At 43.8% G+C, this 144,179-nt stretch overlaps 2 protein-coding genes across 5 annotated transcripts in view; one reads left to right on the forward strand and one right to left on the reverse strand.

Annotated features, from left to right (window-relative positions):
- The first annotated feature begins 35,840 nt into the window (after nucleotides 1-35,840).
- Nucleotides 35,841-116,138, forward strand: LOC142657579 (uncharacterized). Its single transcript, XM_075832693.1, has 7 exons — nucleotides 35,841-35,971; nucleotides 87,667-88,601; nucleotides 98,628-98,682; nucleotides 100,367-100,472; nucleotides 108,440-108,582; nucleotides 110,935-111,168; nucleotides 113,513-116,138. The coding sequence occupies exons 1-7, from the start codon at nucleotides 35,897-35,899 to the stop codon at nucleotides 114,206-114,208; spliced, it is 2,244 nt and encodes a 747-aa protein (XP_075688808.1). The 5' UTR covers nucleotides 35,841-35,896; the 3' UTR covers nucleotides 114,209-116,138.
- A 12,458-nt stretch (nucleotides 116,139-128,596) lies between these two features.
- CHFR (checkpoint with forkhead and ring finger domains) overlaps nucleotides 128,597-144,179 on the reverse strand; it is a 77,073-nt gene continuing 61,490 nt past the window's right edge. For all 4 annotated transcript variants that reach the window (XM_075832703.1, XM_075832721.1, XM_075832713.1 and 1 more), the window contains exons 15-18: nucleotides 139,800-139,887; nucleotides 134,268-134,375; nucleotides 133,761-133,833; nucleotides 128,597-129,829 (exon numbers count right to left, since the gene is read on the reverse strand). In XM_075832703.1, the coding sequence (XP_075688818.1) occupies nucleotides 129,787-129,829; nucleotides 133,761-133,833; nucleotides 134,268-134,375; nucleotides 139,800-139,887 (312 nt within the window). In that variant the 3' untranslated portion in view covers nucleotides 128,597-129,786. The remainder of the gene's footprint in view (nucleotides 129,830-133,760; nucleotides 133,834-134,267; nucleotides 134,376-139,799; nucleotides 139,888-144,179) is intronic.

Below are 144,179 nucleotides of genomic sequence, written 5' to 3' on the forward strand. Positions count from 1 at the left end.
ATTGGTACCATTTTGGGGTACATGCGACTTTTCGTTCACTTTTTATCCTATTTTTTTGGGAGGCAAGGTGACCAAAAAAACGCAAATTCTGGCATAGTTTTTAGTTTTTTTAATACAGCGTTCACCATGCGTTATAACTTACATGTTTACTTTATTCTGCGGGTCAGTACGATTCCGGCGATACCTAATTTATAGCACTTTATTATGTTTTACAACTTTTTGCACAATAAAATTACTTTTGTAAAAAGAATGTATTTTTTCTGTTGCCATGTTGTGAGAAACATAACTTTTACAATTTTTCGTCGTCGGAGCTGTATGAGGGCTTGTTTTTTTCAAAACGTGCTCTAGTTTTAATAGGTACCATTTTTCGATACATGCGACTTTTTCATCACTTTTTATTTCAATTTTTGTAGGGCAAAGTGACCAAAAACCAGAAATTCTGGCATTGTTTTTTACGGGTTTTTTTACGCCGTTCACCGCGTGGAATAAATAATATTATATTTTTATAGTTCAGGCCATTATGGTCGCGGCGATATGTAATATGTATGGTTTATTGATTTTTTTCAATAATAAAGGACTTGAAAAGGCAAAAGGGCAATTGTATTTTATTTTATTACTTGAAACTTTTATTTTACTTTTTACAACTTTTATTTGTACTTTTTTTTCACTTTTTTTATCCTTTGTTTTTAGTCCCACTAGGGGGCTTGAAGGTCCAACTGATGTTTTTTTTCTAATACATTGCACTACCTATGTAGTGCAATGTATTAGATTTGTTAGTCGTTCACTGACAGCAGGTCGATTAGGCTCCGCCTCCAGGCAGGGCCTAATCGGCTTCCATAATGTCAGAGCAGGAGGCCATCGTTAGGTCTCCTGTTGCCATAGCAGCAGTTGGCAGCTCTGCAATCACATTGCAGGGCTGCCGATCGCTGCATCACTGCATCTAAGGGGTTAATGGCAGGGATCAGAGCTAGCTCCGGTTCCTGCTGTTACAGGTGGATGTCAGCTGTAATATACAGCTGGCATCCGCCGCTGATGACACTGGCTCAGCTCCTGAACCGGCGTCTTCTTGGTGGCAACTACGGTAGCATTTTAGGCCTTGCTTCCGGGCAGGGCCTGAACGGCTTCCATACTAGGCAGGCCGGGAGGCCAGTATTAGGCCTCCGGTTGACATTGCAGCCACCGGTACCCCAGCAATTTAGTTGCTGGGGTGCCGATGAGCTGCAAACCCTTTAAAGGCAGCGATCGCTTTTTGCTGCTGCATTTAAGGGGTTAATGGCTGGGATCGAAGCTAACTTCAGTCCCTGCCATTACCCCAGGGTGTCAGCTGTAACATGCAGCTGACACCAGGGGATGATTACACGGACTCAGCTTCTGAGCCCGTGTCATCCATTTGTCGTATGTATACGTCAAAATGCGGGAAGCACTGGCTTTCCATGACGTATCCATGCGACAAATGTGGGGAAGAGGTTAAAATGCAACTTTTTGTTTATTATTAATAAAAATATACAGAAAGAAAGGTGTGTGAATTTGTGCCTAGATGTGAAGATTTAAGCAAATACAATAATAATATGAAAAAAATGGCTTTTAAATATATAATAATAATTAATAATTATTATTTATTTAGTGGCAAAATATTTAGCAGAGCTTTACAAAAGTAACAAACATAATTACAAGAAATCCAATTAACTAAGAAACAAAAGTAGTAATCTTCCTGACCTTATGAGCTCACAATCTAAGGCATCATTTACATGACCGTGATATACGTCCGTGCGACGCGCGTGCTTTTCACGTGGGTCGCACGGACCTATACAAGTCTATGGGTCAGTGCAGACAGTCCGTGAATTTTGCGCAGCGTGAGTCCGCTGCGTAAAACTCACGACATGTTCTATATTTCCCCATTTGTCGCGCTTCACGCACCCATTGAAGTCAATGGGTGCGTGAAAACCACGCAGGTCACACGGAAGCACTTCTGTGCGAACTGCGTGGTTCGCGCAACAGCTGTCATTCTCTGAATGTAAACAGAAAAGCACCACGTGCTTTTCTGTTTACAAACATCCAAACGGAGTGTCAAAATGATGGCGGCTGCAAGAAAATCTCGCAGCCGCGCATCATACACTGATGACACACGCAGCTGTTAAGTGCCATTTGCGCACGCAAAATGCCACGTTTTTTGCGTGCGCAAAACGCACACGCTCGTGTAAATCAGGCCTAAATGTAATGAGAAGTTAGGGTGTGTTCACCTCAGCGTTAGGTTCCGTTGATGGGTTCCATCAGACCTTTCCGTCAGGGGAACCCATTAACGGAAAGGCAAATGGAAACATTAGCTTTCCGTTAGCATTACCATTGATTTCAATGGTAATGCTTCCATTGCTAATGGTTTCCATTTGTCTCCGTTCCGTAAGGTTTCTTTTGGTGGAATCAATAGTGCAGTCGACTACGCTATTGTTTCCGCAAAAAAACGTAAACCTTACGGAATGGAGACAAACGGAAACCATTATCAAAATAAGCATTACCATTGAAATCAATGGTAATGCAAACGGAATCTATGGATTCCGCTTGCATTTCCGTTAATGGGTTCCTCCGACGGAAAGGTCTGACAGAACCCATCAACGGAAACCGAACGCTGATGTGAACAGGCCCTAATACAATAGGTACAAGGTGCTAATTTTGTCTAGGGAACCAGCCCCTTGTTTTGACATGGAGAATATAAATAAAGTTGTATGAAGCAGTCACCCAGCTGGTACCTGAGCCAACACAGATATAAAGTGCAGAGCAATGTGACTAGGGTAGCTAGTTGTGGACAAGAGGAGTGGAGATATTTGTGACCAGGTCAGGTTGTATATGGAACATGGACAGTGGTGGATTAAGTAGACCCATAGTCCCTGGGCTGTTGCACATACTTGCCCCCCCCCCTTCTCCACCACCGCCTTGCCATGACGTGTCTATAGTCAACATCACATTTCTGTGCTAACATCGACTACTGGGTGTTACCATTATCCTTCTCAAAAGGACTGTATAAGGACTATTAACAAATGGAAGATAAGATGGAGACATTTTGTGGAATGCAAGAATTGCCTATAACAAATATGTCAGGAGAGTAGGCAAAAATAAAGTGGAAAAATCAAGGATATCTTGGCGCTGCTAGATGAAGGACATAGACTGGAATCAGTTTAAGGCTTTATTCAGACGAACAGGAATTACGTCCGTGCAATGCGCGTGATTTGCACGCGCGTTGCATGGACCTATATTAGTCTATGGGGCCGTGCAGACATGTCCGTAATTTTTACTCAGCGTTTGTCCGCTGAAAAAAAGTCACGACATGTTCGTTCTTTGGGCGTTTTGCACGAATCACGCACCCATTGAAGTCAATGGCTGCGTGAAAACCACGCATGTCGCACGGAAGCACTTCCGTGCGAACAGCGTGATTCGCGCAACAGCTGTCAAACTCTGAATGTAAACAGAAAAGCACCACGTGCTTTTCTGTTTACAAACATCCAAATGGGTGTCATAAAGATGGCGGCTGCGCGAAAAGCACGCAGCCGCGCATCATATGCTGCTGCCACACGGAGCTGTTAAGTGGCTTTTGCGCACGCAAAACGCCACGCTCGTGTGAATCCAGCCTAAAATATATAATTTTTTCATAGAGTTATGTGGTTCAACACCTTTTATTTTTTATTTTTTAAAGGTAATTTTATTAAGAGCTCATAGCAAAACAATGGTACAAATACAAAAGTATAAAATCCTGAGCGTTTCATATATTAAGTAATACAATAGTACCACGTGTACAAGGTAAATTATGAACAAAGAACACATGGATACAGTTTTCCACATATTGCGATGCATATAAGTTAAAGTACAAAAACAAAACTCTAAGGGGCCGCTCACATATATCCGTTGCTCCTGTCAATTTCCCTCCGGCGTGTTGCAGAACAGCCGGAAGGAAACTGATACTAGAATGGATCCAATAGCTTTCTATGTGATCTGTCCTGGCACAAGGGACATCAGTCGTGGCTCTGTATGGCGTTGGAACTGTGCAGGAGCTAGATCCAAAAACGTTACCTGCAGCATTTTTGGGTCCGGCTCCCAGGGAGGTCTGGCACCCTATCCTATCTATTTTGACTGTGGCTGGATGAACGCCAGGTTCTGCCGCATCCACCTTCCGGCAGCACCCGGCGGGAAGGCAGCCGGGGGTTCGTCCCGCTGAGTTGAACCCAATTCTGAAGCAGGGAACCATCAGCTTCCTGCTTCAGAATTAGTTCAGAGCGGAGGAGCAGAGGGAGCTCCTCTGCTCGCAGAGGACTCCCCGAGCACAGCGCTACTTTAAGCGCTGTACTCGGGGAAGCCCTTGACATTTCTGTCCATATATGGACAGTGATGTAAGTGGCTACTGATTGAGTGGAATCCCCGTTGCCGATGATCTGGCCGGGGATTCTGCTCCTAGAGTAAACCCCTGAGGTTACTCTCCATATATGGACATTGACGTCAGGGACTCCTCGTGAAGCGGAATCCCAGGCCAGAGTCGGCAACGGGGATTCCGCTCAAGGAGTAGCCACTGACGTCACTGTCCATATATGGACAGTGGCGTCAGGGAGTCCTCCTTGAGGGAATCCCCAGCCACAGCATCGGCAATGCTGTGGCTGGGTATTCTGTTCAGGGAGTAACCCCTGACGTCACTGTCCATATATGGACAGTGGTCAGGGGCTCTTCTTGGAAGGAATCCCTGGCCACAGTGTCGGCAATGCTGTGGCCGGGGATTCCGTTCAGGGAGTAACCCCTGACGTCACTGCCCATATATGGACAGTGGTTAGGGGCAGAGCCGGCCTTAGGGGTGTGCGACCTGTGCCACTGCACAGGGCACAACACTCCAGCAGGTGGAAGGGGGCGTTGCGCTGGCTCCCTATCGCTGCTTGTTTCAGAGGCGCCCGGGCCCGGTCACTCAGCAGCTGCCTTTCTGCCCAGGCGCTTCTTCACTCAGTGCCGTCGCTACCGCTGTAGCAGCCACAGCAGCATGAGGGCGCCCATGGCCGGCGGCGCCGATAGCAGCCGGTACAGCGGTAGCGACGCCCCTATCTCCCTGCTGTGCTATCTACTAGTGGGGCCGGGGATTCCGCTCCTGGCCGGAGGGCTTGATGTCTCTGCCCATATATGGACAGTGACATCAGGGGCAACTCCTGAAGCAGAATCCCCGTCCACAGTGTTGCTGACGCTGTGACCGGGGATTCCACTCCAGGAGAAGCCAGTGACGTCACTGTCCATAAATGGACACAGACACAGGGGCTTCTCCTGGAGTGAAATCCCCGGTCACAGCGTCGGCAACGCTGTGGACAGGGATTCCGCTTCAGGAGTTGCCCCTGATGTCACTGTCCATATATGGACAGAGACATCAAGCACTCCATCCAGAAGCGGAATCCTCGGCCACAGGGGGATTCCGTTCCTTCAGGGAGCTACAGTGGCGCTATCTACTGGAAAGGGCGGGTGCTATCTACAAGGGGGCTGTGGGCTTTGTGGCACTACCTACAAGGAGGCTGTGTGGCACTACCTACCAGGGGACTGTGTGGCACTACCTACAGGGTGCTGTGTTGCACTACTTACAAGGGGGCTGTGTGGCACTATCCACAGGGGGCTGTGTGGCACTACCTACAGGGGGCTGTGTGGCACTATCTACAGGGGGATCTGTGAGTGGTTGGCTGATGGTCATTTATGTGAGTGGCGGGCTGATAATTATTTTACTGTGAGTAACCGGCTGATGGTTATTTTACTGTGAGTGGGGGGGCTGATGGTCATTTTACTGTGAGTGGGGTGCTGATGGTCATTTTACTGGGAGTGGGGGGCTGATGGTTATTTTATTGTAGTGGGGGGCTAATGGTTATTTTACTGTGAGTGGGGGTCTTAAAGTGGTTTCCACCTCTGAGCTCCAAATGAACTTAAAGAGGCTCTGTCACCAGATTTTGCAACCCCTATCTGCTATTGCAGCAGATAGGCGCTGCAATGTAGATTACAGTACCGTTTTTATTTTTAAAAAACAAGCATTTTTGGCCAAGTTATGACCATTTTTGTATTTATGCAAATGAGGCTTGCAAAAGTACAACTGGGCGTGTTTACAGTAAAAGTACAACTGGGCGTTTATTGTGTATGTACATCTGGGCGTGTTTACTTCTTTTACTAGCTGGGCGTTCTGACGAGAAGTATCATCCACTTCTCTTCAGAACGCCCAGCTTCTGGCAGCGCACAGACACAGAGTGTTCTCGAGAGATCACGCTGTGTCGTCACTCACTTCCTGCCCCAGGTCCTGCATCGTGTCGGACACATCGGCACCAGAGGCTACAGTTGATTCTGCAGCAGCATCAGCGTTTGCAGGTAAGTAGCTACATCGACTTACCTGCAAACGCCGATGCTGCTGCAGAATCAACTGTAGCCTCTGGTGCCGATGTGTCCTCGCTCGTCCGACACGATGCAGGACCTGGGGCAGGAAGTGAGTGACGTCACAGCGTGATCTCTCGAGAACACGCTGTGTCTGCACTGCCAGAAGCTGGGCGTTCTGAAGAGAAGTGGATGATACTTCTCGTCAGAACGCCCAGCTAGTAAAAGAAGTAAACACGCCCAGATGTAACACACATAATACACGCCCAGTTGGACTTTTACTTTAAACACGCCCAGTTGGACTTTAGCAAGCCTCATTTGCATAAATACAAAAATGGTCATAACTTGGCCAAAACTGCTCGTTTTTTAAAAATAAAAACGTTACTCTTATCTACATTGCAGCGCCGATCTGCTGCAATAGCAGATAGGGGTTGCAAAATCTGGTGACAGAGCCTCTTTAATAGGAGGCAGAAAATACCTGTGTCGCCCATTTGAAACGCTTTTTTGCATTAGCTTCAATGGCTTAAAAAAAGCGCAAAAAAAAAAAAAGGTCAAACAACGCTGTCAATTCACAATCTGCTTCAAAATTCCTGAAGGAATTTTAAGTCAGATTTTTTTTGCCTTACAAAAAACGCTGTGTGAACATAAACTACGAGTGTAGTGCTTGTTTTTAGCTGTTTTCTGTCTTTCGCAAAACTATTTTTGGTAGGGGTGCCGTGAGGAAATTGTATTTTTCCAGTGCTGCCTCGAGTCCGAAAAGGTTTGAAAACTCTGTACTAGTGTAATGACGGGTTAGGGCAGGGGTCGGGAACCTATGGCTCGCGAGCCAGATATGGCTCTTTTGATGGCCGTATCTGGCTCGCAGACAGGGCTCCTACCCAGTGGCGGATTATCATATGGGCGTTTCGGGCGGCCGCCCGAGGCTCCCAGGGGGCCCATGGCAGCCCGAAACGCACATTATCTCCTAAATCTATTCAGCGCGCTAGCGCTGCTAACGGCCGAAGATGGGGAGGAGCAGGGAATTCGCCGGTATCCAGGGGTAGGACACGCCTCCCTGACAGTGCGGGCCGCCGCCATTGAGTAACAGAACAGCGACGGACGGCTGTTCTGTTACTCCAAAGCAGCAAGAGAAGAGCCGGCGGGCGGTCACCGGCGCTGAGGTCAGTACAGGATTATCCTCCTGCCCAACTGGTTCCCGACCGCTGGCTGTATTTTTACGGCCAGCGGTCAGGGACGGGTGCTTAAAACCCGAGCCATAGACTTTCTACGGCTCGGGTTTTAACTTGCTGCCCGCGCGATCGGGCAGCTGAATGTCGGGTCTCCGGCTGTCAGTGACTGCCGGGGACCCTGAGGAGAAGACAGAAGCAGCTTTCGCTGCTTCTTTCTTCTCCGATGTCTTCTTACACAGCGTTCAATGAACGCTGTGTACAGGAATAGAGACAGCAGCAGCGGCGCTGTCTCTATTCCTCCCGGTGATCATGTGACAGGTCACATGATCGCCGGGTGCCGTTAGTGGCAGACTGTTGCTGGGTCTTAGACCCAGCACAGCCCTATTAGTGACAATCGTCACTGTGAGAGGGCTGATTTCCCCTGTAACTGGGGCTGCTGTGCAGCTCCAGTTACAGTGGAAAAACATGGTGTAAAACAAAGAGAAAGTAGATATAAAGTTCCCCAAAGGTCTTTTTTGACCTTTGAGGATCAGAACATAGTAATAAAAAATAGTAAAGTGCAAAAAAAAAATATAATAATAAATACACATAAAATACCCACCCCAAAAAAAACGTTCCCCCCGCCAATCATTGTTGTAACGCTAGCGCTGACCCAATTACCCTAATATAGACATGTAATATATTAAAATTTACGGTAGACAATGACGATCACAAATAAAAGGTCTATTTTAGGGTAAAACAATGTTATTACCAAAAAAAAATAGCTGAAACGTAAAAAAGCTTATTTTTTTACTATTATTTTCAAACTTTATGAATAAAAATTCTAAAATGGCAAAAAATGTGTGCATAAAAACGATAAAAAACGAAACCTGCATTGTCTACGGAAAAAACGTCGCAAAAATAACGTCGGTTTTATTTTTTTTTAATAAAAATGTGTGTTTGGTGCAACTTTGTAATTACGTTTTATTAAAAAATATTTTCACTTTTTGAGATACAGCTGCTTTGTATCCTGTATCCGTCATGTCAGCAGGACTGACGGGATCAGTGAAACGGGCCCTGCGCTAAATTATAATCTTAGATGTGATAGATTTGAGGTGGATCCTGCGTGTCACTGATCCCGTCAGTCCTGCTGACCTGACGGATACAGGATACAAAGCAGCCGTATCTCAAAAAGTAAAAATATTTTTTAATAAAATCAATCAATCACACTGATACACAGACATACTATATATATATATATAATTATAATATAAAGTTTTTAAATGTGTACATAACCTTGTGGCACTATATACAAGGGGGAGCGCTGTGTGGCACTATATACAAGGGGGAGCTCTGTGTGGCACTATATACAAGGGGGAGCTCTGTGTGGCACTATATACAAGGGGGAGCGCTGTGTGACACTATATACAAGGGGGAGCGCTGTGAGGCACTATATACAAGGGGGAGCGCTGTGAGGCAAGGGGGGGCTGTGTAGTGCTATCCACCGTGGTATGTGTGTGGCGCTCTTTATAGGGGGGGCTTTTTGGTGCTATTTACAAGAGGGGGAGGGCTGTGTGGCGCTCTCTACAGGGGGGCTGTATGGCACTATCTATAGGGGGCTGTGTGTAACGCTCTCTACGAGGGGGATGTGTGATATATAGAGGGGGCTGTGTATGGCGATATCTATGGGGGTGTGTAATATCTACAGGGGCTGTGTGTGGCACTATGTACAGGGGGCTGTGTGTATGGTGTTTTACAGTGTGTGGTATTATATTCAGGCGCGCAGTGTTTGGTGCTATTATATTTAGGGGTACACTATGTGGCACCATGATAACTTTATTTTCGTTTATAGGTGTGGAAATGACGGAAAAGTGAGGAGACGTCTAAGTGGCAAATTCTGCAGAAATGAGTCATGGCCGGGAGAAGTCGTCATGAGCGCTGGACCGGATGGAGAAGAAAAGAGGAAAAAAACTACTAGAATCTGAGACGTCGTCACCTGTGAGTCACTAGATTTATAGAGAATCTGTCACCTCTCCTGACATGTTTATTATAGGAAATCCTTGTATTTCACAAAAAGTCTTTCTGCGGTCCAGGACTGATAGACAATTCCCCTTGTCAGGAGGTTGTGTCCCTGCACAGTGTGATCCTGTCAGTATGTAGGGACACCGCGCTGTGACAAGGGGAATCGTAACACTGTTAATGCTTGCCCAAAAAGGTAGTGTTAAAAATAGTTACGGTGAGGAAGGGGGGCCCAAGTTTGGGTAACAGCCCAGGGCCCATGGTCTACTTAATCCGCCACTGCTCCTACCTGTCTATGGGAAGGATGCATGCACCGCGCTCCATCAGCCCGTGCACCGCGCTCCATCAGGCCGCGGTGCACGCTGATATTGGTAGTTCTTTGATGGCCTGATAAGCATTGGCGGCAGTGGTGAGCGGCAGGGAGCATGGACTACATTTCCCATAACTCCCTGCATAGCCGCGCCGTCTGCAAGCACGCACCTGCGTCCCCTAGTGAAGCGGCATTCTTTCTTCTGCGAATGCCTCAAAGCTGGCATTCTCTCAACATCAGGTGGAAAGAATGCCAGCTTCCAGTCATGCGCAGGAAAAAGAAGAAGCCAGACTGCTGGACTGATGTCATGCATCGCAAGCTCACAATGTAAGTTATTTATTTAATTTTTTTACTGCTAATTACCATTGTTTCAGTCCAGTTGTGGCTTTATACAGCAGGGAGGAGCATTCCTTGCTGTACTAAGTGAACATTGGAGCGATTGATCTGTCAATGGCCCTTTAAACATATTGTACGGCTCTCGCGGAATTATATTTCAAAATATGTGGCGTTTACGGCTCTCTTAGCCAAAAAGGTTCCTGACCCCTGGGTTAGGGAGACAGACAGGTGAGCCCTAATCTACCCGCCACTCAGTCCCTGCCTACTTGCTACGGCCCGTCCTAGGCGACGGCGTACAACTGGGCGACGGTCCCTACGCTCAATAAGTGCACGACAGACAAACAGACAAGGGTACACAGAAGCTAAGGGAAATGGGGCAGTTGCCCACGGCAACACAGTGAGCAACAAGAGTAGTGAACGAGCAGAGTCAAACCAGGAGTGCACGATGTACAAATCGCAGAGCAGGAGCGTAGTCAGTAAAGCCAGGGTCAAAAATGAAGCAAGGTCAATAATCATAGCAGGAGCAGCAGAGCCAGGAAACAGAAAAGAATCACAGGCAAAGGAGGAGCAGGAAATGCAGGTATAAATAGACAGAGGGCGGGAGCTAGCTCTGTCTGGCCAGGCTGTGATAGGCTCTCCCACTCCTCAGCCTCCAAGCCTGACTGGTAGAAGATCGTGTCACTCGCTCAGACTTAGGAGCAGGCGCAGACTGATTACCCACGGGCGTCGACACAGAAGCTGTGTCTGGCAAATCCTTTACAACTAGGCTACAGGATCACACTGGCCAACGCAAGGATCCCGTCGTGAAGCAGCTCAGTTCGTCGTGGTAACGGGGCCTTGGGAGCACTGTCTAGATGAAGGAGGTGGGGGATGTATGGCACGATCTTCAAGGAGGTGGTGGGGGATTATGGCACTGTCTACAAGGAAGCTGTATGGCACAATCTACAGGGGGGCACTATCTACAAGGGGGGCTGTGTGTGGCAGCCAGTGGAGGGGGGCATTATACTGTGGTCACTAAGCGGACATTATACTGTGTAGGGGGCATAATACTATGTGGACACAATTAGAGGACAAAATACAATGTTCTTGAAGGGGTTATTATATAGTATATTATTAAATATTATTATTATACTGTATGGGGGGGCACTAAAGCATTATACTTTTTTTATTTGGCATTTTTTTTATGATGGGTGTGGGGCGCCGAAAGAAAATTTCGCACGGGGCACCATCTATCCTATGGCCGGGCCTGGTTATGGCCTATGACCGGGCCTATGGCCGGGCTCCTCCTGGAGGGAATCCCCGGCCACAGTGTTGGCAATGCTGTGGCCGGGATTCCTCTGCTAGAGGGAGCTTCAGTGGCGCTAACTACAGGGGAAGGGGGGTGCTATAAACAGTCTGAGTTTTGCTATTTACAGGGGGGCGCTGTGTGGCACAATCTAAAGGGGGCGCTGTGTGGTGCCATCTACAGTGGGGCTGTGTGCCACTATCTACAGGGGGGCTGTGTGACATTATCTACAGGGGGCACTCTGGCATTATATACAGAGGGTACTGCGGCATTATCTACAGGGGTGTGTGGCACTATCTACAGGGGAAGCGGGTAGCGCTAGATACAGTGGGGGTGGCGCTATCTACAGGGGGGCACTGCGTGGCACAAATTACAGGTGGCGCTGTGTGGTGCAATCTACAGTGGGTGCCGTGTGGCACTATCTACAGGGTGGGCTGTGTGGCATTATAAACAGAGGGCACTGTTTCATTATCTACCATAAATTCATCTGTTTTTAAAAATGTGTCAAAACGGAAAACATACACAGAACGGATACAAAACAGATGCAAAACGGCAGTCAAAAACTGACCTAGACGACTGTTTTCAACGGCCGACACTCGAACCCTATTGTGTGAATAGAAACAACAGCAATCCCTGTGTGGTGTGGGGTTGGTAGGAGATGCGGGTGGGATTGGGTAGCTGTAAAGGCGCCAAAAACTATCTAGGAAGTTAGGCTAGTGTTTGGCATCTTTGAAGGCTCACAAGGCTGCGTCGAAGATCTGAGTGGACAGCAGCTGCCCCGTGGGCTCTCACTCAGCGCCGGCCTTGGTGCTGCACTGAATATAACACACGTGACTTTACAATTTGTGTCAGACTTCAGTGTAGTGCTGAGGCCATAGCAGAGAAGGGGAGCCCTGACATGATACACAACAAGTATTTAATCTATCATGTATTCAATCTATTAAAAGCTATGCACCACTGATAAAATTGGCACATTTTCAGACCCTAGACTATCTTTTTGGTGGACCATTGTGGTAAAAACTGATGTTAAAAACGGATGGTAAAAACCGATGACAGCTAATGACAATTGATGGTTTTGTAGTAAAAAGCCTGATGGCAACTAATTTTTTCATCAGTTTTTGCATCAGTTGTAATCACTTGAGAGACAAAAAACTGATGCTGATGCAACTGATATAAAATTAAATCCGGTGAGGATCAGTCAAAGGGAGAAATTCGGTGGAGGAGTGGGGGACCAAATAGAGACGTCAGCAACTCAAGGTACATTCAACCTTGACTATGTCAAGTCTATGAGCTGGTATGAGGGTTGGCCACTGGCGGATCATCATGTAGACCGCACATCATTTTAAAAAATCAGTATTGCAGCGCGCTAGCACCGCTAATGGGGAGGAGGGGCAGGGAGAGAAATAGCAGGGGCGGGTAGGCAGAGCATTAGCATGGACTAGTTGGGAGGGAATAGGGACGCTGCTGATGGGGAGGTAAGTGCTGCACCGTCCGGCCTGCTGCCTCTCTGAGGGGTCGGCGGAGCAACTGAAACCACCCCCTCCTGCACTAATTGTACCTGCGTCTATAAGATTACATGCATAAGTTCTGAATGGCCGGGTACGTTCTGTGCCCATCTATTCAGAGCCTTACAATAGACAGATGCAGATCAGCAGCACAGGACAATTTTTCTAAAACGGGTGCACGCCTCCTAGGTCACAGTCCAAGAGTGACCCCTCAATCAGGACAAAAAGAAATTGAGGCAGCACTACCAAATATTTGGATGAAGATCCTTTTATTCCACGTGTGTGCAACGTTTCAGCTCGGTGTGAGCCTTGAGAAAGGCTCACACCGAGCTGAAACATTGCACACACGTGGAATAAAAGGATCTTCATCCAAATATATGGTAGTGCTGCCTCAATTTCTTTTTGTCCAGAGCCTTACAATGATGCTGATTGGCAGGGCAGAATGGCTTGTCCCGCCAATCAGTGCCTCTCAACGACGCTAGCGGCTTCCATTGTTAAAAGGCGCTGATTGGCGGGGCAAGTCATTCTGGTCTGCCAATCAACGATGATGTAATCGCGTCGCTTATGTTGTTGAAGGGCGCTGATTGACGGGGCAACTCATTCTGGGGGCACTATTTACAGGGGGGGCTATATGTGGGGCACATTATACAGGGGGCGCTACATGTACAGCGCTATCTACAGGGGGGCTTTATGTAGAGCGCTATCTACAGGGGGCTGTATGTGGGGCACTATCTACAGGGGGTCGATGTAGGGCACTATCTACAGGGGGCTCTATGGGTAGCACTATCTACAGGGGGCTCTATAGGGGGCACTATCTACAGGGGGCCCTATGAGGAGCACTATCTACAGGGGGCACTATCTACAGGGGGCATTATCTACAAGAGGCTCTATGGGACAAAATCTACAGGAAGCACTGTGTGTGTGTGTGTGTGTGTGTGTGTGTGTGTGTGTGTGTGTGTGTGTGTGTGTGGGACACAGTGTAAGGTGCTAATATAATCAGGGACAAAGTGTATTGTGCTATTATATTTAGAGGTACAGTGTGCGGCACCATGAGAATTGTATCTTTGTTTATAGGTGCAGAACAGTTTGAAAATTGAGAAGCTGAAGACATCTGAGCGGCAAACTGCAGAAATGGGTAGTGGCCGGGAGAAGTCATCATAGAGGTCTAGACCGGATGGAGAAGAAAAAAGAAAAAGAATAACTAGAATCTGTAAAGACGTCACGGTGTGTCACTTAATGTAAATGTTTACTCTGCCTATAATCATGACTGTAGTCACTAAATGATCTGCAGCGAGATGATGAGTGATATGATTGTTTTTTTTTTGGGAACAGCAACTCCCAGCATATCCTTACCATTATTCGGGTCATGCTGGGAGCTGTAGTTTTACGCCGTACAAACCTATATGGCAGGGGTTCCACTAAATTGAGCTGTATTTATGCTGGTGTTGTATTTATGTACTGAGCTTGGTTCTAGTGTTGTATATATGTACTGAGCTTGGTTCTGGGGATGTACTGAGCTTTGTTCTGGTGCTGTATATATGTACTGAGCTTGGTTGTAGTGATGTATTTATGTACTGAGCTTTGTTCTGGTGTTGTATATATGTACTAAGCTTGGTTCTGGTGCTTTATTTATGTACTGAGTTTGGTTTTGGGGCTGTATATATGTACAGAGCTTTGTTCTGGTGTTGTATATATGTACTGATCTTTGTTCTGGTGTTTAATACAAGTACTAAGCTTGGTTCTGGTGTTGTATTTATGTACAGAGCTTTGTTCTGGCGCTGTATATATGTACTGAGCTTTGTTCTGGTGCTGTATATATGTATGAGCTTGGTTCTGGAGCCGTATATATGTACTGAGCTTTGTTCTGGTGCTGTATTTATGTACTGAGCTTGGGTCTGGTGTTTAATATATGTACTGAGCATTGTTCTTGTGCTGTATTTATGTACTGAGCTTGGTTCTGGTGCTGTGTTTATGTACATGCACATGGCCGCGGGCCGTCAGGTTCACTCACCTCCTGATGCCAGCAGCCATGGAACTGTGAGCACTGGTCCCCATCTCCTCCTCAGGAGACACTAGCGCCCACTTCCACTTCTCCTGGCCGGGTCCCGTAGGGTGCGCGCGCACGCTCGTACCCGCTCTTAAAGGGCCAGCGCGCGCACCTGAAATTAGTACTAAATTAGCCCATGAGCACCCTGGACTACAAGAAGGGCCCAGCCCCTTCCTGCAATGCCTGAGCGTGACTACACCTCCTGGCAGTGTGGATCCTCGTTTTTCTTTGCCACTTCCTGATCGCTATGATGGAGACGCTAGTACTTGTCGTGGATTTTTGAACCAGTGCCAGATCCACTTCAGCCTGTATCCTAGTGCACTTTTGTCTGATGGCGCAAGGCTCGCTTTCATCATCTCCCTTCTTACTGGCAAGGCTCTTGCGTGGGTGAATCCTATCTGGGTGAGACAAGGACCAGAGACCCGTAACTTCCAGTCATTGTCAGGATTGCCTGGTCATTATTCTGCATTTTCAGATGACTTCAGCAAGAGGGAGGCGGAGACGCTGCCCCCACACCGGGCATATGACTGCCCTATTGAGCTGATTCCTGGTGCATCCTTTCCCCGTGGTAGGGTATATCCTCTCTCCTTACCAGAGACTCAGTCCATGTCCGCCTATGTTTAGGAGAACTTGGAGAGGGGCTTCATACGGAAATCTTCCTCTCCGGCAGGAGCCGGGTTCTTCTTCGTCAAGAAAAAGGATGGTTCTCTACGTCCCTGTATTGACTACCGTGGTCTCAATCAGATCACGGTGAAAAATAAGTATCCGTTGCCACTGAGCTCAGAACTGTTTGATCGTATACGTGGTGCCAAGATTTTATCCAAACTAGACCTGCGTGGGGCTTACAACCTAATCCGGATTCGCCGGGGTGACGAATGGAAGACTGCATTTAACACCCGTGATGGACAATATGTGTACCTAGTAATGCCCTTCGGCCTGTGTAATGCTCCCGCGGTCTTCCAGGAGTTTGTTAATGACATCTTCCGTGACCTCCTCTATGTTTGTGTTCTGGTCTATCTTGATGACATCTTAATTTTTTCTCCAGATCCTGTGACTCATCAGAGACATGTCCATAAAGTTTTGCTGCGGTTAAGGGAGAATCGTCTGTACGCCAAGTTGGAGAAGTGCGTGTTTGAGAGAGATGCTCTACCCTTCCTGGGCTACATCGTCTCGAATCGAGGCCTTGAGATGGATCCTGAAAAGGTAAAGTCCGTCCTGGAATGGCCACGTCCTCAAGGATTGAGGGCCATACATCGCTTTCTGGGATTTGCCAATTTTTACAGACAGTTCATCCCAAACTTCTCCTCACTGACTTCTCCCATCTCTAACCTCACCAAAAAGGTCATGAACGCCAAGGTGAGGACTCCTGAGGCAGAGTCCGCATTCAATAGCCTGAAGAATGCCTTCACGTCAGCCTCTATCTTCCATCATCCAGATGTTTCCCTACAGTTCTCGTTGGAGGTGGACGCATTCTCTGTCGGTGCTGGCGCACTCCTGTTTCAGAGAGGTTCCAAGGGCAAGTCAATGGTATGTGGATATTTCTCTAAGCTCTTCTCTTCCGCAGAACGCAACTACTCGATTGGGGATCGGGAGTTACTGGCCATCAAATTGGCTCTGGAGGAGTGGAGACATTTACTAGGGGGCGCAGCTCATCCTATCCTAATTTTTACGGACCACAAGAACCTCACTTATCTCCAGACGGCCCAACAACTAAATCCTCATCAGGCCAGGTGGTCGCTGTTTTTTACCACGTTACAGTTTGAGCTCCATTATCGGCCGGCTGACAAAAATGTGAGGGCCGATGCCTTGTCCAGGTCTTTCGAGACAGAAGACATCATGGAGATTCATAACATTATTGATCCGTCTTGCATTGTCTCTGTCAACCCCCCGCAAGTTGGGGACATTCTTCCAGGGAAGACTTTTGTGCACCTGGCTGACAGAGGGAGAATTCTCAGCTAGGGACACTCCTCTAGACTGGCAGGTCACGCGGGTACCCGTAAGATCCAAGATCCGATTGCCCGTCATTTCTGGTGGACCACGCTGCCCAAAGACATTATGGACTTTGTGTTTTCTTGTTCAGTGTGTGCATCTAACAAGGTCGCTTACTCTAGACCATCTGGCCTGCTCCAGCCATTGCCTGTGCCCGATGCTCCCTGGCAGCATATAGCTATGGACTTCATCACTGACCTGCCTCTCTCTGTGGGATGCAGTACTGTCTGGGTGGTGGTGGACCGATTTTCGAAGATGGCCCACTTCATTCCTCTGACCGGTCTTCCTTCTGCTCCTTTAACTGGCCAAGCTTTTCATCCAACACATCTTCCGCCTGCACTGCTTGCCTTAGAATTTTGTGTCTGATCGGGGGGTTCAGTTCACCTCAAAGCCCTCTGCGGACTCCTAGGTGTAAAGTTGGACTTTTCTTCAGCCTACCATCCTCAGTCCTATGGTCAGATCGAGAGGATCAATCAGATCTTGGAGAACTACCTACGCCATTTAATCTCCAAGCAGCATGATGACTGGGTGCAGTTGCTCCCGTGGGCTGAATTTTCTTACAATAATCATACCAGCGAGTCCACAAGGAAGACATCGTTCTTTATTGTCTATGGCCAACACCCACCTATTCCTCTCCCGGTGCCTGTTACGTCCGAGGTACCAGCTGCTGACACTACTTTTAAGGACTTTCTGCAGATCTGGCAGCAGATTTGATCCTCCATCCTGCTGTCGGTGGACCACATGAAACGGAAGGCAGACACAAGGAGAAGAGAACCCCCTCAGTTTCTCCCTGGCATGAAGGTCTGGCTGTCCTCCAGGAATATCCGACTGAGGGTGCCACCTTACAAGTTTGCTACCAGGTTCCTTGTACCCTTCGAGATCCTGCAGCAGATCAACCCTGTCGTCTACAAGCTTCGGCTGCCTCCTACCCTCAAGATTCCCAACTCCTTCCATGTCTCCCTCCTGAAACCGGTGGTTCTGAACCACTTTACCAAGACTCCTAGCCCTGCGGTTGCCTCTGACACCTTCGAAGTTAAGGAGATCTTGGACACCAAGAAAGTAAGAGGAAAGACTTTTTATTTGGTGGATTGGAGGGAGTTTGGTCCTGAAGAGAGGTCCTGGGAGCCAGAGGAGAACCTCAATACTCCTACCCCTCTGAAGACGTTTCTCTCTCGCTCTGGTCCCAAAAAGAGGGGGTGCAAGAGGGGGATATTGTCATGTCCATGGCCGCGGGCCGTCAGGCTCACTCAACTCCTGACGCCCGCAGCCATCGATCTGCGGGCGCTGGCCCCAGTCTCCTCCTCAGGAGACGCCAGCGCTCACGTCCGCTCTCCTCGGCCGGGTCCCGTAGGGTGTGCGTGCACGCTCGTGCCCGCTCTTAAAGGGGCAGCGCGCACACCGGACTTTCATAATTAATTTGACCATAGCACCCTGGACTATAAGAAGGGCTCAGCCCCTTCCTCCCATGCCTGACCGTTGTTGTCGTACCCTAAGTTTGTCTTTGCAAATGGTCTCCTAGTGTTTCCCAGTTCCCAGTGTTTCCCTGCTCCTATATCCTGTTACCGTGTTTCCCTGGTCTAGTGCCGTGCTGAGCTGAAGTCATGCTGTGCTGTATACCACGCCTGTCCTGCTTCACCACTCCTGATGTCTACCTGCTGCCAAGTCCCAGCCCCGAGACTGCCTTTCTACTGTCCGAGCTGCCACAGGTACCCTATACGAACTAAAGACTTTAACATGCGCCCTGTTGGCCAGCTGCCATACCGCCAAGGCGGTACGGCCCAGTGGGTTCACGAACCCAACGTGACAGTGGGAGAACTGTTGTGGAACAATGAGGCCCTGGTGGCTACATTCTGGCAGGGACGGTCTCCTAAGATTAAGGACGAGCTTGCCGTCCTAGATCTACCGTCTACCCTGGATGACCTCATCCTTCTGGCCGCCCGGATTGATATAAGGATCCGAGAACGGCTCCAAGGAGCTCGTTGGTAGAAAAGACTCCCTAGTCCGGTTCCTACTTTGCAGCAACCCCTGCTGTCCTCAGATGCCGATCCTCCTAAGGAGTCAGTAAGGACGGACCAGTTTAAGCTATCTACCCAGGAGAGACAACGCAGACGCATCTTGGGACTCTGTCTATATTGCGACCTCGGAGGCCATCTTGTGCGTCTGTCTCCCCAAAAGCCCCAGAGCCTAGGGTTGGTGGGAGAGACAACCTTGGGTAAAGAAGGACTTTCGTCTTAATTGTCCATTCCCGTGACCATAGTGTCCGGCGAGAGAACGCATCGGGTCTCTGCGTATCTGGACTCTGGATCCGCTGCTAATTTCATTCGTAGAGACCTGGTGGATCTTCTTCAATTGCCCACTACCCCTCTGGAGAGGCCATTGATGGTTGCATCAGTAAATGGACTACCTCTGCCAGACCCAGTTATAGCTGTGACTAAGCCACTGAGGCTCCAAGTGGGAGCCCTCCACTCCGAGCTCCTCTCGTTCTTTGTCCTGCCCAAGGCCGTCAACCCCGTGCTGCTGGGTCTGCCTTGGCTCTGATTACATGCCCTAGTCCTGGACTGGAATTCTGGAGAGGTTTTCCAGTGGGGATCCGAGTGTCTCAACCGTTGCCTGGTAGAGATTCGTTTGGCTCAGCCTCCTTTGCCTCAGTGTCATGTCCATTGCTGCAGGCCGTCAGGTTCACTCACCTCCTGACGGCCGCAGCCATGGGTCTACGAGCTCTAGCCCCAGTCTCCTACTCAAGAGACGCCAGCGCTCACTTCCACTCACCTCGGCCAGGTCCCGTAGGTTGCGCGCGCACGCTCAGGCCCGCTCTTAAGGAGCAGCACGCGCACCGGACTTTAATGTGAAATCAGCCCATGTGTGCCCTGGTCAATAAGAAGGGTCCAGCCCCTTGCTTCCTTGCCTGAGCGTTGTTTGTTGTATCCTAGTTTGTCTAAGCAACTGGTCTCCTAGTGTTTCCCAGTTCCCAGTGATTCTCTGCTCCTGTATCCTGTGTTTTCCTGGTCTAGTGCCGTGCTGAGCTGAAGTCGTGCTGTGCTATATACCACGCCTGTCGTCTACCTGCTGCCAAGTCCCAGCCGAGCCTGCCTTGCTACTGTCCGAGCTGCCACAGTTCCCCTATACGAACTATAGACTTTAACCTGCGCCCTGTTGGCCAGCTGCCATACCGCCAAGGCGGTACGGCCCAGTGGGTCCACGAACCCAACGTGACAGTACACTCAGGCCATGGACGCCGCTCGTCGATCCAAGACCATGACGACGTCACAAGAGATGCGGAAGGATATGCTAGACCTCCAGTCTCTATAGGACCAACTCCTCCAGGCCTTGAACATTCTCGCACGTCGGCAGGAGGCACAATGTAATGACGGGGGTGGGGAGACAGACAAGTGAGCCCTAATCTACCCGCCACTCAGTCCCTGCCTACTTGCAACGACCCGCCCTAGGCGACGGGGTACAACTGGGCGACGGTCCCTACGCTCAATAAGTGCACGACAGACAAACAGACAAGGGTACACAGAGCTAGGGGGAGAAAGGGGCAGTTGCCCACGGCAACACCGTGAGCAACAAGAGAAGTGAACAAGTCAAACCAGGAGTGTACGAGGTACCAAACGCAGAGCAGGAGAGTAGTCAGCAAGCCGGGGTCAATATGAAGCAAGGACAATAGTACAAGAAGCTGCAGCAGGGCCAGGAAACCAAAACGAGAAGAAATCACAAGCAAGGAGGAACAGGAAAGGCAGGTATAAATAGACAGAGGGCGGGAGCTAGCTCCGTCTGGCCAGGCTGTGATAGGTTCTCCCACTCCTAAGCCTGCCACCCTGAGTGGTGGAAGATGGAGTCAGTCTCACAGACATAGAAGCAGGTGCAGACTGATTATCTATGGGCGTTAACCCCGAATCTGTGCCTGGCAGATCCTTTACAGTACCCCCCCCCCTTTTATGGGGGGCCACCGGACCCTTTCTAAGTGGACCTGGTTTACTGGGGAAAACGAAGGTGAAACCTCCTGACCAATATCCCAGCGTGAACATCCCGAGCGGGTACCCAAGTCCTCTCCTCAGGCCCGTATCCTCTCCAATGGACCAGGTACTGGAGGGAGCCTTGGACCATCCTGCTGTCCACAATCTTGGCCACCTCGAATTCTGCCCCCTCAGGGGTGAGAACAGGGATCGGAGGTTTCCTCGAGGGAGCCAAGGACGGGGAGCAGCGTTTAAGGAGGGAGGCATGGAACACGTCGTGTACTCGAAAAGATGGGGGCAACTCCAGTCGGAAGGAGACAGGATTGAGGACTTCAATGACCTTGTACGGCCCTATAAACCGGGGAGCAAACTTCTTGGACGGGACCTTAAGGCGCAAATTTTTAGACGATAGCCACACCAGATCCCCGACCATAAACAAGGGGTTAGCAGAACGTTTTCTATCTGCCTGAGTTTTTTGTATGCTCTGGGATGCCTCTAGGTTCTTCTGAACCTGAGCCCAGACTGTGCACAGTTCCCGATGAACGACCTCTACCTCGGGATTGTTGGAACTACCAGGTGAAACAGAAGAGAACCGTGGATTAAACCCAAAATTACAGAAAAAGGGGGAGACCCCTGACGAGTTACTGACCCGGTTATTAAGGGAAAATTCGGCGAGGGGAATGAATGAGACCCAATCATATTGACAGTCAGAGATAAAACACCTTAAATATTGTTCTAGAGACTGATTAGTCCTCTCAGTTTGGCCATTAGTTTCAGGATGGAAGGCAGAGGAGAAGGACAGATCAATCTCCAACTTTTTACAGACAGCTCTCCAAAACAATGAAACAAATTGTACCCCTCTATCAGAAACAATATTGACAGGGACCCCATGGAGACGCAGGATGTGTTTGACAAACAAGGTAGCTAACGTCTTAGCATTGGGTAGTTTCTTGAGGGGCACAAAATGGCACATCTTACTGAAGCGGTCTACTACAACCCACACCACCGACTTGCCTTGAGATGGAGGCAAATCGGTGATAAAATCCATGGAGATATGGGTCCAAGGTCTCTGGGGAATGGGCAAAGAACATAGTAAGCCCGCTGGTCGGGACCTGGGAGTCTTGGACCTAGCACAAACTTCACAAGCGGCGACGTAGGCCTTAACGTCTTTAGGCAACCCAGGCCACCAATAGTTTCTGGCAATGAGGTGCTTGGTATCCAGGATGCCTGGATGGCCAGATAGTGCAGAGTCATGATTTTCCCTAAGTACCCTTAGCCGGAATTGCAGGGGAACAAACAGCTTGTTCTCAGGAAGGCTCCTGGGAGCTGAACCTTGATCAGCCGCAATTTCAGAGACTAAATCAGAATCAATAGCGGAAATGATTATACCTGGAGGCAAAATACAAGCAGGATCTTCCTCCGAAGGAGGGCTGGCCATGAAGCTACGTGACAGTGCATCAGCCTTAACATTTTTAGACCCAGCCCTATAGGTAACCACAAAGTTGAATCTGGTAAAAAATAACGCCCAACGAGCTTGTCTCGGGTTTAGCCTCCGGGCAGATTCTAGGAAAACCAGATTCTTGTGGTCGGTAAGGACCGTTACCTGGTGCCTAGCCCCCTCCAGGAAGTGGCGCCACTCTTCAAATGCCCATTTAATGGCTAAGAGTTCGCGGTTGCCAATATCATAGTTACTCTCAGTGGGTGAAAACTTCCTGGAGAAGTAGGCACAGGGATGGAGATAGGTGAGGGACCTGGTACCCTGGGACAAGACAGCCCCCACTCCCACCTCGGACGCGTCAGCCTCCACGATAAATGGCTCCATTTGGTTGGGCTGAATCAGCATCGGGGCTGAGATAAAGCACTTCTTAAGGACCTCAAAAGCCTGGACAGCCTCAGGAGGCCAGTGGAGGAGATCAGCACCTTTGCGAGTGAGATCCGTAAGAGGCTTAGCGATGACCGAGAAGTTAGCAATAAACCTCCTGTAATAATTAGCGAACCCCAGGAAGCACTGTAACGCCTTCAGGGAGGCAGGTTGGACCCATTCCGCCACAGCCTGGACCTTGGCAGGGTCCATGCGGAATTCATGAGGAGTGAGGATTTGGCCCAAAAATGGTATCTCCTGCACCCCAAACACACATTTTTCGGTCTTCGCTAACAGTTTGTTTTCTCAAAGGACCTGGAGCACCTTCCTGACATGCTCAATGTGGGAGGACCAGTCCTTGGAAAACACAAGTATGTCATCAAGGTACACTACAAGAAATACCCCCAGGTAGTCTCTTAAAATCTCATTTATGAAATTCTGGAAGACCGCGGGAGCATTACACAACCCAAAGGGCATGGCGAGGTATTCGAAATGACCTTCGGGCGTGTTAAACGCAGTCTTCCCCTCTTCCCCCTCTTTGATGCGGATAAGGTTATAAGCCCCCCGTAGATCAAACTTAAAGAACCATTGGGCCCCCTGAACCTGATTAAAGAGATCAGGAATCAGAGGAAGGGGATACTGGTTCCTTACAGTGACCTTATTCAAGCTTCGGTAGTCAATGCATGGCCTAAGACCACCATCATTCTTCCCTACGAAGAAGAAGCCAGCACCTACCGGAGAAGTAGAGGGGCGAATGTAACCCTTGGCCAGGCATTCCTGGATATACTCTCTCATGGCTTCACGTTCGGGACAAGAGAGATTAAATATCCTACCCTTAGGGAGCTTAGCTCCTGGTACCAAATTGATTGCGCAATCATATTCTCTATGAGGAGGTAACACTTCGGAGGCCTCCTTAGAGAAAACATCGGCGAAGTCCTGAACAAACTCAGGTAGCGTGTTCACCTCCTCAGGGGGAGAAATAGAATTAACAGAAAAACATGACATCAAGCATTCATTACCCCACTTGGTAAGGTCCCCAGAATTCCAGTCAAACGTGGGATTATGCAACTGCAACCAGGGAAGGCCTAAAACCAAATCGGACGATAATCCCTGCATTAACAGTACAGAGCACTGCTCCAGATGCATGGAGTCAACAAGGAGTTAAAAAACAGGGGTATGCTGTGTAAAATAACCATTAGCAAGAGGAGTGGAGTCGATACCCACTACCGGGACAGGTTTAGGCAAATCAATCAAAGGCATAGCTAGAGACATAGCAAATTCCACAGACATGATATTAGCAGAAGACCCTGAATCCACGAAGGCACTGCCGGTAGCAGACTTACCACCAAAAGAGACCTGAAAGGGAAGCAAGATTTTATTACGTTTCATATTTACGGGAAATACCTGTGCGCCCAAGTGACCTCCCCGATGATCACTTAGGCGCGGAAGTTCTTCGGCTGCATTCTTACGCTTAGGACAGTTGTTCACTTGATGCTTGTCATCCCCACAGTAGAAGCAGAGACCATTCTTCCTGCGGAAATCTCTACGTTGTTGGGGGGACACGGAGGCCCCGGGTTGCATAGGTACCTCCGAGTCTTCCGGGGAGGAACGAAGCAACGGAACCTCGGGAGGCATCATGTGGGAGTCAGAGGAGAAAACATCAAGACGTTCAAGTCGTCGTTCCCTGAGACGTCGGTCAAGTCGTACCTCTAAAGCCATAACCTGGTCTAGGGAGTCAGAAGAGGGATAACTAACTAGCAGGTCTTTCAGGGCGTTCGACAGACCCAACCTAAACTGGCACCTTAAGGCAGGGTCATTCCACCGAGAAGCTACGCACCACTTCCTAAAGTCAGAGCAATACTCCTCAACAGGTCTCTTACCCTGACGTAAGGTCACCAGCTGACTCTCGGCAAAAGCAGTCTTCTCAGTCTCGTCATAGATGAGTCCGAGAGCAGAAAAGAAAAGATCAACGGAGGAAAGTTCAGGGGCGTCAGGAGCCAAGGAGAAGGCCCATTCTTGGGGCCCTTCCTGGAGCCGAGACATAATTATACCCACCCGCTGGCTCTCAGAACCTGAGGAGTGGGGCTTTAAACGAAAATAGAGCCTACAACTCTCCCGAAAGGAGAGAAAAGTCTTCCGGTCCCCTGAGAACCGGTCGGGCAACTTAAGGTGGGGTTCAAGAGGTGAGGTGAGGGGGACTACCATGGTAGCATCAGGCTGGTTGACCCTCTGAGCCAGGGCCTGGACCTGTAGGTAGAGACCCTGCATTTGCTGAGCCAGGGTCTCAAGGGGGTCCATAGTGGTGTCAGGGACCAGGGTAGACTAGGTATGGGCTTGTGATTATGTAATGACGGGGGTGGGGAGACAGACAAGTGAGCCCTAATCTACCCGCCACTCAGTCCCTGCCTACTTGCAACGACCCGCCCTAGGCGACGGGGTACAACTGGGCGACGGTCCCTACGCTCAATAAGTGCACGACAGACAAACAGACAAGGGTACACAGAGCTAGGGGGAGAAAGGGGCAGTTGCCCACGGCAACACCGTGAGCAACAAGAGAAGTGAACAAGCCGAGTCAAACCAGGAGTGTACGAGGTACCAAACGCAGAGCAGGAGAGTAGTCAGCAAGCCGGGGTCAATATGAAGCAAGGACAATAGTACAAGAAGCTGCAGCAGGGCCAGGAAACCAAACGAGAAGAAATCACAAGCAAGGAGGAACAGGAAAGGCAGGTATAAATAGACAGAGGGCGGGAGCTAGCTCCGTCTGGCCAGGCTGTGATAGGTTCTCCCACTCCGAAGCCTGCCACCCTGAGTGGTGGAAGATGGAGTCAGTCTCACAGACATAGAAGCAGGTGCAGACTGATTATCTATGGGCGTTAACCCCGAAGCTGTGCCTGGCAGATCCTTTACACACAAGCTGCCGTTCCTCCTACTACACCTCCTGGCAATACTGTTCCTCAGACTACACCTCCTGGCAGTGTTGATCCTCGCTTTTCTTTGCCACTTCCTGACCGCTATGATGGAGACGCAGGTACCTGTCGTGGATTTTTGAACCAGTGCCAGATCCACTTCAGCCTGTTTTCAAGGGCATTTTCGTCTGATGGTGCAAGGGTCGCTTTCATCATCTCTATTCTTACTGGCAAGGCCCTTGCATGGGCGAACCCTATCTAGGAGAGCCAAGGACCAGAGACCCGTGACTTCCAGGGGTTCCCCAGGTCATTTCGCACGGTGTTTGAGGAGCTGGACGAGTCTCCTATGCAGTGGCTTCCTTGATGAACCTACGCCAAGGAGACATCTCCGTGGGCGAGTATCCCATCCACTTCCGCACCCTGACGGGAGAACTGTTGTGTAACAATGAGGCCCTGGTGGCTAAATTCTGGCACGGACTATCTCCTAAAAGGAAAGAAGAACTTGCCGTTCGACATCTGCCGTCTACCCTGGATGACCTCATCTTTCTGGCCGCCCCGATTGATAGAAGGCTCCGAGAACGGCTCCAAGAGGTCTCCCTTGTCCGGCCCCATCCTTGCAGCAACCCCTTGCAATTACTTTATCCATAAAAAGTGTTTTTATTTTGTCAAAGTGTAAAACATAAATAAAAAAAACAATGAAATTATGTATGGAACGGCATAAGAAAAAAATACAAAAAATAATGATGGAATTATTTTTTTATTTTACATTCCCCTTCCCTAATTATTTCATAAAAGTTAATCAATAAGTTCCATGTATGCCAAAATGGTACCAATAAAACTACATCTCGTCATGCAAAAAACAAGCCCACATATCGCTACATCAATGGAAAAATAAAAAAAGTTATGGCTCTTGGAATGCGATGATGCAAAAAGAAATTATTTTCTTTTAAATGTGTTTTATTTAAAACATAAAAAACCTATACATATGTGGTATAGCCTTAATTGTATCGACCCATAGAACAGAGGTAACATGTTATTTACGGCGCACGGGTGGCTAAATATAATGGTGGAGTTACTGTTTGTTTTACATCACCCCAAAAATAGTTACATAGTTAGTATGGTTGAAAAAGACACACATCAAGTTCAACCAAGGGAATTGAAAAAAAGGAAGGGATGAAACAAAATTATACACATTGAGGCCCCATGCACACGACGAAAAAAAAAAAAAACTCAGTTTTTGCGGACCGCATTGAATGCGGACACCTTTCCGTTTCGCTACGGATGGGTGTCCATGCCGTAGAAATGTTCTGAAAATGATGGCACATGTCCGTTCTTTTGAATTTTGCGGGTGGCAGTTGGCGGCGGGCCGTGATTATGGGCACGGCCGCGTGCATGGGGCCTGACATAGGAGCTGATATTTTTTCGTTCTAGGAAATTATCCAAGCCTTTTTTAAAGGCATCTACTGTCCCTGCTGTGACCAGCTCTTGCGGTAGACTATTCCATAGATTCACAGTTCTCACAGTAAAGAAGGCTTGTCGCCTCTGGAGATTGAACCTTTTTTTCTAAAAGTTAATAAAAGTTAATGAATAAACTAAATGTAACTCAACATGACATTGATAAATACAACTTATCCAGCAAAAAAACTAGCCCACATACAGCTATAATGTTTTACACTATTCTTAACAATGCAGTATTCATTCAAATTGTTAAATATATATCACTGCCTGAAAGAACGATTAAGATCAACTTTATTCCAATATCAAGTTAAAAAATGGGCAAGTATGCCAACGTAACTAGTATCAGGCATAAGCAAAAAAGTCAGATTATTTAGAGCACAGGGGAAAAAAGAGGGTTGAAGCTCTATTTCCAACTAGTGGTATCCGACCTGCTCTAGTACACTATAATTCTACCGGACCAATTGCCACTGAATAAATTAGCTATTTTTAGATAGGTGTCCCTATTTATAGATAAGTGTCCCTACGCGTTTCTGCACCCAGGTTGTATTGGGGTACGTCCTCAGGGGGTCACAATAGGTTTGATTGCACTGAACAAAAACCGGGCAGTCCTGTTGATGTGTTGTATTCTAACCCAGTATCACGTTCTTATTACAGTGAACAGTATAATTAGTAGGACAGCACTGAAAAGTGCTGTATTGTGTCTCCCGGCGTGCTAACGACACTGATATCTGGCAGCTCGCGTGTCGGGATAACGCAAAGTACAAGAAGGCTTAACCTCGCCCATAGGGCAGCATCCTAGGTGCTGGACAGCCAGTCACCATGCAAGACGTCCCAAGTGACGTCCGTGACTGGTGACCGCCCATATGTTGCAGATCCGTCTATCAGGTAGTTGGATGTGTCAGGGATCATTACCATGTATATTGTTTGAAAAATATTATCATCACACATATGTATATACATTTCAGTTCTTTGTGTAATATACTGATATATATAACAAGTTCTTTGTTCATGTCAGACACACCTATGGAAGACACCGCCCCCTGGAATGCAAGAAGAGTGTACAGAAGAATTTGCAGCTGAGAAACGGTGGGGGCTTGGGCACTCCCACATCCCTGGGGTGGAGGCATGTGTCTCCTTCTGTGTTTCTTTGTTCTGAATAAAAGTTTTTCAGTCTTCCTCCTGGCTGACAGAGGGAAAGATGTCTACCGACATTTGTCTGTGTGGTGTACTACTTTCCAGGCATGCCTTCAGCTTTCAATTTACTGAGGTGGTTATTCGGTGTGAAATGCGGACCTGACAGATGCGTTAGCGTACCTGGTTACCAAGGGAGTGTAAGCGGCCATGTTAACTCTTCATTGGCGGTAAGGATATACATTGGATATATTTAGATGACAGAGGGGCACTTCCCTGTGCTCCAAATAATCTGACTTTTTTTCTTATGCCTGATACTAGTTACGTTGGCACACTTGCCCATTTTTTAACTTGATATTGGAATAAAGTTGATCTTAATCGTTCTTTCAGGCAGTGATACATACTCATACAGCTATATTAACGGAAAAATAAAAAAGTTATAGCTCTTTCATTGCGACAATGAAAAAACTGAAAAAAATTGCTTAGTCATTAAGGGCTAAAATAGGCTGGTTATTAAAGGCTATGTACACCTTTGAAGCAAACATTTTTGATTTGGAACAATTTTTACATGTACTTTTATTACACAATTTTTTTACTTATTACAATGTATCCTGTATACATAGAAGCTGTATTGTTCCGTCAAAGCTGATTCCGTCAGTTCACCTGAAGTGACGGCTCGGCTGAAAGGTGGTTCTGTGTGTCTTTGACATGCAGGATCCAGCTAATAACGATCACAACTTACGGCCGCGGCTTTGACAGAACGATACAACTTCTATGTATAAAGGATACATAGAAACTGTATCTGAAAAAGTGGAACTTTTTTTATTAAAAGCCAAAAAGTTGTTTTGAATCACATAAAACATTGATTTATAAACAAAAATAAAAAAATCTTCATTTCAAAGGTGTACTTAGCCTTAAAAGGGTTAAACACCATAAATTCCCCTTTGTTTGCACACAAACTATTTTGCATCTCCGTCATCATTTGCACATCTAACTGGTAAACAGCAATAAATGTGGTTTTCATTTTTTTGGTAGAGAGCAGTTTGTTACACTATGATAAATAGGCCAGCTTCCCATTGATTTCAGTGGGAAATATGCTGGATGTATCAAGCAAGATGTATTTTTACACTGCTGAATAAAAAAAGTCTTGTCAAAATGCACTTTGTCACTTGTCACTTCTTGAAGCGTTTTACAAATGGATTTTCCCATTTCCAGTTAAAAAAAAAAACGCTTTGAAAATACGTCTCAAAATACACTTAAAAAACGCTTGCAAAAAACCCCCCAAAAAAACAGTTTGAAAATCAGCTACAAAAATGGGTGGCTTTCAGAGGCTGTTTTCTCTTGAAATCAGCCACATATCTTTTAGTTTGAACATATGCAGAGTGAACATAACCTAAAAGCTGCTTCGGTTTAAATCTGCTACGTGTGTAGGGGGGCCTAGAAGTACAGAAACACATTGGCTGAACCAGCCGATTTCAGCAAGATTGGCCAACGATCTAATGTGCACAGGGACCTCCTGACTCTTAGGGAAAAGAGGGATAGAAATCCAACAAGCCCAATCCTTTGTTTCCACGGGAGATAAGCCATACCTCCCAACTTTCAAGTATCACAAAGAGGGACAATTTTTTTATTTTAAGCCACGCCTCTAATCCCACCCAATCCCCGCCCATACACACCCGATTCAGCTCACACAGTATCATGCTCCCATAGTGCCTCCCACACAGTATAATACCAAATAGCTGCCCGTACACAGTATAATGCCCTCTACCTGTCACCATACAGTATAAAGCCAACACAGATGGCCCCATACAGTATAATGCCCATACAGATGCTCCCATACAGTATAATGCCCAAACAAATTTCCCCATACAGCATAACGCCCCATAGATTCCCCCATACAGCATAATGCCCCCATAGCTTCCCCCATACAGCATAATGCCCCCATAGCTGCCCCCATACAGTATAATGCCCCCTTAGCTGCCCCTAGTTCCAGTGCCCTTGTATATAGTGACACAGTGCCCATGTAGGTAGTGCCACAGTATATTGCCCTCTTGCTGCCACCATACAGTATAATGCCCCCATACAGTATAAGGCCAACACAAATGCCCCCATACAGTATAATGCCCACATAGATTCTCACATGCTGTATAATGCCCACACAGAGGCCCACATGCAGTATAATGCCCAAACAAATTCCCCATACAACATAATGCCCCATAGCTGCCCCATGCAGCATAATGCCCCCATAGCTGCCCCATACAGTAAAATGCCCATACAGATGCCCCCATACAGTATAATGCCCCCATAGCTGCACCATACAGTATAATGCCCCATAACTGCCCCCTACAGTATAAAGCCCCATAGCTGCCCATACAGCATAAAGCCCCCCTACAGCATAATGCCTCAATAGCCTCTTCATACAGTATAACGACCCCATAGCTGCTTCATACAGTATAATGCCCCCCTAGCTGCCCTTATACAGTATAATACCCCAAAGCTGCCCCTAGTGCCAGTGCCCATATATAAAGTGCCAGTGCCCTCTCAATAGTGCCACAGTGCCCATGTACAGTGGAGGAAATAAGTATTTGATCCCTTGCTGATTTTGTAAGTTTGCCCACTGTTAATTTTACCACTGTTAATTTTACCAGTGAGAGATAGATTATATAAAAAAAAAAATAAAAAAAATCACATTGTCAAAATTATATATATTTATTTGCATTGTGCACAGAGAAATAAGTATTTGATCCCTTTGGCAAACAAGACTTAATACTTGGTGGCAAAACCCTTGTTGGCAAGCACAGCAGTCAGACATTTTTAGTAGTTGATGATGAGGTTTGCACACATGTTAGATGGAATTTTGGCCCACTCCTCTTTGCAGATCATCTGTAAATCATTAAGATTTCGAGGCTGTCGCTTGGCAACTCGGATCTTCAGCTCCCTCCATAAGTTTTCGATGGGATTAAGGTCTGGAGACTGGCTAGGCCACTCCATGACCTTAATGTGCTTCTTTTTGAGCCACTCCTTTGTTGCCTTGGCTGTATGTTTCGGGTAATTGTCGTGCTGGAAGACCCAGCCACGAGCCATTTTTAATGTCCTGGTGGAGGGAAGGAGGTTGTCACTCAGGATTTGACGGTACATGGCGCCATCCATTCTCCCATTGATGCGGTGAAGTAGTCCTGTGCCCTTAGCAGAGAAACACCCCCAAAACATAATGTTTCCACCTCCAAGCTTGACAGTGGGGATGGTGTTGTTTGGGTCATAGGCAGCATTTCTCTTCCTCCAAAAACGGCGAGTTGAGTTAATGCCAAAAAGCTCAATTTTAGTTTCATCTGACCACAGCACCTTCTCCCAATCACTCTTAGAATCATCCAGATGTTCATTTGCAAACTTCAGACGGGCCTGTACATGTGCCTTCTTGAGCAGGGGGACCTTGTGGGCACTGCAGGATTTTAATCTATTACGGCGTAATGTGTTACCAATGGTTTTCTTGGTGACTGTGGTCCCAGCTGCCTTGAGATCATTAACAAGTTCCCCCCGTGTAGTTTTCGGCTGAGCTCTCACGCTGATGTGAACAGGCCCACATTAAAAAAAAAAGTATACTTACTTCTTGAATCAATTTCCCAACATCAATGTCCATTCGGTGGTACACCTCTGCTGTCGTCATTTCTGTTCCTGAAATGTTAAAAAAAAATAAAAAAGAGATGACATACCTGAACAACTGCATAACAAAATTAAAAAATGAAAAATAAAAAAATTGAAAAAAAAAATCTAAAAAAAAAATCTAAAAAAAAAAATGCACAGCTCCATACATGTATAGCATGTATGGAACATAGGAGCAATTGCACTTACTTGTATTCGATTTGGATGCAGGACTTCGGTTTTCTGTATGCCTGAGTTCTGTCCACGATGTTTTTCAGCCTCCACGAGCAGACAGGAAATGACAGCCCCTTGCTGGGCTGGACTAGCAGCAGGAGACGACTCCTGCAAAACACTCGGCAATATACTCGTCAGAAAACACCTCACTAGTTCGAGGTGTTTTTTGACGTGTCCCCATTGCTTTCAATGCGGTTTTGGACGCGGAAACCGCATCAAGAAGGGTCATGTCCCTTCTTTTTGCCGCGAGGCGTTTTTTTTACTCGCGGTAAAAAAACGCCTCCGTCTCCCATTGAAATCAATGGGAGTCATTTTGGGTCGTTTTTGGCGCGTTTTCCGACGCGTTTTCCGCGTCAAAAAACGTGTCAAAAAACTCTGTGTGAACAGGGCCTAAGCGTTGAGCCCAGAGAAGCCCTTGGAGCTCCCTCTGTCACCCGATCGGCGTCGCCGTCGGGTTTCCATGACAGCCGGGGGCCTAACAAAGACCCCCAGGTCTGTCTTCAGCAAATGCCTGTTAGGCGATGCCGGAGGTATGACCTAACAGGTTGCCTGTCAGTTTTACAGGCAATAATGCTTTGGTATACTAAGTATACCAAAGCATTATACAGTGGAGGAAATAAGTATTTGATCCCTTGCTGATTTTGTAAGTTTGCCCACTGTCAAAGACATGAACAGTGTAGAATTTTTAGGCTAGGTTAATTTTACCAGTGAGAGATAGATTATATAAAAAAAAATAAAAAAAAATCACATTGTCAAAATTATATATATTTATTTGCATTGTGCACAGAGAAATAAGTATTTGATCCCTTTGGCAAACAAGACTTAATACTTGGGGGCAAAACCCTTGTTGGCACGCACAGCAGTCAGACATTTTTAGTAGTTGATTATGAGGTTTGCACACATGTTAGATGGAATTTTGGCCCACTCCTCTTTGCAGATCATCTGTAAATCATTAAGATTTCGAGGCTGTCGCTTGGCAACTCGGATCTTCAGCTCCCTCCATAAGTTTTCGATGGGATTAAGGTCTGGAGACTGGCTAGGCCACTCCATGACCTTAATGCTTCTTTTTGAGCCACTCCTTTGTTGCCTTGGCTGTATGTTTCGGGTAATTGTCGTGCTGGAAGACCCAGCCACGAGCCATTTTTAATGTCCTGGTGGAGGGAAGGAGGTTGTCACTCAGGATTTGACAGTACATGGCTCCATCCATTCTCCCATTGATGCGGTGAAGTAGTCCTGTGCCCTTAGCCGAGAAACACCCCCAAAACATAATGTTTCCACCTCCATGCTTGACAGTGGGGACGGTGTTGTTTGGGTCATAGGCAGCATTTCTCTTCCTCCAAAAACGGCGAGTTGAGTTAATGCCAAAGAGCTCAATTTTAGTCTCATCTGACCACAGCACCTTCTCCCAATCACTCTCAGAATCATCCAGATGTTCATTTGCAAACTTCAGATGGGCCTGTACATGTGCCTTCTTGAGCAGGGGGACCTTGCGGGCACTGCAGGATTTTAATCCATTACGGCGTAATGTGTTACCAATGGTTTTCTTGGTGACTGTGGTCCCAGCTGCCTTGAGATCATTAACAGTTCCCCCCGTGTTGTTTTCGGCTGAGCTCTCACCTTCCTCAGGATCAAGGATACCCCACGAGGTGAGATTTTGCATGGAGCCCCAGATCGATGTCGATTGACAGTCATTTTGTATGTCTTCCATTTTCTTACTATTGCACCAACAGTTGTCTCCTTCTCACCCAGCGTCTTACTTATGGTTTTGTAGCCCATTCCAGCCTTGTGCAGGTCTATGATCTTGTCCCTGACATCCTTAGAAAGCTCTTTGGTCTTGCCCATGTTGTAGAGGTTAGAGTCAGACTGATTAATTGAGTCTGTGGACAGGAGTCTTTTATACAGGTGACCATTTAAGACAGCTGTCTTTAATGCAGGCACCAAGTTGATTTGGAGCGTGTAACTGGTCTGGAGGAGGCTGAACTCTTAGGGTATGTGCACACACGCTAATTACGTCCGTAATTGACGGACGTATTTCGGCCGCAAGTCCCGGACCGAACACAGTGCAAGGAGCCGGGCTCCTAGCATCATACTTATGTACGATGCTAGAAGTCCCTGCCTCGCTGCAGGACAACTGTCCCGTACTGTAAACATGATTATACTACGGGACAGTTGTCCTGCAGCAAGGCAGGGACTCCTAGCGTCGTACATAAGTATGATGCTAGGAGCCCGGCTCCTTGCACTGTGTTCGGTCCGGGACTTGCGGCCGAAATACGTCCGTCAATTACGGACGTAATTAGTGTGTGTGCACATACCCTTAATGGTTGGTAGGGGATCAAATACTTATTTCTCTGTGCACAATGCAAATAAATATATATAATTTTGACAATGTGATTTTCTTTTTTTTTTTTATATATAATCTATCTCTCACTGGTAAAATTAACCTAGCCTAAAAATTCTAGACTGTTCATGTCTTTGACAGTGGGCAAACTTACAAAATCAGCAAGGGATCAAATACTTATTTCCTCCACTGTATATGCGATCAGCCGATCCCATAGTGAAGTCCCCTGGTGGGACTTAAAAAAAAATGTTAATCAGTTAAATAAAGTTTGTGAAAAAAATAAAATAAAATGACAGTCAAAATCAAATAAAACGCAAAAGACAACGGCAAAATTCTCTCTTTTCTCCCATTCCCCCCATAAAAAATAAAAGTTAATCTATAAGTCCTATGTACCCCAAAATAGTACTAATGAAAACTACACATTGGCCCGCAAAAATGAAGCCCACTTACGGCCACATTGACAGAAAAATAAAAAAATTACGGCTTTTGGAATGCGGCGATGCAAAAACAAGTAATTTTTTTCTAAAAGGGTTTTTATTGTGCAAACGTAGGAAAACATATAAAACCTTTACATATTTGGTATCCCCGTAATCGTGCCGACCCATAGAATAAAGTTAACATGTTATTTACGCTGCATAGTAAACGGCGTAAATTTATAACGTGAAAATTAATGCTGGAATAGCTGCTTATTTTCAACTCTCTCCTAAAATAAAGTTAATAAAAGTTAATCAATATATTATAAGCATCTAAAAATGGTACAATTACAAAATACAACTCGTCCCGCAAAAAACAAGCCCTTATACGGCTATGTCGACGGAATAAAAAAAAGTTACGACTCTTGGAATGCGACTGTGAAAAAACAAAAAATAATCCTTGGTCATTAACGTGCAAAATGGCCCGGTCATTAAGGGATTAAAAGAAAAAAATTGCCACGGTGCATTGGTTGTCCCTCTTTGCGTTACTTGAAAGTTGGTAGGTATGCAAAAGAGAGGAAACATATCAGTCTTTCCTTACTTCTCCTTACTTTTTGGATCCACTCCTGGCTTTGGCACAAAAAAAAACTGCGTCAAAAACTGCATGTGTGATTCCAGCCTTATCCCAATTGAATTAGTAGACTTTCCAGCCCTAACTTTTCACACAAGAGCTACAATATTTAGAAAAAGAATTGTACTAGTTTGCAGTAATGCAGTGTGCGTCCAGCAGAGGGCGCAACAGTTGTTCTCCCAATACAGCAGGTAATTGACCCATGTGGGGAGGGAGTGAAAACCAGAGAGGAAGGTTGAGTCAGAGAGAGGGGTCCACGGTGGGGAAGCCAAGATCTAAGCCTCACATCACTTACTGCTGTGCTGTCCTGGAACAGCTGCAGCTCCAGATATGGGGAACCCTCCTGCAGCATGGATCTTCTTGACAAGCTTATTGCTGAGGATTACAGAGCCAGGGGAATGCAAGGTAATGACCATCCACCACTCAGTACCTCTCAGGTATTCTTTGGACATAGAACATGTAGTGAAACTGTTTCTGAACTATCTGCCCTTGTTTAACAAGCTAACACCCAGTTTAGGATGAGAAAATGTGACTCTAAATTCATTTCTTATTAATGACTTGCTGATTTCCCATGTAGAGAAACTATGAAGTGCTTGGCTAGTTGAATGTTTCACACTTCAGTGTTACTGGATGCTATTGCCCCTGACTATGTAAACTATTCCTACCTGAGCCAGGAATCCCCCCCCCCCCCATATATAATAGGTTATGATCAGCTTTAGACCAATCTTACAGATATTGAAATTGGTCTTCGGGTATATTCACATGCGGCAGATTTGTTGCAGAGATTTCTGTGTCTGAAAATCTGTTCCGTACATCGTTTTTTGCTCGCCTTTTTTCTGCAGCAGGTGTATGGATTTCTGCAAGTTCTATTCCGAAGAATAGGGCAGAAATCTCTCCACCAAGTCTGCAGCGTGTTGGTGAGAAATGCCTGCATGTAAACCTAGACTGAAGGCAAATTTACAAGAGACGTTTTTGGCCGCTTAAAAAATCGCAGCAAAACCGCACTTGGTTTTACCTCGAATTGCTGCAGTTTGCGGCTTTTTTTGTTTTTTTTAGATGAAACGTAAAATTTGTGTCCCCCCCCCCCTTGTAAAAACCGCATCGTAAACTGCAGAGAAAATGCATGCAATTTAAAGCAACTGAAACAAATAATTACCATTGAAATCAATGGTAATTCTAAAGGGACCGTTGCTTTCCGTTTAATATTTCGATCTTCTCTTCTTCTGACGGAAGAGAGGTAAACGTATACTAACGCTAGTGTAGTTATTTTTATATTTTATATAGATCCTGTACAGTATAACAAAGTTGTCATGGCTGTTAGCTGGTGGGTCCAAGTAAATTTTTAGCATCAGGGTTAATGATCTTCTCGCTGTGCTTTTGTTCTACATTGATCTATATTAAGGCCTTATTCACACGAGCGTGTCCAGTTTGCGTCTGCAAAAAAAACAGCAATTTTCATGCATATGAATGCCCGCGTTACGTCCTTGTGGTTGCTGTGTCATCTGTTCTTCTTGTCCGTTTTTCTCCTCACTAGCACATGGGCGAGTAACACGGTCATGTGAATAAGGGCTTTCAGGAATTTTGAGGCAGACTTTGACTTGTCTGCAATTTCTTACCGATCTTTTCGCTGCGGTTTTTTGTTTGCGCCCATTAAGTGCCGCGAGCAAAAAACGCTGCGAAAACAATGCTTTATCTGCCTCCCTTTAATGTCACTGAGAGGTCAGAAGCGTAACCGTGGCAAGAAAGAGCATGCCGCTATTTTTACTGCGAGCGGCTGAAAACCGCCGTGGAAAAATACCTCCGGCTCCCATTGAAATCAATGATAGGCGGTTTCAGACTTTTTTTGCGCTGATTCAAATGTGGTTTCCCAGTCAAAATCGGCGTAAAAAAACAGTGTGAAGTGGGTCTAAGGGTATGTGCACACACACTAATTACGTCCGTAATATACGGACGTATTTCGGCCGCAAGTTCCGGACCGAACTCAGTGCAGGGAGCCGGGCTCCTAGCATCATACTTATGTACGATGCTAGGAGTCTCTGACCCGCTGCAGGACAACTGTCCCGTACTGTAATCATGTTTTCAGTACGTGACAGTGGTCCTGCAGCGAGGCAGGGACTCCTAGCTTCGTACATAAGTATGATGCTAGGAGCCCGGCTCCCTGCACTGTGTTCGGTCCGGGACTTGCGGCCGAAATACGTCCGTCACTTACGGACGTAATTAGTGTGTGTGCACATACCCTTAGGGTGCGTTTATGTGAGACTTCTAGCCGTGCAGTTTTTTTTTTACCCGTGCCATTTCTACAGGTGAAACATATAAAATAAATGTGTTTCACCTGTAAAAAAAACACACAGATGGCAGCAAACTGCAGTGCAAAACCACAGCACTTTGTAGTAATACATAGATTTTTTTCTATGCAGTTTTTGCTGCGCGCCCGAAAACCTCTCATGTAAATGCAACCTAAAGAAAAAAACTTGGACTTCTCCTTCCTCCTGAATTCACTTCTGGCTTTGGTTCAAAATTCTGCAACAAAATCTGCAATAAATATGCGATGTGTGAATCCTGAAAAGTTGCAGAATTTCCACGGGGTATTACAGTAGCAGAAAAGTGGATGAGATTAGATTTTTCATAAATTTCATCCCCCCTCTGCGGAAAAAAATCCTCAAAAAACGAGTGCAGAAATTGACAGTTTGCGGCATCTTAAATAAATTTGCATAACGCTGCGGAATTTCTGCAGCATTTCTGTCCCGTGTGCAATAGGCCTTAGTGTCGACTTGCATTAAGGCTACGTTCACATAGGGCGCTGCATAAAGGTAGACCGCATATCTGCCCTGGTGACCGCAGGGAATTCCGACTGAAAACCGCACCAAATTGTGGTGCAGTTTTTCGTCCGGAATGTCCGCTGTGGAAAACGACACATTACAAAAAAAACAAAACATATACTTACTCTCTGACGTTCTGCAGCCCGGCTTCCTGGGATGATGTTTTATCCCATGTGACCGCTGCATCCGAGGAGGCTGGCCTGGATGAAGAAGCACAGAATTCTGGGTAAGGCCCCATGCACATGACCGTAGGTTTCATCCGCAATTACAGACCCATTCACTTCTATTGGCCACACACACATTCCCGTATATTTATTGGAAGCTGCCCGTGCCGTAGAAAGGCTCCGCAAAAGATAGGACATGTCCTATTTTTTGCTGTTGATGGACCGTGCTCCAAAACTTTACATGGAGGCACGGCCTGCAAATACGTGATTACGGGCACAGTCGTTATCTTACGGGCACAGATTCTTATTTTTTTTTTTTCTGAGTTGCTTCTTTTGCGGCGGAATCAGTTTTTCCACCGCAAAAAATGCAACATCTGCTATTTGTTGCGGGCTTTACCACCCTATTGAATTCAATGAGAAAAACCAGCAACACAAAAGCAGTGATTACGCAAATATAATTGACATGCTGCGTTTTGAAAAAACGCACCACAGGTGAATTTCTGAGCTCATCATTTACGCAGCGTGTGGATGAGATTTCAAATCTCATCCATTTTGCTGCTACTATGTTAGGCCGGATTCACACGAGCGTGTGCTTTTTGCGCACGCAAAAAACGCTGCGTTTTGCGTGCGCAAAAGGCACTTAACAGCTCCGTGTGGCATCAGCATATGATGCGCGGCTGCGTGCTTTTCACGCAGCCGCCATCATTATGACACTCCGTTTGGATGTTTGTAAACAGAAAAGCACGTGGTGCTTTTCTGTTTTCATTCATCCTTTTCACTGGTGTTGCGCGAATCACGCTGTTCGCACGGAAGTGCTTCCGTGTCGCATGCGTGATTTTCACGCACCCATTGACTTCAATGGGTGCGTGATGAGCGAAATACGCCCAAAGAACGGACATGTCGTGACTTTTTCGCAACGGACTCACGCAGCGTAAAAATCACGCAACTGTCTGCACTGCCCCATAGACTAATATAGGTCCGTGCGACGCACGTTGCACGGACGTATACTCCGTTCGTCTGAATAAGCCCTTATGCTGCAGATTTTCCGCAACGAAGTCCGTTGCGGAAAGTCCACAGTATTTACGCTACGTGTGAACTTGCCCTAAGGCTACATGGACACGTCGCGTATTTTACTCCGGAAAGTACATACCAAAACTGCAGCAATACGTAGGAAATTTGCAGGTAAATACCACACCTAATCGTGCGTTTTTCGGTGCGGTTTTTCAGTTTTTAAAGCGTCTATTGGCGTGTTTTCAAGTTATGGGTTTTGGTGCGATTTAACACAGCACTCGGCAGATACAATTTGCAAGCGGAAACGCAAGATAAATTTATATGCTGTGGATTCTAAAATACGCACCTCAGGTCAATTTCTGTTCCGAAAAATACTGCAGCGTTTACATCCGATTTCCTGGAATCTCATTGACAATGCTGTTACTGTAATATGCTGTGGATTTGTTGCACGCAAATTCACGCTGCAAAACCGCACGTAATACTCTTTGTGTGCATTGAGCCTAAGGATGTGCCTTTGTGCTTGTATAGAATGATATTTTGGAGCTTGAGCCTGTGTTGTATTCAGGTTATAAGTGGTGTTTTGGAACCTGAGACTGTTCTTCCTCCTGCTTGCCTATAACTGCTGCTTTTAATCAATTTCACGCCTACCTTAGCCAGAGAAGTGCACCCCCCTTCGGAATGCAGTCCAGTTATTTGAGGACACAGCGCTGCATTGATCCTGCAGCTCAATCTAATTAAAAGTGCATTGCTTGGCTCGAACAGTGGAGGTGGCAAAATTAAATATACATATTTTCCTAAATGAAAATAACCATTCTGAATCATATTACATATGAGCCTCTTAAGCATTAAGAATTCAGTTTTTTGGACTTTACATGATATTTCTTAGGACCTGTTCACATCACCGTTCGTTTCCGCTGAGGGGTTTCGTCGGAGGTTTCGGCCGGGTTAACCCCTCAGCGGAAAGTCAAACGGAAACCTCCGCTTCCATTTCCCTCACCATTGAACTCAATGGTGACGGAAACCTACCTAATGGTTTCTGTCTATCACCGTTGTGACAGGGTTCCGTTGTTTCGGACGGAATCAATAGCGCAGTCGACTGCACTATTGTTTCCATCCAAAACGACGGAACCCTGTCACAACGGTGACAGACGGAAACCATTAGCTAGGTTTCTGTCACCGAGTTCAATAGTGAAGGAAACTGGAGCGGAGGTTTCCGACGGAACCCCTCAGCGGAAACTAACGGTCATGTCAACATACCCTTAGATATATCATTTTGGTCTCAATACTAGATGAGGCAGGTAAAAATGTTACCATGTAATATTGCACATATGATCACAATAGTTTTTTTTTCAGTGAAGAGCAGCCCATATTTGCAAAGGAGCAATGTGTATACAGGATACAAAGCAGCGTTACCTCAAAAAGTTAAAATTATTTTTAATAAAAAGTATTTAGAAAGTTGCACCAAACACACTGATAAACATTTTTATTTTAAAAAATATATATAAGATTTCAAAGGTGTACATGGCCTTTAAAATTTATCCTTTGCTACTGTTGAACTACAGTGTAAAGGTAGATTCATCAGCAATTACTAATACATTTGCAGGCAAGTTCTTCTGTCCTGACTCGTGGCTATTGTAGAAAGAAAAGGATCTCACTGGCCCCCCATGGCATCATGATTATACTGAATAATTCAGGGCATGATTGGACCACTAGTTCACATCACAAGGGCTCAACTACCGTGTCTGTGATTTGTGCTATTTAAAGAGGACCTGTCATCTCTCCTGACATGTCTGTTTTAGTAAATACTTCTATTCCCTATAATATAACCATTCTGGGAAATATTTTCTTAGAACTCAGGGTTGTGCCATTCCTCTTTTATTCTTCCTAGAAATGTTTGAATAAATAAAATAAAAACTGGGTGTTACCAGTTGATGTGTAAGGTAAGTGGGCCACATATAGAAAAAATTAGAACTTACATAGTTGGTACGGTTGAAAAAAGACAGATGTCCATCAAGTTCAACCAAGGGATGGGAAAGGGGAAGTAAAAAAAAATTCTACACATAAGAGCTTATATTTTTTTTGTTCGAGGAAATTATCTAAGACTTTTTTTTAAAGCCATCTACTGTCCCTGCTGTGACCAGCTCCTGCGGTAGACTATTCCATAGATTCACAGTTCTCACAGATTGAACCTTTTTTTTCTCCAGACGGAGGGAGTGCCCCCTTGTTTTTTGAGGGGGTTTTACATGGAACAGGATTTCACTATATTTTTTGTATGTGCCACTAATATATTTTATACAAGTTAATCATGTCGTCCCCCCCCCCTTAGGGCCTGTTCACATCACTGCTCGCTTTCTGTTCCGTGGTTCCGTAGGAGGTTTCCGTCGGGTGAACCCCGCAACGGAAAGTCAAACTGAAACCACAGCTTCCGTTTCAGTCACCATTGATATCAATGGTGACGGAAACATCGCTAATGTTTTCCGTTCGTAACCATTCCGGCAGGTTTCCGTTTTATCGACTGAATCAATAGCGTAGTCGACTGTGCTATTGATTCCGTCGGTAAAACGGAAACCTGCCGATATGGTGAGGAACAGAAACCATTAGCGATATTTCCGTCACCATTGATATCAATGGTGACTGAAAGGGAAGCTGTGGTTTCAGTTTCACTTTCCGTTGCGGGGTTCCCCTGACGGAAACCTCCGACGGAACCCCGGAACGGAAAGCGAACGGTGATGTGAACATGCCCTTAGTCCTCTTTTTTTTTTCAAGGCTAAATAGATTTAGTTCTTTTAATCTTTCCTCATAACTTAGATTCTCCATGCCACTTATTAGCTTCGTTGCTCTTGTTTGTATTTTTTCTAACTCCAGGGCATCCTTTCTATGAACTGGAGCCCAGAACTGAGAAAAGTTGACGGGCCGCATTTCAACAATCCAGTTTTTTAATTTGTGTCGCTAAATGCAGTCCGGCGGCAAAGTTGGCAGCGTTTGGCAGACACACATGTCAACATTGGACAGCCCCTTTTAAGATAGTGCCACAGTGCCCTCTGTAGATGGTGCCACAGTGCCCTCTGTAGATGGTGCCACAGTGCCCTCTGTAGATGGTGCCATATATGGACTGTGATGTCAGGGGCTTGCCCAGAGCTGGAGTCCCAGAGCAGAGCAGCTTCTTGCACTCTGCCTGGGACTCCAGCTGTGCTCCTGACATCACTGTCCAGCTGTGGGGATGCCCTAGACATCGCTGTCCATATGTGGACAGCGATGTCAGGGTATTCCACAGAGTCCCGGAGCAGAGCCTATAATAGTGCTCTGCCCGGGACTCCGCGCTGCAGAAGACCCTGACAACACTGTCTATATATGGACAGCGATGTAAGGGAATTCCACAGAGTCCCTGAGCAGAGCCGATACTAGCGCTCTGCCTGGGACTCCGCTCTGGGGAAGACCCTGACAACACTGTCCATATATGTCAAAACCTATAAAGTCCAGGCCAGACAGAAAACCTGTTTCAGTAATAACATCCATATACGTCAATACTGGATATAGAATACCTATGAAGACATATATAGACAACAATACTAGAAGTGTAAATAACCATAGTACAAGTAAAGCACTAATCAATATAAAAAAAATATCTTTATTTGGAAAATATTTAAAAACCTACATAGACCATCACATACAATATAAAACAACACATAATAAAAATGTGGTACTGGTATCTATGAGCAGCAAATTGATTCCATGGATGTATAATATGATACATTTGCTGCTCCTAGATACTAGTACCACATTTTTATTATGTGTTGTTTTATATTGTATGTGATGGTCTATGTATGTTTTTAAATATTTTCCAAATAAAGATATTTTTTTTGATATTGGTTAGTGCTTTACTTGTACTATGGTTATTTACACTTGTAGTATTGTCTATATATATGTCTTCATAGGTATTCTATATTCACTGTCCATATATGGACAGCGATGTCGGAATTCCACAGAGTCCCGGAGCAGAGCCTGTACTAGCGGCTCTGTGTCCCGTGGGCCGCAGATGACAGCGTCAGGAGCCGCCCTCGGGCCGCGTGCTTGAGACCCCTGGTCTAAGGCCTTATTCATACGAACGGCCGTCACACGGACCTATATAATTCAATGTGTCCGTTCACACACGTGTTTCAATGGAGCGTGTGAATGGTCCGTGAGAAAATCGGACAAAATAGGACAAATAAATGCACAAGAGTCGTGCGGAAAGTGTTCTGAGGTGCGTTTTTGAATTCTGCAGCATGTCAATTTATGCTGTATGTTCCGTGCGGAGATGGTCCAAATTTGGGTCATAGACTTCAATGGGGAGCAGAAATTCTTCAACAGATTAACGTTGTTGCGGTTTTTACAGTGTTTACACAGTAAAAACCGCTGGAAATCCGCAGTTGCACATATACTTTGCTATAACTAATGTTTAACACTAAATACACAGGTAAAACCGCTGTGGAAAAAGCAACGTTTCTGCAGCAATATGAGCAGGAAAAACGCACTATTTGGTGCGGATTTCTGTGACAGATTTACCAGCATTTTTCTAGAGATTGTGCTACAGATTTTCTGTTGCAGAAAATCTGCAGCGTATCCTTTGTGTGGGAACATACCCTAAGGCCGGGTTCCTACAGGTCGGATAAAAATCACGTGGAGTGTCCAACCTGGAACCCGCAGTACATCCCGTCCGAAAATCGCACCAGATAGTGGTGTGTCTTTTCAGACGGATTTTCCGCTGTGAAAGCAGCAGTAAAAAAAAGCTCATACTTACCTAGTCCGTTGTTATGGAGACTCGTTCCTCCTATGCAGTCCGGTCCGAGTTTACGCTGCTTGGGAACCTGGCCTAAGGCCCTATGCACATCACCGTGCCTGCAATCACGGTCCGTGATTACAGGCACGGCCAGCCGTTCGCATTTCTGGGCCGTGACCCATTATAAAGTATGGGAGCACGGTCCGTAATATAACAAAATAGAAAATTTCCTATTTTTTACAAAAGGTTTCTACGACCCGCACACTTTCCCGTAAATATATGGGAAGGTTTCCGTCGGCCATAGAAATTAATGGGTCTGTAATTACAGACGAAATCTACGGTCGTGTGCATGGGGCCTAAGGCCGGGTTCCCACATAGCGTAAGCGCCTCAGAATTTTTGCAACGGAATTCTAGTGGATATTCTGGAGCATTTACAGTAGCAGCAAAGTGAATGAGTTTAGAAAATCTCATATTTATGCTGCGGAAAAAAACTCAGCGAAAATGTTCATAAATTGACCTGTAGTGTGGATTTTTCCGCAGCATGTAATTCAATGGGGAGGTAAACCCTGCAACAAATAGCCGAGTGTTGCGACTTCTGAGGCGGAATCTCAGCAATTCTGCTACAAAAATCGCAACTTATTCCTCCTGGCCGGCCTCCTGGGATGACGTTTCGTCTGTTGTAATGTATGATTGGCTGCAGCAGGCACATCGGTCACATGGGACGCGTTGCAATGACTACGACTGAGAGGTTTTTTTTTAGCGACGTTTTCCACAGTTTCCAAATTTTTGCCGAAAAGCTGCACCACAGCATGGGGGGTTTTTCGGACGGAATGTGCTGCAGGATCTTTGTCGTATACACTGTATAGTTTTACGCAGCGTATCCGGCCCGGGGAACCCGGCCTAAGTACGGTTTTACACGGGCGTGTATGGTTCGTAAAATACTCCTGTAATCGTGTTTTTAGTATGGGGCGTTATTCCCGTTTGATGCTAGGAGCCCGGCTCCCCACACGCCCATTGAAACCGGCCTTACACCAAACCATCAATGCCAGACTGTGTAGGGAAACTCCCCTTTAACAATGGAAATTGTAACACCCAGTTGTCTATTTATACATTTCTACGAGGGATAGCAGACAAATTGATCAATGCTTCATACTCAGGAACGATGCTCCAGCATTTTTATTTCTTGGGGAATACTTGCATTTACTAAAACCGTGATGACAGGTTGTCTTTAGGGTATGTTCACACAGGCCGGATTTGCTGTGCAAAACTCTGACCCAGAACCTGCAGAGAGTTCCAGCCGAAAGTCTGCACCAAATTTGTTGCAGATTTTCGGCGGTATTAGTCGCTGCGTAAAGAAGGATCGATTTGAAAAAAAAGTCCAACTTACCTCCCTGGCGTTGTAAAGCCCCTGCTCCTTGCGTCTGGTCTCCGTGCATCCAGCTTCCTATTATGACACTGCATCCCATGTGACTGCTGCAGCCTGTGATTCGCTGATGCTGTCCCATGAAATGAAACATCGTCTTAGGAGCCCAGCAGCACATTGAACACCTGGGGGAACAAGGAGCCGTTGCTATGGCAAAGCCAGGGGAGGTGAGTTTTGACTTTTTTTTAATTTTTATATTAAACAGGAAAAATAAACTGTCGTTTTTTTTCCCCTAAATTAAATTAGATTTTTGCTGCAGATTTTCACCATTTCCGTAGCACAAATTGCAACATTTGCAATTTGGTGCAGATTTTCACTTCTTACTTCCCCATTGAACCCAATGGGAAAAATCTGCAAGAAAAATGCAATGATTTGCACAGCATAAATTTGCATGCTGTGGATTGAAAATCTGCACCACAGGTCATTATAAAGCTATGTTCACACAGAGTTTTTTGCAGGTGGAATTTTCCGTTGGAAGTTTGAGGCAGATTTTCCTCTCCTTGCACGCCGATCTTCGCAGCGTTTTTCGCCCGCAGCCATTGAGCGCCGCAGGCATAAAACACTGCGGAATATGCTTTCTCTGCCTCCCATTTATGTCAATGGGAGGTCAGAGGCGTAAACGCCCGAAGAGAGGGCATGTCCCTTTCTCCCGCGAGGCGGTTTTACCGCTCGCGGGAGAAAACGCCCCCGCCTCCCATTGAAATCAATGGGAGTCATTTTAGGGCCGTTTTTGACGAGATTTGCGGCGCGGTTTCCGCATCAAAAAACTCTGTGTGAACCCAGGCTAAGGCCAGATTCACACGAGCGTGTGCGTTTTGCGCACGCAAAAAACGCTGCGTTTTGCGTGCGCAAAAGGCACTTAACAGCTCCGTGTGTCAGCCCCGTATGATGCGCGGCTGCGTGACTTTCGCGCAGCCGCCATCATTATGACACTCCGTTTGGATGTTTGTAAACAGAAAAGCATGTGGTGCTTTTCTGTTTACATTCATAGTTTTACTGCTGTTGCGCGAATCACGCGCGTACCACGGAAGTGCTTCAGTGTGGTGTGCGTGATTTTCACGCACCCATTGACTTCAATGGGTGCGTGATGGGCGAAATACGCACAAAGAATGGACATGTCGTGAGTTTTACGCAGCGGAAAAATCACGGACTGTGCACGGCCCCATAGACTAATATAGGTCCGTGCGAGACGCGTGAAAATAATGCGCGTTGCACGGACGTATATCACATTGGTCTGAACAAACCCTAAGATATCACACGTGGCGGATACACTGCATAATAGCACGCAGTGCATCCGCCCTGTCTGCCACAGGGAATACCGGGCGGCAAAAATGCGCACCAAAGTGTGGCGCAGTTTTCGCCCGGAATGTCCGCTGCGAAAAACTGCAGCACTAAAGCCGGCCTTCCTCCTGGGATGACGTCTCATCCCAGGAGACCGCTGCAGCCTGTGATTGGTTGCAGCGGCGGTCACATGGGATAAAGCATCATTCCAAGAGGCTGGCCCTCTGACATCGTCCAGACCGGCCTCCTGGGATGACGTTTCATCCATGTGACCACCGCTACAGCCTGCGATTGGCTGCATCGGCAGTCACATGAGATGAAGCGTCATCACAGGAGGATGAAACGCAGATTTCTAGGTAAGTTTATTTTGAATTTTTTTTTTCTGAGTTCCATTTTTTTAAGCGGGACCGCTGCGTATCCGCCGCAAAAAACAGAACAACTGCTATTTGATGCGGGATTTACATCGACATTAAATTCAATGGGGAAATCCCGCGACATATAAGAAGTTTACGTAAAGCCAATTGACATGGTCAATTTCTGAGTGGTATTTCAGTATTTACACCGGGTGTGGATGAGATTTGTTCAAGCTCATCCACTTTGCTGCTACTGTATTTGCTACTGTATTTGCCGCAACTAATTCAGTTGCGGAAAATCCGCAGTATTTACGCAAAGTGTGAACTGGCCCTAAGGCCGAATTCACACGAGTGTGCGCGCGCAAAAGGTCCATAAAAGCTCCGTGTGTCAGCAGCATATGATGTGTGGCTGCGTGATTTTCGCGCAGCCGCCATCATTATGACACTATGTTTTTATGTTTGTAAACTGAAAAGCATGTCGTGCTTTTCTGTTTTTATTCATCGTTTTTTGTTTTTTTTTTCTTTATCAAAGTTTATTACATTTTCAATACAAACAAATAACCGCGTCATTGCATATAAACGAGTGGCAGTTCAACTGAACCACTTTAACCCCTTAATGACCGGGCCTGTTTGGACCTGACCAAGCCAGATTTGTTAAATCTGGTATGTCTGTCAGGGTGATAGATTTTGGGGTGTGTTTCTTCATTCTTATGGTCGCTTTACAAAGAAATCGGTCTTCAAAGTGATACTTTTATGAAAAAAGTGAAATTATATTTTTTTACGCCTGCTTTGCATGAATTCTTACAAAAAAACTGTGGGGTCAAAATACTTAAATTCTAGGACCCCAGGGCTGACTGTAGAGGGATTTCCCTTGTCTTCGATCGCCTCACTTGGTTTCGAAGAGGGGAGCCTCCTTTGATCATGCTGTGGCGATTCCCATGGTTAAACAGCTGGGGTCTGATTTTTTTTTTTTTTCAGATCCAAGCTGCGTTCAAGAAGCTGCTCTAAGTTCAGGAGATGTAAGGTACAGATCTTGCTTAGAGGATCAGCACTCACAGGAGTGTCCATCAGCCTCTTCTACAGCGATGCCAAAAGACTGGGAACACGCATCGTCCACGTCAAAAGACAGTAGGCAGTCGGGAAGATGTTAAAAACACACTGCACTGTCAGATTATTTATTTTTTAAACATTTTAACAAAGTGTTTATTAGATTTTACAATGAAGCATATCATATAAAGAGGATCCTCAACATGAGGAACCCCCTCCAATCATAATAACATAAAATACACAAACATAAATACAGGGAATCAGTCATAATCATGCCGTTCTCAAAGAATATCAGATCAATTACATGGCAGAACAGCGTAATAATACAGCGTCAGAGTTTGTCGTCCCAAGATACGACGCTTGCCACAGACTGTCAAGCCCAATAAAATGAGCCAGGAGTAGAAGAAGCGGAGCTCAGGACACAAAGGGATCATGATTAGACATGCTCCAAAGGTTCCAGTTTTAATAGCCCACAACCTCTCCATTTGGAAGGAGAACTGAATTTGATTCAGTAGTTCTGCTTTAGTTAAGGGATCAGACAATTTCCATTTACGGGCTATCCTAAGTCTCGCGGCTAGGAGGACATGAGACCGTACTATGTGCCATGATCCGGGATTTGATCGAGACCCAGAAAACATAAGGCCAATCCGGGTGAAGCCACTATATGAGATCTTAAAATTGTGGAGATAAGCTGGAAAGCTATTGACCAAAGAGAATGAACTATTGGGCATTTCCACCACATATGCATATGTGTCAGATTTTTTTTTTAATGCTTTTTAGAATTAAAAGAGGGTCAAAAAAGTTGTCGATTTAACCCCTTTCTACTGCAGCCACTTTTTATCTTCCTGACCGAGCCTAATTTTTCAAATCTGACATCTAACTTTATGTGATAATAACTTTGGAAAGTTTTTCCCTATCCAAGCGATTTCTGAGATTTTCTCGTGACACATTGTACTTTTGTTAGTGGTAAAATTTTAATTTTCTAGGACGTTACAAGGCCTAGAACTTTAGCATAAATCTCTCACATTTTAGGAAAATTTCAAAAGGCAATTTTTTCAGGGACCAGTTCAGTTGTGAAGTGGCTTTGAGGAGCCAATATATTACAAACCCCCATAAATCACCCCATTTTCAAAGTTGCACCCCTCAAAGTATTCCAAACCGCATTTAGATTAGTTTCTTAAAGGGTAATGGGTAACTAAATGTTCAACAAACTTCTGACATGTCATAGTGACATGTCAGAAGTTTTGATTGATGGGGGTCCAAGCACTGACACCAATCGTTAAAACATAGCGGCAGAAGTGCTCGTGTGAGGGCTCAGCCGATTCGTTTCTGTTTGGTATTTTCCGGAAAGCCGATGTAGCGATGTATGGGCTCAATAGAAGAAGAAGTTGGAAATGCCGGCGAAACGCGCGTCGGGTGTTCAGTTTTAATGGTCCGATGTTAGGGTCTCCTCATCTACCCAACAGAGCCAGCATTACAGTGTTCACTAACGGCATTCCCTTGCCCTTTGTTCTCCTTCTATTTCCACTTCTACCGCTAGCGGGGCAAGCAAGAGGCAGTACAGCAGTGTTTACTATCAGGGGATTCAACATCACTGACAGATGATTTAACACATCGTCACACGCCACGAGCTGCTAAGAGTATCGTGAGCAGCTCACAGAAGTGTGACCAGCTCCAGAGCTTAACTGTCTTGCTGCCTGTTACTTCCTCCGCTGCGACCAGTGGTGCAGGCGATAGGTGGTAACACAATGCTTCCTGCCTGGCGTAGATCGGATTAGAGAGAATGCAATCACTTTGCTCAAGCTCTCCACTTAGATACCAGCTGGTCTCACTACTGGCACAGTTCTCTTGATCAGGAAACATCCAGCCTCTGGCCTCAGCAGCCACCATCCATGTCTCATGAATTCATGACATGGACTATAGGCAATTACAACATTCCCGAGCAATTTTCATTTCAGGGAAATAAAGACAAGGTGACACTTATTTTGGCAAATTTAGTTGCCATTCCCTTGCATTACCTATGCCAATAGGAACACTGAATTTGATATTTTGCAGCAGTGGTGACCGGCATCTCCATATTAGCAACCACTGCCTGTTGGTACTGTGGATAGTAATTATCCCAAAAGGCTAATATTGTCCTCAACTAATGCAGTAATAGGGGTCTTCTGCACTTAGATCAATGCAGATCCACATTGGGCAATTTTATATGAAGTTAGCAAGATTCTGTTTGTATGTCAATTCAATAAATAAAATAATTATAATACTTTTTGTTTGTAGAACTGCATATTATTCCTCTTTTCCTTTCCCATTAAATACTATTCTACTACTAGTGGTTTACACCTTTTGTGGTTCGTTTCATTTATTTTATATGTTAGATTGAGAGGGTAATTGCAAACTTTTGTAAACCAATTTCTCCCGAGTAAAACAATACCCCATATGTGGTCATAAACTGCTGTTTGGACACACGGCAGGGCTCAGAAGGGATGGAGCGCCTTTTGGTGTATGGAGCTCAAATTTAGCTGGAATGGTTTGCGGAGGCCGTGTTCCATTTGCAAAGCGCCTGAGGGCGAATTTATCTACGGGTATAGTGAACATTTCAACCCTACAGGTTTTTTGCAGAAACTATTGGAAGTAGACCGTGAAAATGAAAGCCTAAATTTTTTTCTAATAAAATTTAGGTTTAGCTCATTTTTTTTTTTCATTCCACAATAACTAAAGGAGAAAAAGCACCCCAACATTTGTAAAGCAAGGGGCGTGGCTTGGATGGAAGTCTGAGAGGATGCATTAACTGGAGCTCCCGCCATCCTGAATATCCCCCTGCTTACTCTGTCGTCATCCCTTGACTCCTCACTTGCTAGACCAGTGGGTTAATTTACTAAGGTGTCCAGGTGCCTGCTGAGTGCTGTACTGCCACCATCCTGTCTGTAAGGCCCCATACACACGTCCGTGCCCATATTCATGGTCCGTGATTACGAGGACGGCCGGCCGCGGACAGTCAAACGCATTTGCGGACTATGCTCCAATTATAAAGTAATGGAGCACGGTTTGTAAAATAAAAAATACGTCATATTTTTTACAGAAGGTCTCTGCGGTACGGACACCTTCCCATAAATATACGGGTAGGTGTCCGTCGGCTGTAGAAATGAGTGGGCCCGTAATTACGGGCAAAATCTACGGTCGTGTGCATAGGCCCTTACTGTGGAAATCCGCTACTCCTGTGACTCCCTTGTTCTCCCGCCGCCATCTTGCAGCTGACTCGCTAGCGTGCAATTCTCCTCAGTGCTCCACTTACCCAATTATCTGACACAGTCGGGTCACCCGCTTCCCCTGGACGGGGTGTGTGAACGTCTGCTGAACCGCTATAATTGCCTAACCTGCATTCCAGACATGGCCATCAAGTGACCAGATCCTTCCTTGTGGGAGCATGAGGCCTGTGCCGGGTTTCCTGCTGCCCATACCCCAGGCTCCGAGGCTCATTTACGACTCCATGGGCCTCATTATAGTCCAGAACATCTTCCCAGCCTTCAATGTGAGCTACTGTTATACTGTTTACGGTTAGAAGTGTCTACTGTGAGTGACTTTATATACATACTTAGGAGTAAAACAACAGTAGTATATTACTTTTTCTTAGTCAGGACATTGCTTTCTACTATAACTGCCATTTTGATACACCTGCACTATCTCCTGCATATTCATTCTGCCTTATTCCTCTGCTACTGATATTTGTTATTGATACAAGGAGATAGACATGACTTCTAATCATGCTAAGGGCCCTTCGGCCACTGAGAAGTTGAGAGATTTTTGCCAGGAATGATCCCCCTGAAAGTCCCTAACTTCACTGTCTTCACTAACTTCACAGGGGTCGCTGTGTGCCATTACCTACAGGGGTCGCTGTGTGCCATTACCTACAGGGGTCGCTGTGTGCCATTACCTACAGGGGTCGCTGTGTGCCATTACCTACAGGGGTCGCTGTGTGCCATTACCTACAGGGGTCGCTGTGTGCCATTACCTACAGGGGTCGCTGTGTGCCATTACCTACAGGGGTCGCTGTGTGCCATTACCTACAGGGGTCGCTGTGTGCCATTACCTACAGGGGTCGCTGTGTGCCATTACCTACAGGGGTCGCTGTGTGCCATTACCTACAGGGGTCGCTGTGTGCCATTACCTACAGGGGTCGCTGAGTGCCATTACCTACAGGGGTCGCTGAGTGCCATTACCTACAGGGGTCGCTGAGTGCCATTACCTACAGGGGTCGCTGAGTGCCATTACCTACAGGGGTCGCTGAGTGCCATTACCTACAGGGGTCGCTGCGTGCCATTACCTACAGGGGGCTGCATGGCTCTACCTACAAGGGGGGCCGTGGCAGTATTTACAAAGGGCAGTGTGTGTCATTATCTTCTATCTTCTAGAGGGAAGTGTGTGGCAAAAAATGTACAAATGAAATGGCCAAGAAAAACGGACCAAAACGTCCGTTTTTATTGGCCAACACTCAGACCTTGTTGTGTGATTAGAGCCTTAGGGAAGTAGTGTTGGGGGCAGGGCTGGCCTTAGGATAGATGGTGCCCCGTGCGTAATGATTTTTCGGCGCCCCACCCCCATCATTAAAAAAACAATTCCTCATAAAAATTATAATGCCTCTTTAGTGCCCCTATACAATATAATAATATATATTACAACCCCTTCAAGGACACCGTATTTTGTCCTCTAATTGTACCCACCGTATTATGCCCCCTGTAGTACCCCTATACAGCATAATGTCCGCTTAGTAACCCCCACACAGTATAGTGCCCCCTGTAGATTTTTGCCATTCAGCCTCCCTGTAGAAAGTGCCATAATTCCCCACCTCCTTCTTGTAGATCGTGCCATGCAGCCCCCCCCCCACACCGCCCCCTTGTAGACCGTGCCCCCAAACAAAAACAAAGATTGTACTCCCCTAGGCCCCGCTCCCCCGACGGGATCCTTCCATAGGCCGGCGTTATCCTGTAGCCTAGTACAGAGTTTCCCAACCTTTTTCGGACTCGAGGCAGCACTGGAAAAATACAATTTTCTCAGGACACCCCTACCAAAAATTGTTTAGAGGAAGACAGAAAATGGCTAAAAACAAGCACTACACTCGTAGGGTATGTTCACACAGCGTTTTTTGTAAGGCAAAAAAAAATCTGCCTCAAAATTCCTTCAGGAATTTTGAAGCAGATTTTGTATTGACAGCGTTGTTCGACCTTTTTTTTTTTGCGTTTTTCTTAAGCCGTTAAAACTAATGCAAAAGACGCAGGAAAAAAAGCTCCAGACGAGCGCCGAAGGTATTTTCTGCCTCCTATTAATTTCAATTGGAGGTCAGAGGTGGAAACCCCTTGAAGACCATCAGCCCCCCACTCACAGTAATATGACCATCAGCCCCGCAATCACAGTAAAATGGCCATCAGCCCACAACTCCCAGATTCCTCCTGTAGGTAGTGCCACACAGCCCCCTTGTAGATAGCGCCACCCAGAGCCCTTGTAGATAGCGCCACCCAGAGCCCTTGTAGATAGCGCCACCCAGAGCCCTTGTAGATAGCGCCACCCAGAGCCCTTGTAGATAGCGCCACACAGCGCCCTTGTAGATAGCGCCACACAGCTCCCTTGTAGATAGCGCCACACAGCGCCCCTGTAGGGAGTGGCCCCCAGCCCCCTGTAGGCAGTGCCCACTGCCCCCTTATAGATAGCAACCCCCCACTTCCTGTAGATAGCGCCACTGTAGATCCCTGCTCTGCTATAGTGCCGTCGCCCATGGGGGGGGGGGGGTCAGGCATGGGCACCCTCATGCCCTGTGTCGCCGCTAGCAGACACTATGGCTGCTACAGCGGTAGTGATGCCACGGCGTGAAGAAGCACCCGGGCAGTCGCCATGTGCTTCTGAAACAAGCAGGGGAAGGGAGCCGGCGCATTGCCCCCTTCCACCTGCTGGAGTGATGCGCCCTGTGCAAAGGCACAGGTCGCACACCCCTAAGGCTGGCCCTGGTTGGGGGCAGTACTTTTATTATATACTAGAAATAAGGGCCGTTCTATGTATTGTATTTCATATGTGCCAGGTTCACTCTATCTCCCACTTTATTGAATCACCATAATGGCTGACAAAATAGATTGCATGACATGGAATGTCAGAGGTTTGGGTACGCCACTTAAGCGAGTTAAGGTATTTTCACATATTAGACAATACGTGCCTCTTATTCTAAGTCTCCAGGAGACTCACTTGACTATGGAGTCGGCTAGATGGTTAAACAAACCGTGGGTTCAGTGGTCCGCCCATTTCTTTCATACCGGTTACTTTAGGGTTGTTTCCCTTCTCATCCATATATCGCTTCGTTGGGAGGCCAAGGTAACTCGTAGAGATCTGTAAGGCTCATTTTCACCTATTCTGAAATTAATTCTAAATTCTATGTAATTATTTGTATTTATAATCCACGTTCGGCTTCATTGGAGAACATTGTTAAGCAATCCGGGTTCGAGCACTCTACCACTGTGACCAGGGTGTCATAGAGGAATATTGGATCATAATCTGGTTATGGTCTCGCTCTCCATACTCAATCCCCTTTGGTTAGACCCTCTTGGAAGGATAACCCATTCTGGAGCACTCCACCAATATGGGCTTTATTGCAAAGTGGTCTCCTCAGTAAAAGACACATGAAAGCCCGCCTGGAGTCTGCAAAAAAAGCACCTAACGGACTCTCCGACTGTGAAAGACCAGATTCTGCTGTCTGATGAAACCAAGATTGTACTTTTTAGCCTTAATTCTTAGCGTCATGTCTGGAGGAAACCAGCCACTGCTTATCATCTGCCAAATACCATCCCTACAGTGAAGCATAGTGGTGGCAGCATCATGCTGTGGGGGTGTTTTTCAGCAGTTGGCATACAGAGACTGATCAGGGTTAAGGGAAAGATGAATGGAGCAAAGTACATAGATATTCTTAATGAAAACCTGATCCAGAGTGCTCCGGACCTCTGACTGGGCCGAAGGTTCACCTTCCAACAAAAGAATGACTAGGCACACAGCCAAGACAACACAGGAGTGGCCTAGGGACAACTCTGTGAATGTCCTTGAGTGGCCCAGCCAGACACCTGACTTGATCCCAATCGAACATCTCTGGAGAGACTTTAAAATAGCTGTCCACCGACTGTCCCCATCCAACCTGACCGAGCTTGAGAGGATCTGCAGAGAACAATTGCAGAAAATCGCCAAATCCAGGTGTACAAATCTTGTGGCATCATACCCAAGAAGACTGGAGGCTGTTATCACTGCCAAAGGTGCTTTAACCAAGTGAGGGATGGGGAACCATTTTTCTGCTAAGGGCCATTTGGATATTTATAACCTCATTCGCGATCCATACAAAATTCTCAACTTAAAAATTAGCCTGCTATAGTTGGTCAAACATTTAATTAACTCACCCCCAATGTGATGGCTGGACCTGCTTCTCTTTTGGTGAGGCGTGTAATTGTAGCTGGTATTGATGATCCTACTGCGTCGGTCAGTCTGTAGCGGTCGACTCTTTGGTATGTTTTGAAAAGAACTGCTCGCAGTAGTAAGTTGTTCCAACTTACTTAAAAGGGTTTTCCCATAAGGGATATTTTGTGACATATCCACTGGATATGTCATAAATATCAGATACGGGTCCCACCTCTGGGACCCACACTTATCTCTAGTCCCCCTAAACCCCGTTCTAACTCTGTGTTTTCCGGCTTATTTACGACCATGTAGTAGAAAATAGCGTAGCTCGCTGTGCTATGCTGTTTCCGGAACTCCCATAGTAGTGAATGGCAGTTACGGATGTAGCGCAGCATGTGGGTTATGCTGCTTCCGTAATTACCATTCTGTTCTATTGGTCTTACAGAAACAGCGTAGCTCAGCGAGCTACGCTGTTTTTTTATTCATGGTTGGAAATCACAAGCTTCAGCAACAACCCAGAGGTAGAACGGGGTTTAGGGGCCCCATTCTAGAGATAGATCTGGGACCCGCACCTATCTGACATTTATGACATATCCTGTGGATATATCATAAATGTCCTTGATGGGAAAACCCCTTTAAGTCACCTGACCTCGCCTCAGCTAAATTTCTACATTTAGGGCTCAGCTAAGTTTCTAAATTTTAGGTCAGGAGGAGGGCAGATGGAGCCAAGTGCTGTCATTCACTACTAGTAAATGAGGATGCGGCGGTCAGAGTGAGGAGGTCAGTGTGTGCCTGCCCGGGAGTGGACCAGCCCAGTCACCTGACCTTACGTCACCTGATATCACGTCATACTTGGCTCTGTCTGCCCTGCTCCCAACTGTGAGTGAGTAGGGCAGACGGAGCGAATGATGTGGCGGTAGCACGGTTTGAGTGAGGTCGGGCCAGACCAAATGATCTCACGGACTCTGTACGGCCCGCGGGCCTGACATTCCCCACCCCTGAACTAAGTACTGAATAAGTAAATAGTCTGAATACTTATGTCGATGCAATATTTTAGTTTTTCCTTATCAATAAATCAGCAAAGATTACTAACATTCTGTTTTTACTTTATCATTATGGTGTATTGAGTGCAGAATGATGGGGAAAAATGTGAATTTTTATTTTATTTTAGCACAAGGCCTCAACAACCAAATGTGAAAGAATTTAACCCCTTCCCGACATTTGCAATATGGATACGTCATGGAAAGCTAGTTCTTCCCGCATTTTGCTGTATCCATACGCCAGACGTGTCTTGGACACTGGTGACGTTCTAACTAAGTTAGATGATTTAAGCATCCCCCCTGATTGTTTGCTGGTGGGACTGGATGTAGAATCCCTCTACACCTCAATACCCCACTGGGCTGGCTTAAAAGCTGTAGAATTCTACTTTGATAAGTATCGGCCACAATTTTCCCATCAAAATGAGTTCATTGTGGATATGTTAGAGTTTGTATTGACTCCTAATTGTTTCTGCTTTGACAGCAAATACTACCTGCAGGTGGAAGGCACTGCAATGGGGTCGTCTTGCGCTCCCTCTTATGCATGCCTCCCTCTTGGGTATTGGATATTGGGAATCGGTGGCTGTCTATCCTTGTGAACAATTCAAAAGACATGTTTTCTGTTGGTATAGATATATCGACGACGTCTTCATGGTTTGGAATGGCACAGATGATCAGTTAAAAGACTTCGTGGAAGTGCTCAACTCCAATAATTGCAATATTCATTTGACACATATAGCTAGTACCCAGGAGATCAATTTTCTTGATCTCCTGATTCAGAAAAATAATAAATTGGAGACCAGCATTTTTAGGAAGTCTACTGCGGGTAATACCCTTTTACTTGCACAAAGCCATCATTCAAAACCCCTCATACAGAGTATCTCTGTAGGTCAGTTTCTGCGTTTTCGCAGAAACTGCTCTGATAATCAATTTAAGAGGGAAGAAAAAGATCTCTCACTTCGATTCAAACAAAGGGGATATTCAAGAAAAAGCATAAAAAGAGGGTACAACAGGGCACTACACACAGATAGAAAGGATTTACTTTATAACCAGAGCACAGGAAAAGCAAATGATAATAATATAAACACATCCTCTGAAACACAAAATAAAATCAGATTCATATCCCGATACGGGCAACATTGGAGAAAAATAAGGGAGATTCTGCAAAAAAACTGGTCACACTTGACATTAAGCAATGATATACAAAATATGGTAGGCGAGTATCCCAGCATGACTCCTAGAAGAGCGCCTAACCTACATGATCTACTTGACCGATCAGAATTTAGAAGATCAGATGTTGAAATGTGGCCACTTCATCCTCTTAAGGGAATGTTCAAATGTGGTACATGTTCCGAATGTAAATTCGTTAAAAAATCAAATGTTTTCTCTGACTCTACTGTTAATAAAAACTTTAATGTGCGAACCTTTCCCAATTGTCGCTCCTCGATGGTTGTCTACTTGATATATTGTCCCTGTAATAAAATCTACGTAGGGAAAACAATAAGAGGTACAATTAAGAATCTCTGAACACGTAAGGGATATAAAACATGGAGAAGAAAAGAGCTCTTTGGCTATGCACTTTAAAGAACACCATAAACAATCTCCGGAAGGACTATCATTTATGGCTATCTATCAGCTCCCCAGGGGTAACGGGTGGCAGCCGTGATCGGATGCTACTGCAAAAAGAGAGTATGTGGATTTACAATCTGAAAACTTGAAATCCCCTGGGTTAAACAATGAACTCAAGTTCCATATGTTTTTATGATGCGGTGTGCGTCCTTGTGACCTGACTCCTGGAACCCGGTCCGCATCCTCCATGACCCTTTTTTCTTTATTCTATTTAATTTTCCCACTCTATAAAACATTTTTCTTTTTCTCTCCCCTTTTTTCTTTCTTTTTTCTTTTTGTTTTTTATAATTTTTCTGTAATCTTGCTTTTGTTTTGCTTTTGTTTTATTTAATATTATTTATATTGAAGATATCCATTTAGACATAACCTGAAAACATGTATTGGTAAATGATAAATAATGTGGTAGTGTTTCTATTTTTTGGTACATATAGGGTTAAAATACATTGAACAATGTTGATACTAACCTCTGATTGGTCGATGACCTAGTGAAATAGATGTCTAATGATATGGCTTTTATGCTCTGAGGAAGTCACGTGGTGACGAAACACGTCAGCGTACGCCCCTTTCCTGACGTCACAGATTGAGTAGTGTGTGAATCCACCTGTGGAGTTATTTGCCACACATGCACGATTGAATTGCACGGTATTTACGCCGATGTAGCCCAGATGGAATGAGACCTTCCGGCTGATGCAGAGGCGCCCTGTTCTCTTATATCCTGCTTGGAATTTGGTTCTACGCATTGTATGTTCGATAAAGGAACCTTGCTGGGACGGATAGTTCACCTCAATTGCCGCTGCTACCTTCTGTCCTCCTCTGGCTTAACTGCGGGCTGTCCTTTACAACGTGGACCACTGAAAAGGCACGGACTTGGCAAATCAACAGATCGGTACTAAAAAGGAACCTAGCGACTATTCCCTGATCGACTTTCCGGGAGCCATATCCTTGACGCTAAGTATACGAACTGACACATGCCATTGGATAAGTCTCTCTGCTTTGTCCTTTGCCTTCATTTGCGTCCATGCGATTGTTTGGTGGTTCTCTTTGATACAGCAAAGCATATTGGCTATGAGTTAATTACTAGCTACCCGGCCGGGTTTTGTGACATCTTCTCTGCTTGTTTATTTTAGTATCTGTGTTGTGTTTGTCATTTTTTGACACAGTGTTACACTTCGTGCTATCTTTGTCATATTTTAATTAATTGTTCAATAAAATTTCATATACAATTTTTACATACATGCTGAGCCGAGTGCCTATTTGCCAGTGGTAATTTTTGTCCATTTCCCTATTCCCCTTTTTCAGTCCCATCCCTAAATATATTTTTTGTATATCATTTCAATTCACTGGTCGGCACCGTACACTTTGTACTGAGCTGTAGCATATGACATGATCTGGTTTTCATATTTTAAGTTTCCATACGCCAAATGCTTGGCACCGGCTCAGAAGCTGAGCCGGTGCCATCGCCGGATATCAGCGGTATCTTACAGCTGACATCCGGCTGTAATGGCGGGGACCGAAATTGGCTTTGATCCCCGCCATTAACCCCTTAAATGCAGCGCTCAAATGCGATTGCTGTATTTAAGGTGTTTGCAGCTCTTCGAAACCCCAGCAATGAAATTGCCGGGGTTCCGGTGGCTGCAATGGCAACCAGAGGCCTAATACTGGCCTCCCGGTCTGACTAGCACGGAAGCCGGTCAGGACCCGCCCGGCGGCAGAGCCTGATCGGCTTCCGTAGCCGGCAAGATGGCGCCAGCTCAGGAAATGAACCGGCGTCATCCGCGGTGGAAGTCAGCTGTATGTTACAGCTGACATCCAACTGTAACGGCAGGAACTGGATCTAGCTTCGATCCCTGCCATTAACCCCTTTGATGCAGCGATCGAAAGCGATCGCTGCATCTTAGCGGTTGCTAGCAGATCGCCAGCCCTGATAGGCAATCAGGACTGGCAACTGCTGCTATGGCAACAGGAGACACAATGGCCTTCTGCTCTGCCATTACGGAAGCCGATTAGGCCCCGCCGGGAGGCGAAGCCTAATCGGCATGCTGTCAGTGAATAACTGACAGATCTAATACATTGCACTACGTAGGTAGCGCAATGTATTAGAAAAAAAAATCTGACAGTTGGACCTTCAAGTCCCCAAGTGGGACTTAAAAAAAAGTGTAAAAAAAATAAGTTTGAAAACATAATGAAAGTTTCAAGTAATAAAATAAAACACAATCGCCCCGTTCCCTTATCAAGTCCTTTTATTATTGAAAAAAAAAAAAACATACGTATTTTGTATCGCTGCGACCGTAACAACCTGAGGTATAAAAATATATTATTTATTGCACACGGTGAACAGCGTAAAAAAAACCCGTAAAAAACTATACCAGAGTTCCTGTTTTTTGGTCACTTTGCCCTACAAATATTGGAATAAAAAGTGATCAAAAAGTCGCACGTATCCAAAAATAGTACCTATAAAAACTATAGCTCGTCTCACAAAAAACAAGCCCTCATACAGCTCCGTCGACAATAAAGTTAAAAAGTTATGGTTCTCACAACTTGGCGACAGAAAAAATACATTCTTTTTACAAAAGTAATTTTATTGTGCAAAACATTGTAAAACATAAAAAAGTGCCATAAATTAGGTATCGCCGGAATCGTACTGACTTGCAGAATAAAGGTAACGTAATTTATAATGCGTGGTGAACACTGTATAAGAAAAAATATGCCAGAATTGCGTTTTTTTGGTTACCTGCCCTCCCAAAAAATAGGATAAAAGGTGATCTAAAAGTCGCATGTACCCCAAAATGGTACCAATAATAACTACAGCTCGTCCCGCAAAAAAAAAAGCTTCATACCACTAAGTATGAAAAAATAAAATTAGTTAAGGCTCAAATAAGTCAGGAAATAAAAAAGATGCAGTTGTGCAGCCCGAGGGGAACATTTCTTCTGTTTCAAGAGGTGATTTATCAAGGCCCTAAAATTAGGGAACCAGGAAGTGTAGGGTCCAAACATATCTGCTGGAAGCGAGAGTACCCGTATTATACCAGGACAACACTACCCAGCAAAATTCCTCAAACTGCAAAGGTGCGGAGTGTGGACCAAAAGGGGCATAAGAAAGGACGCCATATATCAGTGCGACACTGGCCTGTGCAGAAAGGATTGCTTCACAGCGTAACACACATCTATGGATCATTTTATTGGTTTTTTTACCCCATTATTATACCACCTGACTATGCCCCTGATATACTCTGCCCAGCTTACATGTACCCCCACATGCTAAACGGAAACACCAACAATACTCAAACAAATCTACTACCAAGCAAAATCCGCTCTCCAAAAGCCAAATGGTGCTCCCTCCCCTCTGAACAGCGTCCCCAAACAGCAGTTTCCTTCCACATATATGGCATCGTGATACCCGGGAGAACCCTTTTAACATTTTTTGGGGTGTGTCTCCAGTGCCATAAGCTGGGCATGACCTATTTGCCACTAAAATGGCATATCTAGGGCAATATATTAATTTTTAATTTGCACTATCATTTATGGAAAAGACCTGTGTGGTGAAAATGCTCACTACACCCCTTAATAAATGCCTTGAGGGGTGTAGTTTCCAAAATGGGGTCACTTTCTTTTTATTTCACATCTGAGCCTCTGCAATTGTGAACCAATTCTTTGTAAATCGCCAAATTAGGCCTCAATTTTACATGGTACTCTTTCACTCCTGAGCCTGGTTGAATGTCCAGGCAAAAGAATTACGGTCACATGTAGGGTGTTTTTAAAACCAGGAAACACTGCATTATAATTAGAGAGCTGTCTTGTTATGGTGGCACAAGCTGAGCACCACATATTGGCATATCTATGGAAAAAATCCAATATTCACTCTGCAACATAGAGTGCACTCTAATTTCTACAAAACACCTGCAGGCTTAAATGCTCACTACACCCCTAGGTGAATGCATTGAGGGGTGTAGTTTCCAAAATGTGGTCACTTCTGGGGGGTTTCCACTGTTTTGGTCCCACAGGCGTCCAGAAACCAATCTCCGCAAAATCTGCACTCCAAATGGCGCTCCTTCCCTTCTGAGCCCTGCCGTGTGCCCAAACAGAAGTTTATGACCACATATGGGGTATTGCCGTACACGGGAGAAATTGCTTTACAAATGTTGGGGTTCATTTTTTCCTTTATTTTTTGCGAAAATGAAAAATTTTGAGCTAGAGCTACGTCTTATTGAAGAAAAAGGATTGTTTTTATTTTCACTGCCCAATTCTAATAAATTCTATTAAACACCTCTGGGGTCAAAATGCTCACTATACCCCTAGATAATTTCCTCAATGGGTGCAGTTTCCAAAATAGGGTCACTTGTGGGGGGTTTCTACTGTTTTGTCCCCTCAGGGGCTTTGTAAATGTGACATGGCCTCCGCAAAAACCATTCCTGCTAAATTTGAACTCCAAAAGCAAAATGGCGCTCCATCCCTTCTAAGCCCTGCCGTGTGTCCAAACAGCCATTTATGGCCACATGTGGGGTATTGTTTTACTCGGGAGAAATTGCTTTACAAATTTTGCAGTGCTTTTTCTCCTTTAGTCCTTGTGCAAATGAGAAAAAAAATCGCTAAACCTACATTTTCTTTGAAAAAAATTTAGATTTTCATTTTCACGGCCTACTTCCAATAATTTCTGTAAAAAAATCAGTCAAAATGCTCACTATACCCCTAGATAATTTCCTTGAGGTGTGTAGTTTCCCAAATGGGGTCACTTTTGAGGGATTTCCACTGGTTTAGCACCGGAAGAGCCCTCCAAACCTGACATGGGGCCTAAAATATATTCTAATAATAATAAGGCCCCAAAATCCTCTAGGTACTCCTTTGCTTCTGAGGCCAGTGCTTCAGTCCAGTAGCACACTAGGGCCACATGTGAGATATTTCCTAAAACTGCAGAACCTGGGCAATAAATATTGAATAGCATTTCTCTGGTAAAACTTTCTCTGTTATAAAAAAAAAATTGGATTAAAAAATGAATTTCTGCACAAAAATATGAAATTTGTAAATTTCACCTCTACTTTGCTTTCATTCCTGTGAAATGTCTAAAGGGTTAAGAAATTTTCTAAATGCTGCTTTGAATACTTGGAGGGGTGAAGTTTTTAAAATGGGGTGACATTTTGGGGGTTTCGAATATTTAAGGCTCTCAAAGCCACTTCACAACTGAACTGGCCCCTGTAAAAATAGCCTTTTGTAATTTTCTTGAAAATGTGAGAAAAAGTTCAAAGCCTTGTAACGACATAGGAAATAAAAGTTCAAAAAACGATGCCAATCTTAAGTAGACATATGGGGGATGTTAATTAGCAACAATTTTTCGTGGTATAACTGCCTGTCTTATAAGTAGATACATTTCAATTGGGAAAAATGCAAATTTTTGAAATTTCTCGCTACATTTTGGTTTTTTTTCACAATTAAATACTGAACGTATCGAGCAAATTTTGTCAGTAACATAAAGTCCAATGTGTCACGAGAAAACAATCTCAGAATCGCTTGGATAGGTTAAAGCATTCTGACGTTATTACCACATAAAGTGAAACATGTCAGATTTGAAAAATGAGGCTCTGTCAGGAAAGTCAAAAGTGGCCAAAGAGGGAAGGGTCTGATGCTTTGTATATGACTGTCATTCAGTGATTTACACCTATACCTCTCATGATTGGCTGTGCTAAGGGAGGGCTGCCTGCAAGTCATTATGAAGAAGGCCCCCAAGCCGTGGCCCTAAATCATGTCATTCTTCTCCTCTGTCTTCCTGTCATTTTCTAATCTGTCAGGCTGGGTTCACACACCCTATTTACGGACGTAAATCGGACGTTTTAACCTCGAATTACGTCCGATAATACGGCTCCAATGCGCCGGCAGACATCTGCCCATTCATTTGAATGAGCATTACGATGTTCTGTGCCGACGGTCATTTTTTTTACGCGCTGCTGTCAAAAGACGGCGCGTAAAAAAGACGCCCGCGTCAAAGAAGTGCCTGTCACTACTTGGGACGAAATTGGAGCCATTTTCCATTGACTCCATAGAAAAATAGCTCCAATTACGTACGTAATGGACGCTGCGAAAAACGGCTGCAACATGCCATTACGTCTGAAATGCCGGAGCTGTTTTCTCCTGAGAACAGCTCCGTGGTTTCAGCCGTTACGGACGTGTACGTGTGAACATGCCCTCAAAAGGCTGCCGCCATTTTGAGCGATGCGTGCAGAACGAATCTCAAAAGTTCCGGATTTGCTCAAATCCAAAACTTTTGGAAAATTTGTTCTAATTAGATTAGTGTAGAATTTATTAGCTCATCTAAAATAAAAATGCCAGAATTGCTGTGTTTGGTCATCTTCGTCTCTAAATAAAATGGAATAAAAGTGATTAAAAAGTCGTATGTACACAAAAATGGCACCAACACAAACTTCAGCTTGCCACGCAATGAAAAAAGCCCTCACACCGCTCCATTGAGGGAATAAACTTGTGCTGCCATATTTCAGAATACGGTGACACAAAACTATTTTATTTCTTAACAAATAGTTTTTTCTCTGTAAAAGCCATACATCATAAAAAAAACAGTATTAATTTATCAACGTAACAGTATTTATACACAGAAAAAGTTAAAATGACGTTTTTGACGCACAGCGAACGCTGTAAAAGTGAAAAACAATAAAGGAATCCTTGTTGTTTTGCCACTCCACCCCACAAGATTTGTTTTGTTTCACATTACATGGTGCCTTTAATAACTACAGCGTGACGCAAAAAACAAGCGCTCTTACAGCTATGTCGATGGAAAAATACAAGTTATGGCTTTTGGAAGGCAGGGAGGAAAATACGAAAATGAAAACTCGAAAAATGGCTGCAACGGCAAGGGGTTATTTGACTTCCAATGTAATTGGTCCTAGAGTGTGTGTTCAGCCACTTTGGGAAATGGATAGATGTGAGTGATGACTATCTGTACAGCACTGCACATAAAGCAGCAATATGTATGAATGGAGGAAACAACATGAAGTAAGTGAAATCATAAAAGTATAAGACAGAGAATAAAAATACACTTTTTTTTTTATTAGCATTCCCCAGTCCTTGTTCTGCAGGACCCTTCAGCTGATTGAGATTGCTATATGCCGTTTTTAAATATCTGTGTCCTAAAGACAGATACGCTTGTAACTCATAACAGCCCTTTCATAGAGAAATAGAGTAAACTAGGTAAAACTGTAAGTATGACTGCAGTTCACTCTTTTTATCACCCTTCCTTTATGTCAGAGGCACCCGTGCCACAGCTGGCACGTGGCGCATGGTTTCCTTGCACGCTTCCTTCTCCTGGTGTCCAACACCCTCGTGCTTTGTGGTACTGAACACAGGGAGGGAGAGCGGCGCTGCATTATGTGCTTGGTGGCGCTGAACACTGGTTGGCGCAGTGTTGTGTGCTTGGCAAGCACACAATGCAGCATCGCTCTCTCTCCTGGTGTTCAGTGCCGCCAAGCCGGAGTTAAGTAACCGTGGTTTCTCTTGCCTGCAGCCCCCCCCCCCCCAAACTCGCCAGAAAGTTTTCTAAAAATGCTGAAATAGTGCTTCTCTCTAAAAGTAGTTTTTCTTGTAAGTGCCATTTATTTCAATAAGCCATTGGCATCACAGGTGCATCTGAAAAAGAGATGTGCTTCACATGCACAAAAGGTAACCATTGAAATCAATGCCACTGTGTCCAAGATGCCAAGCTTCAGTGTTAACCTGATCAGGACCAAGCTCTTGTGAGCCTTCAGGACCAGACACTGTTTAGCAATTTTTAGCACGCATTAGTTAAACTGTTATAACTTTTTTTATTTGTTGGGCTTTTTTTTTGTGACTTTTTTTTAATTTATTTTTTCGTAGACAATGCAGGTTTCTTTTTTTTTCATCGTTTTCTTGCACATCCTTTTTGCTATTTTAGGGCTTGTCCACACGTAGCAGAATTGCTGCGTTTTTTCAGTTCGGATTTGCGGACGGGAAAAACGCAGCAGAATACAGTAGCAGCAAAGTGGATGAGATTGAACAAATCTCATCCACACGCTGCGTAAATACTGAGCGGAAAAATGCTCAAATTGACCTGCGGTGCGGAAATTTATTCTGCAGCATATCGATTGTACTTGCGGAAATTCTACTTATTTGTTGCAGGAATTTCCCATTGAATTCAATTGGGAACTAAATCTCGCAACAAATAACAGTTTTTGATCTTTTTGCGGCTGGTTCGCCACAAAAAACGCAACTCAGAAAAAAGCCTGATACTTACCCAGAAGTCTGTGTTCCTTTCTCCAGCGCGACCTCCAGGGATGACGTTTCATCCCATGTGACTGCTGCAGCCAATCATAGGCTGTAGCGGCGGTCACATGGGATTAAACGTCATCCCAGGAGGCTGGCCTGGGTGACGTCAGAAGTGACCGCCGCTGCAGCCAATTGCAGGCTGCAGCGGTCTCATGGGATGAAACGTCATTCAGTTTTCCGCAGCAGAACTCCCTGTGGTGCGTGCACATGGCGTATACGCTGCGTGCTTTTATGCAGCGTATCCGTGCCGTGTGAACACGGCCTTAGGCTTATAGTAAGCAAATATGCTTTACTACATTTCAGCTACTTTTTTCTGGTAATAATATGGTTTTACCCCAAAATAGATCTTTTATTTATGAGTGTCGTTGTCTAACGTAAATGTTGATATATTACATGTCTATTCTGAGGTAATTGGGTCAGGGCTAGCGTTATGACAATGATTGACATGGGGGAAAGTTTTATTTTTTTTATTTTTTGGGTGGGTATTTTATGTATATTATTTAACTTATTTTTATTTGACATTTTTATTTTACTTTATTATTATTATTATTATTATTATTATTATTATTGTGGCTTGTCCCTCAAAGGTCAAAATATCTTTTGGAGGATTTTTTTATTTTATTTTTAGTTTTACATCAGGTTTTTCCACTGAAACAGAGAAAATCAGCCCAGCTATAGTGACTATTGTCACTAATAGGGCTGTTTTGAGTCTAGCTAGACACAGCAGCAGTCTACCAGTAACGGCATTCCGGCAATCATGTGACCAGTCACATCACTTTATTCTATACAACAGTGCTCATTGAACGCTGTGTACAAGAGATCAGAGAAGACGGAGGCAGTGAAAACCGCTTCTATCTTTTCTCCAGAGACTGTGGGCACCCGACATTTAGCTGTCCGATCACTTGGCACACTATGTACTTTATCTTTTGTTTTTTGTTCTTTTAGCCACATCGTACAAAAAAAGTTTCCAACCCTTCTCTGTCATACTCAGAGTTACTTCCAGGAAGCGGAAATATTTGGCAACAGTCCCGAATTCGCTGGGACTGTCCCGAATTTACAGGTTTTCCCCATTGAGTTCAGTGGGGAGATAAAACCCGCAACAAATAGCAGATGTTGCAATCGCAGGCCGCAGCGGTCACATGGGATGAAATGTCTCTTCTCTTTTCTGCAGTGGATATTCTGGGCGAAAAACTGCATTTCAATTTGGTGCGGTGTTTCGGCTGCAATTCCCTGCGACCACCAGGACAAATATGCTGTAAACCTTTTCGCAACATATCCGCCCTGAGTATACTTACTCTAATACGCTGCTGATTTTCAGCACGGAAATGCCCACATGGAAAGTCCACAGCATTTTCGGTCCGTGTGACTCCAGCCTATGAACGTTCTTGAATCATGCAAAGATTCCATAAAGAGGGTGTAGTAGGCCGTTTTCCCTTGTCAGACTTTAAGGCATTTCTCCGCATTTAAATTGCCGGTGGGCAAACCTTAACCCTATTTGCCACAAGTATTTTCATGCAGCAAATCCGCAGCGTATTACAGTACCAGCAAAGTAAATGAGATTTCAAGAAATCTCATCTACACGGTGCCAATTTTTTCTGTGCGTAAATTGACCTGCGGTGCGTATTTTAGAATCTGCAGCATGTCAATTTATCTCGCGTTTCTGCTTGCGAATTGTATCTGCCTAGTGCTGTGGAAAATCGAACCAAAATCCGCAGCATAAAAACACGGCGAAAACGCAACAAAAAGTAAAAAAGCATCGAAAAACGCACGATTAGGTGCGTTTTTTACCTGCGCATTTCCTGCGTATTGCTGCTGTGGCTTTGGTGCATATTTTCCACAGCAAAATGCGCAACGTGGGCATATAGCCTAAAACCGCACCTATTTCCGCATCAAAATGTAAATACGCATCAAAAACTGCACCATTAGATTATCCACATCAATTTACGCAATGTGTGCATGTAGCCTAAAGCTACGTGCACACGTTGCGGAATTTGGTGCAGGAAATCTAATCAAAACCGCAGGTAAACGCAGGTAAGATCTGCAGCGACTGGTACGTCTTTAAGTGCGGTTTTTACATTTTGGTGCTGAAGTAAGAGCGATATTATGCTGCGAATTTTGGTGCATTTTTATTTTTAGAAACCGGTCAGACACCATTCGCAAGCGGAAACACAAGATAAATTGACATGCTGCAGATTTTAAAATATTCACCGCAGTCGAATTTACGCAAGGAAAAATTCAGCAACGTGAAGATGAGATTACTTAACTTTTTCAAGACCGAGCTCGTTTTGGCCTTCAGGACCAGCCCCATTTTTTCAAATCTGACGTGTCACTTTATGTGGTAATAACTCTGGAATGCTTTTGCCTATCCAAGCGATTCTGAGATTGTTTTCTCGTGACATATTTTACTTTATATTAGTGGAAAAATTTGGTCAATAAATGCATTGCTTATTTGTGAAAAACACCAAAATTTAGAGAAAATTTGCAAAAATTATGATTTTTCTAATTTTAAATGTATCTGCTTGTAAAACAGATAGTAATACCACACTAAATAGTTACTATTTCACATATTCCATATGTCTACTTTATATTTGCATCGTTTTTTGAACATTATTTTATTTTTCTAGGACGTTACAAGGCTTAGAACTTTAGCAGCAATTTCTCACATTTTCAAGAAAATGTGAAAAGGCGATTTTTTTACAGGGACCAGTTCAGTTCTAAAGCGGCTTTGAGGGCCTTATGTACTAGATAGACCCCATAAATCACCCCATATTAAAAACTGCACCCCTCAAAGTATTCAAAACAGCATTCAGAAAGTTTCTTAACCCTTTAGGCGTTTCACAGGAATTAAAGCAAAGTAGAGGGGAAATTGACAAATTAATTTTTTTTTGCTGCAATTCATTTGTAATACATTTTTTTCTGTAACACAGAAGGTTTTACCAGAGAAACGCAACACAATATTTATTGCCCAGATTCTGCCGTTTTTAGAAATATCCCACAATCTGTGGCCCTAGTGTGATAATGGACTGAAATACCGGCCTCAGAAGCAAAGGAGCACCTAGTGGATTTTGTGGCCTCCTTTTTTAGAATATGTTTTAGGCACCATGTCGGGTTTGAAGAGGTCTTGTAGTGCCAAAACAGTGGAAATCCCCCAAAAGTGACACGGTTTTGGAAACGACACCCCTCAAGGAATTTATCTAGGGGTACAGTTAGCATCTTGACCCCACAGGTCTTCTGCTATATTTATTGGAGTTTCCTGTGAAAGTGAAAATCTACTTTTTTTTCTGAAAAAATATAAAAAATAAAAATATTTGCAAGGAATAAAGAATAAAAAGCACCCCAAAACTTGTAAAGCTACTTCTCCCGATTACAGCAGTACCCCATACGTGGTACTAAACTGCTGTTTGGACCCACGGCAGAGCTCAGAAGGGAAGGAGCGCCATTTGGATTTTGAAGCGCAGATTGTGCTGGATTGGTTTTCAGTGCCATGTCGCGTTTGCAACGCCCTGGAGGGAGCAAAACGGTGGAAACCCCCCAAAAGTGACCCCATTTTGTAGACTACACCCCTCAAGAATTTTTCAAGGGGTGTAGTTAGCATTTTGACCCCACAGTTTTTTTGCTAAATTTAGTGGAATTAGGCCGTGAAATTGAAAATCTACTTTTTTCTGAAAAAACATAGAAATGTTTAATTTTTACAATGAATAAAGGAGATTAATCACCCCAAAATTTGTAAAGCAATTTGTCCTGATTACAGCAATACGCCATATGTGGTAATAAACTGCTGTTTGGACCCACGGCAAGATTCAGAAGGGAAGGAACAATATTTGGCTTTTGGAGCTCAAATTTAGCTGGAATGGTTTTCGGGTGTCATGTCGCATTTGCAAAGCCCCTGAGGTACCAAAACAGTGGAAACCTCCCAAAAGTCCCTTTAGGGGACTGGAACGAGCGATCATTAGGTCGCTGGTACAATACACTGCAGTACTAATGTATTGCAGTAGAATAGCATTTTTACAGGCTCCTGTAACAGCGCGATCGCTGTTCCTTTCCATTAGTCCCGGGTGTCAGCTGTAATACACAGCGGACACCTGCAGAATATGAATCGGGCGCAGCGCATGAGCCCGCTCCATATATAACCCCCCGCACCACGACATGCTATTAAGTCGTGGTGCGCGAAGGCGTTAATGCGCAGCGGATGGTGCAAAGGGCAAATTACAATTTTCCACTGATATGCCATTTTAATGCGCAACATATGTTGTGCCCAGTTTGTGCCACTGAAGACAAATACCTCATACAATGTTGAGCGGGTTCTCCCGGATATAAAATATCATATATATGTGGACGTAAGCTGGTGTTTGGGCACGCTGTGGGGCTCAGAAGGGAGGGAGCGCCATTTGGCTTTTGGAGCGCAGAGTTTGCTTGGTAACTGTTCTGTTTGGGGTTTTGCTGGTATTTCAGTTTATGATGTGGGGGTATGTGTAAATTGGGCAGAGTACATCAGGACATAATAAAAGGGTATAATAATTAGGTAAATAAATAATCCGCGGATATGTGGACAATGTCGCACTGATAAATGGCGCCCGATCTTATCAGCTTTTGGACACTGCACAATTTCTGTTGCTATATTCTGAGAGCCAGAACTTTTTTTAGTTTTTCTTCACCGGAGCCGTGCGAGGGCTTATTTGTTGCGGGACAATCTGTCGTTTTCATTGGTACCATTTCAGGGTACATGTGATTTTATTTATTTTTTATCACTTTATATTAGATTTTTTTTTTGCAAGCAAAGTGACAAAAAAACAAATTCTGACAATGTCTTTTTTTTTTTTTTACACTTTTCACCGTGCGCTATAAATGACATTTTACTTTATTCTGCGGGTCCATACGATTACGGCGATACCAGATGTATATAGTTTTTTTTTTATGTTTTGTGGCATTTGCGCAATAAAATCACTTTTCGATAAAATTATTTATTTTTTGTGTCACCATATTCTGAGAGGACAGGGAGCTTACGAGGACCGGCCTCCGGCTGGTTCTCATAGGCTGCTGTGCATGGCAGACCCGGGGGCCGTTGTATGGCCCCCGGTTTTGCCTTTTAACCGATTGCAGCACCTGCAATCGGTCCCCGGGAAAGTTTGTTGTAGCAACAAACTTTCCAGTTTGTTATAGTAACAAACTTTCCAGTTCGTTGCTACAACAAACTTTCCCTGCGATCACATGACCGGGACCTGAACCAATTAGGTCCCGGTCATGTCTCCGGGACCAGAGGCAGGGGTTAACAGCGCGATCCGGGTGTCAGCGATACTCTGAGACACCCGGATCGTGCTTTTAACACCCACCGTGAATTTACGTCGGCGCTGCACAGAGCCCAGCAAGCGCCGACGTGAATATACAGTGGGCGGTCGGGAAGCGGTTAAAATCTCATTTACTTTACTAGTACTGTATTACGCTGCAGATTTGCCGCAGGAAAATATGTGCGGCAAATCCTTATGTGATACTCATCGTGTGCGTTTGGCTTAAATCTACGCAGATCAATGGAAGGGCATGCAAAATGCACTGCACTATATAATGTAGTATTATATTGTGGCATTTTTATCTCCGTACAACCTATTGATATGGTGAGCTAAGTGACCTAAATGCAACACAGTTGCGCAGGTCTGGACAAAGTATGGACTGTGCATGCGGTGTGTACTGATAGCAATTTTATAACAGAGGGCTCTTGTACTCCTAGGAGTAAATGAACAGATATTTACTCCTACAGAGGTCTTATTTCGCCAATCATGTCTGTGTGTTGCATCCCAACTCCTTTGAAGGGTCTTGTCAGAAATTCTAGTACGGTCTAGACGTGTTCTTCAATGGTTATTATAATTATATTTATCTCAGCAATAGTAAATCCTTATTTCTGCAATAGTTTTTGTTTTGACACCCGCATTTTCCTGACTCTGCTCACCCTAATGTGTAGATTCCCAGTGGCACTATTTATTGGAACCAGTCTGTATTGCATATTTCACTAATTGCAAGTAGCAATTTATTTACTAATTAGACAACATTCTTTACTAATTGCACACTAAATGTACGCATTTTTTTTAGGCGACAAATTATTTTCTTTTAAAAAAAGGGTTTATGGAATCTCCTGTCCCAATTCCTCACAAATGGCAGCAACAATAAATTAGGACAGTTTTTTGTTTTTTTTGTTATTTCCGCCATTTAGCGATTATATTAGTATCCGCATTGTCTTTTTAATTGCAGGTCTGTGCCATCATTACATAGGTACAAATGTTAAAAAATTAGGTCAGATTCACATCACGTTTGAGCCCTACATTTATCGTGCACGTCGAGAGAGCTCCCGACGTACACAATAAATATGTTCATAGGGCTCCATTAGCCCGACAGGGTCCAAAAGAGTGTCCTTTCTCCCTTAGTTGAGCTGGTATGCGTCAGTACACCTATAGCTCCTATAGCGGGGACCGATCGCTGTGTCCCCGCTGATTAACCCCTTAAAAGCCGCATTCAATAGCGATCGCGGCTTTTTAGGGGTTAAGCTACCATCGCCGGCCTGCTACATGATAGAGGCTGGCAATGGTGACTATGGCAACCGGACACCTAACAACGGCGTCCGGCTATGCCATCGACAAAGTCAGGACCCACTATGCTTGCTGTCAGTGAGTAGCTGACAGCTCTAATACACTGCACTACGCATGTAGTGCAGTGTATTAGAATTTCGATCAGGGCCTCCTGCCCTCAAGTCCCCTAGTTGGACAAATTAATAAAATTAAAAAAAGATGTGTAAAAATAAGAAAATAAAAGTTTTAAAAGTAAAAATCCCCCCTTTTCCCTTATCAGTCCTTTATTATTATTAAAAATATATAAACAAACTATACATAATTGGTATCGCCGCGTCCGTAACGGCCTGAACTACAAAATTATTCACAATTGTTTGGTCACTTCACCTCCCTAAAAATGGAATAAAAAGAGATCAAAAAGTCACATGTACCTAAAAATGGTACTGATCGAAACTACAGTTCGTTACGCAAAAAAATAAGTCCTCGCACGGCTTTATTGATGGAAAAATAAAAAAGTTATGGCTCTTAGAATATGGTAACACAAAAAGTAAATTATTTTTTACAAAAAGTATTTTATTGTACAAACGCCATAAGACATAAAAAAAACTATAAACATATGGTATCGCCGTAATCGTATCGCCCCGCAGAATAAAGTGAATGTCATTTATAGCGCACGGTGAACGCTGTAAAAAAGATAGACTAAAAAAACAATAGTAGAATTGCTGTTTTTTAGTCACCACGCCTTTTAAAAATAGAATAAAAACTGATCAAAAAGTCACACACACCCCATATAAACTATAATTAATTCCTTAAGGGGTCTAGTTTCCAAAATGGGGTCACTTTTGGGGGGTTTCCACTGTTTTGGCACCACAAGACCTCTTAAAACCGGACATGGTGCCTAATAAAAAGGAGGCCTCAAAATCCACTAGGTGCTCCTTTTGCTTCTGGAGGCTTCCATTAGCGCGCTAGGGCCACATGTGGGATATTTCTCAAAACTGCAGAATCTGGGCAATAAGTGTTGTGTTTCTCTGGTAAAACCTTTGGTGTTATAGAAAAAAATTGTATAAAAAGGATTTTCTGACAAAAAATAATGTAAATTTCACCTCTGCTTTGCTCTAAATTCCCTTGAAACACCTAAAGGGTTCATAAACTTTCTAAATGCTGTTGTGAATACTTTGAGGGGTCTAGTTTCTAAAATGGGGTGTTTCATCAGGGTTTCTAACTTCAGAGCTGAACTGGAACTTAAAAATAAAATAAAATGAGGCAATACTTTGCTTCTTACATTATACTGATAATGAGCTGCGCCCACCCCGAGATGACCCCAGTTTTGACCGTTTGTATAAATGGAGACCCCTTTTAGACCCTTTCAGTGCCCGGTTTTTCCAAGCATACACCCCCGAGAAGTGTATTTCTATTGACGAGTCCCTGGTACATTTTAAGGGGAGTCTTTAATTCTGCCAGTACCTGGCGGGTAAGAGGGCAAGATATGACGTGAAGATGTATAAGTTGTGCGAGAGTGCATCAGGGTATACCTACAAATTTAGGATATATGAAGGGAAGGACACCAGTATTCAGCCCCCAGAATGTCGTCGTCCCCCCTTACTGGGAGTTAATGCAAAAATTGTGTGGGATTTGGTGCACCCACTGCTGGACCAGGGTTACCACCTCTGCCGGGATAATTTTTATACCAGCGTCCCACTCTTCAACTGCCTCTCTTTCAGGAGTCCTGCGGCATCCGGCACTGCTAGAAGAAATCTGAGAGGCCTCCCTAAGACACTGCTTGGGCAAACAAGATAGGGTGAGAGCAGGGCACATTCTAGCAGCAACATATTGTGTGTCAAGTACAAGACAAGAGAGAAGTCCTTGTATTGACAACAATACATGCCCACACCAGTACCCATGTACCTGTAAGAGGTACCAGTACAGAGACCCCCAAACCAGACTGCATCCTGGACTACAATAGGTACATGGGAGGGGTGGACTTGTCAGATCAAGTCCTGAAGCCCTACAGCGCCATGCGGTGTGGTATAAGAAGCTGGCCGTGCACATCATACCGATGGCATTGTACAATGCGTACGTGCTACGTCGATGTACAGGCTAGACGGGAACTTTCCTGGAATTCCAAGAGGTGGTTATCAAGAAACTAATTTTTAGGGACCAAGAAGGGGGGGGCACCCAGTACTTCTGGAACGAGGCCACACGCATCGTACCAGGGCAACACTTTCCAGGAGAAGTTCCCCAAACTGGCTAGAAGGGAAAAAGTCAAAAGAGGTGCAAAGTTTGCTATAAGAGGGGAATAAGGGAGGACACAATATATCAATGTGACACGTGTCCCGAAAAACTAAGGCATTATGAAAGTGTTTTAAAATGTATCATACATCCCTTGATTTTTAATCTACCCCAGTTTTATTTACCCTTATGCACTTTGCACAGCTTATCCTCCCTAGTCTTTCCCTTCTGAGCCCTGCTGCGTGCCCAGGCAGCTGATAACAGCAACATTGAGGGTATTACCCGTGAGAACCCACATTACAGTTTATGGGGTGTATATCTCCGGTGAAAATGCTCACTATACCTCTAGATGAATGCCTTAAGGGGTGTAGTTTTTAAAATTGGGTCACTTCTTGGGGGTTTCAACTGTACTGGTACCTCAGGGGCTTCTGCATACATGACTTAGCACCAGAAAATCCCCAGTAGGCAAAATGGTGGTCCTTTCCTTCTGAGCCCTCCCATGGGCCCAAACGGCAGTTTATCACCATAAATGGGATATTGCTGCACTCAGAACTAATTGGGCAACAAAATGAAGTATTTTATTTCTTGTGAAAATAAGAAATTTTTAGCTAAAACTACATATTATTGGAAAAAAAACAAAACATTTTTAAATTCCCAGCCCAATTCAAATAAGTTCTGTGAAGAAACTATGGGGTCTAAATGGTCACATTACGCATAAATGAATTCCTTGAGGGGTGTAGATTCCAAAATGGGGTCACTTCTGGTGAGTTTCCATTGCTATGATACCTCTGGGGCTCTGCAAATGCGACATGGCACCCGAAAATCAATCCAGCAAAATCTGCACTCCAAAGAACACACAGCGCTCCTTCCCTTCTGAGGCCTCCCATGGGCCCAAACAGCAGTATATCGCCACAAATGGGGTATTGCTGCACTCAAGAGAAATTGGGCAACAAAATGAGGTATTTTGTTCCCTGTGAAAATAAGAAATGTTGATGAAAAATGTCATTTTTTATATTTCACAGCCCAATTCAAGTACGTGCCGTGTAAAAACTGTGGGGTCAAAATGGTAACCACAACCAAAAATTAATTCCTTGAGGGGTGTAGTTTCCAAAATGGGGTCACTTTTGTGGGATTCCTACTGTTATAGCACCTCAACACCTCTTCAAACCTGGCATGCTGCCTAAAATATATTCGAATAAAAAAGAGGCCTCAAAATGTACTAGGTGCTTCTTTGATTCTGGGGCTTGTGTTTTAGTCCACGAGCACACTAAAGCCACATGTGGGACATATCTAAATACGGCAGAATCTGGACCATACATATTTAGTAGTGTTTTTCTGGTAAAACCGTCTGTGTTAGGGTATGTTCACACGAGGTCATTACGTCCGTAATTGACGGACGTATTTCGGCCGCAAGTACCGGACCGAACACAGTGCAGGGAGCCGGGCTCCTAGCATCATAGTTATGTACGATGCTAGGAGTCCCTGCCTCGCTGCCAGACAACTGTCCCGTACTGTAATCATGTTTTCAGTACGAGACAGTTGTCCGGCAGCGAGGAAGGGACTCCTAGCATCGTACATAACTATGATGCTAGGAGCCCGGCTCCCTGCACTGTGTTCGGTCCGGTACTTGCGGCCGAAATACGTCCGTCAACTACGGACGTAATGACCTCGTGTGAACATACCCTTACAGAAAGAAATGCAATACAATTGAAATTCAGCAAGAAAAATTTTATTTGCAAATTTCACCTCTACATTGCTTTAATTCCTGTGAAATGCCTAAAGGGTTAAAGAAACTTTCTAAATGCTGTTTTGAATACTTTGAGGGTCTAGTTTTCAAAATGGGGTGTTTATGGGGGTTTCTAATACATAGGCCCCTCAAAGCCACTTCAGCACCGAACAGGATCTTAAAAAAAAAAAAAAGCCTTTTGAAATTTTCTTAAAAATATGAGAAATTGCTGTTTATGTTCTAAGCCTTGTAACGTCCAAGAAAAATAAAAGAATGCTCAAAAAACAATGCAAATCTAAAGTAGACATATGCAAAATGTCAACTAGCAACTATTTTGGGTGGTATAACCATATGTTTTACAAGCAGATGCATTTCAATTCTGAAAAATTTAATTTTTTATAAATTTTCTCTAAATTTTGCAATTTTTCACCAATAAACACAGAATATATCGTCCAAATTTTACCACTAACATAAAGCCCAATGTGTCACGAGAAAACAATCTCGGAATCGCTGGGATAGGTTTAAGCATTCCGACGTTATTACCACATAAATTGAAATATGTCAGATTTCAAAAATGAGCTCTGAGCCTTAAGGCCCAAACTAGGCTGCGTCCTTAAGGGGTTAAGATCCCTAACATTCTGACATGTTCTGCTTGTCCGTTTCAAAAATTAGTAGACCAATCAATATATATATCTTTTTAGGCTGGAGCTACATGGAGGCTTTTCATTGCGCAACTTTCCAAACGTAACTATCAAGCCACAGCTGCAGTCCAGAGAAACCCTTTTAGTTGTATGCAGCTGTACCTAAATTGGAGAGTTGCGCTGCAAAAAGTCTTCATGTAGTCTCAGTCTGAACCTGCAAAGCCGTTATTTTGTTTGTCAGGGAAAGAAAGTCACAGGTGACTACAGTGTTTACTTTATGTTACAGAAATAGCAACTCTACTGTGTGAGGACCCCATCAAGCAACTACCACGTAGTTGCCAACAGTTGAATTTTTTTTCCAGGGACACTTAGGGTGTGGCTTATTTGGCGGGTGTGGCTTATGTGGGCATGGCTTATATGGTGGGAGTGGCTTTCTTCCCAGAATTTCTGCATAGAAATAAACAAACAAAAATGTTTGCACTAATTTGGCTGGTGGCCATTATCTCTCTGGTTATCCGGTTGTTCACAGGCAGGTGATGTCTTATTAGGGCTAGGTAATCTGTTCTGACCACCACTGGTAGCGTAAAAATCACACTCAGTACCCCATGTAGGTGGTGCTCCACACGGCTCCCTGTTGATATTGCCACACACCTTTTCCTGTAGGTAATGCCACAGTTCCCACTGTAGATAGTGACTGACACACACACACACACACACACACACACACACACACACACACACACACACACACACACACACACACACATCCCCTTGCAGATAGTGACACACACACACACACACACACACATCCCCTTGCAGATAGTGACACACACACACACACACACACACACATCCCCTTGCAGATAGTGACACACACACACACACACACACACACACACACACATCCCCTTGCAGATAGTGACACACACACACACACACACACATCCCCTTGCAGATAGTGACACGCACACGCACATCCCCTTGCAGATAGTTACACACACACATCCCCTTGCAGATAGTGACACACACACACATCCCCTTGCAGATAGTGACACACACACACATCCCCTTGCAGATAGTGACACACACACACATCCCCTTGCAGATAGTGACACACACACACATCCCCTTGCAGATAGTGACACACACACACATCCCCTTGCAGATAGTGACACACACACACACCCCCTTGCAGATAGTGACACACACACACACACACACACACACACACACACACACACACACGCACCCTTACAGATAGTGACACACACGCACCCTTGCAGATACTATCTCACACACACACACACACACACACGCACACACACCCCCTTGAAGGTAGTGAGACCCGCACCCCTTGCAGATAGTGACACACCCGCACCCCCTTGCCGATAGCGACACACCCGCACCCCCTTGCCGATAGCGAAACACCCGCACCCCCTTGCCGATAGCGACACACCCGCACCCCCTTGCCGATAGCGACACACCCGCACCCCCTTGCCGATAGCGACACACCCGCACCCCCTTGCCGATAGCGACACACCCGCACCCCCTTGCCGATAGCGACACACCCGCACCCCCTTGCCGATAGCGACACACCCGCACCCCCTTGCCGATAGCGACACACCCGCACCCACACACACCCTTGCCGATAGCGACACACCCACACCCACACACACACCCTTGCCGATAGCGACACACCCACACCCACACACACACCCTTGCCGATAGCGACACTCGCACACACACCCTTGCCGATAGCCACACACGCACACACACCCTTGCCGATAGCCACACACACACACACACACACACACACATCCTTGCCGATAGCCACACACACCCTTGCCGATAGCCACACACACACACACACACACCCTTGCCGATATCGACACCCGCACACACACCCTTGCCGATAGCCACACACGCACACACACCCTTGCCGATAGCCACACACACACACACACACACACACACCCTTGCCGATAGCCACACACACCCTTGCCGATAGCCACACACACACACACACACACCCTTGCCGATATCGACACCCGCACACACACCCTTGCCGATAGCGACACACGCACACACACCCTTGCCGATAGCGACACACACACCCTTGCCGATTGCTCCATTGGGGCTCCCCCTAGGCGGGGAATACCCAGTTAGAGTGTTCCCACTGTCACCACATCGGTGCCCCCGCAGAGAATTTGCGGGGCGCCGTTGGGTTTGCCTGTCAGTTTTAGGATATGTGCACACGACCTCTTTTCAAACGTAATGGAGGCGTTTTACGCCTTGAATTACGCCTGAAAAGACTGCTCTAATACGTCAGCAAACATCTGTCCATTGCTTGCAATGGGTCTTACGATGTTCTGTGCAGACGAGCTGTCATTTTACGCGTCACTGTCAAAAGACGGCGCGTAAAATTACGGCCGCGTCAAAGAAGTGCAGAACACTTCTTGGGACGCAATTGGAGCCGTTTTTCATTGACTCCAATGAAAACCAGCTCCAATTACGTCCGTAAAAGAGGCAGCGAAAAACGCGTGCACTTGTAAAAACGTCTGAAATTCTGGAGCTGTTTTCTCCTGAAAACAGCTCCGTAATTTCAGACATATTTGGTGTTGTCATGTGCACATACCCTTACACTGATAGGCAATAATTCTTTGGTATACTAAGTATACCAAAGCGTGTTATAAGCGATCAGCAGATCGCATAGTCAAGTCCCCTGGTGGGACTAAAAAAATAAATGTTAAGCAGTTAAAGAGGCTCTGTCACCATATTTTGCAACCCCTATCTGCTATTGCAGCAGATAGGCGCTGCAATGTAGATTACAGTAACGTTTTTATTTTTAAAAAACGAGCATTTTTGGCCAAGTTATGACCATTTTTGTATTTATGCAAATGAGGCTTGCAAAAGTACAACTGGGCGTGTTGAAAAGTAAAAGTACAACTGGGCGTGTATTATGTGCGTACATCGGGGCGTGTTTACTACTTTTACTAGCTGGGCGTTGTGTATAGAAGTATCATCCACCTCTCTTCACAACGCCCAGCTTCTGGCAGTGCAGACACAGCCATGTTCTCCCGAGATCACGCTGTGTCGTCACTCACAGGTCCTGCATCGTGTCAGCCGAGCGAGGACACATCGGCACCAGAGGCTACAGATGATTCTGCAGCAGCATCGGCGTTTGCAGGTAAGTCGATGTAGCTACTTACCTGCAAATGCTGATGCTGCTGCAGAATCAACTGTAGCGTCTGGTGCCGACACGATGCAGGACCTGTGAGTGACGTCACAGATCTGCACTGCCAGAAGCTGGGCGTTGTGAAGAGAAGTGGATGATACTTCTCATCAGAGCGCCCAGCTAGTAAAAGTAGTAAACACGCCCCGATGTACGCACATAATACACGCCCAGTTGTACTTTTACTTTTCAACACGCCCAGTTGTACTTTTGCAAGCCTCATTTGCATAAATACGAAAATGGTCATAACTTGGCCAAAAATGCTCGTTTTTAAAAAATAAAAACGTTACTGTAATCTACATTGCAGCGCCTATCTGCTGCAATAGCAGATAGGGGTTGCAAAATCTGGTGACAGAGCCTCTTTAAATAAAGTTTATGAAAAAAAAAAAAGATTACAGTAAAAGGAAAATAAAACCACTTTTTTTTACCCAAAAAGTGGTTTTATTTAGTAAGTGTCAAAACAAATAACACATCCCCGCGATCTTAACGACTCGAACAATAAAATAAACACATTAAACCGCCGGATGAACGGTGTCCAAAAAAATCGTAGAAAACAACGGTAAAATTATTTATTTTCTCCCATTCCCCCCCCTTAAAAAAAAAAAAAAAAAAAAAAAAAAAGTTAATCAATAAGTCCCATGTACCTCAATCTAGTGCTAATGAAAATCACACCTTGGCCTGAAAAAATCAAGCCCACATATGGCCATATTGACGGAAAAATAAAAAAGTGACGGCTCTTGGAATGCGGCGATGCAAAAACAAGTAATTTTTTTCTTAAAGGGTTTTTATTGTGCAAATGTAGGAAAACATATAAAACCTTTTATATAATTGGTATTCTCGTAATCGTCCCGATCCATAGAATAAAGGTAACATGTTATTTACGCTGCATAGTAAACTGTGTAAATTTATAATGTGAAAAATCAATGCTGGAATAGTTGCTTATTTTCAATTCTCTCCTAAACTAAAGTTAATATATTCTATGCATCCAAAAATCGTGCACTTGAAAAATGCAACTCGTCCCACAAAAAACAAGCCCTTATATGGCTAGGTCAACGGAATAAAAAAAAACTTCCGACTTTTAGAATGCGAACGTGAGAAAACAAAAAATTAATCCTTGGTCATGAACGCGCAAAATGGCCTGGTCATTAAGGGGTCAAAGGAACACCACAAAGTAATGATAAACGTAAACGGGAGATAAACTTGCCCCCACTGTGTGTCAGTCTGCAGTATTTTCTGCAATTCCAGAAACAAAAAGTTAAATTCTTGCAGAGAACACAGGTGTTCTTCTAATCCCTTTCTTATTTTCGGCTGGCTGGCAGCTGAGGTGCCATGGCTTAGGCTAGGGCTACACAGCGGCTTTGGGCGCGACACAATTGTGCTGCCAAAGATCGCTCTACCGCCTTGACTGCTTGGTTGCTTTGTTTGTTGCGACTGTTTTGTAGCGGTCGTGGCAACTTGCGAGTCGCAATTTGACCACATTCACTTTAACCTCTTAGTGACGTATTGCCTTCAACCCCTTAGGCGTATTGCCTTTTCACGGCAGTCACTAAGGGGCCTTAGGCTAGGACGCAGTCTAAGTCCTGCACGGGTATGCCGTGCAGGCTAGAGCCAGGGCTCGGCTGTCTGATGACAGACGGGCACCTGATCCAACACCCACGATTGAAGTTTACCAGGGCTTCGGGTCTATGCTAGGCCGCAAGCTGGCCAATCCCTCCCACCGACTCTTATCTAGCTCTGATTGGTTGCGGGGCGGTAACAAAGTCACAAGCCCACCCTGTCAAACCATCGCAGGCTCGGCCCGAGGGGTTTCTGTTTTTCTCACACGTTTTTCATTCTTTCACCGGTGGTAAACATCACTGAAGGATCTCTGGGAGCTGGTGTGCAGAAGTGATACATCACTTGCAATGTTTTCTGTTTCACGGGGGACACAGCACTTAGGGGGTCTGGTAGAATAGCCACTGGCTATAAGTTTTTTTTTGTAAAAGGCTTATAATAGGTCTTCAAAGAGCAAAGCTCCTAAGACCCAAAATGCCCCCCCGCCATTGTAACGCACTTTGCGTGTACGAGGTGTAGTACAAAGTTTCCATTTGGGCAGACTAAACCAGTCTGTATCCAGTGCTCTCCGCCTAAACCACTGCAGGATTCCCCAGATCCTACGGCTGGTGAGCGTGTTACCCCCCACAATGGGCGAATTCCCTCACCCAGGCAGTTGATAATCTTGCCCGTCTCTCTGAGGCCACAGCGGATGCCTTACAATGCCTTACTCAGCAGTTAACTTTGTAAATGTCTGGCCCCTCTCATGCCTCAGAACCCATTCAGGTCCCCAGACATTCTTCCCTTGATCGCACTCGTTCTAGTTCTCCTAGTGCTTCCCACAATGGGTCCAGGAAATCAAGGAGATATAATTCCTCCTCTGATTCATCTTTGAACAAATATGTTGCAGGTGTCCTTCATTCTTTTCATTCAAGAAAAATATCTGATCCAGCTTCTTCAGGGGGCGTGTCTCTCTCCAATTCAGAGTTTGAGTGTAACAGAAGCAAGTTCACTCCTCCTGCAGTGAATGACCTCATTCAGGCGGTGAGAGAGATCCTTACTAAGTTATTATTGCATCGCCACAGCTTGTCTTTCCAGATCACAAGGGATTTGACAAGCTGTTTTCTGATGCATGGAAACACCCTGACCAACCACTTTCAGCGTGGCTGCAGCTTCCATCAGATCCTCTTTTGCAGCATATTGGGTTAGCTCGACTAGTATTGAACTAGCTACTCAATTACAGACTCAATTGATTCAGGGGACTCAATGGCATGCCTCCCTGCTAGCTGCACGGCTTCTGCAGATGTCTAAATATGTCTGTGACGTCTGTGTAAAAGCTGCCCAATGGTCGGCAAAGGCCATGGCTAATCCGGTGGCTGTCCGCAAAGCAATTTGGACTAGCAACTGGGATACTGACAGTGCCTCGAGGAAGCTGGTTTTTGCCCTTCCATTTCCCCAGGATCTCCTTTATAGGCTTGACCTGGTTCAACAAATTTTTGAAGCTACCGGAGGAAGGAGCGCTTTACTGCCACAACATAGTAAAAGGCACCACCCAGCTCCCTCATCCAGAAGACCTTTCATTCATTTCAGAACTCGACTCCACCTCAGAGGCAAAACTCACGTAAATACCACCCCTTCCGGGCACAGAGGTTCTCCTTTCGGTCTAGGAATTTCTGGCAAACACGCAATAGACCCGCCGGACCTGCTCTGGTCCAGCGGCCTTCCACAGCCTTAAAGTTTGCCCTCACCCGAGCTGCTCCCTTGGGTGGGGGGGGGGGGGGGAAGCTGCTCTCTTTCCAGGAGACATGGCTCAAAAACATAAAAGACACCTGGGTGCGGGAGGTTGTGTCGACAGGCTGCAATTTTGAGTTTTCTTCTCGTTCTCCCGGGCGTTTTTTCCTGTCAAGCCATTGAAAACCTTCTCCAACGAGGAGTAATCGTTCCAGTGCCAACTCCAGAACTGTTTAATGGGTTTTATTCAAATCTTTTCACAGTACCAAAAAAGGACAGATCTCTTCCTCCTATTTTGGATCTAAAACGTCCCAACCGACATGTGAAAATCCGAAGGTTTCGCATGGAGTCTCTGATCGGTGGTCGCTTGCTTGGAGGTGGATGAGTTCCTGTCCTCAGACATTAAGGATGCTTATCTTTATGTTCCCATTGCTCTAGTACAGGGGTCTCAAGCCCACGGCCCGCGGGACACAGAGCTACTAGTACAGGCTCTGCTCCGGGACTCTGTGGAATTCCCTGACATCGCTTTCCATATATGGACAGTGTGGTCAGGGTTTTCACCAGATCCGGATTCCCATGCAGAGCGCTAGTATAGGCTCTGCTCCGTGACTCTGTGGAATCTTCTGACATCGCTGTCCATACATCGACAATGATGTCAGGGGCTTCCCCAGAGCAGGAGTCCCAATGATGTCAGGAGCACAGCTGGAGTCCCAGGAAGAGCCTACTAGCGCTTTCTCCCTGTTACTCCAGCTCTGGGGTTGCTCCTGACATCCATGCCCATATATGGACAGTGATGTCAGGAGTAGAGCTGGAATCCCAGGCAGAGTGCGGCTCTGCTCAGGGACTCCAGCTCTGGGCAAGCCCCTGACATCACTGTTCAAATATGGGCACTGATGTCAGTGGCTTCCTCAGAGTTCCGGCGCAGAGCCTATACTAGTGCTCTGCTCCAGGATACCGACTCTGGGGTTGCCCCTGATCTCACATTCCACATTTACTGCGCTATGGTCTCCAGTAAAATCAAGGACACCCTGATGCAGCCTATTAAAGTCAATGGGTTCCGTCGGCGGCGTCCGTTGTGCAATGGAACAGTTCCCTTGTTCTGCTCCTCTGATGCAGCAGATCAACAGAACACACAGACGCAGGTGTGAACATAGCTTTAGGAGTAATAAATGTAATTTTATTTTTTTACAAATAAAAAGGAAACCAAAAACCTACAAACTGATAGTTTTTAATAATTGCTTTTTTTTTTTTTTTAATTAGATAACATACAAATATATTTTCACCTATTCAAGAATAAGACTTTATATAATGTTCATTTCATGGGTCAGGCCTGGTCTTTATTTTGGCTTGTGCTTTGTTTTGCTACTAACTGTTTGAAAGGGTTATCCCACCACAACAACTTATCACTTATACAGAGGATAAGTCCCTCCGGCAGTCACTTAGAGATTGAATGTAGACGCAGCACCCATGCGCGACCGCCGCCCCGTTCATCCAGGGGACTCTGACCCTCCTTTCTTTTGATCGGAGGGGGTCTCATGGTGGGACTCCCAGCGATCAAATACTTTTCATCTATCCTGTGGATAGGTGATAGTTTGCTGAGGTGGTGTAACCCTTTTTAGGGGTTTTATAGCGATCTAAGTTCAGTTCAGTAGAATCACTGTGTCCAGGTGTTAAGGGCTGTAAAACGAACCCTAAAATTGGGCCAGTTTACATGCATCTGATACTAGAATAACAGTATCTCGCATATACTATCACTATCTTTATATCATTGTATAATGTATCTTATTCAACACTTGGGGTTCTGCTACTATACACATTTATGGTATTGTATATCGATAGTATATGCTGTAAATGTCTAATTAGTGGGGCAACCGATTTCTAAAACGAATTGGCCTTTGCCCACCAGATACCATGTGAACTGATAAATAATATGTATGTGATAAAACCTGTATGTATGTGATCTTTTTAATTTAAGACATTTTTTGTTATTTTGGTTCCTGACCCTCTTATAGCTTTGTGCTATAGTTCTGTGCTTCTCCTTGCTCTAATTGAAGTCACACGGTCCTTCCTCAAACAGCCTCGCTGTGGACGGGATTAACTTTCTGTGACTCCTGAGTAGTGATTGAGATAAACAAAGTACAGACATTCAGTTTTACTGTACCTTGAAATACCATATTTTCTAATTGTGGTTCTTTTTTATTATCCAGGCCTCAGTAATTAGTTTATTGGTAGGTGAGTCTGATTTAGGGTTGTTCTACTTCTTTGACAATCCATTTAAAGGAAGAGCAGCGTTTACTCTAGACTGCAGAAACTAATCTGTCTCAATATTTCATTAAAATAGTCGAATTGTTCTAAAGAGAGCTATTTAACATTACCATATATATATATGTTTTGTGCTTTTGCACATTGTATGTTTGGGTTCATTACAACTAAGTAGAAACTGTATTATCTAGGATAATATGTTAGGATTCTTTCAGAACTTCTCTGTAGTAGAGCCAGTTTTCCAATTTGTTAACCACCTGTATATCTTTTTAAAGATGTTCCCCATATTGTACATAATAACCAGATGTCTTCGAGAACAGTTTAAAATGTTTTTGTTCTTCAGTTTTTATTAGATGAATAAGAAATTCAATGACCTGGCCAGATCTAAATCTCCCTATTTAATGTGCTGCTAAGAACTGGCCAGCATGTTTCTATTACGTAATATGTTCTGCATGTGCAAACATAGAACCTTTTTTTCTGTCATTATATTAGGCTCTTTTCATACTTGCATTGGAAGCTACTGTCTGGTGTTCCATCTGCCATTCCGGTAAATTTTACAAGAGTAGCGCGTTCTGCATCACAATTTTTGTTATGAAAAATTGGCGGAACCAATAGTCAAACGTATCTGTCACAACCTCATTGCTTCTGTTATAAACAAAAGCTATGAGGCTAAAGTAAACAGAGCCAAAGATAGGAAAATGAGACGAATGGAAATCCAATTTTATTATTTTTATGTCATTTGCTATGACCATAAGATAAAACTGACATTAAGAGGATACCATTGAAGCAGATTGTTTTATAGGGTATTCTTGGCAGTAACCTATACTGGTAGATTGAACAGAGCGAGGTAAAATATACTTGTGTACTTCTCAGCCCATCTAGGCACGAAAAGTGTGTTTTGTTTGTATAAAGCATAATGTGTGACTTCTGAAAATTTTAATTTGTGTTCTACGCTATTTTATTACAGGTATATTATGATTGTGGAGCTGTACTTAACCCTTCAGGCAGAGACCTTATTTTATCTCCAGGATTTCCCAACAACTACCTCCCTGGCTCTCACTGTCTCTGGCAGATCTTGGTTCCTGCAGGTTCCACTATTGTGCTGGAAACTCTGGATTTTGATATATTTGATAACTCTGGCAATGATGAAGCTGCAACCAGCTACTTGTTTTCCGAATTTAGCACTCACTCTGAGTACAAGAGAGATGGAACCTCCACTTTTACAGATGATGATTTGTCAAATGATCTGGAAATAGGGTTGACAGCAGAAAAAAAGGGGTTTCAAAATGATTCCAGCAGCCAGGTGTCCACAGAATCCTGGTCCAAGAGTGATAAAGGAAATAAACCAATAAAAGAATTAAAGAATTCTGTCATGGATCAAAACCTTTTCAGTCAAGTGGCAAGCTCACTTTCTGCAGTTGCAAGGAAATTTGAAAGCCTGACTCAAGAAATCCACAAACCAATGCATCTTCTAGCAGCAGTCACAGATCGAATGGCAACCATTCCCTTCGAGCAGGTTAGTGAAGGTGCACCATCAAAAAGCGTTGGAACTGACCTCTTCACTACACCACCTCCAGTACCAGAAATGTGCCCGCTTGATGTCCTCTATATCACTGACCTGGTCACTTACTCTACTCGTTTTTGTGGAACCATTTCTCCGATAAATAAACGTCTGACCTTTGGTTCTCCTGTTGAGATGATCGAGGTGATTTTGGAGCTAATTACAACCACTAACCGTGGCCATGGCTTTGCTATCCTCTTCTCTTACCATAACCAGTCTTTGGTGACCACTATGGGTGTTAAGGAAAGCCGGGGCAGGGAAGGTGTTATACTGTTGGCTGTAATCGTTGCTACCATCTCGTTGGCTTTGGTTTTTTTGCTGGTGCTTTGCCTAACTTATAGGTAAGAATCTTCAATAATGTTTTTTAAACTACAAATTGTATATCCTTTTGTATGCAACGCCATAAATAGATGTGATACCAGTTAAAATCATGAATATCTTGTGAGCCAAACATCAATTAACAATTTGCCTGATTTTGGCAATGTGCAGGTGTTTGAGGTTTCAGAACTGAACAAAAAGAAATCTGGTAAAAGTACAAATATCTTTATTTTGTGAGTAAATGGGCCCTAATCATACATCTGTAGGGCATCTACAGCTTATTATTTGATGTTGATCGACAATTTCAGATACATCTACAGTCTTTGACTTACTGGTTGTAAGAAATAAAACTTACTACTGCGCAACGCCCAGTAATTTGTATGACATGTACAAAAGCACAAGTGATAGCTGTGATGATTTAGGCCTCATGCATGTAATATAATTCCGTACAACCTTTGATTTGTGTAAAACCATAATAGGACTCCTATACAATTGTATTGCCCTTTACTGTTCCCCCAAATGTCTCCGATTTCATATGGAGGCATATGGAAATTTTTTCTGTACGAACCCGACAAAAACAAGTTGGCATGTTTCATCTGACGCCGTGTGTCCGGAGATATTCTCCCCTAGAGAATAGCGCTGTATGTACAGCACTTGACAGAGTTTTGGATAGTTACACAGGACTCCATGTGCCGCAATACAACTTTGTGTGCTTGAGGCCTTGAAGTATGGTAAATAAGATGAGATTTTACACTGTAGTTGGCTCCTATATGTTCTATCCTTTGCATTCGCCCAGGCAACAGGGTCCATTAGGCCACTCACATAATTGAATAATTGAAGAAATTGAGCAGATTCTGCTGCCTGTCGATTTACACTACGTTTGATGAAAACATAACCTTTCGTGTGTCCTTATTAAGTCCTATTAATATGCCCCTACTTATTGCAACTATGTGGCACAATTAGTCTACAATGAATCCTTTCTAAGTTCACTATACATGTTACTAGTCAAACTGGAAATGTATCTCATTGGTCCACTGTCGGGCTAAGTGATGTCACAGAGTGTGTTAAATGTCACACTTCAAGAAATGTGCAGAATGAGCTTACCAAGAGCACTAAAATGCATTTTATACCTAAAAAGCAATCAATAGTTTGAGTATTCCGTAACGATCGATTAGTACAATTTCTTACTGTATACGTGAAGAAGATATATATTAAATTTAAGACTATATTCTCCTTTTTATTTGTATTCCTATTTTGTTTTATATAATATTTGCCTGGTAGACTCATTATAGTTTTAATATGTAACCACTTGTATATATTTCAGGCAATTTCAAAGGCCTAGATCATGTAGCAGCACATCATGACTTCCTGAAGTTGATACAAAATTGGCAATAGGCTATATCCAGTTCAGTCTACAGTGTCTATTGCACTTGGCTGTGTTCTTTTCTCACAGGCCAGAGGGTTTATGTGGGCCATCAAGCAGGCACAGGGAGGGCACAGTGCTTGCTGCCAATGACTGTCTTTGCTGGCTCATCTCTGTCTGCCTCTAGGAGGTACTGGACTGTATCCCTTGTTTACTGTGTGCTATGTCTGAAAGGGTCATTTGTTAGTTAGCCAAGAATTCTAACCCTATTTGGTCAATGTGAGTTGGCTTGAAAGAATGTGTTCCTTTTATTTTTTCTAGGCAGTGTCCTGCCAACAGGAGGCAGAGCCAAATGTATTCCACACATGCTAGTCTATTATGATGTATTGTATTCTATCCATTAGTTTGCAAATAGCTTGTTTTATCATATTGATCATTCCGTATGTCTATGTAGTGAAATTTACAGTGCAAAGTTTCATCGTAGTCTAAAAATATATTCATGTTTACATATAAGAATACAAATACCACACGCCACCAAAGTATATGCTGCCGTATGTCTAAATGATGAATATACAATTTGTGTTTTCATTTATTAGATATGATTCATTGAGTCTGTTTAACCTATTGAAAGCAATTGACATTCATATAGCGCATATCCATATTGCATCTAAGGCTATGTTCACACGGAGTATTTTGGGGGAGGAATATCTGCCTCAAAGCTCCAAACGGAATTTTGAGGCAGATATTCCTCCCCCAAAATACTCCGAGTGAATAGCAATGATCGCGCCGTTTTTCGCCCGCGGCCATTGAGCGCCGCGGGCAGAAAACACGCTTTCTCCTGCCTCCCATTGAAGTCAATGGGAGGTCGGAGGCGGAAGCGCCCGAAGATAGGGCATGTCGCTTCTTTTTCCCGCGAGGCAGTTTTACTGCTCGCGGGAAAAAGACGCCGACGCCTCCCATTGAAATCAATGGGAGGCGTTCTCGGGCCGTTTCTGCCGAGTTTTGCGACGCGGTTTCCGCGTCAAAAAACTCGGCAAAAGACCCCGTGTGAACATAGCCTTACCCTGATATCGTTTTTAATGTGTGTTGGGAGTTGATCAACATTAAACATAATTAGAGAATATAATATATTTGGGCATCTTTTGGGGTAATTTGTTTAATATTGAAATCAACTTTTTCTTTTTTTTTTACCGATTTTAAAATCACTTTTGTGATTTACTTTTTTTATTAGAAAAAATTCTTAGTTTAACTTCTGCAGCATCCGTGTATCACAGTACTTAGAAACTGCAGGAACCTGTTCTGAGCCGAGTATCAGTGAGCTGCATCAACGGCTCGGCTGACAGTCACTCCTGCGCGCTCCTATCGATTTTCGAAGATTAGTTTTAAACAAGTCAAAGTGGATCCACATAGACTTGATTGTAACTAAGCTAAGAAAATGTTATCTCCTTTCAAATCCTTAGGCCTCGTGAACACTTACGTCACCGTTTTCACGGCCGCTTTTGACTGGTCCGTGAACCCGTTTTAGCGGCCGTGTAGTTTCCGTGTGCACTCCGTGTTTCTGTTTCCGTGCGCCAAGCATGGTACTGTCCAGGGTGTCAGTACCATGCTCGGCGCGCGGAAAATACAATTTTAATGTAATAAAAAAATAAAATGTTCATACTTACATTCCTCCTGTCCGGCCTCAAGCGATGACGTTCAATCCATGTCGCTGCTGCAGCCAATCACAGGCTGCCGCGGCCGCTGCAGCCAATCACAGGCTGCCGCGGCCTCTGCAGCCAATCACAGGCTGCTTAAAAAAGCAAACAAAACACTCATTATGCAACTGTAGATGTATGTGGAATGAAGTGCCATAAATTGTGACACTGTCTAAAGTGTCTTTTCCCATCTCTCTCTATGCTTGTTGAGTTCTTACTGGTGTGATGCTAGTGCTATACCCGGAATGCTAAGCTAATCCGATGTCTCCTCATTTCTGCTCTCGGTCTCATCTGAAAGAGAGAGAGAACTTCAGCTGCATCCCCCTCCGCCTGGCCTTCTATTTACTTTAGACAGACTTTGGGGACTGAGCTAGCTTAGTTAAGGGTAGACCTAGCTAGTTAAGGGTAGACCATTCCAGAACATAATTGTGATCCATCAAGACTCAGGTTGCTTTTAAGCAGATGAGGATCTGAAAATAAAGATAAATGACTCTCATAAAGCAAATGCAGCGTATAAAATTATATATCTTACTGCTTGCAATTTCCACTGTGCAAAATGTAATTAAAAAATAATGTAATAGCAGTTCAGGAACAATTTTACAATAAAAAGAAGCTGAATTGGTTAATAAAGTATATTGCAATATTTATTGAAATCACCTGCCCTATACATTATTTTAAAAAAAAAATGAAATTATCGTTACTGTCACGTTGGGTGCGTGGGCTAACAGGACACAGGTCAAAGTCTATAGTTCGAAGTTGCCACAGGTATACCGATTTGGACAGTAGCAAGACAGACTCAGCTGAGACTTCTGCAGCAGGCAGACACCAGGCGTGGTGTAACAGGACAGGCTTAATACTTAGCGCAGCTCGACTCCAACTCTATACGGCATTTGGTTCTGGATAGCATGGGACACCGGATACAGGTAGCAGGACTGGGAAAACTAGGAAACGCTAAGGGACCATTTGCAGAGACAAACATAGGTAAACGACAACAATGCTCAGGCAATGCATGAAGGGGCCGGGCCCCTCTTATAGTCCAGGGTGCTCATGGGCTAATTTGGTCTTTAATTCAGGTGCGTGTGCTGGCCCTTTAAGAGCAGGCACGAGCGTCCGTGCGCACCCTACAGGACAGAGCAGAGTGAAGTGGAAGTGAGCGCATGCATCTCCTGAGGAGGAGATGGGGACCAGCGCTCACTAATCCATGGCTGCTGCCGTCAGGAGGTAAGTAAACCTGGCGGCCTGTGGCCATGGGCATTACAGTATTCTCCCTCTTACACCCCCCTCTTGGGGCCAGAGCGAGAGAGAAACTTCTTCAGGAGGGTAGGAGCATTGAGGTTCTCCTCTGGCTCCCAGGACCTCTCTTCAGGACCAAACCCCCTCCAATCCACCAAATAAAAGGTTCTTCCACCCACTCCCTTGGTGTCCAGAATCTCCTTCACCTCAAATGTATCTGATGAACCGCTGGGAGTCACTGCAAGACTTGGAATCTTGGAGAAGCGGTTCAGGACCACAGGCTTCAGAAGCGAGACATGGAAGGAGTTGGGGATCTTGAGGGTAGGAGGCAGCCAAAGCTTGTAGGAGACAGGGCTGATCTTTTGCAAGATCTCGAAGGGTCCAAGGAACCTGGGAGCAAACTTGTATGATGGCATCCTCAGCCGGATATTTCTGGAGGACAGCCAGACCTTGGTACCTGGAGAAAACTGGGGAGGTTCTCTTCTCCTTGTGTCTGCCTTTTGTTTCATGCGGTCCACTGCCAGCAGAATGGAGGATTGGGTGTGCTGCCAGATCTGCAGGAAGTCCCTAAAAACAGACTCCGCTGCGGGCACTTCGGACATATCTGGCACCGGGAGAGGAATTTGTGGGTGTTGGCCGTAGACTATGAAGAACGGTGTATTTCTTGTGGACTCGCTTGAATGATTATTGTACGAGAACTCGGCCCAAGGAAGAAGCTGCACCCAGTCATCATGCTGCTTGGAGATGAAGTGTCGTAGGTAGTTCTCCATGATTTGATTGATCCTCTCGACTTGACTATTGGACTGATGATGGTAGGCTGAGGAAAAGTCCAACTTTACATTGAGGAGTTTACAGAGGCGTCTCCAGAACTTTGAGTTGAACTAAACCCTCGATCAGACACGATATGCCAAGGCAAGCCGTGCAGGCGGAAAATGTGTTGGATGAAGAGGGCGGCCAGTCAAGAAGCAGAAGGTAGACCGGTCAGCGGAACGTAGTGAGCCATCTTTGAAAATCAGTCCACCACCACCCAGACCGTACTGCATCCCGCAGAGGGAGGCAGGTCTGTAACAAAGTCCATTGCTATATGCTGCCAGAGAGCATCAGGCACAGGCAGCGGCTGGAGCAGGCCAGCAGGTTTGGAGTGAGCAACCTTGTTAGCTGCGCACACCGAGCAGGATGAAACAAAGTCCATGATGTTTTTGGGCAGCGTGGGCCACCAGAAATGACGGGTAATCTGTCAATCTCGGGTTTTACGGGTACCCGCGTGACCTGCCCGTCTGGAGCTGTGTCCCCAGCGGAGGATTTTCCCTCTTTCTGCCAGGCGCAGGAAAGTCCTCCCCGGAGGGATGTCACTAACTTGCAGAGGGTTGACCGAGACAATGCAAGACTGGTCAATAATACATTATGGAGACTCCATGGTGTCTTCTGTATCGAACGACCTGGTCAAGGCATCGGCCATCACATTCTTGTCGGCCAGACGGTAGTGGAGCTCAAACTGGAACCGAGCAAAGAACAGAGACCACCTGGCTTGACGTAGTTCAGCCGTTGGGCCGTCTGGAGGTAGGTGATATTCTTGTGGTAAGTGAATATCAAGATGAGATGAACTGCGCCCTCTAGTAGATGTCTCCACTCTTCCAGGGCCAATTTGATGGCCAGGAACTCCCAATCCCCAATCGAGTAGTTGCGTTCTGCTGAAGAGAAGAGTTTAGAGTAATAGCCACATACCATTGTCTTGCCCTTGGAACCTCTCTGGAACAGGAGTTCACCAGCACCAACAGAGGAGGCGTCCACCTCCAACGAAAACTGTTGAGATAACTCTGGATGATGGAGGATATAGGCTGATGTGAAGGCAGTCGGTCCTGTCGAGACCGAAGGTCTAGCATATCCACCCGCATCACTTGTGACATCATCATGGTCTTGGATTGACCAGCGGGGTCCATGGCCTGCGCGTACTGTCACGTTGGGTGCGTGGACCCACTGGGCCGTACTGCCATAATGGTATGGCAGGTGGCCAACAGGTCAGAGTCTATAGTTCAAATAGGTGTACCTGTAACAACTTCGGACAGCAGCAACACAGGCTCGGATGAGACTTTGGCAGCAGTCAGACACCAGGCGTGGTGTAACAGGACAGGCGTAGTACTTAGCCCAGGTCGACTCCAACTGTATACGGCACTTGGTTCTGGATAGCACGAGATACAGGTAGCAGGACTGGGAACTAGGAAACACTAAGGGACCATTTGCAGAGTCAAACATAGGTAAACAACAACAACGCTCAGGCAATGCAGGAAGGGGCCGGGCCCCCTTATAGTCCACGGTGCTCTTGGGCCAATTTGGTCTTTAATTCAGGTACACGCGCTGGCCCTTTTTTAAGAGCGGGCACGAGCACCCTACAGGACACAGCGGAGTGAAACGGAAGTGAGCGCTGGCATCTCCTGAGGAGGAAATGGGGACCAGCGCTCACTGATCCATGGCTGCGGCCATCAGGAGGTAAGTAAACTTGGTGGCCCGCGGCCATGGGAATTAGTTACCCTTTAACAAAAATTACATCTGAAGTATTCCACTCAACACTTGCTTTTGTCTGATGAAACAAAAACGGAATTCACAAAGGTATGTGTGGAAAAAAAAAAAGAAGCATTTCAAGATCAGAATACCTTGTCAACCATTAACCCTGTACGTCCTGGTTCAGGGGTTGAAGTATGGAGCGGGTTCATGCGCTGAGCCGGCTCCATACGCTGCGGCTGTCAGCTGTGTATTACAGCTGACACCTCGCACCAACGGCCAAGAACAGAAGTCACTCTGATCCTGGCTGTTTAACCACTTAGAGGCTGTGGTCAATAGCGACCACGGCATCTAAGCCATTAGAGGGGTGACTACCTCCGACAGCCCATTGGCCCCCGTGATGCAATCTTGCGGTGCCGATGGTTGTCATGGCAGCCTGGGGGCCTAACGAAGGCCCCCAGGACTGCCTTATTTCCGCCTCGGTTAAGCCCTGCCTCTGGTAAGGCTTAACAGGAGCCTGTAAAAATGACAAAGATTGCTGGTTCAAATCACCTAAGGGGATTAAGGGGAAGTGTAGAAAATAATTAAAGATTTCAGTAGTGTAGAAAAAAAAAAAAGTTCCAAAAACTTCTCCACTGTTTTTTTTCCCCTAAGGTAATGTTAAAAATAAGTAGAAGTTAACATAATCGGTATCACCGCGTCCGTAAAAGGTCGAACTATTACAATATAACGTAATTTAACCTACTCGAAGAACGCCGTAAAAAAATGAACCGTCCAAACTGCTGTCACCTTCGCTCCCCCCAAAAAAAAAAAAAGTGATCAAAGTCTCATGTACCCCAAAGTTGTACCAAAAATCTACTACTCGCCCCGCAAAAAATAAGCCCTCACACCGCTCAATCGACAGATATAAAAGTTATGGCTCTCAGAATTCGAACAAATAGTTTTTTTTATTTATAAAAGTGGTAAAACCTAAAAAAAGTATAAATGATGGTATTACCATAAATGTATGAACCCATAGAATAAAATGAACATGTAGTTTTTACTTCACAATGAACACCATAAATACGAAACCCTGCAAAAAATGGTGCAATCGCTGTTTTTTGCCCGTACAGATTATTTTTTTTCCCCGTTTTCCAATACATTATATTGTGCATTAAATAGTGCCATGAAAAACTACAATTTCTCCCGCAGAAAACAAGCCCTCATATGGCTATGTCGACGGAAAAATAAGCTATGTCGACGGAAAAATAAGTTATGTCTTTTTGAATATGGGGAGGGAAAAAAACTTTAATGAAAATTGGCCGTGGGGGTTAAAGATGGGGATGGTCCTTTTATGCTTTTGTGTTACAACCATTGGCACTGGTAATAATGTGCAGATAGAGAGTAGTCTCTTAACCCCTTAGTGACCAACAATACGCCTTTTTACGTTCGTCACTAAGGGGCCTTAGGCTAGGCTGACGCCTTTTCACGTGAGCCTAGTCTAAGTCCTGCACGGGTCTCCCGTGCAGGCTGGAGCCGAGGCTCTGCTGTCTGATGACAGCTGAGCTCCTGCTCCAACGCCAGCGATCAAAGTTTACTTCGATCGCGGCCGTTTAACCCGTTAAATGCTGCCGTCAATAGCGACCGCGGCATTTAACTTTGTTTACAGAGGGAGTGAGCTCCCTCTGTCACCCATCGGCGGCCTGCAAATGCAATTGCGGGTCTCCGATGGGGTGTCATGGCAGCCGGGGGCTTGATAAAAGCCCCCAGGTCTGCCCTGGACATATGCCTGTTAGGACACGCCGGAGGCACGTCCTAACAGATTGCCTGTCAGATTTACACTGACAGGCAATAATGCTCTGGTATACGAAGTATACCAGAGCATTATAGCAGCGATCTGAAGATCGCACACTAAAGTCCCCTAGTGGGACTAATAAAAGAAGCAATCAATGTGAAATAAAGATTATTAATAAATTATTAGTAAAAAAATAAATCCATTTTTTTTCCATTAAAAGTGGTTTTATTTAGTAAAAGTGTAAAAAATAAATAAAAGTACAAATATATGGTATCGCCGCGACCGTAATGACTCCATTAATAAAGTTAATATGTAATTTAAACCGCAAGGTGAACACCGTAAAAAAAAACCATAAAAAAACAGTACCAATCAAAACTACGTCTCGTCCCGCAGAAAACAAGCCCAAAAAATCACTACATTGATGGAAAAATAAAAAAATTATGGCTCTTGGAAAGCAACGATGCAAAAACAAATAATTTTAGTTCAAAAGTGTTTTTATTGTGCAAAAGTCGTAAAACATAAGAAACCTCTACATATGTGGTATCGCCGTAATCGTACCGACCCATAGAATAAAGGTAACATGTTATTTACGTCGCACAGGGAACGGCGTCAATTTAAAAACGCATAGAACAATGGCGGAATTTCAGTTTTTTTTTATAATCCCCCCCCCCCCAAAAAAGTAAATAAAAGTAAATAAAAAAATTATATGTACCAAAAAATGGTGCTATTAAAAAGTACTACTAATCCCGCAAAGAACAAGTCCTCATACAGCTATGTAGACGAAAAAATAAAAGTTATAGCTCTTTGAATGCGACTATAGAAAAACGAATAAAATAGCTTGGTCATTAGGGCCTAAAATGGGCTGGTCACTAAGGGGTTAAATAAAGTCCAGGAAGCCAAAGTCTTACAGTCTATGAAGAAACTAATGCTGGAAAGAGGTTGAATATTGCAACAAGACAATGATGCAACATACTTCAAAATCAACCATGAAGTACTTCAAAAAACAAGGAAAGAAGGTTTTTAACAGTCCCAACACTCAGATGTTATTGAAAATCTATGGGTACATCTCGTACATTATCCTACATTAATAGCAAGAATACAAAGACGGTAAGCTGGCTAGAGACATTTGGGAGCTGTGATTTCTGCCAATGGGGATATTATATTGACTGCCAGTATACCCAAACTTTTGTACCTGACAAATAGTATGTTTTGATTTTATTCCTCTATGACTAATTCAGCAAATAAATAATGGTGCATTCAACTATGCAGAAAAGTCAAGGCAAATGTAGGTTTGTTCCCTGCAAAGGTTTTGTTCACTTCTTTTTACTTTAAAAAAAAAATAAAAATCTAAAAGAAACAGCCGGACATGTCCATTGTCAAATTACAAGTCCTTGCAAATGTCAATTTAATGGATGCCTATTTTAAAAAATAGTGAGGAAGTAAATAAATGTCACTAATGCCACATAATATATGTTGGACCATTCAGGCAGAAGATATGTAACAAAAGAGAACATCGCGACAGCCAGATAACGACACAAGTGGTACGTATGATCTTGGAACTAATAGGAATGTTGCATGTTTTCAGATAGATTTGTAGGAGGTGAATTAGTGTTGGTTTATATATTGTCCTAAAGCATTTGTGGACACATTTAGATGACACTACAGAAAACTAATTTTATCCAACAGAGACCTAAACAGTGGATATAAAAAGTTTACACACCCCTGTTAAAATGCCAGGTTTTTGTCATGCCAAAAAATCAGTACAAGATGAATCATTTCAGAACTTTTTCCACCTTTAATGTGACCCCTAATCTGTACAATTCCATTGAAAAACAGAATGAAATCATTTAGAGGGGAAAAATAACAAAACTAAAAAAATGTGGTTGCATAAGAGTGAACACCCTCTTATAATTGGGGATGTGGTTGTGTTCAGAATTAGCCAATGACATTTAAACTCATGTTAAATAGTATCCCGTACACATCTCCCACTATTTAAAGTGATTCTGAGTAACCCCATATAAAGTTCAGCTGTTCTATTAGGATTTTCCTGTCATATTCTTTGTTGCATGTGACCGCAAAAGCCATGGTCCGTAAAGAGCTAACACATCAAAGGGATCTGATTGTTGAAAGGCATCAGTCAGGAGAAGGGTACCAAAGACTTTCCAAGGCATTAGATATACTATGAAACACAGTGGAGACGGTCATCAAGAAGTGGATTACATTTGGCACAACAGTGACATTACCAAGATCTGGACGTCCCTCAAAACTTGATGAAAAGACAAGATGAAAAATGGTCCGGGAGGCTACCAAGAGGCCTGCAGCAACATTAAAGGAGCTGCAGGACTTCCTGGCAGGTACTGGTTGTATAGTGCATGTGACAACAATCTCCTGTATTCATATGTCTGGGCTGTGGGGTAGGGTGGCAAGACAGAAGCATTTTCTAACAAAAAAAAGTATCAAATCCCGGCTATGTTTTGCAAAGACCTACATCAAGTCTGCCAAAAGCATGTGGGAAAACGTTTTATGGTCTGATGACAGAGGTTGAACAAAAGAATGATCTTCTTCTGGTGAAGCCAAAGTTTTGGAATGGCCCAGCCAGAGCCCAGACCTGAATCCCATTGAAAATCTGTGGGGTGACCTGAAGAGGTCTGTACACAGGAGATGCCCTCGCAATCTGACAGATTTGGAGCGCTTTTGCAAGGAAGAGTGGGCAACGATTGCCAAGTCAAGATGTGCCATGCTGATAGACTACTACCTAAAAAGACTGAATGCTGTCAAAGGGTAATTCAACAAAGTATTAGTTAAGGGTGTGCATATTTATGCAACCACATTGTTTTTCTTCTTTATTTTTATTTTTCCACCCTAAAAGATTTCAGTTTGTTTTTCAATGGAATTGTACAGATTATGGGTCACGTTAAAGGTGGAAAAAGTTCTGAAATTATTCGTCTTCGACTGATTTGGTAACATGACAAAAACTGGCATTTTAACAGGTGTGTAGACTTTTTATATCTGCTATATACCTATATATAGGCCCAAAACCTAACCAGAAATGATTTAGCATTCCACCATATGTAAATATATAGTGCTGTACAGGCTCTCTCTGTCTTTCTCTCTCTCTGTCTCTCTCTTTTGCTCTCACCCCCTTTTGCTCTCTCTTTTTCTCTAAGTTGATCAGTCTAGGCTGTTGTACCCTCCGTCATATTCCGCTGTCTGTATTTTAATCAGAATGGGATTCCGAATACAGCCCTAGAAGTCAATGAGCTTCAGTTGGTGGTATCAGATGAAGACCTACAAAACGGGGAGTTGGAATATGCCAGTCAGGTTGAGGGGGGTAAGTTTCTTTGTTCTTTTTTTTTTTCTTGTCCTAAATATTAAACCTTACATAATGTACATACACATTCACCTTGTATTTAAATCTGTATACAAGAAAATCATCATACAATTCCAAATATCACTTCTATACAGTGCCTAAATAATAACTCCATAAAGTATTAAAGTAATACCATGTCATGTATTGTTATATAGTGCCCACACATTACTGACATTGTCTAAATAATACTGCCATACAAAGTCAAAATGAAAGTCTTGTGCAGTGTGCATATAGTATTGCAATTAACTATTAAAATCAGTAATGTTTTGGCAGTGAAAAAAAATAATTTTAAATTCCCTGGTGCTCTAAGGTAGTGAAGAGGTTAATAGTAGAGTGCCTGGTGCTCTGTCAGTGAAGGGGTTAATTGTGAATTCCATAGTATAAGCGGTTATCTTTTACCACTCTAGGGATGTTCTGCTGTTACAGGACGCTGAACAAGGTCAACTTGTCTCCGACTGATCACTTTCAGCTTCCTCTTCTCAGCATTGATGACACAAATTCATCATAGGGTTCTATATTTGGTCTAAATAAATGTTGTATTACTCTTGGAAATGACAGTTGAATGATTTTCCACTTCACTCACCGGTTGCTCCTGGGGGATCTATATTCAGCGGGCCACTGTGAAATGCAGTTCCTGGGCAGTGGCCCAGTTTGCCTACCTTCTAACGTTAGCCCTGCATTACTTCCAGATTATTTAAATAATGGTGACTAGTCCAGCAAGATAGGCTTCTTCCATGACTTCGGAGAACACAGTGTGAAAATTTAATGTAGATATATGTACCACCCACCCCTTCTTTTTTTTTTTTTTTTTTCATCCACTGACTTGTGGTGTATTTACATTGTTCAAGGTTGCAATATACACTATATGGAAAAAGCATTGGGGCATACTAATCTTAATCATTGAATTCAGGTGTTTCATTCAGTCCCATTTCCACAGGTATATAATATCACGCACCTAGCCATGCAGTCTGCCTGTACAGACATTTGTGATAGAATGGGTCATTCTAAAGAGCTCACTGAATTCCAGCGTGGTACTGTAATAGGATACCACCGTCACAACAAGTCAGTCTGTGAAATTTCTTACCTCGCAGCTATTCCAAGATCAACTGTGAGTGCTAATATTGTAAAGTGTATGTGTTTAAGAGCCATAGCACCACCACGTAGAGTTACAGAACGGGGTCGCCGAGTTCTGAGGCGCATAGTACAAAAAAGTTGCCAACACTCTGCTGACTCGATAACTGCAGAGTTTCAAACCTCCTCTGGCATTAATATTTCCAGAAAAATACCTGCGCCGGGTGCTTCATGGCATGGGTTTCCATGGCCAAGCAGCTGCTTGCAAGCCTTATATCCCCAAGCACAATGCCAAGCGTCAGATGGAGTGGCGTAAAGCACGCTGCAACTGGACTCTGGAGCAGTGGAAACGTGTTCTGTGAAGTGATGAATGTGTGGCAGTCTGATGGATGAGTCTGGGTTTGGTGAATGCCAGGAGAACTTTACCTGCTTGACTGCATTGTGCCAGCTGTAAAGTTTGATGGAGGAGGGATAATGCTATGGGGTTTGTTTTTCATGGGTTGGCCTAGACACCATAGTTCCCGTGAAGGGAAATCGTAATGCTTCAGCATACCAAGACATTTTGGGCAATTGTATGCTTCCAACTTTGTGGGGACAGTTTGGTGAAGGCCCTTTTTTTGTTCCAGCTTGACAGTGCCCCAGTGCACAAAGCAAGGTCCATAAAGGCATGTTTGATGTGGAAGAACTTGACTGGCCCACATACAGCCCTGAGCTTAACCCCATTGAACATCTTTAGGATGAACTAGAATGGAGATTGCGAGCCAGGCCCTCTAGTCCAACATCCGTGTCTGACCTCTCAAGTGCTCTACTGGACGAATGGGCAAAAACTCCCACAGACACATTCCAAAATCTTTTAGAAAGTCTTTCCAGAAGAGTAAAAACTGTTTTAGCTGCAAAGGGGCGACCAACTCTATAATAATGCCTATGGATTTAGAATGGGATGTCATAAAAGCTCCTGTAAGTGTCCCAATACTTTTGACTATGTAGTGTGTTAAAGCATAGGATGAGACAATTTTACAATTTTATATATAGATATAATCTACATACAAAAAGTTGTGTAACATTGCAGTACTGATCTTAAATTCTAGCATCTTTAATATTCCAAAATGGCATTCACAGTTATTCTGGTTGCTGTTAGCCGAGACTGCCCGTTACATCTATGTGAGTGATAACATTTCTGGGCTCATAGGTTTTTAGAATATAGACTACGTGCCTTTTAAAAAAGGATATTTTCATTATTAAGAATTAGGTGAATAGAACAATTCAATACCTTCTGTTAGTAGTGTGGAAAATAGGGTTTGTTGCCTTTATAGGCAAATTGTGTTTTGTCACCTAGTTGATACTCACTGTATCTCTAGCTCCCATAATCTGGTAGAGTTAGTTTTTCCAAAATCCGATTACTGTACAGTGCCTACATGCATTTCGTGTTCCAGAAAACGACCGCAAGCTCTGTCCACACATTAAGCCATCATGGAATGCTAGGAAATCTCCGCTCAGGGGCCTGTAGAATTGTGAATAAAGTTTTAGCTGAGAATGAACCAAAAGGTGAAACTCAGGATCAGCACAAGATAAGTAAAGCAAAGTATTTGTAAAGTTACTCAACTTTTTAAAGTAGATTATAACTATAATAAATTGGTAAACCAATGCGTTGGTGAAAATATTTGTTCCAAAGTTAGTAAAGTGGTATTAGTTTTGTGGAATTGTCACAGTTGAAACGAACACTCGCTGTGTACTGAGTACAAAATGTTCTTGTATTCTTTATTTCACTATATTATATTTCTGATTAGAACAAAACCTGCAATAAAAACAAATAGTTACAATTACACAATTTGTGTGAGTTATATAGTATAGAAATCTTTCCTCCTAACCATCACAAATCTAGAGGGACCTGGCAGCATGTCTCGGTTTCAACTGCATCTACGTACTCAGGATGCATATATAGTTGAATTCATTGGTGTAGAAGGGAGCCGTCCGCTCCACCATTCACTATGGAATGCCAGATGTGAATGACTTGGCGCAGACAGGTGAGATGCAGTGACTGTGCCGAGCCACACATAGCACAGACCGGAGGATCTTCTCTGCTCTTTGTGGGAATGGGGCTAGATGAGTATTTATTTTATTATTTATATTAGGTACTATGGGGGCATTATACTGTGTGCGGGGGCCACTATGGCAGTATAATACTGAGTGGGGGGTCACTATGGGGGCATTATACTGTGTGGGCATTATATTTTGTGGTGGGCCACTATGGGAGCATTCTACAGTGTGCAGGGCCGGCCTTAGGTTGGATGGTGCCCACATATGTATATGTGTGTGTGTGTGTGTGTGTGTGTATATATATATATATATATATATATATATATATATATATATATACTGTACACAGACTACATACAGTCAAATATATATATATATATATATATATATATATATACATCCTGTGTGTGTGTGTGTGTGTATGTGTGTATATATATATATATATATATATATATATATATATATATATATATACATACTACCGTTCAAAAGTTTAGGGTCACTTAGAAATTTCCTTATTTTTGAAAGAAAAGCACAGTTTTTTTAAATGAAGATAACATTAATTTAATCAGAAATACACTCTACATTGTTAATGTGATAAATGACTATTCTAGCTGCAAACGTCTGGTTTTTAATGCAATATCTACATATGTCTATAGAGGCCCATTTCCAGCAACCATCACTCCAGTGTTCTAATGGTACATTGTGTTTGCTAACTGTGTTAGAAGGCTAATGGATGATTAGAAAACACTTGAAAACCCTTGTGCAATTATGTTAGCACCGCTTTAAACAGTTTTGCTGTTTAGAGGAGCTATAAAACTGACCTTCATTTGAGCTAGTTGAGAATCTGGAGCATTACATTTGTGGGTTCGATTAAACTCTCCAAATGGCTAGAAAAAGAGAGCTTTCATGTGAAACTCGACAGTCTATTCTTGTTCTTAGAAATGAAGGCTATTCTACTACTCCCTTCAGAGGACAGCACAAACAGGCTCGAACCAGAGTAGAAAGAGAAGTGGGAGGCCCCGCTGCACAACTGAGCAACAAGACAAGTACATTAGAGTCTCTAGTTTGAGAAATAGACACCTCACAGGTCCTCAACTGGCAGCTTCATTAAATAGTACCCGCAAAACGCCAGTGTCAACGTCTACAGTGAAGAGGCTATTCCGGGATGCTGGCCTTCAGGGCAGAGTGGCAAAGAAAAAGCCATATCTGAGACTGGCTAATAAAAGGAAAAGATTAATATGGACAAAAGCACACAGACATTGGACAGAGGAAGATTGGAAAAAAGTGTTATGGACAGACGAATCGAAGTTTGAGGTGTTTGGATCACACAGAAGAACATTTGTGGGACGCAGAACAACTGAAAAGATGCTGGAACAGTGCCTGACGCCATCTGTCAAGCATGGTGGAGGTAATGTGATGGTCTGGGGTTGCTTTGGTGCTGGTAAAGTGGGAGATTTGTACAAGGTAAAAGGGATTTTGAATAAAGAAGGCTATCACTCCATTTTGCAATGCCATGCCATACCCTGTGGACAGCGTTTGATTGGAGCCAATTTCATCCTACAACAGGACAATGACCCAAAGCACACCTCCAAATTATGCAAGAACTATTTAGGGAAGAAGCAGGCAGCTAGTATTCTATCTGTAATGGAGTGGCCAGCGCAGTCACCAGATCTCAACCCCATAGAGCTGTTGTGGGAGCAGCTTGACCGTATGGTACGCAAGAAGTGCCCATCAAGCCAATTCAACTTGTGGGAGGGCCTTCTGGAAGCATGGGGTGAAATTTATCCTGATTACCTCAGCAAATTAACAGCTAGAATGCCAAAGGTCTGCAATGCTGTAATTGCTGCAAATGGAGCATTCTTTGACGAAAGCAAAGTTTGAAGGAGAAAATTATTATTTCAAATAAAAATCATTATTTCTAACCTTGTCAATGTCTTGACTATATTTTCTAGTCATCTTGCAACTCATTTGATAAATATAAGTGTGAGTTTTCATGGAAAACACAAAATTGTCTGGGTGACCCCAAACTTTTGACCGGTAGTATGTCTGTATGTGTGTGTGTGTGTGTGTGTGTGTATATATATATATATATATATATATATATATATATATATATATATATATATATATATATAATGTGTGTATGTAGATATATATAGATAGATATATATGTACATCTACATATATATGTATATCTACATGTATATCTAAATGTATATGTATATCTACATCTACATATATATATGTGTGTGTGTGTGTATATATATATATAATATATATATATATATATATATATATATATATATATAATGAGAAAAAAGAATACAGCAGCACAGCAACAGCAGTGGGTACAGGCCTCCTAGGTTGAGGCTAGGAACCCTAGTTAATGAAATCCCCAAAAAATGAAGAGGCAGCACTCCAAGGAAATTGGTGAAAAAATGTGGTGTGATTATTCACCCCAGGCAGGCAACGTTTCGATCCGTCTCTATGGGATCTTTGTCAAGGCTTGACAAAGATCCCATAGAGACGGCTCGAAACGTTGCCTGCCTGGGGTGAATAAACACACCACTTTTTTTCACCAATTTCCTTGGAATGCTGCCTCTTCATTTTTTGGGGAATATATATATATATATATATTTCTACAGAAGAAATCCCACAGCACTCCGATGTAGTAAGAAAAAGTGGTTTATTCAGTCAGCACAAGCTGCAAAGATTCCATCCTGCTATAGGACCTTAAGCAGGATGGAAACGTATATTTACCTACATCCCTTGGATCGGGATTACCTGCCTGCACCCACTACTATCTTGGAATTAAATATTGAGTGCTGCTCATTTCTGTGTGTGTGTATATGTGTGTGTGTGTGTGTGTGTGTGTGTGTGTGTGTGTGTGTGTGTGTATGTATATATGTGTGTGTGTGTGTGTGTGTGTGTGTATATATATATATGTGTGTGTGTGTGTATATATATATATGTGTGTGTGTGTGTGTGTGTGTATGTATGTATATATATATATATATATGTGTGTGTGAGCGACACAGAAAAATATACACATATAGACACACACCTAATGGAGCATATACACACACCGAGACATATGTACACAAATAGGAACTTACCATCTCTCTTTGCTGCACAGGCTTCCTGCAGGACGGGCTGTGGACGGAGCCTCCTCCTCTGCTCTGCACTTGCTGCCACTGCTTCCCTCTGTGTATGTAACGAGGAGCAGAGAATATAGAGTTCAAATGGCCTGCACAGTGGCGCCTCCTACATGCTGGGAGGCTGCAGCACCCTGTGGCCGGCCCTGACTGTGTGGGAGGCACTATGGGGGTATTATACTGTGTGGGCTGAATGTGTATGGGTGCAGATTTTGCAGGGTTAAAGGCGTGGCTTAACACTTAAAAAAAATTGCTGTGGCGACCTTCGTGCAACTCAAGGGTTTTCTCTCTCTGCAATACTTTAAAGCTGGAAGGTATGTCGAAGCGTATACAAACGCTCCACTGGCTAGGTACAAGATTAGGAGGGATAATTGTGGAGGTAAATGGGGTCACTAGATTTTAACCCCACTGGTGCATGGTGATATAACTGTACGTCATGAGGCTCAATGACCTACAGTTACGTCAGGAAGATCGCAGAATCCAAGTAGTGTGAACAAAGGGAGGTGAATGCCTTTGTTCTAGCCTTGTCACCTCGGCATTATGTTCCGCAGTGATACCTATTAGTGCATAGCTTAGGTATGCCCTAACAGATTCATGTGCATCTTACATGCACACATGTAATGTATTGGAATAGACAGATATTAGAACACATTAGTTTTTGATTTTGAACTGTAAAGTCCCGTAGTGAACCAAAAAATAAATAAACAAAAATGAAATAGCCATAATGCAAACATGTTTTTTTAAATTAAATAAACATTTTTATTAAACATTTTCTTTACTAAACAATTATCACAAAAATAATTAAACATATACTAAGTTGGTATCCTGTAGCAATAATGACTGGTAATATAAAACTAGTGTGTTTATTACTGGTAAATGGTGAACCGCGTAACAAAACAAAAAAAAACACACACATTTGTTTGTTTTTTAAATAAAAGAAAAATCATATAAACTAAACATGCATTTATATGTTCCCCAAAATGATTGCTTAAGTATCTACAATTCATAATGCAAAAACAAGATCTTTTATAAAGCTAGGTCAACAATCAAAAATAAAAAAAGTTATGGCTGTCAGAATGAGACAAAACAATGTGGCTTGCATCTTTAATGGGTTAAAAAAAAAATCTCACACATTTTCCATACTCTACTTTTCATTTCTGTTCTGTACCATCTCCCAATCCAAAAGGCCTATATGTGCCACAGGTGGCACCCCCAAGATTTCACCCCTCCAAGTCAGTTAGGGAATAGAGGTTATAGGTTGATGTTTCTAGCTGTAAGGCATTTGCCCACTGCTCTGCCTGCAATGTAGACCAGACATGTTAACACTTCCTCCTCCAACATTCCTGCCAAAAAAGGAAGACCTCAAAAAAAGATAGACCGCTATTTTCTCTGCCAGATGTCTGCAATCATGTGTCCGTTTCTCCAAGTTAATATTTCACGAGTCTGCAGAAAATCTTAATTTTTCTAGATTTAGAATCCCTTTAAATGCAATGTTGGCCAAGAAATCCAAGATAAAAGCAAGACGTTTAATTTGGGATGTGTGTCAGTTATTTATTTGCTTGCGTCATTTAACAACACCCATGTGCATGAGCACGAAGACTTGGCACGTTCTTTTAAGGCACATTATGATCTTCCTGTGTTCTTGCTTATGTTCTCCAATAGTTGCAGATGTTTCTCAGCAGTCACAACAGGATGATCCTTCCATGTGTACTATTACAGTGAGCGAGTCCAACAGTGATGAGGTTTTTGTTATCTCACCTGGAAATCAGGCGAACGGTCTCACCTTAAACTCTTCCCGTTTACAGGTCAGTATATACTAATATGTAAGCTGGCACAGACCTTCAGCGAAATCTGTATCTACCAACAATCAGGCATATTCGTACATTACAACTCAATCTTTCGCCTTCACTTTACAGCCACAGACTTTTGATCATGGAAAATGTAGTTAGCTCTCTTTACTTGTTAGGAATGCTTTATGTCAACGTATAAAGGTCAGTTTCTTAGTGTGTCTCTCCATCGATTTCGGTTTTATGTACATTCATTATACGATGCTACAGTAAATTACTGTATATACATGTACAAATTAACAAAGAGGAGTTACCTGTTGTTGGAGAAGAAATCTACTAACTCCTTTCGCTATATCATCCATGAAATAAAATTCCTTGGGTGACCCTTTTTTTCTTTACTTTTTAATAAGGAAGTGAGGGAGCCCTGGGTTATAGGATTTTATCTCTGCCTATGTTGTACCTGCACACTGCTTCACAGATCCTGCCATGGCTAGAAGTGTGCAGGTGGCAGTTGTGCATAGAAGGATGGCAGATAGTAGCAAATCCAATCCAGCAAATGAAAGACATTGGCGTTCAATCCAGTGCCAGATTTTATTAGCCACACATATCCCAATACAACATACTAAGCCTATCTCAAGCATGTCACAGTGTAATAGAGGTTTAATAGAGAAGAGTGCTCTCCAAGCCCCACTATGTATTCTATGTTGTGCCAGTCTGGCCTTAATGCCCACAAAATTTCTGTCCATTGTAAATATATGATTTATACAGCGAGAGAACAGTGTGTTTTAAACTGATACGATTCTTTTACTCAAATCCTAGTAGGGCACAATTGCTCCCACGCTACTTAGTCGTATTCAGAATAAGCTTCTTGAGAGTAGGTTCTGCTTACCATTCTTCCTGCAGAGGTTTATAAATGTTGCACTTTTCTGTATGGAAAATCCTTTCGTTTTCTGGTCAAAATGCCCTTGTTGTGTGGATAAGGTGTTAGACATTGATCCAGGCTGTATTGCAAGTGAAATCTAAGGATCGCAATTCCCTGATAAAGAGTTATTATTTGATTGGCTCCCTTTAAAGAGGATGTGTGTTTTTTCCTGACATGTCTCTTTTAGTAAACTCTTGTATTCCCCATGTAAAAACCATTCTGGAGCATCTCTTCTTATAACTCTTGGTTGTGCTGTTCCTCTGTCATTTCCCCTAGAAATGTATGAATAAATTGACAAATGGGTGTTACCATTCCCCTTGTCAATAAGGTGTATACCTACACAACCTGACTCTGTGAGCACTGGTTAGACAGTGTCAGATTGTGTAGGGACCCCCCCCCCCCCACACATCTAGCAGCACCCAGTTGTCAATTTATTTATAAATTTCTAGTAGGAATAACAGAGTAACGGCCCAACATAGAGTTCCATTACTCAAGAAAATGTTCTCCAGAATTGTTTTCATGGGGAATACAATTCTTTAATAAAACAGACATGTGAGGAGAGGTGACAGGTCCTCTTTAATCTAAGAAGCAATGCATTGATACCCATGAAGACTTGAAGGGGATTTCAGATTCACTGCTGCTTCAATGTAATTCTAGACTACAGTTTATGGCAGCCTGTAGCCTGTCCTAGGCTGATGGAAATGGTTCCAATAATATCGCAATATTAGGGAATTGCTATTTATACAGTCAGTATTTTCTGGTAGGTTCACAAAAGGTCAATCTACAGAATCATACAATGTGCTTTTAAACATTATGCCCAAATGTGGAGTATTATAGGCAGAATTGAGCAATGTTGATCCTAATAGACTTTTGGTTGCTTTTTTTTCTCTTTTATTTTCATAGTGCAAACCACTGAGCCACTGTACTTTCCTTGCAGCTTATGACAAACCGTCAAGGCTGGGTTCACACTTGGGTGTAGTGGTTCAGTAGCGAGCCACAGAACTGCTGCATTGAAAAACCATGCATGCTTTTAAGTTATGTGACTTTTGTGATGGCTTTGACTGTTACATGATGTCATTTATCATGTTGCGGTCATCACAACAGTCAAAATGCTAAGAAGCCCCTGGAACACAAAGGTAAGATGTTCCCATAGAAGCTGTTCCTGGAATTGCTTCTATGGAAAACACACAGTGGTACCACCTAAAATTTGCAAGCAAACGCATTGTAATTATGTTTTTTTGTCATTATAGCCATTGGATTAACATACAAAAGCCAAAAGAATTGGGCATACTGCAGATTGTAACAACTTTCTGTAACTATGACAATGTGATTATTAAAAATTAATTCTTTGCCAGTTCTTTTTTTTTTTTTTTTTAAAACAATTAAAAAAAAGGTTAGCAAAATAAATCAACCAAATGTTTTGCATTAACTGTGACCTCTCATTCTAGGTAGGAAACCTAAAAAGAAGTGTGACCAGCCCTGCCTCTGTATCCGACTGGCTCACCTCAGATTACACAAGTGTGGATCTAACTGTACAAGACAAAGCAAATGAAGGTGTAGAAGCAGATGCAGCCAGACAGAGGGCCTGGAGTGTTCGCACTTTTAACAGCCTTTTGCCTCAACTACAGATGAAATGGCGCAATCGCACTTCTAGTGGTTCCTTTACAAAATTGGTGGACAGTGTGAGTAAATCTGTCGGTTTAGAAAATTCTATTTCAAATACCTTATTGGGAATTTTGCGTTAATATAAGGGGTTGCCGATTCAGGACCCTCCTCTATTCGCCTGAGTGGAGAGGGGGCTTTAAAGAGCCCCATTAGGTCTGTGGGTTCTGGCATATGGATGCATTACACAGGGCAGTCTACTGATTTCAATGGGTACCATGTGTTGCTTTATTTCCCCTGTGAAGGTTCTAGAGGAATTGAACAGTTCCTGATAGGTTTCCGCACAGAATACGGCTTATCACTAAGGGTCCCAGCATTCGGATAACCAGTAATCAGTTTATTGTTGGTAGACCCTTGTAACAAAAAAGGATTATGCAAAGTGGAAAACCACTTTCAAATCCTTGACTAAAGTTCTCACAGTAAATATACATATGCTCCTTTTACTTTTGTTTCCTTTTATTTATTGCATATATCCGCATATTATGTAACTGAAGAAACCTCACACGTATATTTCGCATGAAGAGTTCCTATTACTGGGACTAGCTTAGAATTGATGCTGCGCTGCTCATGGTTACTCTTCATTGTAACATCTCTGTGAGCATTATAGTCCACTGATGATGATGATGAAGCATTTAGTCTCTGGTAGGTCTTTAGAGCCCTATTTTTGCAGGGAAAGCTCCTGGCGTATATACCAAACATATCCATAGGTCCCTATTCACCTGGTATATGCCAAAAGAATGTCCTTTTTGTATACAACGGGCTGGTATGTATCGGCATACCTTTTTTGTTTTGCTATATAGAATAGCGTAGTAAACTGCTCTGCTCTATACAGATGGATACAGTAAAAATTCTTTACTGCACAGTATAAGTTTGTTACAATGGGAGCCTCCTGGCGACGTATGCCACTGTATGCCTATACAGTCGTATATGTTGCAGTTTTCTGTGGAAGTTATATTTTGAGAGATACTCTTGTGACTGTTGTGAACAGGGCTTTACACTGCTATATTATTGTGTGTGGCCCTAGTGTGAACTCCTACTGAGCATAGCAGGATATATACAGTAGCTAGAAGATGACCGTCCCCTGTGCACTCCATATCCGGCAGAGTGCTGTAAAATTTGCTACAACTTTGGCTTTACTGGTAGATCTACATTAGGAGCTTTCTACTTTAGCAAGTCCTGTATGGCCCACATAACCGCGCTGCTATGTAAAGCCGCTTTGTATCTCTTGCATAGTGGGGATTATGTAAAAACAAGTACACATAAGAGAACAACAGTGTCACACATGGCACAAAAAAATAAACGATTAGATCCTGGATTTCATTGTGATGCCCTTGCAAAACGACGACTTGTTGTTTCTCGCGGTTATAAAACATTAACCCAGATAATTTATTTCCTGTTGCTTATATAGCACCAGCATATTCTGCAGCGCTGTACAGAGATTGTCATCCGTTTCTGTCCTGTCCTCAATGGGGTTTTCAATCCAATTTCTCTGTCAGACACAAATACACATTAGGGCCAATTTCATATTAAGCTAATTAACTTGTCAATCCAGATGTTTGTTGTAACGGGAGGAAACTATCATAAACGCAGGTGTCCCCTCTCCCAGTTCTAGTAGGCACAGCAGTGCCCCCAAGGCTTGCCAATGTAGTGTCCACCAAACAGTAATTACACTTAAAAGGACACTCCGGCCAAAACGAAACTTTCCCGTGTGTACCATTATGGTATTCCATATGTCGGTCTCTCCCCTGTTAATTTTCTTGCTGCTTCTATCTCTATATATCAGACTGGGCTGGTTGCTTAGCAGCAGTGTGAATCAGGCTCGGTGGCACGCTTTCTCTACATATGTCTATGGAGATCTGTGTCACACATCGCAGGCTTCAGCAGTTCCTGCACCACACTAGTTTTGCACGGGGGGGGGGGGGCTGGTGGCACAAACTTCTATAATCCGCTATCACTGATACTCAGGCCGGTTCCTGTCACAAAGGTATAATGAAGTAGAATATAGTGCAGCCTCCCTGTCTGTATACTTATGGTTTCTCAGCTTATCTAGGAGAGTATAGAGAGCATGATAATCAGTGTCCCCGGCATGGTATAGTCTTTAGCTGGTCATGTGATGCTGTGCTGAAGCATCATAGGATTGATAGCAAAGCAGAGAGGAAGAGAAAGCTGGGAAAATCTAAGAATCAAGATTGAGGCTTTTTTAAAGCACAGACAAGGCAGCAGTTCAAAAAGTAAGTTCAGTATACATAAAAGAAGTGTAGTGTGGTATACAGTCAGGCGGGGAATGCAGACATGGAAAAATGTGTTTCCACTGGAGGTCTTCTTTAATAACTTGTTATGCCACTAACCGTTTTGCCTTTCCAGGGTTGTACTGCATATGTGAAAACTGTAAGTCCCAAGATCCCTAGGAGAGCTGGGTCTGCTGCACAGATTGGGGAAAATTCAATCCGCTTATATTCAGAATCTTCAGACAGTAATGCCTCTTATCCTCTTACACACTCCGCAGACCTCCAAAGAAATCTCCCACCAGGCAACCTCAAGAGGACACGGCAATGTTTTGGGTTGCTAAATGATTCCTCTGATTGTGTCCACTCTGACCAAACATCTGACTTTGTAAAGGAGAACCATAATCTCTGCCAAAAGACAGCCACAGAGTATCCAAGTTCACTGAAAACAGTATCGGCCAATGGAGTTTGGGCCAAAGAGCTATCAATGAACTTTGAAAAGCCACACACGGTTTTTGTAATCTGTGAGGAAGCAGATGATCAGCAGCCCCTGGTATTTGATGACCAGCTGAGCTCCCCGACAGAGTGTGAATCACACTGTTCTGATATGGGTTGCAAAGCTGATAACTGCTCTCTGGCATCTAAAAGGTCTTGCTCTCATTTATGTCCTTGGATAAAGTCGTCTGACATTTCCATTTATCAGTGTATACAAAAGAATGTATCTTTGGGTTCACTCGGGAGTCTCAACCCTCAATGCACTGCAACTGTGGGTAGACCCGACTCTGCAGAAAGCCCAGATTTCCAGTCCCCACCAATAGGATTAGTAACGGAATGACTGCACTTAGTGACATTGAACAGGGGTTATTATATCTGTAATAAACTAGTGGTCTTTAAAAATGAACATCTCATATTGTTTCATGGTGATCAGTTTATCCAATTATCTAGGAACATTGATAGAGGCACTGACTAAAAAGAGCCATCAGTGCCATGAAAGACAATTGGCACCATCTCTGTTATTGCCGGTGTGTACTTCACATTCCTAGGAGTCCAATAATACTTTCTACTTAGTAGTTCTGTTTTGGACAAATACGATAGAGATCAATCATTGGCCGAAGGACAGAAACAAGTCTGCGAGACGTACCGTGGACTGGACTTCATGTAACGCCTGTGTAACAGTCCTGTCTCTCTTTCTCTTGACTTAAGATGGACTTAAGATGTACTTAAATTGCTTTATATTTATTTGGACTTGGGATTTCATTGACCGACTTGTACAAACCAACTCGGCATATGGCGTACACTGTTCACAATGTTCTATATTTTTTTTTTTCCTCACAAGTTGTAAAGCACAGCAGAATGAGATTATTAATAATTAAACTATTCATTAACGCACAATATTACACACTGTGGCAGTCCTAGTTACACAGGAATTTCATTTTCCACCTGCGTTTTCTATAGGACTACTCACCCCCACCCCACAAATGCATTTTGTCCTCTTCTGCACGCTACTTGGGTATATTTATGTATTTTCACTATCTTCGAGGAATGCACTGTAAGCACAAAAATAGTTGTTATAAACTTTGTATGTATTTACTCACTGTCTGGACAAGAATTTAATGTAATGATGTACATGAAGAAATACAGGATCATTTGGGAAAGGTAATTTCACCTGCATTGATTGTAACCCTCATCGTACAGTTACATTTTACTTCTAGTGCTGCTACATTAGGTGGTAGAAGATATATTCCCACAGGGTTGCGGTGGTGAAACAAAAAATTGCGCCGCCTCAGGACATGTATATTGTTGCAGTTTACTGTAATTGGCAAGCATGTTTTCTTTAATGAAGCACTACTGCTTTAATGATTTAAAATAAATACTAATGGGAAACGCATTACCACACCGCACTTCCTCCACTGCAGTAATTATACATATTTTCTATTATACTTTTTTACTCCTATAAAAGTTACTGCCCTATAGACATGTGTGAACCTGATTTTATAAAATGAAGTACACTACCATGGTAAGTTTGGTCCTGGGTGAATAGAAGTGTCCTTTTCCACTGATTACCGACAGCTCAATAATACAGAGCAGCAGGGACTAATTCACACTTGTGGATCTAAGTCATTATTATGCATCAGTATTAGTAATCCAAAACCAGGAGTGGGTCCAAAACACTGAAACATTTGCTACTCTTCCATTATACTTTTTCTCTGTTTGTCGCACGCCTAAGTTTGGCTTACAAATACTGATGCAAAATATTGTCTGAATGTAGCCTTAGATTACCATAGTACAGTTTTCACTAACTCAAGTACCTCCAACAGGTTACATTTGAAAGATTTCCTTAAATTTGCACAGAGGACATGAGTGTCAGTGCATCAGGAATTGGTTCAGGTGTTCCCTATAGGTTATCGACATAGCATAACCTGTTTGGGACACTTGAGGACTGGAGCTGAGAAACCCTTCCATAGAGTTCTATAGGGATCTACGTGTGGTTCAGTAAAACTGCAGGGGTCAAAGTGTTATGGGCTGCGTGAAACTTGCCTTACATCTATAGCAGCAATTTTCTTTTTTCAAGCAGCACTCAATTCATATGTACGGTATGTGGTGCCCGTCAACCGGTTTAATCCAACTCGCCCACACTCTGTCCATAGTCCAACAGAATTTGGTGACGGCACACAGGAGCCAATCTCACTGGTTATAAAGTATAAATTTCTACAGCAGTGTTTTGACTAAAGTTTTTCTTAATCATTGTGAGACCGAGTAGCCAAAATGTCACAGATTGTTGGAGTAAAAGATTTAGGCTATGTTCACACGGGGTATTTTGCCTAGTTTTTTGATGCGGAAACCGCGTCGCAAAACTCGGCAGAAACGGCCCGAGAACGCCTCCCATTGATTTCAATGGGAGGCGTCGGCGTCTTTTTCCCGCGAGCAGTAAAACTGCCTCGCGGGAAAAAGAAGCGACATGCCCTATCTTCGGGCGCTTCCGCCTCGGACCTCCCATTGACTTCAATGGGAGGCAGGAGAAAGCGTATATCTCGCTGTTTTATGCCCGCGGGCGAAAAACGGCGCGATAATTGCCGCGAAAATCGGCGTGCAGGGAGAGGAATATCTGCCTCAAAGTTCCAAACGGAATTTTGAGGCAGATATTCCTCCCCCAAAATACTCCGTGTGAACATAGCCTTATACTTTCTAATCATTGAGTTTGGTTCCGGAGTGCTGTCGACGACTTATTGGACTATGCACATCTAAAGCAGTCAGATGAAAAGACTTAAGGCTCAGCCAGAAAAGTATTTGTTCAAGGAAGACATTATAGAACAACATATTATATATAATCCTTTAGGAAAGGCTTTTCTGATCTCTCACACGTCTCACGCATGTAAGGGTGCAGATACACGTAGTGTGAAAATATGCAACAGGAATTCTGCAGCGGAATTACTGTTGCGGATTTTGTGGTGAATTGGCTGTGTATTTGTGTCGCGGATTTCAGTGTGGAAGTCTGATTTAAATTCTGCATTCAAAATCTGCAACACGTACAGAAAACACTTTTCCACACACAATTTTAAACCATGTATGTGTTGGAAACTTTGTTTTTACCCATAGGAATACATGGTGTAAATTTCTGCAACAAAAACTACTCCACGTGTTACTGCACCCTTATACTGGTGTGTACATGAGCCATAACAACCAGCCAGCCACCCATAGTGTTAACTGTTGCCTTTATGACCAAGTATACTGTTTTTGGTTTTAAATATCAATTTGCTTTGCGTTTCACAGAGCTGTTTCTATTGATTTGATTGCCTTACACTAGCCTCATGGACACCAAGTACAACGTTAACATACAAGCTTTCTTTTTTTTTTTACTTTAAATCCTACATCTAGCTTCTGTTTTTTTTTTTCAGTAAACCTGGTTGTTGTCTGGTTTAGCTGACCCATTTTCAAGAACCCAGCTAGGAAATTCTTAGTGGTAGGGGTCTCCCATTAGGGTGCTCATCTATTAGTCACACTGAAGAGTGGTTATAATGAGAGTCCCTTTCTCTGGGGAACCTGGCATGTGCATTATATGTACAGCCCATGGATTTTAATGAGAACGATGTAATGCTTTATTTTCCCTGTGGTGGCGCTGCAGGGGAATTAAATACTTACTGTGAGGTTCTGCCATGGATTACAGGTGATTGCTTGGGACCTTAAGGGTATGTTCACACGATTAACAAAATGCGTCTGAAAATACAGATTTTCAGAAGTTTTTTGAGCAACTCGCATTTTTCACGCTCGTTTTTGGAGCGGTTTTCAATAGTCTATGGAAAACGGCTCCAAAAACGTACCAAGAAGTGTACTGCACTTCTTTTGACGAGCCGTCATTTTACGTGCCGTCTTTTGACTCGTGGGAAGGCTCGTGGGAACAGAACATCATAAAATCCATTGCAAGCAATAGGCAGATGTTTGTAGGCGTATTATGGGCGTAAAAAAATGCCTGAATTACGTCTGAAAATACGCCGTGTGAACATACCCTCAGGCTGGGTTCACACGACCTATTTTCAGACGTAAACGAGGTGTATTATGCCTCGTTTTACATCTGAAAATAGGGCTACAATACGTCGGCAAACATCTGCCCATTCATTTGAATGGGTTTGTCGACGTACTGTGCAGACAACCTGTCATTTACGCGTCGTCGTTTGACAGCTGTCAAACGACGACGCGTAAAAATACAACCTCGTCAAAAGAAGTGCAGGACACTTCTTTGGACGTTTTTGGAGCTGTTTTCTCATAGACTCCAATGAAAACAGCTCCAAAAACGCTGTGAAAAACGCGAGTTGCTCAAAAAACGTCTGAAAATCAGGGGCTGTTTTTCCTTGAAAACAGCTCTGTATTTTCAGACGTTTTTGGTCACTACGTGTGCACATACCCTCACAGTGGGACATACAGGGATCTTCTCTTCAGGAGAACCTTCTAACAAACTTAGTGGACAACCCCTTTCAACAACTTCAAAGTAAATTATTGGTGTTACTGCATTCTTAAGTGTACATAATATTTTCAGACATATCCCTTCCAAGGGAAGGGTTCTAGCGTTTACATATATTTTGTTGTATTACATAGTTCATCTAATTCAATCACACCAGATATTTTAGTTATGGGCAAAAAAAATAATAGTCTAATTAATCCTGATTAGATGCAAACTAAAGAGGATTATAGAAATCAACCCTTGTTCTGTATGCAACTCCCTAACCAGTTACTCAGATGGGACGTTTTATTACAGCCTGTACTCGACCAGTGCAGTTTATTACTACGATTTGACCGTATAGTCATAGACCCTTATGCATGGACATACAGTTTGTTTCTGTAAGGGTATGTGCACACACACTAATTACGTCCGTAATGGACGGACGTATTTCGGCCGCAAGTCCCGGACCGAACACCGTGCAGGGAGCCGGGCTCCTAGCATCATAGTTATGTACGATGCTAGGAGTCCCTGCCTCTCTGCAGGACAACTGTCCCGTACTGTAATCATGTTTTCAGTACGGGACAGCAGTTCCACGGAGTAGCAGGGACTCCTAGCATCGTACATAAGTATGATGCTAGGAGCCCGGCTCCCTGCACTGTGTTCGGTCCGGTACTTGCGGCGGAAATACGTCCGTCAATTACGGACGTAATTAGTGTGTGTGCACATACCCTAAGAATGATAATCCCTTTATGACTCTGCAACATTGACTGAACGCCTCTTGACCAGATTTCATATGAAATGATAGTAGGAATTAATGGATGTGAATCAATGTGATGGAAACTAATTCTACAATGTTTATTTTTCTAGTGATTGACATGTGTAGCGATCTTGTCTATGGGCATTAATTTAAATGTAGCAGAAAATGCATTGCAATATATATATATATGCAAGCGTGTCTAATGAATAAAGAGAATATATGGTTATTTTTTTGTGAAGCTTCACGCAAACATATTATTAACAAGCCTGCCATCTAGATAAAGTTGGATTATAGATAATATATTTGGCCGGGGCTCAACGACGGCTAAACGGCCTTTATTATAGCACTATGATCCTGGTAAAATTGCACATGTACATGTGATTCCATGCTACTGCGATATTGCACTAAATCTAACATTTACAGGATACAATTCACGTGTGATTCTCCTCCTGATAAGTGTTCTACTATTATATTACATGCCATATTTTCAAAAGGCATGTGAATTGTATGCATACAAGTTTTGCATAAAATCTTATGTACTTTTCACATGTAGTTTTGTGGTGTAATCTGGTGGCTGGTAGTTATGGAAATCCTTTTTTCAGCCTTAGGCCACTTTAACCTGTTAGTGTTTTTACGGCGGCCACTAACTGGCTTTATTCCGATGCAATAGCCTTTTTACAGCAGCCCTGCTCTTAGGGGGCGAGATCGATATCTGTATGGATCTCACCCGTTTAACCCTTCAGATGCGGCGCTTAATAGCGAGCACTGCATCTGAGTGGTTTTGGAGAGCGGAAGGAAGCTTTTCTCACGCCACCGGCATCCTGCGTAAGATCGCAGGGTACCGGTGCCTTCTATGGCAGCCGGGGGTCTAATCCGTGACCCAGGTCTGTCTGCACCACACCGCAAACTGTATTTAGATTAGATGTTTATTGCAGTTTTCCACAATTTGTGGTTACTGCTTTATATAGAAACACTGCCTACTGTATGAAAAACCACAATGGCAACTTCGTAATAACAGAACAAAAAAAGTTATGTGTACACATGCAGTTTTTGTGGTGCAAGCTGCAACATTACCGGTGTGCATGGATATAACCTACCGTGTTCCCCCGATTGTAAGACGTATCGGGGGTTTCAGGGGGGTCGGCTAATATAAGCCGTACCCTGAAAGTAAGACATATGTCTTACTTTCGGGGAAACACGGGGGTATTGCCGCCTCCTGCCCACTTCCGCGCCGCCCCCTTCTCCATACGTCACCGCGCCGTCCCCAGCACTTGTCAATGCCGCCGCCACCACATCCTTAAAACCCGAGCCATAGACTTTTTACGGCTCGGGTTTTAACTTGCTGCCCGCGCGATCGGGCAGCTGAATGTCGGGTCTCCGGCTGTCAGTGACTGCCGGGGACCCTGAGGAGAGGATAGGAGCAGCTTTAGCTGCTTCTGTCTTCTCCGATGTGTTTTTACACAGCGTTCAATGAACGCTGTGTATAGGAATAGAGACAGCAGCAGCGGCGCTGTCTCTATTCCTCCCGGTGATCATGTGACAGGTCACATGATCGCCGGGTCCCGTTACTGACAGACTGCTGCTGGGTCTAACAAGACCCAGCACAGCCCTATTAGTGACAATCGTCACTATGAGAGGGCTGATTTCCCCTGTAACTGGGGCTGCTGTGCAGCTCCAGTTACAGGGGAAAAGATGGTGTAAAAGAAAGAAAAAAATATATATAAAGTTCCCCAAAGGTCTTTTTTGACCTTTGAGGGACAGACCATAGTAATAAAAAAATAATAAATAATAAAGTAAAGTGCAAAAAATTAGACAATTTTTTCCCAATATAAGACATACCCCGAAAGTAAGACATAGTGGGGCTTTTGGGGATAAAAAGAAAGTAAGACACTGTCTTACTTTCGGGGAAACACGGTAATATGAGACTTTCAAATGACAGAAGCTAGCTCCAGATAGATTTCAACACCGCCTTTATTCACATGGCTGTCATATATTTACCTCCAAAACAAAATACATTCACTTTCCAGGATTCAATCCCGTTTTTGGACCCAAGTCTCTCACATAGGTGGTGGCACAAGGCCTTACTCCATTTCCAATGCCTATCCACACTGAAAAGTCCTTAAAGAAATATTTTTATGCTGGGTTCCTATAATGCCTCAGAATTAAGTAAGCTCTGCAGTCTCCACTTTGAGGTCACATTTCACTGGTTTAAACAGCCATATGAAGAAGCATCTGAGAATGTAGACGTACTGCGATAGTGTACTATGCTGTATGAGCACCAGGGTACATGTTCAGATGCCACTTCTGACTACTGTTAGTGCCATTCTTTCTATTTATTGTTTACCTTTTCTATCGGCAATCTTTGATTTTATTGCAGCAATTATTAAAGCAGCTCTTTCCGCTACGGTCTCCTCTGTATGCCAGCTTCCTCCAAAACGCTTAGCATAACTTCTGTAGCTGGGTGGCAAGGGGAACAGTAAATTCTAACAGTTCCACTTGGCAGCTGAGTAAATCTGGCAGCATACACCACATCCTGTTGAATCCACAAGTTACAAAATACCATAAGCATTTACGTTACGAAGATTGGGGGTTATAAGCCCATTGACAAAAATGTATAAATCGATATGCTGAAAAAAAGGCAGCACGTCTATGCAAATGAAGTTTACAAAAAGTATAATATGTTTTCTTCGTTACATTGGGGGATGCAGACCGTGGGTCTATGCTGTTGTCACCAGGAGGCTTGACACTATGAAATAAATAACGTGATGACTCCTACAGGCTATACCCTGCCCAAAGACACTGAGCTATTCAGTCTTTGCCTCCTACGACACTAAGCTGATAGCAGCAGAGTCTCTACCAAGAATTTTTATTTTATTTTCTGAATGAAGAACTAGGGTCACTGGGTCTCCCTGTGTTGCCATTTGGTGGGCGCAGTGTCATATGCAAATGCTCTGCTGTCCAACCTGCATATTAAGACAAGCGGGACAAGAGTGCCAGCTCTTCTGTCACCCACCAGAATAAGAAGCACCTCTAACACCTATCCCACCTGCGTCCTCTTGGTAAAGGCGGTAACACTGAGGGATGCTCCTGCTGGTAAGTACATCTGAGAGATAGAGTTGTTACTTCACCCACCCCCCCAAAACCGGGCCGCCGCTTGAGCACTCTGGTGGTTTGCTTGACCAGCCTATTCCACAAGGCTTTACTTTTAGCTGTCTCTGTGCTCCCTGACACTTTTGGGTCGACAGCGCTAATTTGTACTGTATGGCCGGCCTTATTTTGCACTTCACTGCACAGGCGGGGGGGCTGGCTTGTGTGACCACCTCTTTAGTATGCAACAATAGCGCTCCAGTGTGCTGTTTTCCCTATCTCATAGGGAATCCTGTCACTACTGATTGACCGGTCTACTCACATGGCCGCCAGCGGCCAATTGCAGGGCTTCATTTGGATGGACGCTGGATGGACGCTACTGGGAACAAAGGACCTCCTGAACAGCGCTGCTGCTGCTTCTTGCCTCAGAAGGACTTCTGACATCTTGGAAGCGGGTAGGATAAGCCTTTGCTTCTTCTATTCCCCTACAGGTGCCCTAGCCTACAGTCACTAAGTTAGTTTTCTAAGAGAACATACTCTTTTCTTACTGTGATGGTTTTCAGTTAGTACACTTCTCTAGCAGCGTTCAGTAAAGCATCCATTACTCCCTGAACAGGAGTACTTCTTGCTACGCCGTTTAAGTGAATTTTTTTTCTGTTTCTTTCTCACTGCTCCATTGTGAAATTAAAGAGACTCTATCACCACATTATAAGTGCCCTATCTTCTACATAAGGAGAAGGGCGCTATAATGTAGGTGACAGCAGTGTTTTTATTTAGAAAAACTATCTAATTTTACAACGTTATTAGCGATTTTAGCTTTATGCTAATTACTTTCTTAATGGTCAATAGTAAAAATTCACCCAGTTTTCCAAGTGGGCATTGTACAGAGGAGTGTATGACGCTGACCAATCAGCATCATACACTTCTCTCCATTCATTTACTCAGCACATAGTGACACTGCGTTGTTCACTATGTGCTGTCTTATACTGACCCATTAACTTTACTGAAGTGTCTTGACCATGAATAGACATTCCTTCCAGCCAGGACGGTATGTCTATTCACAATCCCGACACTTCGGTAACGTTTCTGTGGTACTTACAGCAGAGCAAGCGTAATCTCTCTGTAACCTGTTATTTACAGCGTGATCTCGCGAGAGTACCACAGAAACGTTACCGAAGTGTCGGGATTGTGAATAGACATCCCGTCCTGGCTGGAAGGAATGTCTATTCACTGTCAAGACATTTCAGTAAAGTTAATAGGTCAGTATAACGCAGTGTCAATGCGCTGAGTAAATGAATGGAGAGTAGTGTATGACGCCGATTGGTCACTGATTGGTCAGCGTCATACACGACTCTGTACAACTCCCACTTGATCAAAAGTAAAAACACACCCAATTGTCCATTAAGAAAGTAATTAGCATAAAGCTAATAACGTGGTAAAAATAAATTGTTTTTCTAAATAAAAAGCACTGCTGTCACCTCCTTATGTAGGAGATAGGGCACTAAAAGAGGCTCTGCCACCCCATTATAAGTAACCCTCTCTGCTGCCATGTTTGACCCTAAAGGGGAACCCTCACGCAAGAGAACCTTTGAGCAGGCATAACAAATGGCAAAGTGCAATACTAAATTTCCTTGTGTTTAGTCTACTTCCTTATGCGATGCATGCTGGCATCCAAGCCTCTGCAACTCCGCCACCCGCAGTGTTGCTCACCCCGGGTATGATGGGTGTGGATCCAGAATGGGCTAACTCCTTTTTCTGGACGGTTGATATCTTGGCAAATATTACTCAGTCCATTCTGGGTGGCATGTTTGTCTGCCCGCCGGACTCTTGTTCTTCCCCTCCTCTTATGGACTCCCCATCCATGTCTTCCACTCGTGGCCGACCCGCAAACGCACCAGAGCTTCTCGCTTGCCTTCATTTTCACTATCCTTTTCTGTTTCACCACCCCTATGTGGCCAAGGTGTTTCTGGTCCTGACGTCAGGTCTGGTGCCTCCTCTCTTAGTTCACTGTCAGACAAAACCTCTCTATCTGATTCCGACTGATTCAGTTGGTAAGAGTTCTACCCACCTTAGTGGAGTAGAGCTGTCCGTGGCACACTTCAGGTCACTGATTCTTGCACTGTCCCCTGAATCCATTTAGTTCCCTCAGCCGCAATTGTCTCCAGCTGTTTTTCCAGCCCACTCGGAAGGAGAGGGTATTGTCTTTAAGGAATGGAAGCACCCGGACAAGTTTTCCCACCCGAGCCGTCCGGCTGTTTTCTACCCCTTTCAAGGAAGCAATTCTTCCGCTTGGGTGTGAACTCTGGCGGTAGAGCCTCCGGTGTTTTACCTAGCCAAGGTCACTATCTTGCCGATGGCAGATTCCACTTTCTTGAAGGATCGCCGGGTGGACACTTTTGCTAAAACCACTTTTGAAACCTTGGGCTATGCCCTTTGCCCAATTTTTGCATCTGTCTGAGTTAGCAGACCCTTCACTGAATGGGCTCACAAACTCAGTCATGGCTTTTCAGGCCCTCCACAGGAAGAACTGGATGATCGGTCGCACCTTCTCTTCAATGCGTTCAAGTATATCTGTGAAGCTGCCCTTAACTGCTTCCTCTGTCACTATTCCCAGGACCACCTGGCTCAAGGCTTGGTCTGCTGAATCCGCATCCAAGCGCTCCCTGACTACTCTACATTTTTCATGGTCTTGTCTCTTTGGGCCTAGGTTGGACAATATCTCAGAAGCCACGGGCAGGAAAAGCACCCATCTTCCTCAAAATAGACCTAAGCGTGCTACCCCAGCCAAAAAGGCAGGTCTGTGTTTTTGTTCCTCGTGGTTTTTTTTAACACCACTTCCACGAGGCCGCAGACTCACCAGGACCAGAAGGCCAAACCTTACTTCAAGAGCCAGCCCTCCTGGAGTCCCTGACTTCCACCTGCAGAGGTTGGCACCAGCAAGGCCACTTCTGCCTGACTGTGCGCCCCCACTCGACTTGCCTCAGATAAGGGACAGATTTCTGCAGTTCAGCGATGCCTCTCACATTTCGGACGCCTGTATTCAGGAGGTAGTATCTTTAGGGTACAAAAATCGAACTTTGCCAGCCTCCACCCAGAGCGTTTCTTTCAGTCTGCTGTTCCACACTCCCCACCCAGGGCAGCACCCTTTTTTCTGGCAGTCAACTCTCTGCTTCTTCAGGGGCTCATCATTCTAGTGCTCTTGAACCAAAGGTTCCGGGGCTTTTAGTCCAACCTTTGTGGAAAAAGGATGAGTCGACCCATCCCGGATCTCGAGCACCTCAACGTGCATGTTCTAGTCTGTAATTTTTGGATATAATCTTTCCGATCTGTCATCACATCCATTGAGCAGGGGGAGTTTATTTCTTCTGTGGACATCAAGAAGGCATATCTACACATCCCTATCTGTACTACCCACCAGCGCTTCCTGCACTTTGCGGTATGGTCTAGTCATTACCAATTTGTGGTCCTTCCTTTTGGTTTGACAAGAGCCCAGAGTGTTTACAAAGGTTCTCCCTGTCGTGATGGCACACCGTCCCACCAGGGGGTGCCGGTCACCCTGTACTTGGATGACATCCTAATCACATCTCCCTCCAGGGAGGAGGAGATGGTTCTCCAGATAACTCTGGACCCTGAGTCGGTTCGGTCCAAGTCTTGCCTGTCTTCACAGCAGATAGTTGTTTTGTGGGGGTTGCCTTCGATACTCGCTCGCTGAAGGTTTTCCTTCCTCCGGAGCATTTCTCCACTCTTCAGGAAGGGATTCTTTGCCTCTGCATGCTAATCAATTCTCAAGCTTTCCCGGCACCTTTCAAAACCTCATGGCTGTGGTCTCTACAGGAGCCTTCCCATCAATCTTCTGGAATTGAGAGCCATCGTTCTGTGTCTCCTGCACCGGACTCAGTCTCTGTCCGTACACCCAGCGAGGGTACAGACTGACTACCACGAAGGGTCTGTGGAGCCACTGGGCCGTATTGCCTTGGCGGTAAGGCAGCTGGCCAACAGGGAGCAGGTGAGAGACTATAGTTCTATAGGTACCTGTGGCAGCTCAGACAGCAGCAGGACAGGCTCGGCTGGGACTAGGCAGCAGGTAGACGTAAGGAGACGTGAAGCAGGTCAGACGTGGATGCAGCATGGCACGACTTTGGCACAGTTCAGTGCTAGACCGGGAATATATGAAATGCTAGGACCAGGGACTGGAACAAGTAACACACTAGGAGGCCATATCATAGACAAACTAGGGAACACAACAACGCTCAGGCATAGAACTAGGGGGCTGGACCCCTCTTATAGTCCAGGGTACTCACGGGTCAAAGTTCATCAACGAGGTCCGGTGCGCGCGCTGCCCCTTTAAGAGCGGGCACGAGCACCCTACGGGATCCGGCTGAGGTGAGTGGACGTGAGCGCTGGCATCTAATGAGGTGGAGGCTGGTGCCAGCGCTTGCCGACTCGCGTCTGTCAAGGTGAGGTTGGAGCGGACATTATACGGACAATGCCATGGCTTTTCTAAATCACGAAAGTGACACTCGCAGCGTCGCAGTGATGGTCAAGGCTTTCAGGATCCAGGTCTGGGTGGAAGCTCATGTTCTGGCTTTCAGAGCGATTCACATTACTGGGATCGATGATTGGGTCGCAAACTTTCTTAGTCGTGAAACAGTGGATCCCAGGGAATTGTCTATTCATCAAGATGTCTTTTGTCCAAATTTGTCTTATGTGGGGCTGCCCGGACATGGACTTGATGGCCTCCAGTTTCAATCGACAGGTCCCATACTTCATCTTCCAAGCTCAGGATCTAGAGGCCTGCGCCATGGATGCTTTTGTGGCGTCATGGTTGGACTTCAGTCTCCTGTACATCTTCCCTTACCTGCCGCAGCTCCTCTGACAATTCAAGGTGGATGCTATTGCTGATCTAGTGTTCCTGTTAGCTAAAGTCCAGTGGCCCTTACCTCTCTGTTACGACCTTCTCTCTCAGGGACCTCTCTTCCAACAGAATTTAAGGTTGCTACATTTAACGGCTTATCTGTTGAAGCCGCTGTTCTGAGGGCTTGTGGTTTTTTGGCGTTATCCTCAATATTTTCTCTTCAGCCCGCATTTACCATTGTACATGGAAGGCTTACCTTGGTTGGTATGAGGAATACAAGTTCCCCCCCCCCCCCTTGCATTTTTCCTAGTGCAGGATTCTATCCTTTTTACAAAGGGGGTTGGATCACAATTTAACTCTCCATCGTGGTTGGTCACCTATTAGCATCTAAAGTAGACATTAAAACCTTTTTTTTTTTATGCAGGGGGTGGCTCATGTGGTCCTCTCTTATAGTCGGCCGATTCCATCCTGCATCTGAATTTGGTCTTGGATGTCTTACAGTTGACTCCATTAGAGCCCTTGAGGGAAATCATTCTTTGTTTTCTGTCTTGGAAGGTGGTTTTCCAGGTTGCGGTGACCTGCATCTGGAGGGTCTCAGAGTTGGCGGCTCTCGGTCGTTCTAAGTTTTTGACTCTTCACAAAGACAAGGCAGTACTCTGCCCTGTGCCCTCCTTTTTCCTAAAGTGGTTTCGGCCTCCCACAAGAGGAGGACATTTTCTTTCCTTCTCCCAGTCATCCGAGGGAGCAATACCTCTACAACCTGGAAGCTTTACCTTTTTATCACTGCTTCCGGCAGTCAGATTCCCTCTTCGTCCTCACAGAGGTTTTAGCAGCCTCTAAGGCCATCATTGCTCGATGGATTGAAATGATTGCTCATGAGGCTTTTTGCATCTGGGGAAAGACTCCCCTTTTCCGGGTCATGACTTACTCTACCAGAGAGGTTGGGGCTTCCTGGGCTGTGTGCCATCAGGCCTCTGACCTTCAATTGTGCAAGGTGGCCTTGCAGCGTTCTCTGCACACCTTTGTCAAGTTCTACCAGGTGCATACATTTGCTTCTTCAGATGCTTCTCTGGGTCTCAAGGTATTGCAGGCATCTGTGAAACAACTGGCATGTCCTGTGTTCTGTTTTCACCCCTGGGGACTGCTCGAGGAAGTCCAACTTAAAAAAAAAAATCCTGTTTCCTTGTTCGTTGAGTACTCACTGTAGAATCCCTTTCTTGTCCATCTCATTGGGGGACACAGCTCCCAGCCAATAGTTTTAAAGGTGTTTTTTTTTTTTTTTTTTTTTTTTTGCATCTACAACTGTCAGTTTGAAGAATTCCCCTCTCGTGTTTGACATACTTATCTTACCTTGTATCTGCTTCTCCTACTGCTTGCGGACGGACTAAATTGCTCAGTGTCTGTGGGCCGGATATATCCTGTAGGAAGAATCACTTTATTTCATAGTGTCAAGAACATATCCCCTATGGTCTGTATCCCCAATGAACTGGACAACAAAAGGATTTTATGGTGAGTACTCAAAAAAAAATAATCTTGTTTTTATGCATTGTACGGACTACAATAAACATTAATAGACAGAGAATCAGACTTTTGAGGTATAAACATTTACTAGAACGATTGCTTAAATTTCCCTGTACTTTAGTGTATTTTTATTCTTGTGAGGGTGTGTTCACACGCAGTGGTTTCAGACGTAATTTGGGCATTTTACAGCTCGAATTACGCCTGAAAAAACGCCCCTAATACGCCTACAAACATCTGCCCATTGCTTTCAATGGGAATTACAATGTTCTGTTCCCACGAGACTTTATTTTACGCGTCGCTGTCAAAATACGGCACGTAAAATGACAGCTCGTCAAAAGAAGTGCAACACACTTCTTGAGATGTTTTTGGAGGCGTTTTTCATTGACTATTGAAACCAGCTCCAAAAACGGCGCAAAAATCACAAGTTGCTTAAAAAACGGCTGAAAATCAGGAGCTGTTTTCCCTTGAAAACAGCTCCGTATTTTCAGACGTTTTTGGTCACTGCGTAAGAACATACCCTAACATGACAATAGTCCATAAAAAACAAAAATGATGGTATCAAAAGGTGAAAGAAGATACAGGTTATGAAGACATAGCTATTTAAGAAGTGAACAGTCAGTGTTGCAGGCATAGTTCATGAGCAACATATATATTCAGTTATGCAGATCACATACACAGGAACCACAGTGCAGAGCAGTATTTTCCAGGACTCAATTGTCAGAAAAATTATTTGCTTCATTCTAGCCCTTATGCATAAAAGAGAAGCAGACTAGTCATGTGCACAACAAACCAATAGCTGTAAAATAAACCAATTTCCCTGAATGGAAAGAGAACTAGAATAGCGGGTAACCTGCAATATATTCAGTGTGAACCTTTAAATAAGGAATATTAACTGATGATCAACACAGGTAATTTACAATACTATAATGTCCATTGATAACCGCAATACAGTAATGTGCAGCATAAAGCTGTGAAACAATAGTCATTGGGCAGACGTTTCAAATGTTAAACCAGTCAATGCCCTTAACTGGAAGAAAGACATATTGCATTGTATAAAAACAGTTGCCTCGGTACTAAAACTTTAATGGCTCAACATGTTAAAGAAATCGAACAGCAATCTTGTGCCACAAGCATCTGGCAAAGTGGAAGTAGCCTGCCTTCCGAAGCCAGGAACAAGGAGCTCACAGGTATCTTCAAATCCTCCTTAAGCACTCATGCTTCCTCTTATGAGAACTTTACTTCAAGATGGTACCAGACTTAGTTCTTGAAGCGTGTTTGTTCACATATGTGGTTGAATTTCCTGGAAAGGGAAAGATGCAACATTTTAGTTTAGATTTTTCTAGGCACTAGTGGAACCACCATCACTATTGAAGATACATATTTTTAGTAAAGAATTTCTCGCCACCCTCCTATATATTCAATAATTCATTAATAAATCTCTCAGGTAGTTTGCTAGAATGCATCAGTCTGCAGCCCAGGCTGTTTAGTTCACTGCACATTGCCTAGACTGGACACAGCTGTATCCACTTCTTAGGTCAGGCAGAACTGGGTATGTACCAGTTTCCAGCCTCTGAATATAAACAAGAGTCTTTATATTCACTGACAGCAATCAAATATCTTAAAAATGGTCAGAAATTTAAACAAAAGTAGAGGAAGTGTTCTACAATTTTCTAGTTTAAAGGTGGGTTTAGATAAGCAGATTTCTTCCCGTAATTAGCGCCGATCGACGATAGAACAAACCGATCAGCGCTCGTTAACAGTCCCATTTACACTTTACTGTACGGAGACGGATGATCATTAATACGATTGTTGCCGACAATGATCCAAACTGATAGGGACCGAACAAGGATTTTCAGGGCAGGATAAACATTGATCAGCCGATAAAAGAGCGCTTGCTAATTGCTGCCGTTTACACAGGCCAATAATTGTCCGAACTATCGTTCTCAGGGACACTTGTTCCTGATTATTGGCCTGTGTAAATGGGCCTCTAAACAATGATTAACAATTAAAGGGGTCTTTCGGTTTTACACAAGTCACGTTTTTGACCCTGGTGTTAAGTTTCAGTAAATCAATGACATCTCTGGTGTGGGGCACAATAGCAACTATATTTACCAACAAATGGGGAGTCACATATAGGACACACTGCTATATGCTGTGGAGAATAAAAATGTTACTGAATGTGTGTATTGTAATTCACGTGGGTCCCCCAGCGCCAATCGGGATCCTCTGCACAACTTTAGCTTCAGGTTTACCAAATTCCTGGCAATGTACACTACCGTTCAAAAGTTTAGGGTCACTCAGAAATTTCCTTATTTTTGAAAGAAAAGCACAGTTTTTCTCAATGAAGATAACATTAAATTAATCAGAAATACACTCTATACATTGTTAATGTGCTAAATGACTATTCTAGCTGCAAACGTCTGGTTTTGAATGCAATATCTACATAGGTGTATAGAGGCCCATTTCCAGCAACCATCACTCCAGTGTTCTAATAGTACATTGTGTTTGCTAACTGTGTTAGAAGGCTAATGGATGATTAGAAAACACTTGAAAACCCTTGTGCAATTATGTTAGCACCGCTGTAAACAGTTTTGCTGTTTAGAGGAGCTATAAAACTGACCTTCCTTTGAGCTAGTTGAGAATCTGGAGCATTACATTTGTGGGTTCGATTAAACTCTCCAAATGGCTTTCATGTGGAACTCGACAGGCTATTCTTGTTCTTAGAAATGAAGGCTATTCCATGCGAGAAATTGACAAGAAACTGAAGATTTCCTACAACGGTGTGTACTACTCCCTTCAGGGGACAGCACAAACAGGCTCTAACCAGAGTAGAAAGAGAAGTGGGAGGCCCCGCTGCACAACTGAGCAACAAGACAAGTACATTAGAGTCTCTAGTTTGAGAAATAGACGCCTCACAGGTCCTCAACTGGCAGCTTCATTAAATGGTACCCGCAAAACGCCAGTGTCAACGTCTACAGTGAAGAGGCGACTCCGGGATGCTGGCCTTCAGGGCAGAGTGGCAAAGAAAAAGCCATATCTGAGACTGGCTAATAAAAGGAAAATATTAATATGGGCAAAAGCACACAGACATTGGACAGAGAAGATTGGAAAAAAGTGTTATGGACAGACGAATCGAAGTTTGAGGTGTTTGGATCACACAGAAGAACATTTGTGAGATGCAGAACAACTGAAAAGATGCTGGAAGAGTGCCCGACGCCATCTGTCAAGCATGGTGGAGGTAATGTGATGGTCTGGGGTTGCTTTGATGCTGGTAAAGTGGGAGATTTGTACAAGGTAAAAGGGATTTTGAATAAGGAAGGCTATCACTCCATTTTGCAACGCCATGCCATACCCTGTGGACAGCGCTTGATTGGAGCCAATTTTATCCTACAACAGGACAATGACCCAAAGCACACCTCCAAATTATGAAGAACTATTTAGGGAAGAAGCAGGCAGCTGGTATTCTATCTGTAATGGAGTGGCCAGCGCAGTCACCAGATCTCAACCCCATAGAGCTGTTGTGGGAGCTTGACCGTATGGTACGCAAGAAGTGCCCATCAAGCCAATCCAACTTGTGGGAGGGCCTTCTGGAAGCATGGGGTGAAATTTCTCCCGATTACCTCAGCAAATTAACAGCTAAATGCCAAAGGTCTGCAATGCTGTAATTGCTGCAAATGGAGCATTCTTTGACGAAAGCAAAGTTTGAAGGAGAAAATTATTATTTCAAATAAAAATCATTATTTCTAACCTTGTCAATGTCTTGACTATATTTTCTAGTCATTTTGCAACTCATTTGATAAATATAAGTGTGAGTTTTCATGGAAAACACAAAATTGTCTGGGTGACCCCAAACTTTTGAACGGTAGTGTATGTAATTCAATAGAGAACGCCAAGACACCAAGCTCAGATTGTAGATGCAAATAAACGCTAAGGGGGAGTTCACACAGAGTTGTTTGACAAGTTTTTTGACTCTCAAAACAATGGCCGAAAATGGGGGGGGGGGGGGGGGGGGGGGGGAGTTTTTTTCCCGCGAGTGGAAGAACCGGCTCGTGGGAAAAAGAAGGGACATGCCCTATCTTCAGGCGTTTACGCCTCTGACTTCCCATTTACATCAATGGGAGGCAGAGAAAGCGTTTTATGCCCGCGGCGCTCAATGGCCGCGGGCGAAAAGCGCCGCTAAAATCGGCTTGCAGGCAGAGGAAAATCCTCTGCAAAAAAAACTCGGTGAGAACCCAGCCTTAGGCTCCATGCACACCACCGTAAAAAAAACCTCAGTTTTTACGGACCGCAATTGCAGTCCGCAAAAACGGACCCATTCACTTTCATTGAACGGACACCTTTCCGTAGCACTACGGAAGGGTGTCCGTGCCGTGGAAATGTTCCGGGAATTATGGAACATGTCCGTTATTTTGCATGCCGTGCTCCCATACTTTGTATGTGAGCATGGCCCGAAAATGCGGCTGTCAGTCGGCGGCCGGCCGTGCCCGCAACCACGGGCCGTGATTGCGGGCACGGTCGTGTGCATGGGGCCTTAGACTTTATTGCATGACACAAAAGCCATACAGGACAGGCAACGTTTTGGCCAACAAGTGGCCTTACTCAAGCCTTGTGTACCTTGATTAATAAAGAGAGAACTTGTATAACAACACTTTGCACCCTTAATTCAAGGGTGCTTTTATTTGAAAGCACCTTACATTGCCATGTACATAGCCCCTTTACAGTGGAACACATGAGTACCTAAGGGTCAGTATTATGGACTCTGTGTGCCACTAAATGATACCTCTGTGAGGTACTGTATTTCTCCCTAGAAGCCGTGTTTCAAGGTGGTGGGGTTCCTCCAAACAATGAAAACATGAAATCTTCTAGAACTAGATCTTTAAACACCTGAACATTTCCATATCAAATTCAATAAAAATTTAGACCTAAGGCTTCATTTTTCTTAATGGGGTAAGGTTTTTATTCCTATAGGTTTTTGTAAAAACAATGGAACAAAATGACGTACACTACCCTATTGAGGTCAATGGAATTGTTGCCATCACTTTACTTCTGTTTATTCAGGAAACTTTTTATAGGCGGGCAGGCAAAAACCCTGAAGTTCTGTTAAAACCAGAAACATGACGCCAGTGTGTACAGCGTTTGACAGTCTTGTTGTGCCTTCATATGACAGATATACAATTGTGACATGAGTATCCTGGAGTCATGCGACTTTTTCTAGGACTGGAAGTACTTACATGGCGTGGTGTGCTTTAACCTGAGTTCTGCAGTTTCTTCCCCAGTAACAATTTGGTCTTGATGTCACTGCCACTGAAAATAACGCAGAAGCTCATTCTCAAATATTTTACCAGATGTCGTAACAACTAACAAGACAAAACAGTTAAAGCTGGGGAATTCCACTGAAATGTCTTGAAACAAATGTAGCAGCTCAAAGCATGTGCTCTTTTATAGAGCAGTTAGTGCGAGACTGCCGAGTGGCTTCCGCATAAATTAGACATCAATAGAGACCACTCAACGATCCCGCACTGACGGCTTGATACAAGAGTAATAAGTACAGAGCAAGAAGCTAAAATTGTAGTGGAATTTAAAACATTAAGTCCATCAGATGGATGCAGCAATTCCAGGTCATGCAGGATGTAATCACTGTATGTCAAGAATATTGATATTCTGTGTTTAGCCCAAGCGTGTAAAACCAACTAAAATTAGTAATATAATATAGAGGCCAAAAAAAAAAAAAAAAGTACCTGGTAACTCGGAAGGTGGTATGTTTTGTCTGTATTGATAGGCAAGATCTCTGAAGTTGCGTAGGCCACAGAAGTAGCAAAGCACAGTATTACCATTAATCCTGTAGTCTGAGCAAAATATAAAAAACAAAAACGGTAACCGGGGAAAGAACTAACACATTGCCAAATCACATTTTTTCAATTTGATATTCAGAAAGATAAAGGGAACACGCACGCGCGCACTTTCGATGCAGTTTTTGGCTCCATTTTTTAAAGGGGTTTCCCCACAAGGGACATTTATGACATATCCACAGGATATGTCATAAATGTCAGATAGCTGCGGGTCCCACATTTGGGACCCGCACCTATCTCTAGAACGGGGCACCTAAACTCAGTTTTACCTCTGTGTGTGTTGGCTGATTTCAGACCATGAAGGTGAAAATGGCGCAGCTCGCTGAGCTACGCTGTTTTTGTAAGCCCCATAGAACTGAAGGGTACTTACGGAAACAGCGTAGCTTGCATGCTACGCTGCTTCCGTAACTGCTATTCACTACTATGGGAGTAACGGAAACAGCATAGCTCAGCGAGCTACGCTGTTTTCGTAACTCTTGACCATAAAGTCAGGAAGTGGCCGGGAGTCAGCGATAGCAGACAAAGCTAGAATGGGGTTTAGGGGGCCCCGTTCTAGAGATAGGTGCGGGTCCCACATCGATCTGACATTTAGGACGTATCCTGTGGATAGGTCATAAACGTCCCTCGTAGAAAAACCCCTTTAAGCCAAACACAGAAGTGGACACAAATTAAATGAGATTCATCAGTCTTTCCTTCCTTCCTTTTGGATCCACTTCTGGCTATGGCTCAAAAAATGGAGCCAAAAACTGCAGCAAAACAGTGTGTGGTCCTGGCCAAAGACAGCACTAAGTATTAAATATATATCAATTAAAACTTATGCTGAAATGATGTCTGTAATTAATTTAGTAATGCATGATACAAAAGGCTAAGTACACATCTGTGACTGGATTCAGTTTTAAACAGATCCTTATTTTATTTGACGGATAATAAATAAGAATAGACAGAAATAGAGAGCTACGGTAACAAAAGTTTTTTTATGGATTTGATTGACTGAACCGTCAAAATAACTGAAAATGTTAGAAATGATCGTTATTAGCTGGATCCTGCGTGTTAGAGACCCGAAGGACCAGCTTTCAGCCGAGCGGTCAGTTCAGCTGACCCGACAGAATCAGCTTTGTCGGCAAGATACAGCTTCTATGAATACAGGATACGTAGAAGCTGTATATCTAAAAGTAAAACAGTTTTTAAATTAAAAAAAAAAAATGTAAATTAAAATCTGCTTAAAATCACCTTAAACATTGTTTTTATTAAACAAAATTAGTTGGAAAGGTGTGCATAGCCTTTAACTCCTTAACGCCGAAGGACGGATATATCCATCCTCAGCAGCTGCTAGTTCGCGCAGGAGGACGGATATATCCGTCCTGTGATCGCGCGGGTACTGTCACTGTACCCACACGATCAGCGGCAGGAGCACGGCTGTTATACACAGCCTGGCTCCTGCTGCAACTGCCGGAATCGAAGCGCGCTCCGATTCCGGCAGTTTAACCCATTAAATGCCGCTGTCAATAGTGACAGCGGCATTTAATGTGTTTGACAGAGGGTGGGAGCGCCCTCTGTCACCCGATCGGCGCCCCCGCAAACAAATCGCGGGTCGCCGTCGGGTTTCCATGACAGCCGGGGTCTAACAAAGACCCCCAGGTCTGTCTTCAGCATCTGCCTGTTAGGCGATGCCAGAGGCATGACCTAACAGGTTGCCTGTCAGTTTTACACTGACAGGCAATAATGCTTCGGTATACTAAGTATACCAAAGCATTATATATGCGATCAACAGATCGCATAGTGAAGTGTCCTGATGGGACTTAAAAAAAAAATGTCAAATCAGTTAAATAAAGTTTGTGGAAAAAAATAAAAATAAATTACAGTCAAAAGTCAAATAAAACGTGGTTTTATTTAGTAAAACTGTCAAAACAAATCACACATACACATATATGGTATCCCCGCGATCGTAAGATCTTGACCAATAAAATGAACACATTAAACCGCCGGATGAACGGCGTCCAAAGAAAACGCAAAAAACAACGGCAAAATTCTCCCTTTTCTCCCATTCCCCCCATAAAAAATAAAATAAAAGTTAATCTATAAGTCCTATGTACCCCAAAATAGTACTAATGAAAACGACACATTGTCCCGCAAAAATCATGCCCACATACGCACACATCGACGGAAAAATAAAAACGTTACGGCTGTTGGAATTCGGCGATGCAAAAACAAGTAATTTTTTTCTAAAAGGGTTTTTATTGTACAAACGTAGAAAAAACATATAAAATTTATACATATTTGGTATCCCCGTAATCGTGCCGACCCATAGAATAAGTTAACATGTTATTTACGCTGCATAGTAAACGGCGTAAATTTATAACGTGAAAATTAATGCTGGAATAGCTGCTTATTTTCAATTCTCTCCTAAAATAAAGTTAATAAAAGTTAATCAATATGTTATAAGCATCTAAAAATGGTACAATTACAAAATACAACTCGTCCCGCAAAAAACAAGCCCTTATACGGCTATGTCGACGGAATAAAAAAAAAAAGTTACGACTCTTGGAATGCGACCGTGAAAAAACAAAAAATAATCCTTGGTCATTAACGTGCAAAATGGCCCGGTCATTAAGGGGTTAAGGTCAATTTATTACGTCTGGCGCTGTCATGCAATGGATCCGCTTCCGGTATTTTCGTTCAGCTCCTATGATGGAGCAGAGCTACGCAAACACTGAATGCAGATGTGAACGAAGCCTTACATATGCAGAAACATTTACCTGTCCAAATAACAAATTCTCATTATCAACATTAATCTCTACCCAGTTGTTACTTTTCAGACAATAATTAATTTAGCCAGATTAGGACATTTGCATCTCTCGCCAAGCAATTCTGACCATTTTGAAGATTGTGTAAATGTGGGTAGAACATTCCAAAAGTTACAGCTGACTGCTTTTACTTCTTTTAATTTTTTCACACCATTTCTATTCTAATAATTATTGGAATTCACATTATACACACTAAACATACGAAATAATAAAAATAAATACCCTTAATCTACTGCTCTTCTTTGATCCTATTTTTTCTCATAATGCAACAAATACTCAGAAATACTGTGAAGGATATAAGTATTTGATCCCTTGCTGATTTTGTAAGTTTGCCCACTGTCAAAGACATGAACAGTCTAGAATTTTTAGGCTAGGTTAATTTTACCAGTGAGAAAGAGATTATATATATATTTTAAAAAAAAAGAAAAGAAAATCACACTGTAAAAATTATATATATTTATCTGCATTGTGCACAGAGAAATAAGTATTTGATCCCTTTGGCAAACAAGACTTAATACTTGGTGGCAAAACCCTTGTTGGCAAGCACAGCAGTCAGACGTTTTTTGTAGTTGATGATGAGGTTTGCACACATGTTAGATGGAATTTTGGCCCACTCCTCTTTGCAGATCATCTGTAAATCATTACGATTTCGAGGCTGTCGCTTGGCAACTCGGATCTTCGATGGGATTAAGGTCTGGAGACTGGCTAGGCCACTCCATGACCTTAATGTGCTTCTTTTTGAGCCACTCCTTTGTTGCCTTGGCTGTATGTTTCGGGTCATTGTCGTGCTGGAAGACCCGGCCACGAGCCGTTTTTAATGTCCTGGTGGAGGGAAGGACGTTGTCACTCAGGATTTGACGGTACATGGCTCCATCCATTCTCCCATTGATGCTGTGAAGTAGTCCTTAGCAGAGAAACACCCCCAAAACATAATGTTTCCACCTGCATGCTTTACAGTGGGGACGGTGTTCTTTGGGTCATAGGCAGCATTTCTCTTCCTCCAAACACGGCGAGTTGAGTTAATGCCAAAGAGGTCAATTTTAGTCTCATCTGACCACAGCACCTTCTCCCAATCATTCTCAGAATCATCCAGATGTTCATTTGCAAACTTCAGACGGGCCTGTACATGTGCCTTCTTGAGCAGGGGGACCTTGCGGGCACTGCAGGATTTTAATCCATTACGGCGTGATGTGTTACCAATGGTTTTCTTGGTGACTGTGGTCCCAGATGCCTTGAGATCATTAACAAGTTCCCCCTGTGTAGTTTTCAGCTGAGCTCTCACCTTCCTCAGGATCAAGGATACCCCACAAGGTGAGATTTTGCATGGAGCCCCAGATCGATGTCGATTGACAGTCATTTTGTATGTCTTCCATTTTCTTACTATTGCACCAACAGTTGTCTCCTCCTCACCCAGCGTCTTACTTATGGTTTTGTAGCCCATTCCAGCCTTGTGCAGGTCTATGATCTTGTCCCTGACATCCTTAGAAAGCTCTTTGGTCTTGCCCATGTTGTAGAGGTTAGAGTCAGACTGATTAATTGAGTCTGTGGACAGGAGTCTTTTATACAGGTGACCATGTAAGACAGCTGTCTTTAATGCAGGCACCAAGTTGATTTGGAGCGTGTAACTGGTCTGGAGGAGGCTGAACTCTTAATGGTTGGTAGGGGATCAAATACTTATTTCTCTGTGCACAATGCAAATAAATATATATAATTTTGACAATGTGATTTTCTTTTTTTTTTTTTTTATATATATATATAATCTATCTCACTGGTAAAATTAACCTAGCCTAAAAATTCTAGACTGTTCATGTCGTTGACAGTGGGCAAACTTACAAAATCAGCAAGGGATCAAATACTTATTTCCTTCACTGTATATGAAGAAATCTTCTGTATGTGTCCCAGAAGAACAGCCGTCTCTCCCGTCTCCTCCTCACAATTCTATGCCTGGCTGTAAGACAACTGGCTGCAGCAGAATCCTACCCCCTCTACCCTGCCTATAGTAGGAGACACAGACTTTGCTTAAGCAATGCCCCTTAATGAGTACTGAGCAATCACTACTGCATATACAGAGAGAACGCCTATCCTATCATCATAGTTATTGCTTTGTAGAGTCATCATATTAAGGCTGAAATGATAATTTACTAGGAAAAGCATTTTTCATAAAAAGTTGTACACTATAAATAAAACTATAGCATAATAAAAAAGAAGCTAATGCTGAGGTGGGCTGGTCTGGGACTCCTGCTTTCAAGTATCATGCACCAATGACCTAATTTTCAGAGGTTTAGAAAGCTTTCCTGAATTCTTAGGCAAATATTGTATTCTGTCTACTTGTTGGTTTTGTCTTATTTGATTTTCCAACCAATGCGGCACACACGCACACACGCACACACACACACACACACACACACACACACACACACACACACACACACACACACACACTTTGGGCTTTATTAGCCCATGTGCAACATTTCAGTCCTTGTGTCCAGAACCTTTCTCAAAGCTTGCATGCTACAAGTCGCGGGCTCTGCACCCACCATTGACTATTAATATTTGGTACTGCTCAGATAGATAGATATCTAACACACACATAATTTAGAATCGGTTGTCTACTTACCAGGAAGCCTAAAAACACCTCGCTGAACGGCTACAAGACTTTCATGCAATAAGTCTTTCCATGTTAAACCCCTGGATGCCAGGTAATTCTGAGAAGATAAATCACATTGAAATGCGTTAACAATACAAAAACACTATTGTAAGAGGGGAAATGACAAGTCATTCCAGCAGAGATTCTCTATGCATAGAAGTTCGGGTGCTGGGTCAGAAGTGAGGAATTACATGAACATCATAGGTTTGCCATTTTCTTTAATCCTCTGAAACTAGTATCAGAGATTTCACTCAGCAGGAAATAATATTTTCCTGACCCAAATAGAGAGAGATTTAACAGATTTCCATCTCCTGCAGAACAGATCCAGGCACAGTTTTTCCACTCATTGCTTCTTTAACCCCTTAACGACCGCCCACCGTCTTTTGACGTCAGGCGGTGCAGGTACTCAGTCTACAGCAACGACTTTTGGCGTCGCTGTAGTAGGGGGGGTTTAGCGGCACCCTGATTAAGTCTGCACTAAAAACTGTCTAAGTATCAGATCCGGTTCTTAGTGCAGCCATCAGGACCGTCCGATTTCTTCGTATCATGTGACCGCTGTGACAGCCAATCACAGCGGTCACATGCTGTTACTGTGTACAGAGCCGGCGGGGAGTGTCTAAATGACAGCTCCTGCTCTAAGAACGAGCTGTTGCTACGAGCGCTGTTCTTAGAGCAGTGATCAGGAGCCAATAGTATTGGTTCCTGATCTTTTGTGTTCACCATGAGATCCAATCATAGTGATCACTACAGTAAAATAAAAGTAAAATCATGTATCTGTTTGGCTGGGTTCACACGACCTATTTTCAGACGTAATGGAGGCGTTTTACGCCTCGAATTAAGTCTGAAAAAACGGCTCCAATGTGTCGGCAAACAACTGCCCATTACTTTCAATGGGCTTTACGATGTACTGTGCCGACGACCTGTCATTTTATGCGTCGCTGTCAAAAGACGGCGCGTAAAATTACAGCCTTGTCAAAAGAAGTGCAGGACACTTCTTGGGACGTAATTAGAGCAGTTTTTCATTGACTCCAATGAAGAACAGCTCCAAATTACGTCCGTAATGGACGCCCCACAAAACGCGAGTACATGCAATTACGTCTGAAAATCAGGAGTAGTTTTCTCCTGAAAACAGCTCCTGAATTTCAGACGTAACTGCAGTTATCGTGTGCACATACCCTTTCTCCTCACTCTGTTCTAGCTGTGGAGAGAAACCGATATAAGTGTGTCAGTGTCCCCTCACAAAATCACTTGTTCCTCACCCACAGTTTAAAAAATAAAAATGTTTCAGTATTTTATAGTATATACACACACACACACACATATATATATATATATATATATATATATATATATATATATATATATAAATATAAGTATATTTACTGTATATACTAAGAATCGTACTATAAAACTACTTTCTTTTTAGGGTACGCTGTTAGACGGCGTAGGGTGCTGTTCTGGGCTTGGGTTTACGGTTTGTGTTAGGCGTAGGGTTTAGGTTTGAAAAAAAAAAAAAAATAAGTTTCATTCTTTTAGTGTTCTTAGTTGATAAAAAAAAAATAAACCGCGGTTATACGTGGTATAAGAAAGTGGCAATATACCTCATCCAGGTAGCAATGCACAATGCATTTGTCCTGTACAAAAAATCAGCGGGCAGGGCGACATTCTTTGAATTTCAGGAGAAAGTGATTGAAGATCTTCTATTTTAATCTGCAGACCAGAGAGTAGTCCATGAGTCAGAGGATGTACGCCGACTTGTTGAAAAATTTTTTTTACACCCCATCCCTTCAACACCTAACCAAAAATACCCAAAAAAGTAGTGAGTGCCGGGTCTGCAGCAAACGAGGACAGCAAAGCGAGTCACGATATTATTGTTTCGCTTGTCCTTCCAACCCCGGTCTATGCATAAGTCCCTGTTTTGAAATCTATCATACCGTCGCACATTACTAATTTTCTTTTGTGAGCTATAAAAGTTAAAATGCAGGATTTATTTAGGATTTCATTTTTCTGCACACTTTTTTTTTTAGGGAAGCAGCTTCGCTGTATATTTAGGAGAGGCCGAAATTTAGGGTTCTTTTAGGGATTTCTTTTTATATCACTTTTTTTGGGAGGGAAATCTACTTTTCTAGATTGAGTCATTTTGGGATATAACCCAAAGTTATAGAAAGTGGAATAAGGGCCTGAAATTAATTCAAGATAAAAATTGCGCCCTGAAAGCTTTTTATTTCCTTTTCCGTTATGACTATGTCCTGCCATAAATAGCTGTTACTCACTGGGGATACGGCATAATTTTTTCTTTTTACTCTGAGGATTTATAAGCAAGCTGTTCCTTATCAATACACTATGGGCTTTATTACAGTTTTGTTCGGGTTTTTGGTGGACCTCTTACACCCGACAATACTTCTAGAAATAGCGACATTAATTTTGGAAGTAGTGATCCTTTACTGTATCTATACATACGGTGTGGGACACTGCCCCTTTATATATTCTACAGGTGATTGGTTCTTTTGTGCACATAGCGGTTCCTACCTTGCCGGGCAGGGGCCTGTTATGCTGTACCGCGTCACTTGGCACATTCGTCCCTAAGGCTGGATTCACACGAGGTCATTACGTCTGTAATTGACGGATGTATTTCGGCAGAAAGTCCCAGACTGAACACAGTGCAGGGAGCCGGGCTCCTAGCATTATAGTTATGTACGACGCTAGGAGTCCCTGCCTCGCTGCCGGACAACTGTCCTGTACTGTAATCAGGTTTTCATCGTACATAACTATGATGCTAGGAGCCCGGCTCCCTGCACTGTGTTCAGTCCTGGACTTGCGGCCGAAATACGTCCGTCAATTACGGACGTAATGACCTTGTGTGAATCCAGCCTTATATGGGGATTGATGGAGCTAAAGAGACGTTGTATGACCAGTCACTTTGAATAATAAAGTCATTACAGCCCTACAACTTTTCTTTCATCCTGTGAACAGGCTCTAGTTTTCCTCATAGCTGGATACATTCTTCCTCCTTTTTTTGGATAAATTGCCTTTTTCCTCCAACAGTTTAATACATTTTCCCACTCTAACTTACTATATATCAGAGCGGGTTGATATACATATTGTCTATGGACTGACACGATTGCAGGACAGCTGCTTTCTTAGCACGACATAGTCATAGGGTGTAGAAACGGTTAGGAACATATATTTCTCAATCTAGAAAAGTAGAATCCTCTCCTTTTCAACAAAAAGTTATAAAAACATGAAATCCACTTCACTTCTTCGGTTTGTCCACCAATGTTGAGCATTCGGCATATTTCTATACTAAAGCATACAATAGTAATACCTTTAAGGCGTACTTCACCAGTTTCATGCACTGTGTGATAAATATGTGATAAAAATGAACTATTTGAGGAATAAAATAAATGTGTAATGGGGCCTGAAACATTTTCAAGCAAAATGTGTGCCCTGAAATCCTCCAGGTGCTCCCTTCCTTTTGGGTCCTGCTGTGTGCCCAGGAAACACATTAGGGCCACAATGGGGATATTTTAGAACACAGGAGAAACAGGGTGATACATTTTGTGGTACATTTCTTCATTCTCATGTATGCTGTACAAGAAATCGGTCCTTAAAATGACAAATTTGTGAAAAGTGCCATTTTTATTTTTTTTCACATGCTTTGCATTAGTTCCTGGAAAAACTGTAGGGGGCAAAATACTAATTACACCCCCAGATGAATACATTTAGGGGTCTAATTTTCAAAATGGGGTCATTTACGGGGTGTTTTTATTATTCTGACACCTATGAGCCTCTTCAAACTTGGCTTGGTGCAGGAAAGCAAAATGTACGTCAAAATTTTAAAAAGTATTGTTAGATGTGTAAGTGTCCTATATCGCTTAGAAATGTAAAAAAAATAAAATAATCAAAAGTGCTGCCAAAATAAAAGGAAAGAGCTGGAAACATATTTGATAAAAATAGCAATTAGACCTACCGGTAATTGTATTTCCAGGAATCCATCATGACAGCACTACAGGAGGTTGCCCTATTGACCTCTGTAGGGACAGGAAGACAGAGAGGTTAAAAGGCCCCTCCCACCACCCACTTGCCAGTGTTTTTCAATTACTACACCAGGATGGATGCAAGCCTATTTTATTTCTAGGGATAATAACTGACATGTTAAATGCACAAATCAGAATTCAATAAGGGAGGGAATATAATGGTGCTGTCATGATGGATTCCTGGAAATACAATTACCGGTAGGTCTAATTGCTATTTTCCAGTACATCCCTCATGACAGCACTACAGGAGCAATACCAGATTATAATGCTCAGGGCGGGACTATGGATTGAAGGACTTTCCGTCCAAAACTTA

Source organism: Rhinoderma darwinii, chromosome 1 (genome assembly GCF_050947455.1).
Source record: "Rhinoderma darwinii isolate aRhiDar2 chromosome 1, aRhiDar2.hap1, whole genome shotgun sequence".
NCBI lineage: Eukaryota > Metazoa > Chordata > Amphibia > Anura > Rhinodermatidae > Rhinoderma > Rhinoderma darwinii.

Coding starts and splice junctions, on each gene's coding strand:
- LOC142657579 (XM_075832693.1), top strand. CDS start 35,897: ATGGGGAACCCTCCTGCAGCATGGATCTTCTTGACAAGCTTATTGCTG. Junction 35,972..87,666: donor CAGAGCCAGGGGAATGCAAG/GTAATGACCATC, acceptor ATTTTATTACAG/GTATATTATGATTGTGGAGC. Junction 111,169..113,512: donor TTACAAAATTGGTGGACAGT/GTGAGTAAATCT, acceptor TTGCCTTTCCAG/GGTTGTACTGCATATGTGAA.